This window comes from Ostrinia furnacalis, unplaced genomic scaffold, assembly GCF_004193835.3.
Source record: "Ostrinia furnacalis isolate ACB-3 unplaced genomic scaffold, ASM419383v2 OfSCF7173, whole genome shotgun sequence".
Lineage (NCBI taxonomy): Eukaryota > Metazoa > Arthropoda > Insecta > Lepidoptera > Crambidae > Ostrinia > Ostrinia furnacalis.
The window spans coordinates 586,471-708,366 of NW_021137412.1; the positions used below are offsets into that span (position 1 = coordinate 586,471).

The following is a 121,896-nucleotide window of genomic DNA, read 5'->3' on the forward strand; positions in this document are numbered from 1 at the left end:
TGTATGAAGATCGTATTCAAGTTCGGCATTTTTCGAAGGGTCGCGCCACCTGTCACCCGGTCATAAAAACGGTACGTGCCGAATGTTTAAAATTCCAGCTCCTTAAATAGCCGGGCGCATACTCAGCGAAATGATAACTGAAGCCGTCTCTGTCACACAAGGAAGGATCCTGGGATGTGGAAAAGGGATGAAAGGGTGGGATAAATATTTTGCTGAGAACTCTCGAGGCGATTGGGACAAGTTCAAGATGTCACTGGGGATTGAGGTAGGTCTGAAAATAAAACTAGAAATAGTAAGATGTTAAGCGGTTGGACTGTATTAACCCTATAGCAATGAGCCCCTAGAGACCTTGTAATAGATGCTTTGCAATAAAAGTACATTTTATCTCATGTTTTCTTACTTTTCGCACATTGAAGAAAATTCTAAGAATGATAATCCAGGAATTCTAAGCCTAAATTAGCTATTCTAAACAATATTGTCCTGTAGGTTGTCTGGAAGAGATAGCTTTAATAGCGATAAGACTGCCTAAATTAAAGTGTGTTCTACTATCTCAAGCCTCATTTTTAACCATTACTGGAAACAGCACGCTCGTTATTATGAAAGTATTTATGTTAGGATGTCCCTAAACATTTTTGGTCCGCTAAAGGTAAAATCAATTTAGATCGCTCTACTCTCACATTACAAATACCCCCTGAGCCGGAAGCTCAGCCATATTTTGAAGTGAATGAAATGAAATCGACCACGGGCACTGGGAACAATAAGTTTTTACGTCTTCTTGGAAGGGTTCCAAGATACGTGTGAATAAAGGAGGGTTGAGGTAGTGCGGTCGGATACAGCTAGTGCTATCTGATGTCTATCGATACTGGGAGGGGAAAGTATCGATACATATTCAAATGCCGATATTATATTTCCAAATAGATCATCGTAAGTCGTTTTTCCGCTAGCATGGAAGAATACTTGCATGTTTTATTTCATAAAGGTTTATTTATACCCTAGTTGACTTCTGTAACCTCTGTACTAGTGACAAGCACAATCAGGTGTGATTGCGGTCAAATACCTGTCTTGTTCTGCATAAAAAAAGAAATACTAAAAAGAATTCGAACTTGACTATGAACTTTTCTGAGTAATGACTCATGAAATGTCATTGCAGGACCAATGACAGTTTAACTAATGGTTGAGGCTTGTTGAGCTTTCATCCTAGTTACATGGTTGAGCTTTAATTCTTCGTTCGTTCGTTCGTTTTAGCCACATGACGTCTACAGCTGGACAATGGCCTCCCCCAAGGATTTAAAGGCTTTCGTTCTGGTTAAGTACTCTGAAAATGTAGTAGTTTTTAATACTTAGCACTACCTAAAAATGCAAGAATATATCGATATTTTACAACACTACAAGCACAGACACAGCTGTTGTGTTGTTAGCGGTTTTCGATGCATCGCGATTCAGAAATAAGGACTTGGTAGCGCGTAACTTGTGTAAGTTTGGTAGAATGACGAAGGCTTGGTTAAGAAAGAGTTTCTTTCACACAGTAGTTTTGTACGCCTTATTTTTAATTGAAAACGGCGAAACTACATATTTAATTTATCTCTTACGTTTCATCTTAGTTTAGAAGCCACTGTCGTTGAACTTTTATCTTGACCTTCACTGGTTGGGTTTTTATTGGCGGTTAAGCTGTAGATCCTGGCTACACAGGAGTTGCAGCGGTGCAGTGAGAACGAGAGGTAGGAATTGTCCCGTAAGCTAACTATCGTTCTTTCAATCTCCTTTCTAACTTGCCACCATTGGTTGCCTCGTCGTGCCATCTCACACGTAGATGGAAAGATTGTCTAAATGTCCAATATCTCAACAATCGTTGGTCTTTGATTAAATCTTAACGCCATTTTTTATTTGCCATAATAATATAAAATGTTTGCGACTTGGATTTGGAATGAAAATATCGACAAAGGTTATATTTGGCCACTACCTTATCTCACAGTGAATGGGGAGCATCTTAGAATATTCTTCATTCTAAGGTGGTGCAGATACTTGCCTAGTATAGACGTCACATAAGACTATACATTTTTTTTGCAAAATACTCGTATACTAGCGGCTGCCCGAGACTTCGTACGCTTGGATCCCGTTTTACCCCCTTAGGGGTTGAATTTTGCAAAAACCCGTCTTAGTGTGCACCTACGTTCAAAACAAATCCCCCATGCAAAATTTGAGACTCCTATCACTTGTAGTTTCTGAGATTTCGTGATGAGTGAGGTGAGTCAGTTAGTCAATCAGTCACTGACCTTTCGATTTTATAGATATAGATTATAACTAGGTACCTAAGATCCTGCAGTGATCTTAAAAGGTACACAATACCCACTCACTCATGCCTTGAAAGTTCCAGGGTCCAGATCATCTGGTTACGAGCGAATCGCTGCTGATCGATTTTTAACTCGATACGGCAGGCCAGTGTCATAAGCCGGTTAGCCAGCATGTAAATAAATTGATGCTATCAGAAGCGAATGTGTTTCGGTCTGCCTACACCTCATCAGCTGTCATCACGTTGGGTCTGTAAGGTGGGTTCAAGCGATGAGAGAGAGCGGGGACATGTATTAGAACACTACAATACGGGACTATCCCCACATCTCGTTCCCACCGCTGCAACTCCTGTGCAGCCAGGATCTATACAACTTGACCGCGAATAAAAAACCCAACCAGTGAAGATCAAGTTTGGAGGGAAAGTTAAAATTGCGCTGGACCCGCAACGAATCTATATATATACAGGGTGTTTCTTGTAAGGTGTCAAGCCGAAGGCAGGTGATAGGTGAGGACTAGACCTATCGATTTCACCCCCATGTATGTTCTACGATTTTTCGTAGTTTAGAAGTTATCGTTAATTTTGTGATTTTTTAAAATTTTATGACCTAGTAGGCTTTAATTTTTTTTATCTTTTTTTTGGGTTGACTTTTCTCAGATTTATTTTTTTTGACAGATTTCCTATTAATTGCAGATGTTTGTGTAATGTGGGGACCGGGAGTTGTCAATGAAAGTAGTTTATACTGTACGATGCGAGTATATTGTGTGTCAGTTTACGCAGCAACGTCAAATATATAGTCTTAATTTATGTTAGTGTGAGGGTGGCGCGTACACATACTACACCTCCCCCCTTTTTAAAAGAAAATAATTAGTTTACAATATTTTTTCAAATATTAAATTTAGTTACAACAATTCAAAACAAAACATCAAAATACATTAAAATCCGNTCGCGTTGTGCCACAAAAACTTGTACAATGCAAATTCAATACGAGATAAACACTGTTCCGGATCAAAGCGCGCCGCGCAAGTATCGAATAAGTTATCGAATGTCAAAATATCGAATAACTCGAGTATTATTAATAAATACTTCTCGTATCGTTATGCTGTCGAGGTTCCAGGAAATAAACAAACCAGTTGATGTTTGATTTGCCCTGGACGCACATAAAGCTAAATACCTACAGGCGTGTTACTATACTTTGCAAGCAAAAATGTATGATCGATGTGCTGTCGACTGCACAAATAAATGTTTTAGGCTCTACACAATGCATTATTTTATCGATAGCATATTTTTAATAAAAAAACCTACATAAAATAAGTATGTCTGTTTTAAAACTGAGTGTACATAAAAAGTAATATTGCCAAAGGCAATAATGACATTCCAGTGGCTGTCAACATTAGGCTTTTCACAATATTACATATTACTTTTGCATTGCATGTACATACTACGTACTAACTCCATTTTATAAATTACCTATTGGAACGACATTAAATCATAGAGTTAGATTAAGTTCCAGTAAAAAAATATGTGCTTTAGATACCTTGTGTAAGTTACTATGTAGGTACGTAAGCTTAGATATATGCCTATTTAACATTACATACGGGGTAATACGGGAAAGTGACATAACACTACGATAATTCTATTGTTTTGTTGTGGTATCTACCTTAATTGAGTACTCCTCACTTTAAAAAAAGTAGGAAATAGGAATCAAAGCTTTTGCAATTTTATTTACTACTTTGTTCAAACCAATATCAAATCAGCGGTTGTCACGCCAGTTTCAGCCGCAATAGTGCCCATTTTCAGGACCGTCCCAGGCGGCATTTCGTTTGATATCACAGCGAATTCAATTATCCAAATTCAATTTTCTCAACACGAAATGTCACGTCTTTCATGAGACCCGCGTTTGTTCTTATTCGAGAGTCAATCGACTTTCGCAGTTGCGAATCAATGGAACTGTACTGAAGAAAAATTGTTTGAAAAAAGAAACTTGTGGATCTGACAATCAATTTTGATAAAATATATAAGCACACAGAACACAAGTCACAAAGCGAGGATGATTTTTTGCTACGATGATAGCAAAAATTCTTATAATTTTCTTAGGTCTCATCCTCGCTTTGCGACTTGGGTTTGTAAATTTTTAATATTAGCGAAAATGTAAGTCCATTTGCATGGTTAAGCAAGATCTAAATGTTTCAGATCACGAAACTGGAACAAAGAAGAAAGAAAGTACGGAAAAGCTAGGGACTATTCCCATCTCTTGTTCCCATTGCTGCAACTCTTGTGTAGCCAGGATCTACAGCGTGACCGTTAAAAGTGCGGAAAAGCAATTAAAAATAAACAAAAGAGCTATGAAATTGAAAGTTTCGAGTGATTTGAGAATAGGTAGGCTTTTAGCCTTGTTTTGTTCGCTAGCGGCTCGTCGCATCGGTTACTCGTGGTGTATTGTGGGCGCGAGAAGTCTTTCAGGAGTAGGTATTTTCTTGGGTTCTAAAGGAACTGTGATAGTTGAAATCTATTGTGTATGTTTCTTAACGATACATAATGAAAAATATTTTTAAAGTTATTTATTAGGTACTTCCGCACATCATGTTAAGGAGAAAAAGTTTCCGTAAAGTAATCACGAACACTACAGGCAATCAAGATCGAAAAACATTATGATTTTTGTTCCGAAAAAATACAATGAACAGTAGAAAAACTTATTCGGAGAGATATATTAACCAATAAATATATCAAAGGCCAATAAGCAATTGATTTAACTGTAAAATACATATAATTAATTAACAAGAGCCTTTTTAACGAAATTAAAGAATTTAACGCTGACTCTAATTGTTTAACTTAATGTCTTTAACGATCATTATCAAAGATTTATTAAAACCAGGGTTTTAAGTTTAATAAAACAAAAAATATTGAGGTTACTTATAAGCCACATAAAGTGACCAGGCAACATAGCAATCGTTAATATCTTTCATAGAATTAGTATGTAGTTAATAACATTTTCTGCAGTAACATTTCCTCATATTTTTACCGTATCACGAATTTCCTAGAATTCTTTGGTGTCATACAAATGATGTGTACTCGTATGTGTTTGGGACCGCAGCTAGTCACGATTCGAAACCCTACTCAAAATGAATCTGACAGCAGAACCGCCCTGGACAAATTGTCATTTATATTTCCTCTATGTACTCGTAAACAAACACAAAAACTAAAGATTACGTAACAGTATTAAACAAATAATAATAGCGATAAAAAATATATTGTCAAACAATGACGAAGCTTAATTGACAAAGCTACACTACGATTCTATGGCTCAACAAAAAGGACTCAAAAGTAACGGCCAAATAAGCTGTATTCCGTATTACAATTACCTACCTTAAACATAGAATAAATAAAATTAATAAATAATGACATTTTCTATTTTAATTTAGCTAAATTTCACAAATTTACGGTTGTATGAACTGTCCTTGCACAACTAAATTCGACATCACCATATAGGTTAATAGGTAATATCCGAAAAACTAACTATAAACAGACCGTTATATTAACCTACACATTTGAAATAGTAAACCTTAGAAACTCCACGAAGACCGAGTCCAAACGCGTTAAACTGTAATTACAATTTAACCACTTACAGTCACAATCCATCAAATCTTAACTACGATTTCAATAACTCTACGAGAGAAGTCAACGGCTTAACACGGTACGGTCAGCAGAAAAAAGTTAGTTTTAAAAACTACTTTGGCTGCTAATTCTGACAGTTTTTCCCGGAGCTAACACTGATCTTGCCTCTTGAGCGTTCGCGCGCATTTGCGCGCATTTTAATAGGTACATAGAATAAACCTACTTCAATTCTTCAAAGTGTCATCTATGATAGACTACAAAAATACGTAACATTCCCATATTAATTTCATCTCTCTCGAGTATTTTTTATGAAATACCTAATAACTCATACTAAAAACACCTAAATGTTTTACAAAATTCATTTCCAAACCACTCCACTAATCTGTTCTTAGATTAGTTCGTAGAATACGACAAATTGTAATTACTTACTTAGCACTGCTTATCTTAATTTACTATCTCCGAAAATTCTCTTATGCAATTTTATATTATTATATTACTAAACACTTAATCAATTTCTTTTGTCATAATTTGTCTGACTGTACCCAACTAAAAAGACGAATGTAAAACGAAATCGCCCGCGAGTCGGGTTCGACTAAGCACTCGATTCGATAATCATGATCGTGTTTAGATAAAAAACAATAATAATAACAAAATAAACAAGGTCCGTAATCACCTCGTGTCAGTCGAGAGCGCAGTAGGATGACCACGATGTGGGGGCTTAGTGTGAGTTTATAATATATCAAACGTACTTATTCGATGTCGGATTAGCAAGCTGAAGTGGCAGTGGGCAGGGCACATAGTACGCAGAACTGACGGCCGATGGGGCAGCAAGGTTCTAGAATGGAGGCCACGCGGCCACGTACCGGAAAACGCAGCGTGGGACGTCCACCCACAAGGTGGATCGACGACCTGATAAAGGTAGCAGGAAGGCGCTGGATGCAGGCCGCTACCAACCGTGCGATGTGGAAGTCATTGGGGAAGGCCTATGTTCAGCAGTGGACGTCCTGTGGCTGAAATGATGATGATGATGATGATAATGATTCGAAGTCGATTGCGTAAAAAAATGATATTAAATGTAGGTATGTCAGAAGATTGTACAGCGTGCAGCGACACTAGCGGATACTTCAAGAACTAAAATCTTCATAGATTTTTTAACGCACTCGATATCGAATACGTTTTATGTAAACTCAGACTAGGCCTCGTGTTGTGACTAGTCACTAGTGCGAGCAACAAACTTTTCTGGGGACTTATTTTTTAATAGCGTCCATTTATCGTTCCTTCGTTTCAGCCAAAAGTCTTCCACTGCTGGTCAAAGGCCTCCCCCAAGGACTTCCAAAACGACCGGTTCTTACTTATTGGCATCTTATTTATTATTGACTCATTTTATTATTTTCATTTGACTACGATAAAATATATAATAATTATGTTGAGATAGAATGACTACGAAACCGTAGTCTCGTAGACAAATTGCATTTGTAGCGCGTAGTCGTAATTCCATTAAAAGTGGATTTTATGTTACACATTTTTATATCTGTAAATGATCTGGAATTTTTATGTTACATGTTTGACGAATTAGTTTCTAGTACAAATACGTTGTTATAAATCTGTCAGCGACTTTATCGTCAAACAACGATATCGCTATCAAAGTTTTGTCTTGTATCCTTGTTTTTTAAGTCTTATGGTGACCATAGCAGACGTTCCACTCAAGCTCCAAGTTTCGACATCGGACATGACGGCTGAGCGACGTCCGAATAATTTAAATTATTATTTATTAACTGTTAAAGCGCGGCGAGCGTAAAAACCATTAGGTACTTATTATTATTTCGGATTGCTTAATTGTATAAAATTAACAGTTTCATTTATTGAGGATTTGTTTAGAGAATTTTAAGCGCTTTCTGTTCTTTTTGTTTAAGGTTAAACAATTCTTTAGGCAGTATAATTGGACGTATTATCAAGATTGTTTTATTTATTTAAACTAACAACGACTGCGAGCCTTTTAAAATTAATAAAGTTAAGAGCTTAGAGAGTGGGTTAACTATAATCTCGATGTTCATTTTAGTAGGGAAGGAAAACATCATAAATAATTCTCAGAAACTTAGTAAAAACTAGACCAACGCCAGTTTTATATTTAACTGGGACCTTATAAATAAAAAGGAGAAGTAAGAAAAATATCAATTTCTGTAATAAGCAACACGGCACTTGAATAATTAACTTGCACTTCATTTGTTTAGTGCGTACACCTTGCAACAGAGGGGGCCGCCACCTGCGACCAATGCACTCTAGCATCTTCATAACTAATTAACATTAACACGTGTATATCTCTTACTACACAAGGAATACGGTTGAGATTGGTAAAAACAACGGAAAATGATAAGTTTGTTTTCAGATGCCGTAAGTTTAAAGTGGCGGTTTTCTGCAATATCGAGTGTCAGCTAATGGGATCTTAGGGGTCTATTCGGGAATGATTTCTATATTTCATGAAATTCTGTCTCTTTCATCGATTATAGAACTAATGTGAGTGAAAGAGACAGACAGAGACGAATAATCTGAAAGGTTGAACGGAATATAGTCCTAGTTCATTTGATAAAGTGTGCGCGCCTGATTGTGATATGGGCGCTTCTGTTCAAACTTCATAAGGGTGGGTAGTGTAAGAAGTAGTAGACAACATTCATATTTAGGGGGAGTGTGGCCTTTACCATATGAACATGATCGTAAAACACAAATAAATTACTGCTTTTCAGCTATTGAAATCACTTTGTATTTTTTTTCCACTGATGCATTCTTGTACAGCCAGAATCATGACCACCAATGAAAACTCAAAAACCGACGTTCATAAAGTTATTTAAACCTTACATAATTTTAGCCCCAATTTGGAAAACAAGTAGCAAATCTTCCCTTCCCTTCACAATAACTGTTAAAACCACATAAAAATACACAGTATAAAAAAATAACAGCTGCCCAAGTATTAAGCAACCGCCTGTTCCGCACATTACTTGATAGGAGGTGGCTGTAACCGTAAAGGACATTGNGAGTATATTGTGTGTCAGTTTACGCAGCAACGTCAAATATATAGTCTTAATTTATGTTAGTGTGAGGGTGGCGCGTACACATACTACATTTGAAAAAAATAATCACTTTCCTATCTTTGATGCAAGATACAAAATTTTTGCTAGAAACATGAAAAATATGCTTTTAGCAGAACATTCTTAAAATTTTCAACTTAAAAGTTTGAAAAAAAAAATAACTTCCATGGGTCCAAAATAATTTTAAAAACTGCGCAGTTTTCTGAACTTTCATAATAACACAAAAAAACATGTACTTAAGAGGCCATTATTTTCTGTAATCGCTCCACTAAAGTGGTAAGTCGGAGATTCCGTTACATGTTTTTGACTTTCTTAGGACTAACTAATGTTTGCAATCCCCTAAGTTTACGTTAAGTAGAACACATTTAGAGACAATAACTGAACAGAACATTTTTTTATCCACAACGAGGAAGCTCTTGCCCTTCATCTGACCTGATGGAAACTGACGGATGATCAGCGAGCTTCACCCGGAATCCTGTGAAGGATGGAATAGGTGGTGTTACCACTAGACCACAGTGGTGATTGTTACTTTACGATAAAATTTGTTATACCTACCTATTAGTGTGTGTGTGTGTGTGTGTGTGCGTGTGTGCGCGCGTGTGCGCGCGTGTGCGCGTGTGCGCGTGTGCGTGTGTGTGTGTATGTGTTAGAGAGAGAGAGAGAGAGAGCAAAATAGGGTGTAATGATTAAATTTAAAGTAAATGTTCAAAATGTCCGCCGTTGACCTGAACGCACATTCGACAACGACGCAAAAAAATTCTTCGTAAATTTACAAAAGCTTCTTCTTGCATTCTAATGTGGTTTTGTGCTTCAGTCAGCTTTGTCCGCAGTTCATCAATATTTTCATATTCCCTTTTGTATACCAGATGAAGGGCAAGAGCTTCCTCGTTGTGGATAAAAAAAAATTCTGTTCAGTTATTGTCTCTAAATGTGTTCTACGTAACGTAAACTTAGGGGATTGCAAACATTAATTAGTCCTAAGAAAGTCAAAAACATGTAACGGAATCTCCGACTTACCACTTTAGTGAAGCGATTACAGAAAATAATGGCCTATTAAGTACATGTTTTTTTGTGTTATTATGAAAGTTCAGAAAATTGCGCAGTTTCTAAAATTATTTTGGACCCATGGAAGTTATTTTTTTTTTCAAACTTTCAAGTTGAAAATTTTAGAATGTTCTGCTTGACACCTTACAAGAAACACCCTGTATATATACAGGGTGTNAATCATAAGACCAGCGTTGAGGCTTCCCACTAACTAGGTTCACCGACGATAAAACCGTGAATTATCTTATGCGGGTCAGATGTGAAGGTCGCAGGAAGTAACTGGATGCAGGCAGCATAGGACCGCTCGTTATGGAAATCCTTGGAGGAGGCCTTTGATCAACAGTGGACGTCAATAGGCTGAAACGAACATAGACCAGCGTCGTATTGTCCTTTGCGACACCTCAGCACGATGCTAAGTAGATGCCCCTTCTGTGACACACTTGTAATTGGCTTTGCTATTGTTAATGTTTTAAATGTCACTAAATAAAACTTTTCATTTCTTATCGTTGGTAGAATTAAGAGTAGGTTGAAAAGGACAGCAGCAAAAAAATTAATTTTATATCCGTAACATTCGAAAGTTTTATAAAATAAAACCTTTATAAGCAGTAATTTAGTCATTTAAAATATCCACTGACAGATATCAACGTAGAATCCCGCCCGCCTATAAATTGCGCGCCGCCCTATCCCATATCCGCTGAAAGCATTGCCCAGAAAATAGCCGCCCACATAATGTCGGGTTCAAATGACAAAGCGCCGACTTTGGGCGGGCATGGTCAGAGCTTCGGCATCTGGGCTGTACGTAATTACCTCCACGTTTGCACTAACTCGCGGGTAGGTGAGCTATCTGTCATCGAAGGGTAGGTACATGTTTGGGATATACCTTTGGAGTTGGTGGTCTGGCCCTCAATAGGATACCTAACCGTGGGTTCTTTTGTTTCGATATCAAAGCCAGCTTCTTAGGGATTATGTGTTAAAATACTATGTAATTTGATTTTGATTATGTGTTAAATTACAAATAATCTTTTTTTTACTTTTTTATAAATATACAGGGTGGAATTTTGTAATGCCACTTGAAGGGAAAGTACTCTTGATACCGTAGATAGAAAATGGCAAGCAAATTTTTGGAAATCTATGAATGCATTTCTATTTCTTTTCAAAAATAAGGAATGTTTTCCTTGAGAAAAAAAATCTATCTACAATATTAAGAGTACTTTCCCTCCAGGTGGCATTACAAAATTCCACCCCGTATAGGGTGTCCCAAAAAGTAGTGTCGAGCTAAAGCCTAGAGGTGAAGTATCACTAGGGCTATCCTAAAATACTAGCTAGAGCAATTTTGTAATGAATATGAGGTTTTTTTTTCGAATCAGCTCTTTAAATAACTATTAAAATTCTCGTACTTGTTTGTTCACTATCGTGGCAAACCCATATTGTAAGTTACAAAACACTTGACCTTTTACTTACACAAATTACTTACCCAAATCTTCCGTTTAGCATCGCTTCCTTGTTGACAAACTATGACAGCAATATCCATAGCCAACTTAGTATAACGTCTGCCCAACCACCGAACTCAGGTCTTCCACTAATCAAATTCTCGAACAGGCATTACTGAAACTTTGTGACGACAGAGATCAAGTTATAGTGGTCAAATTCCCTCAGACCCTGTCTTGGTACACCAAAGTTGCTCATCTACCTCCCATATGGTACAATACATAATGTCTGCGAGTTACAAACTTCGTGGAATGGTCCATAAAAAGTTCCTGCATAGCTGTTCTTTATTTGGTGCCAAAAATATGGAGAATACAATATGATGAAAGTGTTGGGAGTTGGAAATTATAACACATTGTTGTATCGTGAAATATGTTCATGTTCAAATAATAATAGTGAGTTTGTGAAAAGAAATAGGGCTTAAAATTAGTGTCCCGTAATTTGGCTCCAGTTTGTAGGTTATGTTTTTGTACGATTTGTACACGGATTTTAATTTCAACTGTTTCCAAAGTATGATATACAAATACAACGTAAACCAACTAAGAAATTGCATTCACAAATTGGCTTCTTTCCAAAAACTTTTTAATTATACAATACATTCCGAAGAAACCAAATTCCTTTAGTACCTATCCATTTTCTATAACATTTTTTAAAACTAGACAACGGTTGTCATAAGTTATTACAAAAACCTCGCCTTTTTCCTGGAAACTGTATTTTAAGAATTTGTCACTTTTCATAGTCACTTGTACAATGTAAAAGACAAATAGATACAGAAATTTTGAAAAGGTTTGATCGTTTATAAAGGCTAGTTTACAACAGAACTCTGATCATCATCATCATCATTTAATTTTCAGCCATAGGACGTCCACTGCTGAACATAGGCCTCTGACAAGACTTCCATGTTGATGGATTGGCAGCGGCCTGCGTCCAGCGCCTTCCTGCTTTATGAGGGCGTCGGACTCTGATATGTATGGGAAAAAAAGTCTGTCGTTCCTACATAAGACATTATTAAACCACAGTTACGTGTAAGTAAATTATGTGAAGACTCGTTTGAAAGGTTCTATTTAATTTTGGGTTTTTGTTCGCATAGCAGCCTAGTAACGGTATTACGAGTACATTAAATTGTCTTTTATAGGGCTTTTAATATTAACATGTAATGGATTCTGTATCGTCGTATATTTTCATATCATTTTCTTTGTAGGTATAACGTTATTCGGTGGAATCGCTCTTTTGGGAGTTTTTTTATGTTGGTTAAATTAAAATTCTTCTCGTGTGCAGTTTTTATTTACGTCTATCGTACAGTCTAGACATTCAATTAGATTATACAGCTTTGTAAAAAAGGCAATGTTATCTTTTAACAGAACTGATGCATTCTTGAGAAATCTTTTTTGGTGGTAAATAATCTAGACACCAAGTAGCGTGACAAGCCAAGTTCTAATTTTACTTAAAATAAAAACAAAACTTCTAAAACTCTATAATTATTCTGCCTGCAACTCAATTTTCTGATTAATAAAATTAGCTCTGCTCAGTCAAATACACCAATTATCCACCTAAAATGTGACCCAACATCATAAGAAATAGAGGAATATGAATTATTTTAGAGCTTCGCTAATCACAAAAATATTTGCCCCTGACAGGTTGCGAAGCCGCAACTGCAGCAAGGTTTGATACGGTACATAGACCACCAAAACATTGCGTATTAATACTGGGGAATAAAATATAATTACATCTACAACTGTCGTATCGCGTCGTATCCATATACAATTTTGAATATTTCTATAGCATTTGACAAAGGACCACTCTGTTCTACTTTATTCTATTGCTATAGAAACGTAAGATGTAAAACCTCACGGGAATCGCGGCCATGTTAAATCAAATGTTTACTATTGATTTCAGATGCGGGAGTTTTCAATTTTATTTCGCTTTGCCGACAATATTGAAGGCACAATAGTAGTGAAGCTATTTGTATAGCAAGTGCTTGTTACTGAAGGAAGTCTTTGTATGAATAAGAAGACTGACTTTTGTCATGGCAGTTCATCAATTATTTACACCGCGATGTGAGTACACAGGGTGGTAAGTTACATAATTATTGCTTATACACTGCACTTAACCAGACATTATTAATTTATTATTAGCTATTTATAATAATTTTCTGCATTATTGCCCACGTTTTTTTATGTGTTACTAGTTGACCTGGCGAACTTTGTACCGCCCTTTTTGAAAATCATCAAGGATAATGCCCCCATTAACCCTAATCCCAATTTTACTGCTGAAAAACAATTTCAAAACGGTGTTGTAGTTTCGGTGCCTACAATAAAGAAAAAAAATCTTTATATTAAAGTAGACAATCTTTATTTTCCATTAAATTTTAATAAAAATAAAAACAAAATTAACCCCGAGTTCATATATTTTTATAAGCTTAGTTATTAGTTAAATTATGACTTCCTTTGCCGCCATGTTATTCAAGAAATACAGTCATTATTCCATATTCACTAAATTACCCTTAAAATTATTATACTTAATCCCATAACGAAGTGCTAATAATCCCAAAGCAGTACTAAACATTAAGACTTGGTCCTTTCAGAGCATGATGATGTTATTCCAAACTTATTTAATTTTCGGAACTTGAGAGCACAGTCATAAACGTTAATGTCCTCATATACCCAATTTATAGATCTACTTACGGGTTACTAACAAATCCTGTTTACCCATCTAAAGCAAAATTATATTTACTGCACGCGTTTTAGTGATAAAAATATATTGTTCCCATTTTATTATGGGATTTGCAAAGCCCCGAATCTGGGGCTAAGTGAAATATACGACTGGTGTATTCAAATTTATTGAGATATTCACTTTTATGTTGATGATTGTGTGATGTGCAGTACACGAGAATTTGTTGGTTCTCGCGTTGTTTACGACGGCATTGACGAAGAGTAATGTTCAAGCCGGTTATGAGGATCGATAAGCTTTTTATAAGATTTGTTTACTTCGGTACGATATGGATCCGTAATGGCCTTTGCTGTAGTTGCTACCTGAGAAATATGAAATATCATCTTTTGTTAGAAAGGAAACAATACTACTACTTTAGCAGTTAATTCTAGAACAAAATTCCTTTGAAAATTTATCAAAAATCGAACAATCCGAATTAGTTTTTTATTTAATTTTGGCGATTGAACCCAGATGAACTTTGGGCGATTTAAAAGTAGACTAAAATATGAAACTGTTAAACATTTCGCGTTCACGAAGTTCACGTCACTGCTATGCTGTAGCCGTGGTCAGGTCACAAGCAGACAAGCCGTGAGTACATAATGTAACTCATTCATAAATGTCGCGTTAAAACCCGTGTCTTTCTATTTAAGGCTAAATGAAACTAATATTATCATAGTTTCCAAGATAAAGCCTTTCAAAATATGACCTAATATCAAAGGTTTAACAAACGAACAAAACCCAAACTCCTATGTTAACTTGATACCAGTTAAGAGGTAATATACCTCATCGTTTCATATATTCATATTACCTTTATTATAACTTTAACCTTTCATAAGGGAACATGTCTTCATAATGAACATGTTATTGCAAACACCATTTCATAACGTTCAATTCTTAGAAGCTTCCTTTGTAGTAATTCTCGAAGGTGGGTGATGACAGTAAATTTGTTCAAAGCAATTCTTAGAAACTGGAAGATATTTTTACGAGATTTCACCAATGAAAAGCTCGTTGAAAAGCAATTAATATGCACGAAGTCACAAATAAACAAGCAAAGGTCTAAATAATTAATTATATTCGGTAAATACATCCAATACGTTTTATGTCTGTTTTTTAGGCACTTTTTTGCCGCTCTCAGACATGTGTTCATGTTTGTTAGGATGTCTAAATATTTTGGAAATATTTAGGCAATTACTTTTCATCCCATGCGTGTTTTGCAATTATTTTAGTACAGTTTTTGCAAATATAGTGCACAAAATGTACAATGTGTTTGTAGTAGTACCACAGAATAATAATAAGTACTTCGTACAGAAGATTTTCTTCGCGAAGGTATTTAAAAAAAAATATGCTCAATGTCGTTAACAATATGGTGTAATTTATCTTGTCTCAAGAGTCGAGCACCATTTTGTTGACAGACGTCAGTGATCGGTACTGCACCGAAGACATAGGGCTGACTTCGGTAAAATGATGTGTGACGTGAGGTGCCAAACTGCAAAAAATGGCGGAGGAAATACATGAATAAGCATGAATTATATTTTGTGTTTCTAATATTATTCAGTCAGTTAAAAAATACTGCACAGTATCAATTGCACCACCGTTTTTACATATAATTTAATCTCTTTACAATGCAAATGGGTGAAGAATACGTGCGTGCGTCAATACTCGCTCGTGATTGTCCTGTCGATTTGATATCTCAGGAGGGGTAGTCGCGCGTGTTTTGTTTTCGATGCAAACTCGCGGAGATGAACAGGCCTGGTAGTACATAGAGTCCACTTAGGCTGAAAGTATGCTCATGCCTGTTTTCACCATCAATCCCTAATTTATAAGTGACCCTTATGGTAACACATAACAGGAATTTTGTTTTCAAAGGGGTCACTTAAATATTAGGGATTGATGATGAAAACGGGCATCAGTCTTAATAGCACCTAAATCTCAAATCTTTTGACAGTTTTATGTGGTGTGCAACAAAAAATGATGACGTGTCTGTCAAAGAATCTTTTTGAGTCGAATTTTTTAAACTTGTTAAAATTTTTTTGGGGTGACCCATTAAGTATATCCTCCTGTACCTAGGTAGACCTCACAGATCGCAATATTCCTTTACTCATACAGCAATATGGTACCAACCAGCTTGTCCACAATAACCTGACCTTTCCAAGATGGCGTAATACCTCTGTAGGCTGGTCCTTAATCCCTCTCCGTCCATTATCTGAGATCTGCGAACTGGGATCCTCTTAAACGAATTAAAGATTCATCAAGCACTTGCCTGTAATGTTACTTGTAATGCGATGTGTTAATCTTGATCGCTAAAGGAGCAGATTCGGGGTACGACTTAGCCTAGGGGCAGACCATCGATTTTTGGTCGGCCTATAGTTTAGTGGGGCAGTTGATCAGTATGAGCATATTTTATTATGGAAGTGCGCAAATTACGCCAATTCGATTTGGCCGATTCTTCATACAAATTAAAATCGGGCCCAACTATCGGCCAACTAAAAATCTAACACAATGAGTGTTTAGGTACATTTAAAAATGCAAATCGCTACCAAACTACTAATAATCTTTTTTTTTTTTTTAAAGTTTTGTAAAAGAGTTTAGTTCTAAACTCTGATTTTTAATTCGACGGAATTTTGACATTTCAGAAGTGTTGTCAACATTGAAACATTCCCATTATGAATGGAGAGCATTTTCACAAATTAAAAAATAATCCTTTCTTGAATTTAAGGTTTCACTTGAAAAACTAAGGTTTAAAAATGTACTGATCATTTCAAAATGGTTATTTGAATTTTTATTATCATATTTTTGAAGTTACAAAAAAAATTGGAAAATTATTTTTCTATTACTGGACTCCCTGGCCAATAATCCATGGGTTACAAACCTTTTTTATGAAAATCCTTTTGTTAATAAAATCTTAGCTTCATAAAATAACCAATGTAACAAGATGCCAATTTTATAATGCAAGTTGATTATGACGACGATAATGATTATTGATGATCAATACATATTTTCGTTTATGATAATATGTTGTTTTACTGTGTTAAAACACGTTTTTTTTCTATTTAATCTCTAAAATGTACATAATAATTAGTGTACATTGAATTGACAAAACAAACAATAGTACATTCTTGTAAGTTGTACTTGATGAAATTTCATTTCATATTATTTATTATTAATTCAAAGCAAAAAAGGCTTATTACATCTGAATTGTCAAAAAATGACAGCTGTCAGAATTCCGTCGAATTAAAAATCGGACTATAGGTAATCTGGAAATCATTAGGGGAAGCCTAAATTCAGCAGTGGACGTTCTATAGCTGAAATAATAATGACATTAAAAAAAACATCTCTAAACCCCATCGGGAAATCACCATTGTGAGATATAATAATAAACTCCCACTAGTCTACGCGTGAATAGCCCCCCTTACCAAGTTTACCTACATCAATCTCCGTCAGATGATATTAATGTTATTTGTTGTTGTTAATACGTTAACTAAATATTACATGGACGGGTCTGTCGATTACCCAGGTCCATTTGTCAGGTTTACAAGTTCGGTAACTGGCAATCAAAATATCCCAGACTAGCTCAATCATCCGTGAAAAATGATTCAGCTTTTCTAGGCTTGTAGGTTAGGTTATAACAAGATAATTTAGTTAAATAGAGTTTATTTAAAGGCAAAGCACACGGTGCGTTTGAAAAATTATGCTTTGATGGCGCGGTGGCGGCGCGCGGCGGGCTTTACTCGGTGCGTATGAACAATGTAGGGGCGCGGCGACGGCGCGGCGCACTATGGATCGAAATTGAGATTTATGGACATAGCGATTTTTTTCACAATTTCTATTTGAACAAAATACATATCGATAGGTTACGTTATTCTGATGAATAAATGCAGCACAAGTTTTTCTCTAAAACCAATAGTTTGACTAGAAAAAAATATTTTCCATTTTTGTTGTATGGAATGAAACATAAAGTGGTCGATTTCAACTAAGCCTTGAGAGATTTTGCTTTAAATCTACTTGAGCCTTGTTTTATGGCTTGTTGACTATAATCCTACACTAACAGCGTGCGCCCAAATTTGCCCGTTCAGAAGTTATGAGGTTCCGAAAAATGAAAATTTAAGTAAGTAAGAAAATAGAAATTGTGAAAAAAATCGCTATGTCCATAAATCTCAATTTCGATCCATAGTGCGACGGCGGCGCGGTGGCGGCATCGTGTGCAGGAGCGCTTAAAATCCAACCTCAAATCAAAGGAAAGTAAAATCGAATTGGAAAAGGGGTTCAGAATGTCCAGTTGAATCCTCTGCCTTATGCCCGTCACACAGTGATTCGAGTAGAACAAGCTAGCTGGACAATATTATTTTTTTACTTTAATGGGTTTAATACACGCATTACTTACTTTTTTGTGCAATTTAAGATTAATTAGGCTTGTTATTATAATTATTATAGGTAGGTTTGAAAAAAAAAATTTTTTTGGTAATAAAATATTTATTTCCTAAAATCAAGAGAAACAGACTAAAAAGGAAAGAAGAAACTAACTTTACAGTATAATAATAATTGGTCTTATGATGTAGTAGGTGTTAAAGTATGAAATTCCCGTTTTTTATGGAGAATTTAATGAAAATCAATTTTTCGATATAAATATTTTTGCGATTTATATGGAACAAAGAATCTCAGTTTTTTTTTTAATTTAGTGGGTTGACTGGGACAACATTAATGACTTGCCAAGTTGCTGTGGCCAGCAGACATTTGCGCTGCAGCTTCAGCAGCCAATATCAGTTCTCAAGTACTTCTTGAGGAAATGAGGTCTAAAAGTCTTCTTCTTTTCGTCTTTTTGCTGGACTCGTCGAACTCCTTGAGTGGTCGTCCAGGTGTAGAATCTTTCGACGTGGAAGACTGAACTTTATGAACAGAAACATGTAACACTATGGCTCCGGGAATCCACTCAGTTTTGTTTTTCATGAAGCGTTCCCTGTTTTGCCGTATTTCGTCCATTGAAATGAAATTGAAATGCGACTGATGCTATTCTTCAACTCTCTCAGCGAATTTTCGTGATCCCAATACATCACATTTTGAGAATATAAATTAAAAATCATGCTATTCTGGTCACTTTTTCAATGTTTTAATCATTAATCAAAAAACTTGATTTTTTATTAATCTGAAAAAATAAAATTGTTGTGCAAAAGTGTGCAAACTGAAACTGGTATATTTGAATACTAGAGGGTTACAGCTACAATATATATAAATTCCAGACTGGGGTCAAGTGGGGGCATACAACTTCTAGTCTTCCAAACATAAAATTTTGAGAAAAATATAAAGGTCAACATTTCGCCATACTTTTTAAAACTATGTGCATTATTATGCACCTTATTGTACAGAAAATAAAAAGTACTTACCCTTATCTTCAAAATCCATCACACAAATATTTGGTCACCATAATAAAAAATAATGTCAGGTGTTGTCGAAAGTCGAGCAAAATTAGGAATTAAAAATTACACTATCCTCATATCCTCACTTACCATGTTAATTACTCACGACTAGGTAATTAACAAAGTAAAAAATTGTGGAATCCTTAATGTCTGGGATGTTGTTTATCGTTTTTTATAAACGATAATCAGAAATTCAACAATGAATTTTGTCCAGCTAGCTTGTTCTACACGAATCACAGTGCGTCAGTTAGAACGTCGATGTAAGTAGCTAAAATATTTCGGCCATCACAGAACTAGAAAAATCTGGGCATTCCCATCTTGCCCCGACCCTGTTGGGGGAAGATGGGAATGCGCCGAATAATTATCGTGAGTCGTGACAACTAAGTAATTGCCTATTTTCACAGCACTTTTCCAGGTAAAAAGTCAATTTAATGAGCTGTTTCTCTTCCTTTTTCTGTGGAAATAGCAAACCCGTTGTCTTTTTGGAAGCAAAAGTCCATAGTCCTGAAATTATAGAGACAAAGAGCATGGAACGGGGCATTCTATTCGGAAGAGGACTTCTGAAAAATACCTTTGTTTTGGGAATTCATTCGCTATTTGTCATGTACTCAGACATTTTTTCTTATTTTGACAAATACTAATACGTGAGGGTAGTACATCCACGTCATAATTATGGCTGCAAAATAATAAAATAACAGTAGGCTGCGTTTCCACCAGAGATGTGAACCGAAGCGAGGTAAATGAAGCGATTCTATTGGTTCTTTACAAATATATCCCTCGCTACGCATCCTCGCACATCTCTGATGGAAATGCAGCCTTATCGTCAATAAGTAAGTATCTAATATTCATCTATAAACTCCAAAACTAATAGAAGACCCACAAGGGTTTGACCCAAAATGAAAGTTTTAAGATACCTCTGAAAACTGAAACTGAAAAAAAACCCAATTTAAACTCAAAGTTCATTACAGAATTTTATTTCTATTTACAACAGTACCAACGTCCTTTAGGGACTTTCCCATCTTCAAAACCCACCTAGTATTGTTCAGGTGAAGTAACAAACTTACGCCCGTATTCACAAACATTTCTATGAGGTCTCACAGCGCGTGTGGACGCAAAGGGTAACACACGAACCGATCACAGAGCTCTATTCAACGCTGTGCGTTCGATTTGCTGCTTCACTTAAGCAAGCATCGTTTGTGAATACGGGCGATATACTCTTCTACTAACTATGCATGACGTCATTAAACCCAGGAACTAACCAGTAATGCCATAGAACTCCCAATCTGATTACACGCGCTTCGGAATAGTTCTCCGTACTATCAGTACTATCTAAATACTTCCGAAGTCCGAACCAACAACAATTTGATACTATCACAGCGACCTTTGCGATATTCATATCGCGGACCCTTGGAAGGTATTGTGTGGTACGAAATTCGATATTTAATATTGCTAATATGCTTGTTCGTTTCAGCCGAATGACGTCCACTGCTGGACAAAGGCCTCCGCCATGGATTTCCACAAAGACCGGTCCTGTGCCGCCCGCATCCAGGAACCTCCCGCGGCCTTCACCAGATCGTTGATCCACTAAGTAGGAGGCCTGCCACTCGAGAACTTTTCTCCCCAGCGGCCATCAGCTCTGCGAGCTATGAACAACTTTTTCAGTCTCTACCCTTATTGATGCGAGCATCCGTATCTACGGGCACGAAAAAGAACGCAAACCATCCTAGACTGCATCTCACTTAACACCAGGTGCGATTGCGGTCAAATATCTGTATTGAGCAAAAAACCGCACTGCTAACAGATTTCATTGTCACGTTGCCCTGGCCTACAATGTTGTTTATACATGAAGTGGGCTGCGTTCACTTTTTTTTATGCATAACAAGGCAGATATTTGACCACAATCGCACCTGGTGTTAAGTGGGATGCAGTCTAGGATGGTACATATCTGCCTTGTAAGTAGGGTTGCCAACTTTTCTTTCAAAATATAAAGTATATCAGAGGTCGGGCAAGGAAAACAGACAGTATTAAAAAAAAACAAACAGTATAGCTCTACAACGCGTACTTAAATGTGGTTTTGGGCATTTACTTTTAAAAATATATATGGATACTAGTGATGCTAGCTGAAAACAGTATTTTGTATACTTTATTTTTGTTCAACAGTAAAAAGTATAATTTAGTGAAAAACAGTATAATACTGTTCAAAACAGTATAGTTGGCAACCCTACCTGTAAGTGCCTATTCACTCTCGCCTTAGAAAGGCCCGGATTATAGTCTTCGGGAAAGACAACAGCCGGTCACTTTGACCTGACCGCAGACCGCAGAATGAATCCAGTGTGGCAAATCGTTAACTGAGCTTTAGGGGTCAGTAGAGGGTCGAGTTTAACTGCGATAGTATTTCACGAGAGTTATTTTGGTCTTCAATATGAAAATTCTTGTGACCGATGAGTATTAACGTGGAAATGCTTGTTGGAATTTCAGTTTAGATGATTTTCGGTGCTTTATTGAACAACTGTATGTTTTTGGACGGTTGTGAATATTATGTTGGTCAGAATTTTATTTATGTCACTACCTACTCCCAAATAGAAATTATTAAATGTTTCTCTTGAAATCTGGTCAAAGCACTTGTTGCTTTGTTTCCTTTTTTCGTTATCGTTTCAGCTAAAATATGTCCACTGGACAGAGGCCTTCCATAAGGTCTTTATTCATTAAGTTTTATTTAAAATAAAATAAAATTAAGCAGACTATAAGCTTATTAGATAGGACCTACGGCATTGAGACTATTAGGGATTACGAGTAGATCAGCCCGACGTTAGGTTAGTTCTTTACCGGATCTTCAGCAAGATGTACCATTTTATGATATCAAGCTTCACTGTACCTATCCTAAGAAATGAAAAACTCTATAGACTTTGTTGAAACAATTTATTTAACACACACAAATAAATTAAAACACAACACACCACACACAAATAAATAGTTAACTAGATTTCACTTTCACGTCAACCATAAAGTTCTTCGCCACAAACTTCAATATCACTACAATAAAACTAATACCAGCAACAAGAATGGTTACTAAAGTAAGTACAACGTCCATTTCCAAGTACTCGTACCAGGACATATTAGCTGAAGTTGCGCGGAGGTGACGTGCGCCTGAGTGGCGGATCACGTGCTCTGTCCACCACACTGCTCGTTGTAGCGGTGGTTGAGGCTGGTCTCTCATAAGGACACCGAGACGTTTGATGTTTTGACGGTAGCTGTGGAAAGAACATAATGGTTACTCACAATTAAAATCCTTTACGACACTCCTCCTATGTTCTTCTGATTAACTTCTATCGTTGCGAGCGGGTCCTATGACAGATTAACTTTCCCCTGGGCCAAGCTTGACCTTCATTGAAAAAAACTAAATCCTGGCTACGCAAAAGCTTTAGTGGCGGAAAAAAGAGGTGGGATTAGTCCCGTTTTTGGTCATATAAGGTACTGTATGGTTTTAACAATAGGTCCACTCCTAACCTTCCCGTGGATGTTATAAAAGGCTACTAAAAGCAAGTGTGCAAACATCAGGCTCCCAATCCGCCTTGTCTATAGACATAAATATGCAATATCAGGCCCGTCTGGCCAGCATATGAAACCAAATATGCTAAATTCAATAACTTGATGATGATGAGATGGACCTTGAGGGGTGATTAGCTGCATGAAATTGCATACTTACTTATCCAGGAGCTGGATTCACCGTCAAATTTAACTGTGGTTAAATGCACTGAACTTACAATTAAAAAGATCATAACATAAAAAGTGTCACTGACCTTTCATCCCCAATGATCTTCTCCACTGCTTCCTTAAACCGTTCTTCTGTCAACGTTTCCATGTCTACCCTCATGCCGATCTTGTGGTAGACGTACTTCTCCACATTGAACCACTGGTCGCCCAACATCGGCATACCAATGAGAGGTACACCAGCGGTGATGGCCTCATCAGTGGACTGCAGACCTCCTTGCGTGATGAACAGCTTTATGTTTGGGTGGCCTGGATATATGATATTCATATTTTGAAGTTCATTTCACCCAAACAACGTCCTCTGGGAAATGGTTTCCCCCAAGAATATCCACAAAGACTGTTCCTTTTCTGCCTTATTCATGAATACTATCTTTTCTGTAAGGTTTACTATTACTTATTATTATTCTGTGCTACTACATAGTAAATAACAGACTTGACCTTCACTGGTTGGGTTTTTATTGGCGGTCAAGCTGTAGATCCTGGCTACAAGGGAGATGCAGTGGTGGGAAAAAGAGGTGGGAATAGTCCCATTACTAGTAAATATATACTGACAGGAATTGGCGCAATCTTAAGAAGGACAGTGGTTGCAAATGCTACAGTTCTACTACTGCTTCAGCGCTCACCAATTGGTACTACAATACTTATTATTATTTTGTGGTACTACTGTCTATGCTACTATTATGGCGATGAATGATAGGACCTTAATCTTGTGCGGTAACTGGTGACCGCAAATACGTTAGCCCTAATTGAATAATTGAGATCTCTTAAAAATTAATAAACTTACGCAAAAGATCCGACTGCGGCAGCCACTTAGAGATCCTTATGTTCCCGCTCTGTCCCGGCAGTACATCTTTGTCCCACTTCCACAGTACATTGTATGGAAGTTCGGAAAACACTTTAGCCAAGATCTGGATCTTCTCCGGGGGTAGCTGGGACGGGTTTACGTTAGTTCCAAAACTAATGTAAATTACGCCTTTAGTTGAAGCATCTAGATACGATTTGAGTTCCTGAAATGGTTTTGAATGGTTCAGACAATGTAATGTATGGGTGTTCACTTTGTTAAGGACGGCACATGGGACTATCAGATTTTATTGCAAAATAAGACCTATTACAACTACATAAGATACTAGTGTTTAATTAGCTTGATGTGATGTTGTCCATGCCTAAGGTTTTTTTCACCTAATAATCTTAGATTTAAGCCCGTATTCACAAACATTACTATGACGTCTCACAGTGCGCGTGGACGCACATGGTGATAGACGAACCAATCACAGAACTCTATTCAACGCTGTGCGTTCGATTTGCTGCTTCACTTAAGCAAGCATCGTTTGTAAATACGGGCGTTAGAGTGGGCCCAGTTACTGGAAGAAAAATTTTAAAATACAATCCAGTGACTTGGCCCGTGGACCAAGCTAAAAGAGGGCCAAGTCACTGGAAAACTCATGTTGTCCATGCCTAAAGTTTTCACCTAATAATCTTAGATTTACAGTAGGTAAGTACTTATTATTAAAATTAAACGATCAATCTACACTAATATTATAAAGAGGAAAACTTTGTTTGTTTGTTTGTTTGTTTGTTTGTTTGTTTAGTTGTAATGGATAGGCTCAAAAACTACTGGACCGATTTTAAAAATTCTTTCACCATTCGAAAGCTACATAACTCACGAGTAACATAGGCTAAATTTTATTTTGGAAAAAAATAGGGTCCCGTAAAATATTTGGGATTTTCATAAGACGTGGAAAAGCGCCATCTATCGTCATTGGTTAAAATCTTCTTGCGCCTGACAAAAATTTTTGAGGTACGTAAATATTCATGAAGGCAAAGCTGTCAAACGCCATCTATCGACATCATTAGTAAATTAGTAACTAAATATTACATGTACTATGAATAGCGCTGTTCGTAAATAATATTGAAAATTTAATAAATAAAGATATTTTATGTAATTGAACCATTCACTGTATGTACCTATTTGAATCATTCACTGTGTTTAAACGAGCAAATCAAAGTGTTAATTAGTGACTTTTTACAAACTTCCTTGCAAATTCTTACTATGTGCCGCCATCTACCGAGATGAATATTAGGGTACGGTTCAGCGGCGGACAAATGGGATGGGCGCGTGGGCGATTGTAGTTAAATAGGATAAGAATTACTTCGTTTTTATTTTCTGTATGTAATTTGTTAATTTTTTGGTAGGGTCTTTATTTTAATTACTTAGGTTGGTAGGTACTTACTTATTTGATTTTAATGATAATTACTATAGGTACGTATAATTTTAGTAGAAAGAAAGGTCATTGAATGACTAAGTGACTCACTCACTCATCACGAAGTCTCAGAAACTACAAGTCTCAAAAGAGTTCTCAGGGGTTAATGGTCTATTCCACCTGGCTTTGATCACCAAGATGATCAAAGTGGACTCCAGTTAAATTATTTTTTTAGTGTTCTTTGATCACCTATAAATAAATCATACCTCTGAATTGTCACATACATGTCCAATTTGTTTATTGCGGTTTTTAGAAAATATCAAAAATGTTACAAAACAAAATATGTAGTACAACAATTGGACATGTGACTATTCAGAGGAGGTGTGATTTGTTTGTAGATGATCAAAGGACACTAAAATAATAATTTAACTAGAGTCCACTTGGCTCACCCAGGACATCGTATCCGTGGGTGATCAAAGGCACAGAATAAATTCAAAGGACACTAAATTGTCGCTGTAAGTCCACTTTGATCACCTGGCTGATCAAAGCCAGGTGATCAAAGTGGAATACACCTCCTTTTAGAACGTAGGTAGTCACTAAGACGAAATTTTGCAAAATTCAACCCTTATGGGAGTTAAAAAGGGGGTTAGAAGTTTGTATTGCAGTCCTCGGTTTTTAAAGTAAGAGACTTGAAAGTTAAAGTGTATGCTCACTATGATCTCTAGATATTGTGGAGGTGTACATATACTGTTCGGTACACTGTGGTACTGTGTACACATCGGTTTGCCGACGATATTGTGGTCATGGCAGAATCGTTGGAAGATCTTGGCACAATGCTCGAAGACCTTAATCGATTTTCCCAACAGGTAGGCCTGAGGATGAACATGGACAAAACGAAGCTTATGTCGAATGTCCATGTTGCGCCCTACCCAGTTTCAGTTGGGAGCTCAATTCTCGAGATTGTCGACAAGTAGGTATGTCTACCTCGGACAAACGATCCAGCTAGGTAGGTCCAATTTCGAGAAGGAGGTCAATCGTCGAATCCAACTCGGCTGGGCAGCGTTCGGGAAACTACGCAACATCTTTTCGTCCAAAATACCTCAATGCCTGAAGACTAGAGTGTATAACCAATGTGTGTTACCAGTGATAACTTATGGCTCGGAAACGTGGCCTCTCACTATAGGCCTTATACAGAAGCTCAGTTGCACAGCGTGCTATGGAGAGGGCTATGCTTGGTGTTTCTTTGCGAGATCGAATCAGAAATGAGGAGATCCGTAAACGAACCAAAGTCGCTGACATAGCCCGACGGATTAGCAAGCTGAAGTGGCAATGGGCAGGGCACATAGTACGCAGAACTGATGGCCGATGGGACAGAATGGTTCTGGAATGGAGGCCGCGTACCGGAAAACGTAGCGTGAGACTTCCACCTACAAGGTGGACCGACGACATCGTAAAGGTAGCAGGGAAGCGCTGGACGCAGGCCGCTTCCAATCGATCAACATGGAAAGCATTGGGGGAGGCCTATGTTCAGCAGTGGACGTCCTATGGCTGAAATGGTGGTGGTGGTGGTGGTACATACACTGAAAATGTAACATTAGAAATCAACCACGGGGGCTAAGGAGATAAAAGGAGGGTTGGAAGTTTATATTATGAAAGTCCTATGTGTTTAAAGTAAGAGAGTTGAAATTTAAAATGTATGCGCTATAGATGCTAAGAGCGGATTTTACGAAACTCCACCCCTAATGGAGTAAAACGAGGTCCACGCGTACGAAGTCGCGGGCGGCCGCTAGTATCATATAAAGTATCATTAAACTTTTATTAAGGACGGTCGAAAGGACTGAAGCCTGTGATTGTCCCAAATATAGAAATAATTCCAAGATAAATATTTATAGGCTTGAATTCAGGTCGCAATTAGAGCGATGTTTCTATCATGGATCAAGACTCATTATAATAGGAGTTTTAGTTGAATATAATTTTCTTCGTATCAATCATTTATTATAGGTACGCCTTTATTAGTAGTCACAATCAAAAACATTGTGGGGCTTTCTGTGGTTTAAATTACTTAATAATATTACTTCGATAATTTTAAGTTGTTACTTTAATCTGTTTCATATTTGATACACAATAAAATTGTAAAGCATCTAATCACACATGACGAACTATAATTCCAAAGACATGTCAAATCATTTCAGAAAATCGTTGTAAAGACAATTCTGTAATAATAGCAACATAATACGTTAAGATAATTTACTATAATTTCAATGGTAATTTCCTGTTTATGTCTAGGAAGGTACATATCTTACTGTAATGAACTGTATTTACGAGTAATGTAGAATTATTTCAATGTAATTCATGTAATGTTTTTTTTATATTCATTTATTGCATCCTGTTGTACAATTAGGTGTTTACAAATAAATATGTCTAGACACAAAGAAGAGACCTGTAAGGGTATTGCAATTTTTGTATTTTGATCATCATAATTTCAACGGAAGTAGAATTACAGTCCAATGAATATACAGCAAAGGCCACCGTAAATGTTAGGCTTACGTTGATTGATACGGCTGATTTTTATGTATAGTATTTGGGAAATCGTTAGAAGTTGTTTCCTCATCAGCCAAACAGTTTTGACAGGTTCAACTCCTTGCCAGACAATCTTTTGAGGGTAGCCAAAGCCACGATGACCCAAACGTCATAATGCACCAACATTCTAACCTATATTGGGAGCATACGCTGACAAACTTTCAGCTTTTATAAAATGACGTAGGTCTGGCGTTCACTAGCTCTTAGTTTATAGGCTTCCCCCAAATTTGTGTATGTGTACTCATTCATAATAATAAAGGTAAAGTTAATGATTACAGTTTAGTACGGTTAGAGGTCGTTTAGAGAAGTAGATAACTAAATACATCAGTAATTACCTTTGGAAGTTCCTTCACAGGTTTCTGGTGAAGTCCTCCCATGAAAAGGACACTTGGAGGAACCGGGCGATTGCCCTCCCAAATCGGATGCATATTCACAAACAACATATCTACATTATTACTTAACTCTGTAAGACTTGGCATATCTTCTCCAAAAATCCTTCTGATCATCTGATTCTCTCGCTCTTCAACCGAGTGAGCCAAATTCTTGAAAGTATAATGGTTATACAGTTCAGAAATTTTCTCCCAAATGGTAAGGTTCATAATTCTTTGGCGGAACATCGATGGGTACAGAAATGGATGGACTGGTGCTCCTACTACGTCCCAATTCCAATACGTTGCACCAAAAGAGCTCACTTGAATCACTGGCACTTTGAAAATGTGCGACAAAGATATTGCCGGTCTTACTAAAGCCTCTACCATCAGCAAATCAAACTTTCCATGCTTGATAATGTCTTGCACTTCTTTAGTTTCCATTTGAGATCCAAATATTTTCGTGAAAAGCTCGAAAGCAACTCTCATTTGTGTCCTCAAATCGTTCTTATTCCCTGTAGACGTCGCCAAGAAGTGTTCTCTCCATAGTTTATAAGACATATCATGCACATCCACTTCTGTCAAGTTGGCTGGTGCTTCGCCCTTAGCAAATGCTGGGTCTGTAGTTACAACTGTCACTTCATGTCCTCGCTTTACTAATTCTTGAACTAGAGGTCTAAATACTACTTGGTGACTTATAGATGGAGTTGGAAATACTGCCAATATCCTAGATCCTTCATTTTCACTGGCACTCAATACTAGAGCTAATACAAAATACGTGACGAATGTCATCGTTCAAAATCACACAACAAATACTAGTGTTTCTTGAGTTCATGTCCTTTATAAAGGTATAATATAATTGGTAACCAATAATACGGGATGACTTGTAATTTTTTGTGGCGTCACGTTGAAACAAGTTATAATTATGCAAGTCAGCAACTTGCAGCAGGTCCACAGTTTAACAGCACTATCTTTGGTTCAAAAACTCATAAAACTTATTTAGGCTTTTAAAAAGCACTTTTACACGTCCCAGTATTAACCCTACCACTGCTTCGGGACATTAAATGGACCAAAGTACGTCATCTTTAGGTATATCGTATCATACAGTAAAATGACGTAGCTGCGTACCTACTCTACCTATTTATCTTCGAAAGTTCAAAGTACAGCCAAACCATGAACAGTTTAATTTGGAACCAGTATTATTAATAGACAAATATATTATGATATTTTTAACACGTGTATTACAAGCATTATTCCCTGGCTCTGCTCGCGTGATTTTAAGTTTTTCAAAGAAAAATTATGTAATGAATCTGAGGCACTGTGTGAATCTGTAGAAAAGATTAATTATTTTAAAACTCTTTGGATGTCTTTAATGCCTGGTGTCAGATATTATAAATGAAAAGTAATGCGCACACAGCAAAAATTGAGGGGAGACCGCGGTGATTTGTAACAGAGGAGAGTTGTGAGTGTAAAATTGTCGAGTTTAAGTTCAAGTATTGACCTACCAAATGTACGGTACTGTGAAAAATCGACAATGAATCACAACTCTCCTCTGTTACAACTTTCCTCGGTCTCCCCTGATAGGTATTGTATGTATTATGTCTGATAAGTTTTCAACATCTCCTGTATAGGTGATCGCACATATTATAGCTCAAAAATTCTGCCACGAGTATAGTGACCTCACTCAGGTGATATCCACGCGACGAAAAGGCCCAAATTAATAGAACAAAGTCCAAATTCCAAAGTTCGAGAATGCTATAATAACAGACCAAGGTCGTGTTTACATCAAATTAGAGTGGAACTGGTACTATGACGTAGCAGTCTAGACAGTGACTCATGCCCGTACTCACAAACATTACTATGAGGTCTCACAGTGCGCGTGGACGCACAGGGTGATACACGAACCAATCAGAGCTCTATTCAATGCTGTGCGTTCGATTTGCTGCTTCACTTAAGCAAACATTGTTTGTGAATACGGGCGACAATAATAGTAGGCAAGGTAGAGTGATTCAAATCATTCTTCCTCTTAAAAATATTTCGGGTGTGAGGAAATACTTGGTAGGTGAATAAATTCTGAGCAATTTGATTTATTTAGTACCTAAGATGTGCTATCATTCGGCAAGCACAGTCCTAGGTTCAAGTACTTGTAGAGACAGTTTCTATCTCAAAAATCATTTTCCATGTGCATCTGCAGTCCCAATTATGTTTTAAACTTAAAAATATACCATACTACTATTATAACTCAAAAGAACTTGAACTTTCTCTCAACTTCTCTTGAGTATAACTTTACCCTAAAGTTGTTGCAATTATAAAACTTCAATTTCGTTCCATCCAGGCGCTACTCTGGAACGCTGTTAGGTAGTTTCAGGTTATCTATCACCTTCGCTCATGCTAGCATCTCGCTTTGTGTGAGAGGGATGGCAACATTCGAAACTTCAGCGTTTTTCGGAGTAACCACCTGTTGTTTAACCCTTGAGAGTTCTGCTAATGATCTATTGTAACCATCTTACTATTGTCTAGTGATGTGCCCTGTTAGAATCATCATGAAAAGTTATGAAGTAAGTAAATAAGTTTTTAGATAAAGAGAACACATAACGTCGCTTGCCTGTCTAACTGACGTATCTGACATTTTTTTCGAAACTTACAGCGGAATACTGAAACGCCATTTAAATATTTGACGGCTTCTCAAATAGTTAAGCAGCTCCTAAACTTACATTTCGCATACTCAAAACAATATCTGAGCAATTTTTCTCAATTTTTAAGCACCTCTCAAATTAAGTTGCACTCAAACGCCACTTAAATGAATTTTCGCATACTGAAACGCCATTCAACGCTAAGCATTACTCAAACAACTGTCAAATCGTCTTAAGCAGCTGTTAAATTTGAGAGTGCTTGCGCGGTATCTTAAATCCTATTGTTATACCTAAAACGACCTAAATAGTGGTAAATAATGTGTGTCATCGTTATCATTTCTTTCGAGCCTCGAGGAAATACCTAAATCTAATCGCAGGAACGCAATAGGGCTGAACGCTATTGAAAAATATTATTATAATGACATGTTCCGAGCGAGGTTCCGCGTCTCTAAAGAAACGGTGTTGTTTCTGGATTCATAATTTGGAAGCTCTTTGAAACCCCTCACCAAATGCCATACAAACAGTGGACCAAATACTTATTTATAACCCTACTGTTCTACGCAACGGGAAGTTATGAACGTGTACTAGGTGATAGGTATCTTCCACATCTAACAGCCAACTGTGCATCGTATAGTGCACGAAGTAACAACCAAAATAGCTGCTATGAAATCGCTTTACATAAACATGCCTATTTCTGAGGATTAAGGGGACATCGCATAGCAGCATTTCCAAGACAATTTCCAAGAGTTGTTGATTTGTCAATTTGATACTCTGTCAACAATGATAAATGTCAATTGTGGTTACGTTTCGGTCCACGATCGCCACTTAATAGATTTCAACAATAAAAAGTATCACCTTTAAAATTATTTTTTTAATTAAACAAAAATGCAAGCATTAATTTTTTTGTATGATAAAACTAGATTTATATATAATAGAAACTAAAAATAAACTGTTCTATGTTAAGTTGATTGAGTATATTTCCATAAAATACAATACATTACCAAACGATGCTGCGTGTAATGGATAAAAAACGTAAAGTTATCATTTGTGTAAATGAAAACATACTTTTTTTGGTAAATGTTGCCAGTAAGTAAACATTTGAGAGCTGCTTGCTGAGTGACAGATTTGAGTAGTGTTTCAGTATTCGGCCGTTAGTTATCTAAACCATCTTAATCAATTTTGCAAGACGAATCGATCTGTCTAATCGCCTGAAAATTTTGCAAAATGTCAGTAACGTCAGTTAGAGAGGCAAGCGACGATAATTTTGCAATTTTTTTTTTCTTGTAACACAGGCTAAAAGTTATTTTCTGATCATCTAAATACTTTGGGTGGGACGAATTTAAAATTACTTTTTCTTGTTTTAAACAACTATTAACCATAAACATACGTTTTAAACAAAAATAACGATTTTAGTGGGTACCTACTACTTTTCTTTTAAGTGTTAAGAGCATAAATTATAAAGCTATACACACATCTGCTGCAGAATTAAATCATAGTTGTTTCTACCAAACCGACTAAAAATCTGATTTAACCTCTCCCCCGCTGTGAATAAACTTAAGAACATTAATTGTATACCAAACGCAGGACAGCGTAATAAATTCGGCCGTTAAAAAACTTGCTAAAGGAAAATAAAAACAAATCTCGTTGACACACTACGGGTTAACTTTTTGGCATTATTAAGGGCGGTTTACACGACACGATGTTTTTTTTTAGATTTTTTAAGTTCTAAGATGACTAATAGAAGATGTAAAGAATTGTTTGTGCTGCCTGACATTGAAACAATATTTTGTTCAACAAAGTCTTGATCTTGTCTGGCCCAATGGCCATTAAATTTTAAGTTTTCTGCCCCAATTACAGGCTATGTGCCCCGCCCAATGCCACTTAAATATGCCAATTCTGCGGCTTATATCGGTTACGTTGGTTTTCCTGTGGATCTACTAATTTATAATTCGATTAAAAGGGATTTGTGCAGAACGCACATCCTTTTTCTGCATTCATCATTCATCCAGTCTGCTTTATTGCTAAAAAGTAAATAAATATCCACAACACTTAAAAGCCCTCCTGGACCTCAGGCAGGTCCTGCGTCTATTATTCGCATTTTTGTAGTAATCCTGAGACACAGGCTTATTAGCTCGCTCTGTCATATCGCAAATCGCACCGTGTAAATCCCCTTTTCCCAAAACAAAGTGCGTCAAACGTGTTAAAAAATTTACACCCAAGTTTTAATAGCGAAAAGTTTTACTTTTAAACGCGTCGGCGCCGCGTCCCAAGTTAATTCATTAGCGGTCTACAGATGGCGCTGTAGGGAGCGACCCTTGTTTTACGTTGCCTACCCTCAATTAGGTTGGGCCTTGTTGTATTTTTTCGTATCGCAACGTATCATTTGGTTTACAAGAAAAGAGAAAACATTGACGTGTAAAAGCTAGCTTAGGCTGGGGTGCACCATCTTATTTTAACTTTAACAAACGTCAGAATCCTGTCAAACTTCATACAAAAAAACACCGGTTATCGTTACAGTTACGGTTAAAGTTAGGTGGTGCAACTCATCCTTAATTTTGGTATCAAGCACTTGATGAAAAGTGCCAAGGTTAAGAAACTTAAAATTGCCGGCACCGACTCCAAAAATAACTATTTTTTTAACTTTTTATTGCACTTTTCCTTCGAGTGTGTTTCTGGGGGCATAGGTGTACCATCCGTGTCTTGCATCCATTATGGTCATTTTAGACCCTCCTGTATTAATGTTGTTATCATAATTATATTCGGGTCAATCAAGCCTGAAATGTGTGAAAAAAAAACTACAGTAAAAGTAGTCAAAATAATTTGACAAAATAATCTAAAAACCTCAACTTCATATCCACCTAACACAAAATTAAAAACTAAAGGATATTCAACTTTATTATCATAACTTTTAGGTTCGTTATTAGTAATATTCCCTCTACGTAGGGTTGTCACAAAAGTTAAATTCAAACTTTTCACTAATGAATGGATGTGTGTGATTTAATGAATTCGTGTTCACTTCAGGATTAATTTATTGGATCCCCCAGGACAAGAATCACGGTTAGATCAATTTAACCAATTAACCGTGAACAGTTTTGGCCCTTTCGCTCTAATTGATAGGGATCGGTTTCGCTTGCAAGTTTTGTAATGAAGTTTGTGTTTGAGTTAGGTTTGTTCCGGGTTATGAAAGTTCAGAATTCATTTCAGTATCTAATCTATAGTAATATAATAAATGCGAAAGTAACTCTGCCTGTCTGTCTGTGTCACTTTCACGCCTAAACCACTGAACCGATTTTGATGAAATTTGCCATAGAGATAGTTTGAGTCCCGGGAAAGGACATAGGATTGTTTTTTCCCGGTTTTTGAAACAATGGTGCACGCGATCAAGTTTTTCTGTCACAGACAAAAATCCACGGGGGCGATGCCGTGGACTGATAGCTAGAAATAGTAACAAATCATTTATTTGCAAGAATATTGGTTACAGATTGGTGTTAATTTCAAGTAATTCCAGCATATTCTGTCGCATGCGACTTGTATAAGTTTTTGCTATTGAAGTTACAAATAACCTGCCACATTTAGTTTTATTCAGCCTATAAAAGAAAGGGCTATGCTCGGCGTTTCTTTACGAGATCTCATCAGAAATGAGGAGATCCGTAAACGAACTAAAGCCGCTGACATAGCCCGACGGATTAGCAAGCTGAAGTGGCAATGAGCAGGGAACATAGTACGCAGAACTGACGGCCGATGGGGCAGCAAGGTTCTGGAGTGAGGCCACGTACTGGAAAACGCAGCGTTGGATGTCCACCCACAAGGTGAACTGACGACCTCATAAAGGTACTGGATGCAAGCCGCTACCAACCGGTCATTACGGAAGTCATTGGGGAGGCCTATGTTCAGCAGTGGACGTCCTATGGCTGAAATGATGACGATAGTACCCCAGTTCAAGTCCCAAAATGCAGTAACTGTAATTTTGTAACTTTTATAATAATAGCTCAATGCAGGTATAAAAGTCTATACGCCTTAAGACAATATCTCTACTTAGCTTTTACCCGTTTATTCAGTCTTACTCAGTTTCTAACTTCCCTCAAAAGGGGCTTCGTCCTGAATAGTATTTCACCCCTTTCAGGGTACAAATTAGGTTTCTCCAGTAATATCACGTTCGACTTTGCTTTTGAATTTTGAACCCTATTCAGTTAAGAAAGCGTTGAACTTAGTTTGTAAAAGGCTTGCTTAACACGTGTTTAAAAACTTTTGTAAATGTCTTCTCTTATTAAGACGACTCGTGTAAGCAAAATAATTTGCTTTATCCATAAGAAACTCAATTCTCAGGTATTAAAAAACTTGTCTAATTCAAATGGTGACTTCTAAATACCTACCTAGTACTAATTGTTGTTTTGTTTTATTTGTATCAAGTCTTCACAAGATATTGCCATTTTTTGAGAGAACAGCCGGTAAACTTGCAACGCCGTGTGGTGACGGCAGAGTAGAATACATTTGTCACCAACCCCTACTCTTCCCGCGGGTGTCGTAAGAGGCGACTTAGGGACTACACATCAAACAGAGAACGGACAGCAACGATCTCTGATAAAACTGCGATCTCCAATCCGTCGGCCAAGCGTGGAGATTATGGCAAAACCCTCCACTAAAGTGGAGGAGGTTCATAGTCCAAAGCTGTAAAGGGCTGTTGATGATGATGATGATGATGATGATGATGAGCCGGAAAACTTAAAAAACATAGACAGCCCAGTATCAATGTATTTGTATTTATTTTTTACAAAAGCCCACTACTTTTGGCGCGGACTATAGTCATATTGAAATGCCTTACTTTATTAAGATTAAAACATACTTACGAGATAAAACGAGATCTCCTCTCCTATGGGAGGAGCCAACACAATCAAGTCAGATCAGACGTTAATTACAAATCGAATCACATATCGATTCATCAATTATCGCCTCGATTCATCACGCATGGATTGCTATCGATTAAAACGATTTATTGAGCATTAATGTAAATTATAGATTACAGGTGAATCAGATGATAAATCGCTTTACCTAAACTAACACTCGAGACAGTATTTACAATAATTAATACGCCTCTGGGGAAGAAAAGTTCTCGAGTAACGACCACGGGCCGAAAGAGTGTGGACAGGCCCGCCACTAGGTGGAACGACGATCTGAAGTAGGGATGTTATGGATATGTAGTTTCGGTTATGGATACGGTTTCGGTTACAGATGTTTTTTTATTTCGGATATCCGAAAGTTTCGGTTACGGCTACGGATATCTGTGCTTTAAAATGCAATTTGCAATAGTTGTCCAACACTGTTCATTCATGGCCGCACACTTTACATCGAATAGAAAGTAAAAAAAAAAACAAAATTGATACTAAAATCAGGCTGTTATGCCTTTACATAATTATAATGCTATACAAAAAACAATTTAAACTGCCTACATCCGAAACTATCCGAAACTTTTGAATCGGTTATGGTTACGGTTTCGGGTATATTTTTATTTCGGATATCCGAAAGTTTCGGTTACGGTTACGGATATCCATAACATCCCTGATCTGAAGGTCCCGGGAAGCAGATACCTGGATACAGGCAGCGCAGGACGGGTCGTTATGGAAATCCTTGGGGGAGGCCTTTGTCCAGCAGTGGACGTGATTAGCTGAAACGATACGGTACTAAACCAAGCGCAACAAAACATTTTCTTGGGCTTTTTGACACCCAATAAAGACTTTATCAGACTTCAGTTAAAAAGCGCTATTCACATGTGTAGCGGAAGTCGAAGGCTACGGCCGAATACTCGCGACACCCCCACTCGGGCGATGACGAAACGCCGCGGAGGTTTTAGTGGGTATACCCCGTCCTTGTCCTTTTCAGGACGAAGCAGCGCCCTTTTCAGGGCGCCGGGAGTCCCGCGCAAAGCATTTCCTCAGCGACAAAAAAAAACAAAGTGCTATGTCACATATATGTACGAGCCAGCACAAACAGATCGTGTGCAATCCTAAAACTGAATTTTCAAAGCTTCTATTCGATATTGGCAGGAATCGAACCTCCGAACAAAAGTTCGGCGGCATGCCCCGCACAAAGAGCGCGAATATTACACCGGGGTAAACAACGCAGCCCGCACAATGGCTGCCGTCAAATCCTGGGCAGGGCCGGACTTGGGCTAAAAGAACAGAAAAAAATAAGATTTTCTGTCTTCGCGTTGCATTTGAAACAGAACAAGGGCTCTCAAACGTGCCATTTCTATGAAAGTGCACGGTTTTTACGGATTACTGCAATTGTGACCATGGTTAGCAATAAAGCTGAAACTTCAAGGGTAGATAAATACTCATGTAAATACTACATTGAAATTGTATCAAGAATTTTTATATTCATAACAAATATCTCATTTAAAGGTATCTTGGTAAGCTGAAGGTCACGGAGATGCCTGGATACGGACGGCGCAGGTCCGATCGCTGTGTAAATCCTTGGGGGAGGCCTTTATCCAGCAGTTGACGTCATTGAACTGAAACCACAACGACGACGATCGCGTTTAAGTACCTACTTGTTCTTAGTTTGATTTAAACTAAAAGTTTCAAAATTATTTTCTACTTGCATCAACCTTAGCATCGGCAGAATACAAGTGATCACAGAAAATCTGAGCGAATAATTATACTATTCTGGTAGGACCTACACATGGTTACATACGAAAATATTACATACGAATTAGGTACATGATTACATACGAAAGGATTATAAAATCTACACAATATAAAAGCCTACAAAAAAAGTTTAATAAGTACCTAATTGTATTAGACTTAGCCAGTTAGCCCTAACTTCGTCCCTGCCCCTCCTACATCTAGCCCCCATTCAGCGCAACTTATTGAAAGCGGCCCCACATCTAATAGGTTTCTGATGGTAATGAGCGGTCATTTAAGATCTGGGATCCTCTCAATGGTCGTCTATGAAAGAAGGCTTTGGAGCTGGTGATTTGAAAGCCATGTATGGTTTGAATCATGACAGTGATTTTTGGGTTAAAGACTTTTGATTTTAGAAATAATAACATGCATTATCTATTTATATAACTCACTCACTCACTCATCACGAAATCTCAGTAACTACAAGTGCTATAGGAGTCTCAAATTTTGCATGGGAGTTCCTTTTAGAACGTAGGTGCTCACTAAGACGGGATTTTGCAAAATTCAATCCCTAAGGGGGTAAAACGGAGTCTGGTAAATTGGTAAATCTATGTACTGTGCCTAAGCAGATGAGGCGAAGAAAATCGGCAAGACCTGGAGCGAGATCAAGCGCGAAGCTCAAGACCGAACGCGATGGCAGACTGTTGTGGACGCCCCCTGCTCCATCTAGGGGACATAGGACCTTAAGTCAACTGTGCCTAAAAATAAATAAATACGAGTAAACTACGACCTTATAAAGTACAATACAATAGCTTTGTTTTTCCACCCTTTTGAGTTATAAGGCTAGTGGGCACATCCAATTACGTTTATCTGAACCGTTAATCTAACGGTTCAGTTATTTGTAACTGTAACTGAAGTGAACCGTGGTTTGGCTTTGTTTCTACGCGATTAGGGTTTCCCATTATAGGGTAAAATATTGTTTTGTTATAGATTTGTATGTGAATGTACGTTAAACGAACATGATAGGTACATTCTGTCTCAAAATTCAACGATAAGCCGTTGATAACATGGTCATGACTAATTTTGTAAAAATAAGAAAAAATAACATTTTTTTTTTATTTTACTTAACTAGTAAGTTTTCTTAAACCTTAGGAAAAGTAAGTAAACCTACGGCGCCGGCTTATCGTTGAATTTTGGGACACGGTGTATAATTTTAATTGTGCTAAAGCAGTGTTTCATAGAGATTGCACCATTATTTATGCCATTCTACTACTTACACTCACACTACAACAACAAACAGTTCGGTCATCAAAATCAGTCTAGCAATTTAGGAGATACAGGAATTATACAAAAGATAAAGTCTAATTTTTCAAATTACTCACATGACTTTTTCTTTTACTCATATTCGCGTCTCGTCTGAAACTTTAATAACTTACCAAATCAATTTGATTTCATCATGTCAGCCATAGGACGTCCACCGCTGAACATAGGCCTCCCCCAATGCTTTCCACATTGATCGATTGGTAGCGGCCTGCATCCAGCGCTTCCCTGCTACCTTCACGATGTCGTCGGTCCACCTTGTACCGGAAGGCGCAATTTGATTTAGTTGTAATAAATGGTACAAAACGAACAGTCTGTTTGTATTATTTAATTTTGTCGGTGACCCTAAATAGATTTAATATGTCGCGTATTAATATCATAGACAATTTCTTATTTCAGAAATTGGTGTCCCTTCAAATAGCAACAGCGTGGAATGAGACGCGCTAAAAGAGGAAAAAATTACGACAAAACGTCAAGAAAACTGACAATTCTGACAACATGAGTACCAGTGAAAATAAATAATAAATTGTAGCGATGCTTCTTAAAAGGAATCTCTTACGAAATGATCAAACGGTTGCTTGTTTTAACTATGGTTTGTGACATAGTAATCTCGGCCTGTAAGTACCACTTTTATGAAGCTAAAAAGCTCTTGCAAAAAGCTAAGACTTTTCCCAAACCATAGCCTGAAACTTCCTGAAAAAAGCTTGACTCTTCTTTACATTCAAATTTATTGAGAAAAAGCACAAAGCAGCGTGATTCAATCAAAAATGAGGAGAACCAAAGTGACCGACATTGCCCGCAGGGTTGCTTAAATCAAGTGGCAGTGGGCAGGGCACATAGCTCGCAGAGCTGATGGCCGCTGGGTCAGAAAAGTTCTCGAGTGGCGACACGTACCTTATTGGCTCTGAATTACTTGTTAATGACGCAAACTTTTTGATTGGGTCCACGATTTCTTAAATAAAAAGGTGTAGTTCAACCCATCAGAAGGACGACAGTAATTCAAAGGGTTCTTTTTGCCCGTCCACATTCTAACCACACCCATATGACTATGACTATGACTAAAGCAGAGTACTCACCTGCTATGTTTCACGTAACCTAGCATGTAACGTAAGCAACCTTCAAGTGAGTACGGCTCGTCCACGGTCATTGCGTATCTGGCTGCGTGCTCCTGGATCCTACTGCGAGCCGCCTTTATGCTCGCAGTAATACTGCCACTCGGCGGGTCGCTACGATCTCCCTGCGAACCACGCGCAAGCAGCTCTGATATATTACATGCTACACGGCTAAATGAGTACCCTGCTCAAGTTACTTGATCTTCACATCCATCTACATAAAAAGTATACTAATATACGTAACCATCTGTATGCCGACGACCTCCAACTGTACCGGCACTGTCGCTTCGATGAAATTGACCAGGCTGTCCAACGCATAAATGATGACCTTGAGCATATCAGGGTATGGTCATATCGTTACGGCGTCGCTGTTAACCCTAACAAATGCCAGGCGATAATTATCGGTAGCCAACGTCAACTGTGCCGTTTAAATCTGGATGGTGTCGCTTCTGTCGCCTATAACGGTGTCAATATACCATACTGTACCAGTGTTAAAAATTTGGGTCTATATCTCGATTCTACTCTAAGCTGGACGACACATGTTTCCGAGGTTAGTCGAAGGGTCACCGCCACGCTGCGCTCTCTTTGGAGATTGAAGTATTTTCTCCCTGTTAAAACCAAGATTTCGCTTGTCCACGCTCTTATTCTTCCGGTCATCGATTATGCTGATGTGTGTTATCCGGACCTTAATCAAGTTCTCCTCAACAAACTGGACCGCCTTCTGAACAATTGCATCCGGTTCATATTTTGTCTTCGCAAATATGACCATGTCTCTTCCCACCGGTCTGAGCTCCATTGGCTACCTGTCCCTGCACGGCGCAATGTTAGAATCCTTACCACCCTTTTTACCATCTTAAATGACCCTAACTCCCCTTCCTATTTGAAAACACAGTTTAAACTTCTGAGTTCGACGCACGCACGTCAACTTCGTTCGTCCAACACGCTCCTTCTCTCCACTCCTTCCCACCGCACTGGTTTCCTCTCTAATTCATTTCTCCTCAATTCCATTCGCCTTTGGAACGCTCTTCCCGAGAACATCAGGCAGGCTCCTAGTAAGTTTGTTTTCAAACACTCTGTGCGCAAACATTTTCTTGAACGCATCATGTCGTCTTGATCTCCCTTATTCTTTCCTTTTCTCCCTTGTCCTCTCCTATCCTCCCTTACCTCTCGTCATCCATTTTTATATAAATTATATGTATGTATTTATGTATTATATATTTTGTATAAATATATATTATAATATTTTATGTATTATATTGTGTACATTTTTGTAGCTTTTTAGCACCGCCTACTAAATATCTCTGTTTTGCTCAAGGTCAGCTGGTAGAGAATGACGTATGGCATTAAGCTCGCCTTTTTGTACAGAACATTGTTGTGTGTGCAATAAAGTCTTTAAATAAAAAAAAAATAAAAATAAATAATATTATAAAGCTGAAAATTTTGTTTGCTTGAACGCGCTAATCTTAGCAACTGCTAATCCGATTTGTAAAATTATTTTTGTATTGAATAGCCCGTTTATTGAGGAAGGAACAGCCATTAGGGGCGGAGCAGTAAAAAAAAATTTGCCAAAACGGGAAATATTATTCAAACTATTTTCACATGTACGAAGTCACGGGCACAGCTAGTTATATTTATAGTAGTTTACAATCTCTACCACCTAGATCTTTACGACGACGAGTCAACGCGCCGGACCTTCCCCACGTCTGAAGAGATGGAGTTTGAACCTGTCACCACCCTCACGAAGGATAAGGAGAAGATGGTACTGATGAAGAATATCAACTGCGAAGACTTCTCCAGGTATTTATAAAAATGCTTAGCGTAAGATAGGTGGACAAACTGACCAACGTGACTGACATAGCTCGCAGAATCGCTAAAATCAAGTGCCAGGGGGCGGGGCACATAGCTCGTAGAGCTGATGGCCGCTGGGGCAGAAAAGTTCTCGGGCGATCATGAACCGGAAGACGTAGTGTGGGCAGGCCTCCCACTAGGTGGACCAACGATCATGTGCAGGTCGCGGGAGGTACCTGGATATGGGCAGCGCAGGACCGGTCTTTGTAGAAAACCTTGGGGAGGCCTTTGTCCAGCAGTGGACGTCTTTCGGCTGAAACGAACGAAGATAGGTACCACGGTATTTAAACGTCCCTGGATTGCGCACCCTTTTGAGGTATATCGAACTAGAGTCGGTATCTCCTCGAAGGGATGCGCGATGCCAAAAGCAAGGGCGTCTGCTGAAGACCAGCTTCTTGACACGCCCTTACGACTTCTTGATAAATGCTGAGCAGGAGCCTATTGATGCAGTGCCTCAGTAATTGTTTTTATTCTTCTTGTATTGTTGTTGTTTATTAATTACTGTGTCAATAAAGTTTTCTATTTCTGTTAGATATGCCCTGAACTGTACCGTGGAAGCTGCTATAGTGTACAACTCCAGTAGGAAGTCGCCTCCGATGCCAGCGAAGGTGGCTGATTGGTGCAAGTAGGTCCAGCTTCCTATTATTAGAATTCCAGCAGTCTACAGAATTTTTGTCAGCCGATAGTTTGGTCGACTTCTAATTTGTCTGAGGAATCGGCCGATACGTACCAAATCAGTGAATAATGTGCGTATTTCCATACATGTTCATAATGATTAACATTCCGTCTAATCTGTCGGCCGACAAAAAGTAAAAGTATGTAGTCTGCGGAGTGTCATAAGAGATCAGTCACTTTAATGACCTTGAACTATCATCATCATCATCATCTCAGCAATAGGACGTCCACTGCTGAACATAGGCCTCCCCCAATGCTTTCCATGTTGCCCGCTTGGTAGCGGCCTGCGTCCAGCGCCTTCCTTCGACCTTGAACTAATAACGCTTTATTGCAAGCGCAGCGTAGGACGTGTACCTACAAGGTGGACAGACGATCTCGTAAAAGTATCAAGAAGGCGCTGGATGCAGGCCGCTGCCAACAGGTCAATTTGGAAATCATCAGGGGAGGCCTATGTTCAGCAGTGGACGTCCTATGGCTGAAATGATGATGATTCATTGTGTAACTACTAGTTGTCTAAGCCCTAGGTCGCTACCGAATCGCTTAGCGCCTCAATGTGTAGAGAAAATTCTTTACAACTAAAGGTGAATGAACCTGTTTACAAAATCTCTAGGAAACAAATGGTACTCACACACGTACATAATAATCTTTTTAGATCTATGGAATGGGGTAAACGAGTAATGGAAAAACATTCTTTAATAATAGATATTTATTGTAGCAAAACCGCGGGTAACAAAAACTGAGCAAGAGCTAGTCAAACTGGCCCACAGAGGGTTCCGTAATTGTCATTTATCTCCTAATTTGTGGTTTAGAACAGTGGTTCCCAAAGTAGTCTGGGTCACAACTCATCTAATACAAGTTCCCAAACTCGGGACTCACCTATAGGAAATTTCGCCCGCTTCCCAGTGGTTGGATCGGTAGGGTGGTGTGTCGTGTCAATGTTGGCTGAGAAACCTTGGCTTAGAAAACATTTTCTTCTATATTAATGGCCAAATATTATGTAGAGTTACAAATTGCTATTTTCTTTTATTTATGCTATGATATCCTACTTCTGTTACTTCATGATTTCTTGAAAAACATGATCATGAGAATTATTTGATTTCTCAAAGTCAACGAGTATCACTTTATGAAGTAAACATAAAAGTTAGATTTTTTGTTTTGTTTCTTTCTGTAACCTAAAAAATTTAAATAATACGTATATTGTTCCTTTTTCATAATCAAGGAGCTTGTAGGTGATCGACCTGTAATATGCTGCCCGTATGAAACGTTCGTTGACTCCAATAAACTGTGCCACATAAACTCACACACATTTTGCGCCATTTTCTCTATCAGAGCAAGTTTCACACCCTTAGGAAATATTCCTAAATAAATAATGTTCTCAGAACGTGGAACGGAAAATAATATTGATGGATTAAATTGTTTTCGTGTTAAAAAGAGCTCTCAAAGATACGAAATGTGTGGAAATATCAATGTTTGATGTCACTTCCAGGTATTTAATTTATTTGTCAACAAACAAAGCATATAAAAAGCATTTAATATACCTACTCGTACCAATGAAAAAAGAGTCCAGGTTTTCAAACAGATTTTTCTCAATAACAGTTGCTTGTTAAGTAAAAAACAGATGTTTGCTTATGTAAAACAGCAAATCGAACGCACAGCGTTGAATAGAGCTATGATTGGTTCGTGTGTCACACTGTGCGTCCACGCGCACTGTGAGACCTCATAGTAACGTCTGTGAACGGGCGTAAACTCATCAACTAATGGTCCCTCCACAGAGCAATCCGGCATCTTACGAACTGTGCCATAGACTGGAACTCAGACTGCCGCGAAGTGACCGAGAACCACTTCAATGAGGAGAGCATCAAGGGGCATATACACGTCGTTGACAACATCTGCGACGATGAGTGGTTCCTGTCGCGTAAGCCATTTTGAACCTCATTGTGTTTGAGTAAAGTCGAGATTAGAATGGAGACGCCTAATTGGCGACGAGGTTTCTCAAATTAAAGTGGTTAGTATTGCGACTGTGAAATCTGTGGGATAAAGATATTTTAGGATTAACTTTATTAATATTAAAATGGTATAAATTAAAGACTTTTCAACTATTTCTTTGACGAAGAGAGCATCAAAGGGCATATGCACGTCGTGGACAACATCTGCGACGATGAGTGGTTCCTGTCGCGTAAGCCATTTTACACTCTATTGCAATTACATAGAGTTGAAATTAGGTTAAAGATGCTTAATTGGCGACGAGGTTTCTCAAATTGAAGTGGTAAGTATTGTGACTGTAGAATCAGTGAGATGAAGATTTAAAAATGAAGGCGACTATAGCCCAACGATTCAGGCAGGATCCAAGGAACGCGGTTTCGAAGGTATGGGAGAGAGACTTCAGATGTGCTCAGGTTTGTATGCTCGCTCACGTCATATTATGTCATTGCCACCCCTTCCCTGCCGCTCCCATGCCTCAGGCACTGCGTCTATTAGAATAGAATAGAATAGAAAACTTTTTATTTGCAAGAAAGGTATACAAGCAGGTAAGACATAGATTAAAACAGAGAGAAATAAACAAGTGGACAATTAACTGCTTGTGCCCCTCTGACAAAAAGGCACCCACTCAGCGTACATTAAGACCGCCAGGGCTTGTCTTGAAACTGATTTTCAGCGGGGGCCCTCTGTTGTCACGGCGTACCCCTGCTGACGGAGATGCAAGAGGAGAAAGGAGTCCACAAGTCCGGCAGCAGGGAGAACGCAGCAGCGCTCGACCTTATATTTTTATAGTGTGTACTTATTTTACAAATTATTTCAGAATAAAGTATCTCAAATTGACTTACAAATGGCGCCACGTGCTCCCAACTTCCGTGATCTTTTAATCCGAAACTCTATTTTAAGCATCGACATGCTAATCTGAAAATAAATTAAAACTCCGGCCTCGAAAGTTTCCCAGTATAGACTATAGCACATCAAGCTTCACTGTGGCTTCTTATGTCGTTGTGATAGAGGTCATTTTGCAACAGAAATGTGCTGTCGTCTGTACACCAAGGACATTAACATTGCGAACTTCGTAAGCGTTTTTCCCAAAGAATATTATAGAGATAGGAGAATCCAAAAGAGCATTCTCTATATTTTCCATTTTTCATTATGAACTGTAAAGCCACTGTTTGTCTGTCTGTCTGCCTCGCTTTCACGCCTAAAGCACTGAACCAATTTTGATGAAATTTTGCATAGAGATAGAGTTCCGGGAAAGGGCATAGGATAGTTTTTATCCCGGTTTTTGAAACGGAGATGCGCGCGATAAAGTTTTTCTGTGACAGACAAATTCCACGCGGGCGAAGCCGCGGGCGGAAAGCTAGTCCTGTATAAGTAATTAATGTGACCAAAGAAGTTTCAAGCAAATGCCTATTGGTGGTATAAAAAAAATCACTTACAAAACCTTAAAGGAATTCGATCCTACGCTTTCGCAGAAAAATGTAATCCTCAAGATAATTTTCTTATAACTTATTACTATATAAAGCCTCTTTTTGCCCATTTTCATTCCGGTTGTAAAGCTTTTTACTTAAAAAGTATAAGGAAGACACCCCTAACAACGGCTGACTTATTTATAAGTAGGTAGCTATTTGTACTTTATTGTTGTGAAGCTTCCTTTGTAGTTGGCTTATAACGCTTATTTTATCACTTGTTATTGAAGATTTGTTCATGATTATTATGGATGTTTCTTTCTCTTTGAGCTGTCATAGTCAACTCTTATGACCTTCGCGATGTAAGGTCATGACCTGACCCACCTGATATAGATCGTTTCATTCACTTAGACGCGCCCCACCATTCTTCCGCTAATGTTTGAATGTTATCGGTACACGCTAAATCATCCATGAGTGCACACACACATTACAATAATGACGCTCGGTCGGATCAAACTTCCCGCACCCCGTGCTTCCCTCGACCGAAAATTGGTGGAGCGTGTCTTCGTGGATGTACGCCGTGATAACATCTTATCGACAATTTTGGACGACAAATGTATGGACTTATCGCGTAAAATCGATAAAAACTTATCGTGGCGCGATTAAAAGCCTATACTGGTCACAGGATTTCGGATTTCACGGCTGACTTCTCAAATTCGCAGTCGTAACATATTCACTCATCTGACTTGCAAATTGACACTTTGATGAAATTGCGTGAGTAAGCAAAAAACGGCTGTAAAAGTTTAGTACGCGAACACGAACAGATATACATTTCCCACTGTCTACTGGTCGGCAGTAACTATATTCGAGTGTAGTCATGATGATATCAAATTAAAGAAAGAAAGAAAGATACATTTATTACAATGGACATCACACAAATACAGGCAATTACATAGACATGTAAAGGTAGCAGGGAAGCGCTGGACGCAGGCCACTACCAATCGATCAACATAGGAAAGCATTGGGGGAGGCCTATGTTCCTATGGCTGAAATGATGATGATGACATAGACATGATAGTGGCACATAATAATGGAAGAAAAAATAAAAACAGGAGTAAACTGAGCAGTGCCACCCATTCACAAACAAGATGCCCACTGCAACGGGACGCCAGGCCACTCAGCATATGCCGTGGCCCACGGTGACGAAGGCCACGGCGCTGGTTTTAAATTCAACTTTTTCTTCTCCATCCATTGCAGTCTTTGTTTTCAACTTACATTTAAGACTCTAGTAAGTATACAGCAAGCGTGACAGTGACGTGATATGAACGTGGCTTTAATTATTATCCAAATCCATACAATACAATATGATAGCCCTAAGAGTGAGTAATTGACTGTAGTAGAAGTAGCTAAAGTCCGGTCGCTGAGCACTTAGAATTTCGTCCAATGACCCTAAGCTGCCCATCCTTATCGCTTATAAAGTTGTTCATTGGACGAAATTCTACGTCCTCGGTGACCGGACTACCTTACCCCAATGTGAAATATTAGGTATTTGTGCCGCGCACACTTGCTACGCTCTGCTCTCACGCCCTGTATGACAGAGGCTTTATACACGTAGGTTATCATTATAAAAATGTTTTTTAAAACTTAGTTTACATTACATGCAACAACTTTCGTATGAAGATAAAGACACAAAAAGCTACAATGGCGTCTTTCATTGTTTAGAAATCAAAGCAGTCGTCTGGCAAGCAAAGAGGCGTGGTTTCGATTCCGCCTTAGGCATTTTTTTTTAAGTTATCAAAAATTGCATCTATATGTTATGGTTTTAATGTTTATTTCTCAGGGTACGACGATCTCCCCATGTGCATAGAAGCCACGTCAGACGAGTGGGAAGCCTGCTACTCGGTCTTCAAGCAGCAGGTAGACGAGCAGAAGAATAAAACGCTGGAATGGACGCATTTTGAGACACACTTCTATTTGTGCTGGTAATATAAAAAAAAACACTTTATTGTACACCACACACACACACAAAATAATAAAAAAATACACAAAAGAGTAGAATTTAAGCGACTCTTCCAGACAACCTAGGGAGATGACAGTTGTTTAAGATAACAACTGCACTCAGGAGGATTTGATGAGTGCTACTGACAACGCCACTCTTGTGGCGGAGTTTTGGGCTGACACTGTGTGTGTAGGTTTGTTGTCGACACGAAAAGAAGAAGAGGATAAGTAAGATTGTAAACATAAGATAATTCCTCCTTTTACCTTTAATACATTAGAGAGGGTCGTCCTCCTGCAATGTAGACTAAATAAATGACTTGGTGATAATGATGATGGTGATGAAGCTTAATGAATAATGACCCTGTAACCCGCCGACATGTTGTTAAAAGTCTTAGGCTTTTTTTTTTTTTTGGGATGGACTGTCCCGCTGAGTCTTAGGCTTGGTTGCACCATCTTACTTTGACAAACGTCAAAAATCTGTCAAACTCCATACAAAAAGCACCGGTTATCGTCATAATTACTGTCAAAGTAAGATGGTGCACGTGCAACCCACCCTTTTAAAATAATACAAGTCGCCGACATGATTCTTTAGAAACCGGGCTGTCTTGGCGATTTTGGTACGAGTATGAAGAGTCCTGTAGATAATAAACTTTTATGTTTATGATGAGCCCAACTCATTGAAAATGCTTTGTATACGTATGTCTTAACAACAAATAACTGTTTTTAAATGTTACTAGCATAAACATCACAGACAGGTGCAAAAATATCTTACCTTAAACAAAATCTTCCTTCCACTTATTAGGTATTCTCCGCAAAATCCACCTAAATATTTCCTCCTAAATTTTAAAATTGAGGAATCCCAGATCAAAAATGCAGCTCGCCTCCAGAACCGGATTAAGGGGCAGCTACTAAACCTTAATCTACAAGAGAAGACAGAAAAACATTTTAAAAGTATTATTCTAAAAGACTAACCCCCTTACTAATAAAACTTACACGCTCGTTGATCTGTGTTTTAAAGTGACGTTTAGTATGGAAATGTCATTTTAAAACAGTGATCAACAACTGTGTAACTTTTTATTAGTAAGGGGGTTAGTTTATAATTTCCAGTTTAGAATCAAAATCAAAAACGTGCTCCTTTTGAGTTCCGGAAGATTATTATAATATTGTAATTCTATGAATAAAAACTAGTTAAATGTCTTAAAAACATATTGTGTTCCTAAACGCATATTTTCAAAGAGAGTTTTTTTTGAGAGAGTTAATGATCACCCAGTTATCTAGTTTTTGTATTATAATTGTCATTGATAAGTTATGTTTTAGTAATTATTTTCATTACAAAACTTCTGTTCTAGTGGGGAAGGTAATAGTTTTTATCACAGCTATTCTTTAGCGTAGTAAAATAACTAAATGCTGTAGTGAAAAACTAGTAAAATAACTAAATCCTGCCCTGCTCACCTGAGATTCCAGCTTTACCAGGTTATGCGATGCAGCCCCGGGTTGCTGGAATATGTTAAACTTTTCTACTAAAATTGGGGGTAGTATGAAAACTTTGTGACAGGTCGCACAGTTCATTTAACTTTATAGAAGCGCCGAAATTTCTAGATTTTTTTTCTAATTTTGAAATGTTTGTGTTTTTTTTAAATTGATGCGTTTAGGTTACGTACCTATTTTTTTTTGTTAAAAAAATTCAGCCACATGAAGTCCACTGCTGAAAATTAGCCTCCTCCAATGATTTCAAGATTGGCCGGCTGGTAGCGGCCTGCATCCAGCCCCTTCCAGCTACCATTACGAAGTTGTCTGTCTACCTTGTGGGTGGACGTCCTGCGTTTAATCTTATTCTACTCTGTCTCTACACTATCTTATTATCTTTTACTATGTCCAAGGTCATAAAGGTAGCAGGAAGGCTGGATGTAGGCCGCTACCAACCGGGCAATATGGAAATAATTGAGAGAGGCCTATGTTCAGCTGGACGTCTTATGGCTAAAATGATGATGTCCAACAAACTAACATCGCTCGCTCCGCTTACAGCGCTCGCGCTCAATTCCGCCGGTGCACGCTCGAATCACTCTTCTCTTCTCACTCGAAGTGCACACACGAGCAGTCGACTACCCTCCAAAAGTTCTCAGTAATCGTCTCCGAAGGTGATGTGTTTCAGGTATCGTTATTTTCAACAATTGGTGTGTGTAATTTGATCGCTGTCTGTTTCGGTAGAGTGTTTACGCCCGTATTCACAAACATTACTGTGAAATCTCATAGTGCGCGTGGACGCAAAGGGTGACACATGAACCAATCACAGAGCTCTATTCAACGCTGTGCGTTCGATTTGCTACTTCACTTAATTAAGCAAGCATCGTTTGTGAATACGGGCGTTAGAATTCTGTTGATGTGTAGAGAGAAGTAATTATAGGAGTTTTTGCTAACAATAAAATTATTTTGCGATTAAGAAAGTTTTAAATTGTATCTTGTTAGTTGATATTCTTCACTCAGGCGAGGTATTAAGCAATTTTAAGTAATAGGTCTAGCGCAAAGAGTAGGCGCACACCGTTGATTTTTCGTCGGCCGATAGTTTAGTCGGGCGGTTGATCAGTATGGGCATGTATAAGAGTGCGCACACTACGCCGATTCGATTTGGCCGATTCTTCATACAATTTAAAATCGGGCACAACTATCGGCCAACTAAAAATCAACGGTGTGCGCCTACTCTTACTTAGTGCTTGAGGTAAAGGAGCGGTACGGGTGTGTTTTTGTAACGTCAAACGTCAGCGAGACTTCAGATCTCCTTCAGATTTATATGCTCTGTCACGTCATAATGTGTCAATGTCATACCTCCCGTGCCGCTCCCATACCTCAGGCACTAACTGCGTTAAGCCACAGAATACATAAGCACTAGACCTATAGTTGCTATTTAGTTTTAAATTGTAAAATCTTGAAATTGTTCACTCAGACGAAGTAACAAGATATTTTATGTAGTAGTTTTGAAGATACCTTTATTATAAAGTTTGTACTTGATCGTAGTTGTTCATAGTAAATTTAGATTTGTGTAACTTTAAGCTTAGACTTAATGTTTAAATGTACTTTTTTTCATATCAATGAACCTTTAACTCCTTTAAAAGTACAAAAGATTTTATTCCAAAAAATGAGGCATACTCAAAAATGTCTCTAGCCTTCATATGTCTCATTATCATTTTTTCTTAGCAGCGATTTCATTCAAATATTTGGCTGGTGTTGAAAATTTCAGCGTGAAATTAAGTTTAACAAACTCAAATATCAAATACTCATGTTCAACCCGTACGTGTCTTATTAACGATTTCACTGAAGTGCTCTAAATGGCGAAGCGTTGGCGATTCTTAAAGGTTCAGCCAAACCAACGGGTGCGCGATGGCGATCAATGCGTTTACGTCTGTAAACCTGTAAACCTGTTGAACCTTAGTCTAGTAAAGGTGAAGGTTCGTGCCGTGACAGAGACAAGAAAGACAAAGCGACAAAATCTCTTAAGAGACCGGGACAAGAGACTGAGACAAAACACCGAGACAAAAGACCGAGACAAAAGTCCGAAACAAAAGACCGAGACAAAAGACCGAGACTAAAGAACGAGACAAAAGACCGAGATAAAAGACCGAGAAAATAATCCGAATCCGAGACAAGAGACCGAGAGAAAAGAAAGAGACAAGAGACCAATTCAAAGGAACGAGACAAAAAATCTAGACAAAAGCGAGACAAAAGACCGAGACAAATACCGAGACAAAAGACCGAGACAAACGATCGATACAAAAGAACGAGACAAAAGACCGAGACATAAGACCGATACAAAATAACGAGACAAGAGACCGAGACAAATTATCGATGCAAAAGAACGAGACAAAAGACCGAGACAAGAGACCGATACAAAAGAACAAGACAAAAGACCGAGACGGATACTGAGACAAAAGACCGAGACAAAAGAACGAGACAAAGGACCGAGACAAAAGACCGAGACAAAAGACCGAGACAAGATACCGATACAAGAGCCGAAAGTCAAGTCACTTGTCTCAGTAGCATCGCGAACCGCCTTTACCACCGAGGAAAACTCTGATTTCAGTTGGTAACACGAAAACAATTTGTTGAAGTTGCACTCCTTAAATTTTCCGGGAAATGTTAGCGAATTCTCGATAACAACTTTTAGCGTTCGCGTTGTTTCGTTAAGATATTTTGCCGGCGCCATTTTGTAGAATGGGGGGTGATAATGAAACGGGCGGTTTCAATTGCTTACCTACTGCTGGATTTTAATTGAGTTTCATCCACTAGTATGAAGACTAACAGTATTTACAAACATTACTATGAGGTCTCACAGTGCGCGTGGACGCACAGGGTGACACATGAACCAATCACAGAGCTCTATTCATGCTGTGCGTTCTATTTGCTGCTTCACTTAAGCAAGCATAGTTTGTGAATACGGGCGTTCAATTTTCATGTGAGAACGGAAATTCGGAAAACGGAAAATACCCTGTATTTTCCGTAACTTTTAACAGATTTTAGTCGGTTTGATTTCCGGATCAAGTAAGTGAATTTTCGGAAATCTCTGAATGCAGTTCTCTTTTTTTTTCAAAAATAAAGGAATGTTTTCTTTGAGTAATATTTTTTATGCACAGTTTTAAGAGTACTTTCCCTTCAGAAAATTCCACCCAGTTATCCCAGATTTTGTTTCGAAGCCGGTACATACGGTTTCCAAAAGTTCGGTCGTTCATTCGTTTCAGCCAAATGACGTCCACTGCTGGACGAAGGCCTCTCCCAAGGATTTCCATAACAACCGGTCCTGCGCTGCTCGCATCCAGGCGACCTTCATCAGATCGTCGGTCCACCTTGTGGAAGGCCTGCCCTCGCTACGTCTTCCGTCCCGTGGTCGCTTCTCGAGAACTTTTCTGCCCCAACGGCCATCGTCACTACGAGCTATGTGCCCCGCCTACTGTATTTTAAATGTAACACATCAAAAAGTAATTATAATTAAAGACTAAGTAAATTTTCTCTTTTCTTCAGGACTGTGATTCAAACATGATGTATGCAAACTGCCCCGAAGGCGACCCTCGGCCCACCAAGCACCATCTCTCAAAGCTGATGAACATTGCACCCGCAAGCAACGCCATACGGCTGTGTCTACGTGATATGCTCTTTGTAGTTGCTTTTGTACTGTGTTTGATGCAGTGGTTTTGATTATATTTTTTGTTGTTATCTTTTGTGAACTTCATTAAGGAAGCACACTTATCAACCTGGAAACGAATCGTAACCGTTTAGCTCGGGGCGGTCAGTATTCTTTATATGAAAATCCGTAGTTCAACGCATACTTACTGTAACGTAACGTCTGGCCTCGCGACGAAAGGCGGTCTTGATCCCTTTCCGGGTTGATAAGTGTGCTTTGACCTTTATTCATTGAGCCTGCTTATAACACATCACTTATGGGAGTACGTCCAAAGGTAGACTGATGATCATAGAAAATTTGCAGAAAGGTGCTGAAAATTATTGAGGGAAGTCCAAGACTGAGTTGCACCACATAACTTTGACCGTAACTTTAAGGATAACCGATGTTTTTGTACGGAGTTTTACAGATTTTTGACGTTTGTTAAAGTAAGATGGTGCAACCCAGCTTAAGTATTACGTGTTTAGAGGAGGACGTTCCTGTAGCTAAAATGATGATGATAAGAAATTATTAATTTTCTTAGTAATCTAGTCCTTTGGATGTGAGCTATCACAGAACGGATATTGTTAGTTGAAGTAGGTAGGTGTTAACTAGTATATTTTATAGCTATTATAAAATTTGGACGGTAGTTGTGAATGTTCAGTAGTCGCGCGACGCTCACCTAATGGGTATTTTATTATTGATTCCGAAGGAATATTTTAATCGGAGAGAACATTATGTGTAGTGTAGTGTATTTGTAGTGTGTATAGTAGTTTCGAACTTGTCCTACGTTCTTCTGATTAAATTCGTTGCGGCTCCAATGACAGTTTAACTTTCCCCCGAGACAAACTTGACCTTCATTGGTTCATTGGTTGGGTTTTTTATGGCGGTCAAGCTGTAGATCCTGGCTACACAGGAGTTGCAGCAGTGGGAACGAGAGGTGGGAATAGTCCCGTTAGTGTAGTGTAGTGTGAGTGTGTAGTGTAGTGTCAGTGTGTGTACAATAAGTGAAAAGTGATGAAGTGAAATATAACAACCGGGACCCGGAACAAAACGCTGTCCACGCACGAGGTAAGTCATAATTTTTATTGTAATATCTATTTGTATCTATTCACAAATACATAAATAAATATCTCTTCATAACATAATAATATTATTCAAGACATAGAAAATAGATTCCTATAATCATGCACAAAAAATGACATGGATCAAATCCGCGACCTCGGGCTTAAATGAGTACGCGGATCATTAAGCCATCGACAAATTGGTTGCTAATGGATATTCTCCGCTTGACTTGAATATTAAGGTTATAGCAGACATACAAACTCGGAAAGGGATCAAAACCGTATCGCCTTTTGCGAGCTGTCATTGCCTTTCGCGCTCTATTTTACGTTACGGCGCGGATAAGTATGCTTTGAAGTATGGAATTTCATACAAAGAATACTGACCGCCTCGAGTTGATACGGTTACGATCCCTTTCCGGGTTGATAAATGTGCTACGGCCTTTACTCGTAGTATCCTCAACCGCCAATATGACGTTATTCTAATCTAAATACTAAATTCGCCATAGTTTCTTTCCAATACCTTCCTTTTTTCAATCCATTACACAGAAAAAGTCTGAAAGTTGAAAACCCAGCCCTAAGCTAATAAAGTAGACGTGAATCGTGAACAAACAAACATACAAATGCAGGAACTTTACCCAGAGAGAGGAACTTCGGAATCCTTGTAATAAGTGGTAAGACGAAGAAGCTTGGGCAAACATGGGTGGGTATTTCTCATCGCCACGGTTCTCATCGTCACCTTCGTGGCGAATTTTATTTCTAACTTATTTGAACTTTTTGTAAACAATAATTGTAGCGCTTGATGTGAAGATTGTATTCTCAGTAAATCAGTCAAATAGTGAGTTTCGTTTGGAAGCTTTAACGTTTTGAATTTTTTGATGCCACGAAAGTGATTCTGTATTTCACAGCAATATTTTTTTCAAACTTTACTACTGTAAATGACTCTTAAGTGTTTATGTAACACATATTTTGTCTTATTTTCATAGATAAATAGCAATAACATAATATAAATAGGTACCTACTTAAATACAAGATACAATTTTACCGATAGAATCTTGTAACTTAGTAGATGAGTTATCTACTAAGTTACAAGATTCTACGCAATTGGTTTTAAGGGTGACACTGGTGGCATTCTGAAATGCTAAAGAAGCAAAAAACGGATTATCAGTACCTCAATAAAAAAGAACTCTTACTGATTATCAGTCCCTCAACAAAAATATTTTTTTTATTTTGGCCAGAGGGCCTCGTATTTTGTTATTATTGCAAGCTTTTATTTACTTTCACATGTCTGGTGTAGGCAAATCTTGCAACTTAAAATTGACCAACTTCCTGGTTTCCCATTGAGCTGAAATTTTTCATGCATGTGTAAGTTGGATGACAATGCAATATTATGATGACATGGAGCTGGAAGGTAGCCATAGGAGCTCTGCAATAAAACGACATAACCCCATAGAGTTTGGGCTCATTTGATTTGTATTGATGAGAACTTCCATCCTATATGGTAACCGGGGTCTGATGATGAAGCCGGAAGGTGGCCATAGGAAATCCTGCTTTCAGAAGCTCAGCCGTGATTCCATCATCACCCGGTGCCTTGTTGTTTTTCAGCTGTTTGAGAGCCATTCTAATCTCGTACAGGCTGACGTCCGGGATATCTTCGGTGTAGTGTCGGGTCAGTCTAGCTCTTGGGTCTTCGGCTAGATTTGTGACAGGTGTACGTACACTCGTGTATAATTGTCCGTAGAACTTCTCAACCTCTTCCAATAACTCAGGCCCCGACGAGATGTCTCTGCCATCCTCGGTCTTCAGCTTGGTCAGTTGACTTTGGCCAACAGACAGATCCCTAGCGAACACTTTAGAGCCTTTGTTACGCTCAATCGCCTCTTTAATACGATCTGTATTAAATTGGCGTAGATCGCGAGTCAAAGACTTGGAGATCTGTCTGTTAAGATGCCGATACTGAGCAGCATCTTCAGAGGACTGCAGAACCAAGTTTCGTCTCTCTTCCATAAGTTTATTGGTGAGGTCAGAGATCTTTTTGGTTCCTTTTGGACGACGGGTTTTAAAGAACTTAGACCCAGTCGTTTGGACAATTTCCACGAACCTGTCATTGTATTCGTCCACATTTTCGCAGTCTCCTAGGCATTCGAAACGATTTTGCAACTCGAGCTGAAAGCTTTCGGGGTTTTGGAGTTGGATGGGCGCTGGGCGGAGCGTAGACTTCATCAGTCGACGCCTCTCGAGCTTGGGTCTGATATTCAATGTGCCTCTTACCATTCGGTGATCGCTTCCTGTTTTGACCGAGTTGATCACAGAGACATCATTGAATATATGCTTCTTCGTCGACAAGATGAAGTCGATCTCATTTTTTATAGCGCCATTGGGATGCAGCCATGTCCACTTTCGCTGTTTTGGCTTCCTGAAGAAGGAGTTCATCATAAAGAGGCCCTCCCTCTCCATAAAGCCAGCCAGCAGTTGGCCACGTGCGTTCCTCTCTCCATACCCAAATTGCCCCACTTTCAGCTCATTATCGCTTCGTCTACCCAGCTTCGCGTTGAAGTCCCCCATCACAACGGTAAAATGGGACCGGGAGCTATGTATGGCTCTGGAAATATCCTCATACATAGTCTCCACTTCGTCGTCGGGGTGTTCCGTGGTCGGTGCGTATACCTGTATGACCTTCAGCGAATACCGTTTGGTGATTCTGAGTATAAGGTACGCTACCCTCGCCGAAACACTCTCGATCTGGACCACGTTGTTGACAAGGGACTTGTGGACGATAAACCCGACACCACCCTGGGACTGCTGGTGCTGCAATGAGACTTACATACATATATTATTTGGGCCGTTTGGAGTTGAAACTCTGGGCCCGTGGGGACCAAACGCCCAAAAACTGTTTCACGATCCAAAGGCTGGCCTATAACTTGACAAACGAATTAGCCTGGCCATCCAGCGTGGCAATGTGGCCAGCGAATTAATTATTAATTTTAATAAAGTATTTTTTCCTAAACTTGAAACAAATTTTAAGTGACAAGAGCTCATTGGTGTCGGGTCGGATTGGATCCCAATGCGGGTTCGATTCCCGCTATGGCCGCTAGGTGTAGTAAACCCACTTGTAACACAAGCTTAGCTTACCAAGAGGGGTTAACGGGACTATTAGTAATTTGGATTTACATTATTACTAATTTTTCTAAAAAACCGCAATGGATTTTACTCTAGAATTTCCTTTACTCATTAATGGAAGTTTCTATTAACATTTTCCTTAAATACTAAGTACTCATATGTCGACTCTTAGACTTGTAGTTATTAAGTATTCTTTGCTAAGACTGTGACACTGTTTTTCTACTAAAGTGACAGGCCATAAATATTTAATTTTTAGTTGGTGCCGCCATAAAAATTGATAAGATGTTATATCGACTTATCTTTTTCGATTAAAATTCGTCAAAACTAGTAATGATTTTGCTTCGCGATCAAATGGTTGTATTTTATTGTAAAAGAGCACCAGTGATAAAGTGACCTAACTTAAAAGTTGAATTATTACAGTTCAAAGTTAAATAAAATGAAGTACATGTCGCCTTCTTTCATATTTTGGATAGCTTTTATGATCGGAGCACTAATTTATGTTATAATTACGTCAGTGTGTAAATGTGAGTACAGTGTTTATTGTGTTTTTTTAAAGTTAGACAATGTTGAATACATTGTGATTCACCTCCTCTGTATGTGATGTCAAGTAATAAACTGTAGCCACTTTCTATTAGATACTTTATCAATTTTATTGCTGTGTCTATGAATGTCAAATTATTATGTCAAAATTATTTCTTCCTTCATTATTTTTTTTTAGCTCAAAATGTAATTCTTAGTTATTATTATTTCCAAATCTTTAGATAAATTTCATCCATGGCCATTAGCGATCAACGACTCCTCGCATAGATTAGGTTCATAGGAGGCACTTATGTTATTAAAGTAATGACGTAGTATGATTGATAAGATATACATTTTAATAAACACTGTTAAATAGAAATGTGACGTTAATAAATAAAAAACAAAATAATTTTGCAAATGAGGAATGCACGTAACACGGTAATACGAATACTTTTTGTAATTTTTTTTAAATATTTATTTTTGTAAATTTTGTCTGGTCCATATTGGTACACTTTGTAATATTTCTTTCATTGTTTAATTGGGTACAAAAGCACCTAAATTAAACAAGATTTAGAAAAACTTTTTGTACATTAAAAAGGCGATTAGATAAATCGTAAAACAGTTAATCTGTAAATTAAATAATTTGGCAAAAGATAATTAGTGATTAAATATATTTTGCGTTTGTCACTCCATCTTTCTTCAGTGATAAGATTGTGTTACAAAAAACTAATTAGTACTGATTTATCGTTGAAGTATATCGTGTTTGTGTCTCAATAAATAAGTAAAAAATACAATGTACTACTCCAGTTTTTCGCCATTTTACTTTTTTTTATTAGTGATATTTATTTTAGTGATATTAAGAATAATCCTCATGGGATTTCGTAAGTATCTTTTTTAAACAGCTTTAAGAGAAATATTAAATAAAGGTTTAATAAATTATCCAGTACCTATAAATATTTAATTCATAATTTTAGCAACTTGCGGCCAAATTTATCCTTGCAACGTCTATCAGGTGTGCAGGAGGTATCTATGTTGATAATGTAATGACGTAGTATAGGTACTCTTAATTGATAAGATACTGTTAAAATAAATACTGTAAATTTTATTAATTACTATAAGGTAGAAATAATATGACAAATAAGTCAACGCAAAATACTGTTGCAATTACGAAATACACTTAATATTACGATGCGATTAGTTGTATCTTCTATTTTAGTGACAAAGTGTAATAATTATATTAATGTACCTATAGTTTAAAAGATTCCAGGTGTAGGAAAAAAAATTACGTACGTTTTTTATTTCCGTTTTTACTATTTTATTGTGTTTATTACTTTGTAATTTGCATCCTTTTTATGTAACGCAAACCAAAAATAAATACAAAAAGATTACGAGAGTTTTTGCACGTAACTGCGATTAGATAACCCATAAAACATCCCATCTATAAATTAAATAATGCAGCAAAAGATAAGTCAGTGATTAAAAATATTTTGGACTAACCACCATCATTATTCAGACTGTGATAGTAAATTTAGTTAAAGATTAGTTAGTCAACTGTAATGTCAAATGTTAATGATTAATTGAAAATAAAAATGGACATAGTTTTCTTTTCTTTTTACATTTTTCTAATCGTGACATGTATTTTAATTATACTGAGCATAATCCTCGTAGTGAGTAAGTACCTGTTTTTGTCGTAATACACCTTTTTACAATAATATTAAAAAATAAAGGGTTCCATTTACATCAAAATTTTAAACTGCTGTAATAGATTCCTTACGATAATAAAATGACCGTAAAATTGTTTTCATTCATTATGCAATCGTAGAATCGTTGAGGTAAAGGTAAATTTCAGGGTATTGCGTTTACCTTTGGCTTACCATTCATAGTGAATTCGCATTCAAGGATAGAACTGCTAATGCAAAGTATTTTTTCTAATAGATAAAATATAAATTATAACAATGTACCGAGTGTATTATTCAGTGAATNCGCGACCCCCTGTGGGGTCACCAAGCCTCTATTTGTACAAGTAAATCTCGCGATTAGCTTTTAGTCATATAAATTGAGTAAAGTAATAAGTTGATGGGTTTGAAACAATTTATATTTTATTTTATTCTTTTTAGCGCATTAAAAGCTTGTTTTTCTTAAATAATTTTTATTCCAATCTTTTATAACTCAAACTTCAGATTAAATTTATCTTACAAACAGATACCTACACAGTCACATATACAGACATACATACAGACAGACAACAAAAATACGAAGCCCTTATTTATTTATTGATCTACTGATCTCTACCAACCACGTATAATTTATTAGGTATTAAAATATTGTAAAAACATAAACACCAGTCACTATATTTTGAAATAAACCAAAGCAAGAAATCACTTTCGTGGCCTAAAATCACCTTCGTGTATAAAACACCACGAAGGTGATGCCACGAAGGTGACGAAAATTTTAGTTTTTTATGAATTATCCTTAAATTTGAATTTAACGGTTCAAATTGAATACTACACAAATAAGTCTAACATGTTGAGTTTTCAATGGCAAAGTTTCAATTAAATTGTTTAAATTTTAGAGGTAGAAAATATTGTTCAAGCAAGCGACGGTATGTCTATGGATAATCACAAAAAGTTACGTATTTTTTTCGCGGAGCGACGATCGACCTATCTCACCTCCCCAATGGTCGAAGCGCGACTGACGTTAACCGAATATAATGCTGTGATTGGTTGCTGGTGTTCGGTTTAACAGCAATTTTGTATTATTACTCAAAATTTTAGGTACCTAAAATCGTGTGACCAACGTATTTCGCTTTCTCAATTCAAAATAATTATAAGAAGATATTTTTTTGACTGTTGTGTGGAAAGTATATTTAATTACGATGATTTTAGTATATGATACACACAAATTGAATGAAAATTGTGAATGCAGTAACCAAATGTTTCATTGCAACCGAAGGTGTGACACGATGAGAACGCGAAAAATTACCCCGTTTTTTATCGTTTCATGTGATTTTTTCTTATTATTTTTGCTTCTATTACGATAAAATTTATTTTGTATGTAGCTAAATAGATATTTTATCATCTGATTTCAAAGTTATTGTTCTAACTTATACCGTTTATGAACTATTACTGTGTGACCATCAAATTTGACTGTAAATGAGAAGTACCCGGGTAACTTTTGTTCTCATTACAGGCAGTAAGTTAGTCCAGAGGTTCTCAAATGTTCTTTCAATTTTCCCCCAAGCATTTTACAATAATATAAATTCTGCATTTGGTTCGTTTCAGCCAAATGTCGTCTACTGCTATAGTCTGGTCCGGGAGCTCGCGAGTAATTATGTTGCTGTCGCGCTCGCACACTAGTCTGCGTGCGGGCGGGCACTAGTCCCACAGTCGCGACAGCAATATAATTACGCGCGAGCGATAGGGATGGGTAGCTTGGGGTCATTGGTCAAAATTCTACGTGCTCCCGGACCAGACTATAGAAAAATGCATCGCCCCAGGGTTCCCACAACGACCGATCAATCCGGTCATGTGCTGCCCACATCCAAGTACTTTCCTCGACATTTACCATTTGTCTTTGGTAAATAAAATAGAGGATCGTTCTGCAGTGGAGACAAAATTACCTCATGTTGATAATAACTATGAATACAACAGTTTTCAAGATAAAGAACATCGAATTCAATACGTATACCTAGTTAGTTATTAACGTTATAATCAACAATCATGATTAGTGATTTTTGATAGAATTAGCCTAGGCGCAGATCACCGACTTTTAGTTGGCCGATTGTTGGAACCTCAGTTGGAACCGATTCTAATTTGAATGAAGAATCGGCCGAATCGGTGTAAAGTGCGCACTTTCATACATCTCCGTAATGATCAACAGCCTGACCCAAGACCATAGTACATCGAGAAAACAGTGTTAAATAAATTACTATATTTCGATACTTTTTACTATTATGTGTAGTTATTTGCGAGCGTAATGAATGAAGATGATTCACATTGTGAAAGAAAGTGTGAAAAATTGCGGTTTCGTGCTCTACTATCTTAATGAGGGTTTTCGCGTATGAAAAATCCGCCGGATAGCAATACGTAGACGCGAGGTCCAAATACTGCATGATTGGTTATTTTTGACATGACATTGACAGATATGTCAAAATCCACCAATCACGCAGCAGTCAGACCCCACATCCACGTACCGCCATCTAGCGGATCTTTCATACGCGAAAACCCTCATTAGCTTATCGCCCCTAGGGGTTGGAGTTCGCAGTTTGAGAAGCAGTGTACACAAAACACATAGCCAGGATATATCCGTATAAGTTCATAATAACCGATGAATTCCGCACAGGGTCTGTGTGCTATTTGCATGGCGTTATACAAGCTTGGTGCCAGCTTAGAGAATTGAAGCGTATGGTTATCTCTATGAGCCTTATACAGGGTAGAAACGGTAAGTGATCTCATTCAATTATTTCTAAAACATACAAGATATTTAAAATCTGGTTGATTATCCTGAAAGTGCTTCACGAGCTCTATCTAACGGTATCAATAAATAGGTTACACAGATTAAACGATCTATCCGACAATTCAATGTTTCCAATTCCATACATTTAGTACAGCCACAGTCTTATAGTATAACGATGTCACTCATCTCAGAGTAGCTAGAGGTACTTTTTGAAAGAAATATTATTGTTTATTTAGCATTAATGCCCGTAGTCACAAACAATGCTTGCTTAAGTGAAGCAGCAAATCGAACACACAGCGTTAAATAGAGCTCTGTGATTGGTTCGTGTGTCACCCTGTGTGTCCACGCGCACTGTGAGACCTCACAGTAATGTTTGTGAATACGGGCGTAAGCCACTAAGACCGCTTCACATTAGGGCATCAGAAGCGCGACAGCAGTGCGGCAGCGGTTTTTATAATGTGAAGGCAGGCATCCCCTGTCAATATGTATGAAATTATCGGCAGCGCGTCTGTGCGCTTGCAGCGCTGCTAAAGTCGCCTAAATGTGAAAGCGCTTTAATTTACGATCGGGAAATTGTATAACAACTTCGTTGGAATAAAAATTACAATAAAATTCAAGTTTTTCAAATTCAAATTCACATAGTTTATTCAGTACATAGGCCCTTACTAGGGAACTTATACACTACAATTACCACAGTGATGCGGTCTATTAAACGTTATTATTAACTTCCTGCCCAAAAGGTCTTATTTGAAAAAGTCTTTCTTTATCAAAACATTTGTAACAAAATTAAACGATCTTTCATAAACATTATCGCATAATTAGATACAACACGCCATTAATTAAGCTATAAATTAACAAATAAACTAATTTCCGTCGTGTAGTAAAATTTGTTCAACAACAAATTATGGCGCTATCACACCAAGGCCATAGTCCAGATAGAACGGTTTACTAAAATATTTTTTTAAATAAAATAAATGCATTGAAAAATGGGTTAGGTAATAGGTACTTAAGGCCCACAGCATAAAATCTTCCTTTTTCATAAAATTCAACAGCTTTGAATGTGTTGTCGTCTGTAGCAACATGCTATTCCACGTAGAGAGAATTAACGGTATTCAAAAAAATATTTTAACAACTAGATCCGTGAAGGGTTTTACTTCAAAGGCTGGCAAATATCTGAGGCTTTGTACTCAGGATTATAATATTTTTTTCACTTGGTGTGAGGAACCTCCTAAATAAACATTTGGCTGTCCATCGACTGTTCTGCTTCATTTTAATTTGCGCCAAAGCAAAAAACGTTTAGGAATGATTTTGCTTTTCTCTTTTGACTGTGCCCTGGATTTGACCGCAACACCGCATTATGCAATTTTCACTGCCAAAGTTTCCGCTGAATTATTCATAATGTTGACTGTGATTCAAATGTTTGGACAAATGTTTGTGAAACATTTTAAATTATACGATGTAACTCCAACGGTGAGTGGGCCAGAGCTTTAAGTTGAAGAGTTCGAATTATTACTCGGAATTTTTAGTCTCAAGTTGTTCTTGAATGCTTTATGTACTTAGTCTATTTTGAGATTTAATAACAGTTTGGAAAGTACCTACCTAGGTTAAGTTATTGGGAGCATTATTAAACTAATAATCGACGTATGGCCAAGGGTGGTTATCAATCTGTCACAGAAAATGTATCCTACTAATTTATGAATGTAAGAGTTGATGAGGATGGTTGCAGTACCTATGTTTGTTACTCTTTCACACAAAAAATACTTAAAAAAAAAACGGATTTTCATAAAACTATACAGAATTTATTGTTTTTACATCTGAATAACATAATAAAAGCTATAATTTACAACGATTTGTGACAAATTGAATTTTACGCGGGTGAAGCCATGTGCAAATGCAAGTTAGTAAAGAAATAGGTACCGAGCTCTAGAAAATCAACACAAAATTGTGTATTCTCAGAATATAAATAAACATTCCAGCGTAAATTTCTTAATTAACCTTTGCACCATCTCAAACTGAGCCATATGCCTCATTGACTCGCATATCTCATACATCTTAGGCATTACTGATCGAGTTGAAAAGGCACTCGAAAGACAATGGGGGACTTCTCATTGTCGGTTCTAGCCTGGAATCTCATTAGCGTCTAGGCAGACGGACTGAGAATGTTCTAGACCTTCCTGGGTTATAATAAAACTTTATACTTTTTAATTATTTTTTTATCCACAACGAAGAAGCTCTTGGCCTGTATCTCACCTGATGGTAAGTGACGATCAGGCCGAAGGTGGAAGCGAGCTTCACCCGGAATCCTCAACCACGCGGAGGAACTGGCTATCTTACCTCTAACTGCCGGAACACAACAATGCTGTAGCATTGTTGTTATGGCGACAGACTTAGGTAAGATGGTGGTAGCTAGCCAGACGGACTTAGAACAAGCCTTACCACCAACCAAACCGAACAGAAAAATCTGCCCCCACTGGGAACAGTACCCGGGACCTCTGCGTCTGAAGCAGGTGGTCTTACCACTACACCACAGACTCGGTTGATTCATCATCATCATCTTCTTCAGGGCATAAAGCATCTAGTCTTCATTGCAGAAGCACGATATGCGTGGAGGTGCAGAACAAATCCTCTTTTGTCTTTTGGAAAATTAGGAAGGGTGGTTACGTACGTGCACTTTTAATGTAGACTAAATTAATATACGATGACGATGATCTGAAAAATTGTTTTGATTTGAGAGAATAACGACGTTCTATCGACTCCTAAAGGTAGCAGGAAGGCGCTGGATGCCGGCCACTACCAACCGAGCGTATCATTGGGGGAGGCCTATGTTCAGCAGTGGACGTCCTATGGATGAAATGATGAAGATTATGATCACTTGCCGAGACTCTATTCTTTCCGTAGAGCTACAAAGACATGGTTTCTGTAGAAAGTAAGAAATCAAGTTTACCTCAATATAGGTCATAATTTAGTAGTAGTACAAAATATAAGTTGGTAATTTTTCTCGAAGCGGGAAGCGCTGGACGCAGGCCGCTACCAATCGATCAACATGGAAAGCATTGGGGAGGCCTATGTTCAGCAGTGGACGTCCTATGATGATTATGATTATTTCTCGATGGTTATTGTTTTGTAGCCTATGGTTACATCTACATTAAAAGGCCACAGGTTACTAAAGCCTGGTCCGTGAGCACGTAGAATTTTGTCCAATGACCCCAAGCTACCCATCCTTATCACTCGCGCGTAATTATTTGTTCACACTCACTGCGGGCGCCCGTCGCACAGTCGCGACAGCAATATAATTACGTGCGAGCGATAAAGATGGGTAGCTTGGGGTCATTGGACAAAATTCTACGTGCTCACGGACCAGGCTTTAATAAAAGCAAATGCCAGCTCTAACACATCCATAGCTCTGTACTAAGCTATAGGTAGTGCAGTGGCAGTAATTAGTGCAATACGATGCGCTTATTACGATAGACATCACGCGGAAAATGGCTAAGGCTTCCTCGAACTATGAATAGCTAATTAGAACATCATATTTCTTAGTTATTAGTGTGAAATTATTTTAGTGTTGACAGTAAAAGTATTCTTATTATTATTCTGTGGTATACAGAAAGATAGATAGGATAGGTATACTTTAAGGTCCCTACACCATCCCAACTAATATTATAAATGTGAAAGTAACTCTGTCTGTCTGTCTGTCTGTCTGTCTGTCTGTCTGTTACGCTTTCCCGCTTAAACCTCGCAACCGATTTTGATGAAATTTGGCATAGAGATAGTTTGAGTCCCGGGAAAGAACATAGGATAGTTTTTATCCCGGTTTTTGAAACAGGGACGCGCGCGATAAAGTTTTTCTGTGACAGACAAAATTCTACGCGGGCGAAGCCGCGGGCGGAAAGCTAGTACAACTCATAAAAATGAACGGCAAAATTTAAGCGGTCTTACCGCTGTGGTAAGCGATTTCTTCCAAACAACTCAGGGAGAGGAATAAAATACTTACTTGTTTGTTTTGTATCTATCATTGATTGAAGCAATTTTTGAAACGTTAACATACCTATTAATATTTTTGAATTTGAAACTGAAATATCAAGATCCAAATTAACCAAAACGGGGATTATGAGTACCTAGTGTAAAAATACATAACATTTTATATTATATAGAAAACACCCAGACCAATTTGTGCCAATACTAACAGATGAAATATGCACACAATTTTTCATGTTTGTATCGAATCCGCGCCCGCGGGTGCACTCAAAAATATCCCTTTTGAATAATAAATATCTGAAATAAATTATTTATTATTATTATTGTTTCTTAGGCTTTTTTTTTACTCGAAGTCCATAAGTTCTTCGGTATAACGTTAACTCACGGGCTCATGCCAAGTGAGTTACGTGTTCAGAGTTGATTGCGGAGTTGGAGTCGTCCTGCATGAACTTTCTGACGATACGACAGGTGTTGAGAATCGCCGCCTTTTGCATAGTCATATATTATTATTATTATTATTTGTTTTTAAAAGTAAATCACAAATATTAAAATTAAAGGCTTTTACCGACAGCTTACCAGACTACATAATTTTATTGCAAATTCGACCGTATTCCAGCTACATAAGAGCCCAAAGTGTGAAACTTGACGAGCTTTTACCTTACAAATTGTACACGTGCAGATCAGAGTTATGTTTAATCGGCAAATGAGGTGTATGTGTTAGTCAGATCCCGAGTAATTAGCGAATAGTAGGTCAAATGGGGCACAGGGAGAGTAGAACAGCCAGCTAACAGACGACAGAGAAGTAAAAATCTAGAAAAAGTGACAAAAGCCGAACGGTGAAGGTGTCGGACTGGCCGACTCGTGATCCGAGGAACGCTGGTTCGCTTAGCATTTACCTTAGCAAGAGGGGTTACGGGACTATTCCCACCTCTCTTTCCAACTGCAACTCCTGTGTAGCCATCTACAGCTTGACCGCCAATAAAATCACAACTAATGAAGGCCAAGTTTGTCCCGGGGCAAAGTTAAACTGTCATTAGACCCGTGACGAAATTAATCAAAAGAACATAGGAGGAGATTATTTACTTAACTATTCTCACCTCTCGTTCCCATCGCTGCAATTCCTGTGTAGCCAGAATCTACAGCTTGACCGCCAATAAAGTCACAACCAATGAAGGTTAAGTTTGTCCCGGGGGAAAGTTAAACTATCATTACACCCACGACTAAATTACATAATCAAAAGAACATAAGAGGAGACTAACAGATAGATGTAAAAGTCTATAGCTGGACGAAGATATCCACTACGACCGGTCCCACATTCAGGTGCTTCCCGTGCTTAACACGATGTTTCAAAGTTGTCAGTACACCGATTAGGAGGCCTGCCGTTCGCAATGCCTTCCGGCCGGTGGTCTCTCTTCTACGCTTTGGTGGAAATCAGGCCTATACAGTGAGGTCTGGACTGGTGGTTCTATTCAGGCTACGCACGTCGAGTGTTGTTACGTTCACCGTAATAATAAAGGTTAATGGAATAGCGGATAAGCGGCATGTTAACACTTTGATGGTCACATCAACCGATTTTAGCTAGCAAAATTATTGCTAAAATGATAGTTGGGCAGGGAAATAATAAAAGTATTTTTTTTTTAAATCGGTAAAATAATTATTTCTAAAAATCTTTAAAAACAGTTTTGCTGGTTCCTGATAAAGTTTCAGATAGTTATCTAAGATAGGGTCATGGTGCCTATTCGCGTCCACCACCTTATCACGACAGATCACTCTTTTATAAACAGTTGAAAAAAACTTTATCGACTTTAGTAGTGACCTAGTTAGTATTTTTATGAGTCATTCATTTATCAGTTTCAGTTTTAAATTACTCTTTCACGCAATAACCACTGAAGGGATATCGAAAATCGAAACAATTTTAAACATTAAACTAGCTTTTATATGCTATCATTTCTAACTTTAACTAAATCCACGCAAGTAAACCCGCGGGCTCAAGCTAGTAGGCTATTTTTCACACGTTTTTCTTCACACTCCCATTAAAAAGTGCCGTTACCACGGTCGCTGTAATAAAACCCGCACTTAAGACAATGTATGAATATTGCTTACCGCCGTCATACTTTTAACTCATTCCTTGGGATTATAAGACTCCAGGCTGTTAAAATAATGGTATATTGACGTATACATACATAGTGTATAATGTATTTTATTCTCTTTTTAATGATGATATTAGGGCTTGATCGAACGGGAACAAAAACATTATGTTTTGCACATTCCCTTGTTTTTTAATGTGTATTTCTTATAATTTGTCATACTTATAGCGGCTATACTTACTAATGTATTTATTTATTCAAGACACAAAACAGATAACAATTGAGATTAATTTCGTGTAACTTAAGGGCTTAATGTTTTTTCATTTAGTATTTTTGAGAAGGTAAAGTTGGTACTGTATATGTACGTACATTTGAAGGTTCTACCTACACGTGTAAAAGATCTAATCCATTTATGATACCTATGAAAAGTAAAACTTTTTATACAAATATGAAGAAACAATAGATATTATTAATATCTATGATCGTAGGCAAAAAAAAGTTATTGAATTATTTTATGTAGATATTTGGCATCGCGTTTAGTGTTGCTAGTATATGAGATACTCAAATCGGGACAGTTTATTTAAAAATAACATGAATTTCTAAAAAATAATTTTCTGCGATCCGTAAATCTGTTTCTAATAAATCTCCAGTTACAAGCTACAGTTCTCTAGGAAGTTATTTCAATAACTTATTAGATTTGATCAAATCTACCAATTCAAAAGTTCCTCCAAAATTGTCATTCTTTCTGAAATCGGAATTGCTGGTGTAATGTTAACGAAGATTAAATATTTTGATCGCAGTCTTGAGTTTTATTCTTGAGTGTAGAGTTGTTTTTAAGCGTGCGACTTTTCAAAATAAGGGTCTTAAACTAGTAAACGTCCGCACTCTAAATACCTGTGACGTAGGTGCACACTAGAGGTGGGCGCCGATATAAAATTGGCCGGCGGCGGCGCGCCGACTTTTTGACCTCGGCGGCGGCGGCGTCGGCGGCGTGACCTTGTTTGACCTTTGTNTCAATAGTGTGGGTTATCTGCCAGACGAAGGCGGGGATTTTTTTCTTGACAGCAAGAGGGACCGGCGTCTCTCGCGATCAATTATTTACTAGACCAAGCAGTAACTCGAATAATGTACTTGATTGTACCGTTGATGTCGACTAATAGTTTGTGATGACTTAAAAAGTCGGCGCCAAGTATAGGTTGTTGCACGTCGGCCAGGATAAAAGTCCATGAGTAGGGTCTGCGTAGATTTAGGTTCAGCACTAAATTTTTAGTTCCGTAGTTTTGATCACACTTCCGTTGGCTGCGTATAGTTTATAAGTATTGTCGCACTCGCGTGTTGAATAGGGTCTTTTGGTTGCAGGTAAAACTGATACGTTNCCGTAACAATGTGCCGATAAAAGTACCTTTAACATGTATTTTTGAGCTCTTTGGAGGCACATAGTTAATGTTGGATTAGCTGACTGTCGGTGGAATATTATATTCAGTTCTGTTTTATTTATATTGATGGTCTTTCCATGTCATCCTACGGTCCAGGATTTTAATGCAGGTTGATTGCAGCAATGTGTCGAGGTCCAGATTGGCCGGAGGATAAGTTTCACATCTTAAATGATAATATGGTGAGACTTCGGGGCTTAATTACATGCGCCACTTGGTCAGCCAAGCAGCTGACTTTGCAACAGTCTAGTCACCCTACTCTTCCCGCGGGTGTCGTAAGAGGCGACTTACTTCACTGAGATTAGAATCCATCAGCAGGTAGTAGAAGTGTGCTAGAAGGTACTTTTTAATTTCATAGAGTAGTCCTTTATGATAAACCCAGCTGAAGCCGCAACGAAAGCAGACGTACAGGATTCTTTCTTTTCCAAACATTGAACTGATTATGGTTAGTATGGTTTCTGCCATTTTATGGTCGGGTGTACTATAATTACATGGGTCATACTTAGGCAAGGGAATAAACGAGCAAGAATGATCCTTTTCCATAATTTTAACAATACAAATGTCAGATTAATTGAGCGATAAGAGAATTCGTTAGGCGACTTGCCAGCTTTATGGATCATTTCCAAAGTTAAGAGACTTGCGAGGTTCTTCTAACTCAGTGTGGTCATTGTCAAGACTATGGACTTCATGGTGATCAGATCAAATGCAAGTGCTTTACGAGGGTCCATTTTGGCTATTTCTTTAGCTTAGCCATCTCTCTTAGCGTTAGTTCTTTCGTTTCAGCCGAAAGACGTCCTGCGCCGCTCGCATCCATGCACTTCTTGCGACCTTCCCCAAATCGTCGGTCCACCTAGTGGGAGGCCTGCCCACGCTACGTCCTCCAGCTCGTTGTCTCCACTCAAAAACTTTACTGCCCCAGCGGCCATCAGCTCTACGAGATATGTGCCCCGCCCACTGCCACTTGATTTTAGCGATTCTGTGGGCTATGTCAGTCANGAATGCGTGGTATCGGATATCTGTCCGGCTTTGTGATGGCGTTTAAACTGCGGTAGTCTCCACAAGGTCGTATTTCGCCGTTTTTCTTTGCGACGACGTGTAGAGGGCTTGCCCAACAGCTTTTGGAAGGCCTGCAGATACCGATTTGCTGCATATACTCGAATTCCTTTTTCACTTTAGCGTACTTATCCGGGTGTAGAGGTCGGGCGCGAGCGAAAACTGGTGGACCCGTAGTCTCGATGTAATGCATAACATTGTGTTTTGGGATTTCCTTGTAACACACTGGCTTGGTGATGTCCGGATAAGCAGATAAGATGTCGTAATATGGCGTATTGATGTCTATTGTTTTGATTGTAGGATAGTCTTGTGTGACTATAGACCCAATAACGTTCAGATTGGTCACTGCGTCGATTAGTTTTCTACCGTTGACGTCGACTAATAGTTTGTGATGACTTAAAAAGTCGGCGCCAAGTATAGGTTGTTGCACGTCGGCCAGGATAAAAGTCCATGAGTAGGGTCTGCGTAGATTTAAGTTCAGCACTAGGTTTTTAGTTCCGTAAGTTTTGATCACACTTCCGTTGGCTGCGTATAGTTTATAAGTATTGTCGCACTCGCGTGTTGAATAGGGTCTTTTGGTTGCAGGTAAAACTGATACGTTGGCTCCGGTGTCCACCAAGAAGCGTAGGCCACTGTGGGAGTCGGTCACGCATAGGCGGTGGGTGGGCGTGATGGTGCAGACATCCGCCGCTGGCTGCACCGAAGTTAGTTTTCCGGATTCATTGAGTTTGTTGTTTTCTTGTTTTTCCAACTGCACGGCTCTGCGCATTTTCTAGCTCTATGTCGAAATTTGTCATGATAGAAACACAGTCCATTTGTAGAGGTTGAGTCACGGTGTGGTGTCTGATTACGGCCGCGAGATGACGAACGCTGTCGCTGATAGTTATTGTGATTGCGATAATTGTATCGAGATCTCTGTAGTTCAACGACCTCTATGCTGAGTTGTGCAATCTGTGCTTGTAATTTAGCATATTCGGATGAAACAGGTTCGGAAGTTACCTCGGAAACTTGGAGCGGTCTAGTATTTTCTAATACTTTGTCTGCTATGGTTGCCAAACTTTCTAGGTCTTTGACGTCTGTAACTGCGAGGACGGCGCGTGCTGAAGATGGCAGATGGCCTTGCCACATGATGTTTAAGGTGTCGTCAGGAATCTTGCCTCGTGCCAGGTCACGCATGTAGCGTAGCAGTTGCGATGGCTTTTGGTCGCCTAACTCGATTTCACTCNGGTCTAGTATTTTCTAATACTTTGTCTGCTATGGTTGCCAAACTTTCTAGGTCTTTGACGTCTGTAACTGCGAGGACGGCGCGTGCTGAAGATGGCAGATGGCCTTGCCACATGATGTTTAAGGTGTCGTCAGGAATCTTGCCTCGTGCTAGGTCACGCATGTAGCGTAGTAGTTGCGATGGCTTTTGGTCGCCTAACTCGATTTCACTCAGCAGTTTTTGAAGTTGTCGGTTTTCTGACTCCTCGTACACTGTCAAGAGCCGTGATTTCAGAGTTCCGAACTTGTCCGTTTCCGGCGGGGACAGCAGAATGTCGCTCACTTGCTTGATTACGTCTTTCCCTAGTTTGGTCACGATGAGGTTGAACTTTGCTTCGTCGCTCAGCTTTTGTGGTTTGAGTATGGCTTCGATTTGGATGAACCACAGGCGCGGTTGGTCTTGCCAGAAGTCGGGTAGCCGGGAAGACACTGTGACGGCAGCTAACTCCGATGAAGTTGCGGGCAGCGGTGGTGGTTGCGGAGCTGATTGTTGAAACATTTTGAATGTTGGTTTTTGTCGGGGTCACCACTTTTCCTGGCCTCGGTGGATGGATGAAGTGTGAGAGGTTTCTCCAGAAATAATTAGAGATGTTCGGTTTCCAAATTATATTGCAGATAACCAATATGTACAGAGGTTGGTGTGCGACTGATTGAACATTGTTAAATATTTCTAAGTGACACATTTAGTACGAGAAAGAATAAAGAAAATCTGATACTATGTTTTGTTTTACATTTCAATTTGGAGGTGGTGCCGAGTGCAAAAGTAAATGATGTAATATTGTGACTAATTACAAGTAGGCACACACGTAACGACGCATTATCCAAAATATCGGAGAACATTTCCTTAGTACGACTGAATCGCGACTAACCTAGCTACGCGGCCGATGTTCGTTTCTGGGCATATCGCGGAGACACGCGCCACGCCCCCGTTTCACATCTATTCCCTTCTATGATCTGAGGCCCGCACCGACCCCACTGCAAGAGAAAGAATCCCCATTCGTATTCAAGTATTTTCCAATAAATGTCATTCGCCAGAGCCGACATGGTATTGATCACTAATTGCCCCACTTACGTCTGCCCCCACTTCTTGTGTGCCATGTAAAAATAGATCGGCCTCTGTTTCGAACGGTTACGGACCTAAATTGTTATATTGCATTCTACCAAGTTTTACTCGATGCATCATCCCTTTGTACATACACTCTTTGTTGGACTTACTTGAGATATTCAAGGAATAAAATTCATGTAAAACTATTTAGAGAGAATATTACNCCCCTCAAAAGATACTGCAATTCCTAATGGATGCAGGACTCGGAGGTGAACTGTAAGGAAAATAGCGGCGATCACAATAGATCGGTACCGGTCGTAGTTACCTATACTAGGACTTTATTGAACTAGAATAGCCGCTCAACTCAATAAAAAAATAGTTCTTCTGCGTTTGAAACACAAATTAGTACAGTATAGGAGAGGAATAAATTTCAAATAGTTTGTACAGTATCAGTATCGGCGCGCCGACAGCTGGTCGTCGGCGGCGGCGGCGTGACAAAATTCGCGGCGGCGGCGGCGCGCCGGCGTGGCGCCCACCTCTAGTGCACACCCAAAAAGGTATCAGTGCCTCCGCATATCCCGATGTCCCATATCAGCCATATCTGATGTCCCATAGGTATCACCGGGACACCTCTCTCCCGCCCTATCTCTAAAGACAATAATCTCACGCGTTCCCGACGCAAGGCATTTCTTTGCCGAGGTTCTATTAAATTCCTTATTTCGAACCACGATCTCTTTTCACCTTAATCTGTTCTTGCTGCACAAAAAATAGGGTTAAAAATCGTCTGCCGGTTTTTATGGGGACGAACGAAGGCGGTGGATTTGTCAGTTTGTTTCTGGGTAATGGGATTTTTTATTGATTTTATTGGTAGGCAAACGGCAGTTTGTGCAAATACGGTACAGATATGGGTGGGCTGATCGCCTACATCGTCGAGTCAAATGTTTTTGTCGCGGGTAGTTCGGGAATTCGAGCAGTTGCTGTTACAACTTACGCTTCCTTTATTTGATGACACGATTGGAGCGGTGGCGCGGTGAATAGCCTTGAACACTTGGTCCTATGTTTTATGCCGGCTCATGTCTCATATACTCGTAAGTCCAGCAGTGGTACATATTAGGCACTAGTTTTCCCTGGATCCCTCTAATCCCGTGCGAGTTATTAAAATCTCTAAGGAACTAGGGAGAAGACAACTGTGTGTGTATGAGACGGTCATCCAAGCCATTGAGTAAACTCATAATTCACCTACCGATAACCATACCCAGGAATTCTTCACCACTACGCCTTTGCCCTTAAAATAAATATCCTTTACATTATTCAATCATTATCGTATCGTATCTTTTACAGTACAGGATAATTCCCAATTTCAATTCCGACGTAACAAAGTACGTGGGAGTAAATTTTTATCTCAGAAGCGAGCACGTGGTGTCGCCGGGTGGATTGCAATTTAACTTGAAGGCCAATGGGGCCAGCAAATTAGCGTTTCATTCGACCCTTTTTCAATATTTTTTTTCTTTAAACGAACATCCAGAGCTGGACATAAGCCTTCCTTGTCCAACGATGGTCTTGCGCTTCCTACATCCAGGACCTACCCACGGCCTTCACCAGATCGGTATTTCGTGGTCGCTACTAAAGATAAGAATACACATACCTTACAGTACTAATCGGCCTATCAATAAAATACATTATTAGATGACTTAGCTTTCAATACAAATAATTTATTAGAGGATTCAGGATTTGGCTTTCCACGCAGCCCACGTATTGGGAAGTCGCCTCTTACGATATCCACAGGAAGAATGGGGATTCCCACTATTATTCTTAACGAATAATCACCTTTTACGACGCCCAAGAGGAATACGGAGGTAGGCCTATATACCCCACCGCTAACTCTATGGCCCCACTAAACGATTTTCAGTAGCTGTTATTAAATCCGTTTTCTGTTCATGAGTTTGGAAACGCGTTGTGTGTCACATTAGCTATAACAAGGTACACTCGCACATGTAAGTGACAATTTAGTGGCAAAAACGTTGTCATGCCGATGCGAATGAAAGAGTTGAAGTTTGAGTGGCTGTTAATCGATTGGAAGTTAGTCGGAGAAGACGTAATATTTTTTTCCTGCTATAGACACCTTTCCTTATTTTCCTCATCTACTACAAAAAGCGGGCAGCGCAGGACCGTTCATTGTGGAAAACCTTGGGGGAGGCCTTTGTCCAGAAGTGGACGTCATTTGGCTGAAACGAACGAACGAACGAACTACAAAAAAACTAACACAGAACTCAAGCCTTAAAATTATTAAGGATAGCAACGCTCAAGACTGTACATTGTACAAATCGTAGTCATAGATCCTTCCCTGTGATCGGTCTGAATGTTGCAATTCAACCAAGTAAGTGGGTGAATATCCCAAACACGTTTTTTACGCGGCGGAGCTGAGAATCGATGGGAGAAATGTAACTAGAGCGATGATTTTTTTTCTGTATATAGTTTATACAGCGTTTTACACGATAGCAAAGTCTTCAGGACAATAGGTAGTTATTTTATGTACTAAAAAAATTTTCAAAGACCCAAAATCTAATAGCGGTGGCGCGTCCTAACTCTATTTCTACTCATAAATTGTGTTATTCCTTCTTTTTCGGGGATTCTAGTAATTTAAAAATAGTATAGCCATAAAATACATTAAATAAGACTTCCAAATGATATGAAAGAAATGTGATATTTCATATTTTAAGTGTTTTAAATAGCCTTTCAAAACTGTCCCACGAAAAAAAGCAATTACAGTGGCTCAATTTCGACACTCTCTTACTTCTCCAAANCCGCTGTATAAATAAATTTTGGTGGATTAGTTCTTAATTCCGGTGGCTCAAATACAATTTCGGTGGCTCTTGATAATTTCAAATTGACATATCTCGAGAACTATTAATAATATTTTGATCTCTACCATATCATTGAATAATACAAGTTATTTACTATTATTTCTGCCACAAAAAAGTTTTGGAAAGTGGAAATTAAAATTCGCCACCGGAATTAGGCAAAAAACGACTTTGTTGATATTCACCCAAGTACCTTAATCTCTATGTTAGAAATTTAATCGAGTTTTGGTTTGGTTAATGATTTAATCATTGAGGAAAGAGCATGCTTCGAAATTTTCTATCTTTTGGAATCCAGAAAAAATCTCAGTACGTTCATAAACTCAGCAGATACTCGTATATTTACGGTTTAATTAACTATAAAATTATCCTTGGACTAAAGCAGGATTTTACGAGGCCATAAAACTTAAGGATTTATATTCCACCTTTCCACAAGTTAAGTGTAGACAATTATAAAGTTTTGTAAGTTAGGGGACGAAAATTTACTTCAAGATTTACCCAGTAAATTATAACTAGATAGCGACGCTATAGACAGGAGGACGCTATAATAGGCCTTTAATAGTTCATTATGATGCAGGAGTAACTTTATTATTATCAAGGCAAAAGTATATTGGAGCTAGAACATAACAATACACACACGTTTCATAAGACACTGTTAACAGAGGAGCATTTATTATTACCATCAGTATCATTATTTCAGCTTATGACAATCCAATGCAAAGCCTCTCTAAGGAGGCGCCACAAACAAAGTAAGATATTATTATCCTCTTTTTTTCTTCAGCTTCTATCAGCGGTCTCTTAAAGTCATCGATTCATCGAGTAGTTAGTGTCTTGCTCTACTTTTGCGCAGACATACATGTATGACAGCACACTCCCAAGAATTTTTAATACTTTTTAAAGGTAGGACGCGAACAGGCAACTTGACCCTATATTTGGCCCCAAAAGGTACTCAAATTCGAATTATTTATTAATGATCCGATTAGACAAGGGTTTTAGGACTAAAATACTCTGTTTTAGTCTCAACTACCAAATTACCTAAAACTGAAAATTATGAGCAATAAGTCTGATTGCCCTATTACAAAATTATCATTTAACGATACATCGTAAAATAAAATTTTAAAGCCATTTCAATAATTATGACTGTGTTAACCGCCCCTCGGTGATTCCGAAGTTAATAATTACGAGAAGTGACATTTTAATTAGGTACCTAGGTAATTAGCAAACTTTTTCAACTTTTTGAATTTGGTAATTGAGAGGTGTGAATTTGGTGAGTTTATTATAGGTGGCATTAATCATGGAACCAAGAAATTAAAAAGTTATAGCTGCTTTTCAAGTTTCAGAATTGATATTCAATTGATTTACATTAAGTTACATAATACATAATTACCTATTGTAGTAAATAAACTTAGTACCTAATATAGAGGTAAAAGACCTGTAGTGAGTAAACTTAGTAATGTAGAGGTAGACCGAGTAGTATATTTTTATTAAAATTTCTACAGACCTGATTTATTGGAATAAGCCCACGTATCTAACATAGGATTCGTGGTTGATGGACCGACGACCTCCAGAAGATAACTTACAATGGTTGGTTGGAAAAGTGGACGAACGTACTCGTATTTTGTGAGGCTTTTGTGTCCAGCATTACACTACTTTAGGCTGATGATCATAATTATCAATCTTCCATGCCTCATTGTCCATGCATCCTTAAAGGTTTTAAACTTTTATTTGTCACCTGTCATCCGCAATGGAGAGAAGTCGATCCTTAATTTCGAACTCCTCCTATGTTCTTCTGATTAATTTTGTTGCGGGTCCAATGACTGTTTAACTTTTCCCCGGGACAAACTTGACCTTTATTGGTTGGGTTTTTGTGGCGGTCAAGCTGTAGATCCTGGCTACACAGGAGTTGCAGTGGTGGGAACGAGAGGTGGGAATAGTCCCGCCTCATTGTAATTTTAATGCGATAAATAATGAATGCAAAGTTATTTTCTGGTTAAGATACTGTCACCCTATTCACTATGACTATCACTCTTAAATTAAAAACAATAAAAACGTTACCAACAAGGACGAAATTACAACAACGGTAGCATTCACCCGACACATCCTGAACGCAATTACGTGGCAGTCAGCAGCGCGCGACAGGTAGAGTCCAAAACGTCCGTGCGAAATTAGACGAAAGGGTCCGATTCTGGAGTTGCACTACTTCTTATCACAGGTACTTTAGGCCAAATTCCAAGCACTCTTATAAGTACATAAATAAAAAGATTGGACGCCTTATCGATAAACATTCAATAATTAGCAATGTAATAATATATCTTAATATTCTTTATTTTAAACACAATAAGCTACTTAAAAAGCCCTTTATTTTGATACCCCACTCGATAGGTTTTGAGTTTTTTTTTTAATACACTGAGGCGCTTTTGATTTTTTCCAATTTTAATATAGCCAGTGTCACTCTCACGATTAAGACGAATCTAACGACGCCTCTCACGGTTAAATCGGTCAAGCCGTTTAGGCTGTAGGCCGTGCCAAAGAAATATACATACATACATACATACACTCGAAAAGCATAACCCTCCTTCTGGCGCAGTCGGTTAATAAAAAAGCTCCCAGACTCTTTCCTCTTTTAAATGGGACCTAAAACCTTTAGATTAAGAGGATCTAACGCTATTACCAAAGAGATTACACGGCTCTACAGCTCTTATCTAAGAAAAACAGAAGAAAATTACTTACAGATTTTCTTTTTCCTCATATTAGATTACCAAAGTGTAAGTTAATTCTTATTTAAATAAAAAAAACTTTTGATAAAGATTTTTTTTTCGTAAATGTTTGTAAAAAAATCTGCCAGGTTTCACCTCGGCCGCACATTTTTGATCTACTTAAAAAAAGAGGTTATCTATTCGACCCATTATGTTAAACTAGCTTTCCGACCGCGGCTTTGCCCGCGTGGAATTTTGTCTGTCACAGAAAAACTTATCGCGCGCGTCCCTGTTTCAAAAACCGGGATAAAAACTATCCTATGTCCTTTCCCGGGACTCAAACTATCTCTATGCCGAACATCAAAATCTGTTCAGTGGTTTAGGCGTGAAAGCAGGACAGACAGACAGACAGAGTTACTTTCGCATTTATAATATTAGTAAAGATTAGTATAGATAGTGAGCGTTTCAGAATCGGACCCTGTGAATGACCGCAGCAAATTGCCAGGCCTGAATATCCTTTGTTTACATAACATACGGCTGGTTTCGGCGCAATTCCACTTTCGTAATGAGATGTCATAAAAAGTTGCCCGTTATACGGCTAAAGAGTTTAATTGTTAGTACCATTATAAATTAACTGAAACTGAAATTGGTCAAGTCACACTATGAAATTGAAGGTACACACTAATCATTGAACGTTTTTATGTAAAATGTTGCAAAGACGATTCAGTAAGAAAAAGTTATAAAATCTCACGTAGATCCAAGCTTGTAAGCTCTTCCCTCTTCGTTTCGCTATCATCACTATGGGAGTAAGGTGAAAAATTTATTCACTGTTCATTACGTTCTTGTAGTAACAAATAATATTATTACATGAGAAAGTAATCTTGTTACCTTTTCACGCTTATACCGCTGAATCCATATAAATGGGTAAATAGGTAAAAATATCGTATGGGACCCAGTGAAATACATAGGTTAGTTTTTATTCCGGTTTTTGAAACGGGAACCAGGCGCGCTATATTATATGTCTTTCTACGGCAGAAATAAATTCTCGCGGGCAAAGCCGTGAGCAAAAGTTAACTAACGTTTCAACTACACAAGAAGCAACATTGTTAATCTTGCCTTTTGTCCATATAAATCAATCAATCTGAATAGTTGGAGGAACCGGTCCATATTTTACGGTTTTCCACATAAGACTTACAGTTCCCTGAAAATTAAGTAGGGTCACGTTGCCAGTTACCGTCCACCTAAATATTCGCGTCTAAACTGCGGATCACTCTTTAAAAACGTAAGTACTAAGAAAATACTAAAAGTCCTCGCAGACTACAGAGTTCTTATCGGCCGATAGTTTAGTCGGCTTCTAAACAGTATGAAGAATCAGCTGCTACTGAATAGATAACAGCTATTCTGACTGACTCGGCGCATACGCAGACTCGTAGCAGGCGGTGTAATAATAAAACAGTGCATATCACGTTTTATTTCGCACTAGTTATGGACCCGCCTGCCACGAATCTTTGCGTCAAGTATTCCGACTCAGGAACTCTTACATAGGTTTTCAGTTTTCGTTAGTAGGTATGTCGTAATGTTTATTTTCGGGTTAGTAGTAGTTTCGCACGATTTTCATTCGCACGAATGTGCGAACCGTCTCCTTTCAATAATATTTTTTTTAGTAGGCGTTTCGCCCGGATTTATCAAAAGTATTAAAAACGGGTGCGAATCGACCCCTTTGAGAACTAGTAATCGCATATTACTAAATACTACATGCACATAAACTACTACTAACCCTTATTTTCCACTGATTTTAAATAGTAATCGTTTGGACGTGGACACAAAAAGGTGATATGACCCTACATGCTTGTTGTTGCATCCAACATAGTATAGCCAGGTCGTTAGCATAGCAAGCTGATAATTTAGTGCCGACACTACAATCACCTAACTGCTTGATTCGAGCCATTTGAACGTCCCGCTAAATCTTGATCGAGTACCCTGAAGATTAGGACGCTGTCACACCGACGCGTAAATAATTAATGAGTCACCCTTGTAGCCCCTTGTCTTATCTTTGTCTCGTCTTGTCTTATCTTTGTCTTAAGTTTTTATCGCAATTCATTTGTTATTTTTTGTTGTTCAAATGAAATTCAAACTGCTTAATCTAGGTTTTGTGCCAAATAAAATTAATTTTCCTTTCATTAAATAAAAATATGACGGTCACATGGGACATCGAGTCCTTGAGCTAACTACCCAGAGAAAACTAATATTTCTCTAGGCTCTAGAATCAAGATTCACCAAGATTGTACCGCGAGACCACAGAATCAGTTAAAATAATTAAGTACATTTTTACTGTCTGTCATCAAAAGTTTTGCTTCTTGCTTCTTCTTTTAAGCCCGCACTAACAGTTTACCAAAATAGAGTAACGGTCTATACTCTGTACTAAAAAACTTCCCTGAAAGAAACCAGCACCCATTCCTGAAGATTCATCTCAATAGAGAGCTTCTAAACATGTCCAGTCCTGCTCTAAATGGTACATAACAGCAAGGACATACCCAATTTCGGCCTCAATCCATTCCCAAGTACAATCCAATCTTGCACCGTTAAATATTCCTTAGCAATCCGTTACGCTGCGGTGTGAGAGTCGGACCGAAGGCTTTGTTTAGCAATTCCAGTTCGGATTGTGTAGTAATTGTGTTATACTTTATGTGACCACGCATCACGATCTTGTTAGGATTGTCCTGAAAGTACGGGACTATTCCCACCTCTCATTCCCACCGCTGTAACTCCTGTGTAGTGAGGACCTACAGCTTGACTGTCAATAAAGACTCAACCAGTGAAGGCCTAGGGATTAGTATCATAGCTCATCATGACTTGAACTAGTACTTTCAACTATCATCTTCAAATCAGTAGCCCAACATCTGACCAGACATTCATATACGCGCATGCATGTAGATTTCGTGCTAAATTAAAAAAAATGCATTCCAAATCTAGCAATTTTAATGCAAAAACCCTAAAAACCAACATGAGATGTTGATTGTCTTTGAACAAACTACCTAACTATTAATTTATGTCTGTGCAAAACAACAACTTTTCTCATTATCAACATCCTGCCCATCCACCACAATTTGGACACAGCACCGATCTGTTACGAAGTAACTCGGATAAGAGCACTGATGACTTTTGGTCGGGATGTTTTCTATCTGCGTCCCAAGTTTACCTATCGACAAGTTTGTTAATGAATAATTGACTTCCTTTCTTTCAATTCAATCTCAAAATAATTATGTATCAGTACCTAAGTCAACTAATAATACTTTTCCAACTAAATACAAATAAATAACAGATTTCCGACTATACTCGTACATAAAAAATACGAATTAATTTGGTACAATAATTTTGTTTTAATCTTATGTTGGTTTGTAATAAAACTCATTTCATTTTTGCAAGTAGGCTTAAAAAGCACTTTTACACGTCTCAGTATTAACCCTTCCACTGCTACGGGACCATAAATGGGCCAGTGCTGAGAAGAAGCAACGCAATAAACTCAGTATTGTTTTTATTCCTGGTACCAAATAAATACTTTTTCTTTCTAAATAAATAAAGGAACTTAAGGTCTCGATATAGCAGACATCACGAGCAGACCAGACCCGACAATTTTGAGCAGAACAGGGCGTGCCGACATATTACGGGTGGCGTAATAAAATGACACTAGAGGCACATAAATTGCACTCTGTTACAGTCGGTGTCCCTTTTGATGACCCACGCAGGGTTGGCACGAGACGGATTTAATAAATGCTATTTTTCTGGACGAATTACTGTCGTTATAATTTCTTGAGCCAGTCACATTTTTTTTCACATAATCAGTGTGATTGACAGGTGTCATACATTTTTACGCACTCCATAGCAAGTCCGTGTGACGTAAACTCATGGTAGAGCTACTGGAATAAACGGATAGTAAGGTAAGGGAACCTGAAACCTATGAGAATTTGCTTCATACATAGATGTCCTAGGATTGTTCTAACGCACCTAATTTAATCTCTATGTATAACCACGGTAGGAAACGGAAACATGAGTTCAAAATTAATATTTCATATCTCTTTGATGCATGCTCTGTGCTCACTCGTACAAAATTACACTCAAAAGTAGATTAACGCCCGTTACCTATATTCAATCCTTGTCCAAATCCGGATTACAACTGTCAAATTGAATTCAGTTTTAGATTATATTTCCAAAATGTTCGATGCATTTACACTTTAATATTGTTTAAATAGTCTTATAAACAATATAAAAATGTAAAAACATCAAAAACCGCAGATATTTTGGCCAAAAACATTTTAAAATTTGACAGTTGACATTCCAAATCCGTCCAATTTGGATTAGGATTGAATATAGAAATCCAGCATTAATCTCACGCATATATTCTGAGATTGTTCTAAATGTAAAACAGGCTTTATTACGGGCAAATACGGAGTAAATACGGGCTTTAGTTCTCTTACACCTTTTATACTATTAAAAAAGTCACTTTTGCGTTATAAAAAAGTGGCAGCCCTAAATCTGAAGGCACTTTTAACCAGAAACGGCAGCGTCTAATACAAAGTTAACCCTCGATACGACTCGCTTTTATCATATACGAAAATCATTTGGCGAGCTCGTGAGCAGTAACGGGTTAAGGAATGGCGTATTTCAGCGAAATTACGGCGAATATTAATAAAAGGAGCGGTTTCACGGTACACGATATTGAGCCAAAATGACTCTCTGTGCTGAAGGTTTAGAGGTCAGTGTTGGTTGAAGACACTTAGCGTTTAATTTAAGTACCTACTTACAGCTTCAAATAGTTTGTCACACCCTAAGTGGTCGAAAAGTTGACAACACAGCCTTATTCCAATGAGGGCTATCGTTTTTATACTTAACAGTTGGCACCCCTGGCGATTGACAGCAGGACCTTACTCTACAGTGGCGCTAACTGGTGAGCGCTAAAACGATAGCCCTCATTGCAACAAAGACGTGTTTGCGAACTTTTTGGCTACTTTGAATGTCACGAACTATTTGACGCTGACTGTACTTTATAATAATTTGACTGTCGCTTAGTTCACTAGCTCTGTGTCCAGTCAGGTTCATTAGATAAGTTTGCAATATCCCACAACTATGAAACTTGACGTGTATTTGAGTTCACTTACTTCTAGTTCATCACCATCTCAGATCATAGAATCCCTTCTATGATCTGAGATCACCATATACGTCAACATTTCAGCAACAGTGCTGCTGAATGTAGGTAGGCCTTCCACATTTTATTGAAAGAAATCTGTTCAGCATTTTTGCGTGAAAGAGTAACAAACATACACCCATCCGTCCTCACTATACATATTTTCACTTATATGTATTAGTACGATTTATTCAGATGTCACATGAACTTTGACGTCCCGAAACCTGGAACTTACGCCCGTATTCACAAACGAAAGCAGCAAATCGAACGCACAGCGAGAGCTCTGTGATTGGTTCGTCTGTCACCCTGTGCGTCCACTGTGAGACCTCATAGCGTTAATCTCTTAGCACCAATCCGGATGCTAATCCTAAAAATGCTTAAAACACTCAACGCAAGTGGTATAATCAGCCACAAAAACTAATTTGCATCAAGATTGGGGCACCCGAAGTTCGCACCTTTAACAAAAAGTAGTACAATCGCATATTTTAAGGGGACGGAGCGTAGACACATTATAATATCTTTTTATAGCGTCGTAAAAGTACGACGAGGCGTTTTCACCTTGCTCATTAGGGTGGGGCGAGTCATAGGAGGAGCGGGCAGCGATTTACTTTGTTTAATTTAAGGATTCCATAATCCAAAAGGTATCAAATCCATAAGGTATCCAAAGGAACCCTATTAATGACTCCGCTGTCTGTCGGTTCTCTGCCTCAAGAACTTAAGTCCTTAAAGACTATTTTCACAGAATGTGAACTCTACTACTGCTATAAAAAAAAATTAAGAGGCTTCTCATTCGAGAAACGTGGCTTTTTGTCGTACCTATTTGTCTTTGTTTAAAATAACCACATCGAACTATTTTTGATGACATTCTCTCCCATTGAACCTTTAAGTCAATTTCACCCAAAAGGCTACCAAATACACACGTAAATTTTTAGGGCTTTAATTATTTTTATCACTAGGCTAGAATTTCTTAAAAAAAAACTATTGATTGTGTTGTGTAATACAGAATTTAAGTAAGTACTCGTACACATTCGCCATCGGAACGAAACCAGTAAATTCCAACCTCCACCGCTTAATCCTTGGACCAAACCCCGAGTTTATTTTGCTCTTTTGCATTAAAATTTCATAAAGCCGACTGTATTTAATTCGTATTTATCTGAACATCATCGTAAAAGTTTACAGCAGAACAGAAGTTCAGTTTACGTTTGGAAACTTGTAATGGGAAACCTGAAGGCGGAATTGGATCCGGGAAAATGGAAAAAATAAACGGAAAATATATTTATTGGTTTCTTTGTACAAGCAATCGCAGACTGTGGACATGGGCAACTTTAGGAGAGTTTTAACTCAATTACAGTTTTTTTAACTGTTTTCCTACAAACTTTCTACTTCTTGAATCCAATTTACGAAGAAATACTTTAAGAGGTACAAAAATCGGACACGCACATTTTATTCTGGAATAGAGGTACAAGAAGTTCATACTCTAGAGGTCATGAATTCAATCTCCGTAAAATGCAAAAAAAAATTGATATTTAGAAAAAAAATACGACCGTTTTTTGGTACCCATTAAATTTAGTAGCGTACCAAAAAACGGTCAGATAAAATATAATATGACCTAACAGTTGGAATCAAGAATTAGTCATGTATCATACATTTTTGCCTAAACTCTAGCCCTTGGCTTATGCTAGGTAGGTGTACAGTCAACGTCAAATAGTTCGTGGCACCCAAAGTTGCCAAAAAGTTCGCAACACGTCTTCGTTGCAATTGGAATAAGGTTGTGCTGTCAACTTTTTGGCCACTTTGGGTGTCACTAACTATTTAATGCTGACTGTGTACCATTAACAAACTTTGTTCATTTTTTAAATTTCATTTTGCCCAAAATATCTAAGTACTCCTACCAACGCCCGATTCAACCAAACTTTTTTCCGAGAATAATTCCTAATATAACTGGCACACAGTTTCAGTATGGGAAATATGTCAAAACTGACGATTTATTGTGAGATTAATTTACTCTTGTTTGATTGAATCCACCGTAAGTGAAGTAGACACAGTTTTTGAATTCTAATTCCTTCGCTACCAGACTTTTGATGCCTATATCTAAAATATTCGCAAGATTTCCTCCATCTAGATTTTCAAGACGATTTATAAGAGGATCCTCTATTTTCCGACCTAATATTTTTATCCTCCCGCGTGTCATGCCAGTTTTTCCTCCTCCACTAAGACGCCCCATTTATCACCAAAAAATACTCTGGTTAATTAATTTACTTTTTCGTTAGATAAGACAAGATAGTGCGCGTTTAGAAGGCTCAGAGGAATATAAAATTAATATTACTGTAATCATTTATTTTTAAACAACAACAAAAACTCAAATCTAATATTATTATCTTTGGACGGTGTAGCAACCTTGAAGTCTAGTCTTTTAATAGTAGATAATACTTAAAATTAAAAATTTAAGTAAATCTTTGTCCTAGATGTTTTCTTGTTATCGGTCTAAGAACTGAAATCCAAAGACTTAATCTTTGCTTGAAATTGAGTTTTAAACTAATCATTTCTTCTCTCGCTGGATGCAGGCCGACACCAACCGGCCATTGTGGAAATCATTGGGGGAGGCCTATGTTTACCAGTGGACACCCGTCACTAATTTGGTGTTAAATGGTTCAAGCTCCAGATTTAAAGTAAGAATTTTCGTCGATAAAATTATCCGTACACACAAAAACGTATAATGATAAGTAGGTACAGTCAGCGTCAAATAGTTCGTGACACCCAAAGTAGCCGAAAAGTTCGGTACCTACATAATTACAAGCTACTTTTGTAGAAAGTGACATTTCTGTATAAAAGTTCATTGCGCAATTTATTTTAGCAAAGTCGGTTTGGTAAATTGCTTTTTAATTAATTAAGATTTGTTTTGTATCTGTAAGCCCGCAAGAACGTGCTGGAAAATTCCTTATTAGAAGGAAGGTGAGAAGCCTTATTTTATTAATTAATAAAACGTTTTGTCTTATACATATTTAGAATCGAACCCGGAGCCCATATTACTGTAATTTTACAGGCATAAAACAACATTATGTCAGGCCTGGTTTCTGAATTGAGGGGTGCGATGGTGAGGGACCTCCTCGTGGTGCACCCTGGGCAACGTCCGCGTGGTCTGTTCACGCGGGTGGCTAACTTCTCACCTGCGCGGCAGGTCTCGTCAACTCGGCGGGCCTGTCGGGCAACCCGTAACTAGAGATGGGTAAGTGCTAATAATCCGATTAATAGCAATTGGCTAATAACGGATTAAAAGCAGTTATTAGCCATTAGCTTAAGCTACGTCCCTTCCAAAGAAGATCGGTCATCTGTGACCCAGGCCCGACAGGAACGAGACATACCTCAGTTTTTTTGTCATGTTTTAATTAGTTAAATTATATATTTTTTATATTCGAAATCTATGTATAACACCAGAATATTACCCTTTGTTTTTGTTCAGGCGTTATACAAAAACTAATACAAAATGCCTATTTATCACTAAAATTGGTAAATATATGTACCTAAATGTCTATTACAGCTGCTATGGAGTGTATCTAGGTGACCTGGAGATACAGCCGGATTATACAGGGTGAAAACGAAAAGTTACAAAATCCAAAAATTCAATGTTACCAGCTTCCATAATCTGTAACCTGTTATTGGTACCATTTGAAAGAGCATGTGAAGCACTTTCAGAATCAGTAACTAGTTTTTCGATATCTTGTATAGTTTAGAAATAATCGAGTGAGATCACTTATCGTTCCATATGTATAACCACCCTGTATAATCCGGCTGTATCTCCAGGTCACCTAGATACATTCCATAGCAGCTGTAATAGACATTTAGGTACATACATTTACCAATTTTGGTGATAAATAGGCATTTTGTATTAGTTTTTGTATAACGCCTGAACAAAAACAAAGGGTAATATTTTGGTGTTATACATAGATTTCGAATATAAAAAATATATAATTTAACTAATTAAGACATGACAAAAAAACTGAGGTATGTCTCGTTTCTGTCGGGTCTGGGTTTTTTTTGTATGGGGCGTGACCGTTCTTCTTTCAAGTGCTAAATTTGTAAACTATGAAGGGATATGTTTAATCATTAGTATAACATTAATAGCAGGGTTACCATCTGAAATCGGCTATTATTGGCTATTAATGGCTAATAACTGCTTTTAATCCGTTATTAGCCAATTGCTATTAGGTACCATAGAGTTGCATTAAGAAAGGAATACCCGAAATTTCTACGGGCACGGGAATTAGCGGGAAAATCCTTTTGTATGAAAAATCTAAACCACTTAAGGGGGTGCAGCGCGGACGAAAAACTACGATTTGATATCCGAGCTAGCGGTGGCGCAACGAACTAACACGATCACACACAAACTGCTTTACAGAGTAGAGACAAAAGAGGCTCAACACAGAGTAAAAACACGTATTTTCACTAATTTTGCTAAGCAAAAAGTGAATTTATAATACGTAAAGGATGGTTAGGTATTATAATCAGGAATAAAGAAGATTTGATTTTTTGTTGGTATTGCTGCAAAAATTCTTACACAATAAAAATCATAACTAATTGATTTCTGATGAACAATTTAATCAAAGGCGTTAAACAGTTTCGTAAAAGAGTATTTTTCCTAAAGCCAATTCGAATACTTAGGTAGTTAACGTAGCGTCTTTTCTTTCTATACATGGTCAGAATGCAAGGGTGTGAAACTAATCGAGTACCTATAGTTTGGAAATAACTTTTTTTTACTAAACTCTTCCAAACTGTATGAGCAGTTACGCAAATACCGCGTACCTACTACTCTAAATAAAAAAATTATCAATTTATTTATTTAATCCTACCTAATCAGTTTATTTTTAAAAACCACTCATCCGCAAGGTTTAAGATCTGTTTAAAATCTAGTTTTATATTAATTCGATAAAATATATTTAAGTAATAACAAATAAAAATACTCTTAAATGTAATTCCATATTTTACTGAATTTTACTAAATAAGTATCAAACTAACTTTTTAACACTCTTGTCAAGCGTAAGTCGTGTAGTATAGTTTGAAACGGAGACGCGAGCATCCACAATACAAATTAGACACGACCGTATTCAGTATGCAAAATTCGTGTATACTTTGTAGTCGCAGATTTACGAAGAGTATTACCATAGAAAAAACAAATGACAAAATATACACGAGCAGTTTCCTACGGCTGCGTTCAATCCATGTATACATGGTGTGGTTTTGTAAAACAACGCCCATCTCTGGAGTGGTGGTACACTTATGAAAGTTATTACAAGAAAAATATAAATAAAATTTTAACTTATTACTTTATTAGTAAAGAACCTCATTCAAAAGTCTCCTTAAACTTTCGAGACGGCGCTTCCTATCGCCCGCACCACCCCCGCGTACCCCGTTACACCATCGAGCACATGCGGCCACCACCCCGAGAGAGCGGGGGGACTGACCGATAGCTCGTCCGCGTAATAATAGCTACCATTTTCCTGGTTTCATGGATTTTTCCGTGAATTTTTTTTTACCACCCCTGAGATGGGCGTTGTTTTACAAAACCACACCCTGAAGACTGGAAAAACGCGTTAAAGTAACTGCTTATTGTTTCGCGTTACTCATTTAGCATACTTTCTTTATATTATAATATTATTTGTGATTGTTACTTGTTGTGTATGGCTAATAATAAATAAATACCAAGTAAAATTAAGGATAAAAACTGTTTCATTCTGTAATAATTTTTAGAATGCTGATATGCAACCAAATGGAGAAATTATGATGCGAAAGTTCTTGGATCGGTCCAGTAGTTCCTGAGATTAGCGCGTTCAACCAAACAAACAAACAAACAAACAAACAAACAAACAAACAAACAAACAAACAAACAAACTCTTCAGCTTTATAATATTAGTATAGATATTATTAGAAAATAACACAGGTACGAGGCATGTTATTAAAGTGGCAAAATATAAATTATACCTTACGGCTTAGATCTTATCTGTTATTTAAGATATAATCTCGTAGTAGGTACTTAATTGGTCTGATTCTGGGCATATTTAGGCAATAAATCAGCTGAGTCAATACGAGAAACTAAATCCAATTGTGAACGAAATTATTTTCGAACGAAGTCCCTGACGCCCGTATTCGCAAACGATGATTGCTTAAGTGAAGCAGCAAATCGAACGCACAGCGTTGAATAGAGCTCTGTGATTGGTTTGTGTGTCATCCTGTGCGTCCACGCGCACTTTGAGACTTCATAGTAATGTTTGTGAATACGGGCGTTAATCGCTAATTCCCTATTAAGTTTTGCAATATGTTTCATAGGTGGCGCGTCACTTCTACCACAAGGAGATGAGGATAGAGCTTCTTCGTGAAGAACTTCTCTTCGACACAGTCCACGTGACCTTCCAGCTGACGTTTGACAATCGAGCCTTTACCCTCGCTTCATTGGCCATGACAAGGGAGGAGAAGCATCTACCCATCAGTGCTTCGGTGCTGTTCGAGATATTTCCCTTTTGCATTGTGTTTGGGTGAGTACCTCTTACTAAGCACTTCTTACTAACTAGAGTGCTTCTTACTACTGGCTACTTTCCAGCTGACCTTTGACAGCCACGACTTTACTCTCGGATAGAATATTCTCGCATAGATTCTGGAAGGACCATACTTTCAGGTGACCAATCCTGCCTATCAAGGTAGTTACATTATGGTACATTCCCCTTGTGTGTGATCGGGTGAGTATCTTTTATTCGATTTGTGCCTTTGCAGTATTCTGAAACGTTCAAAACTCAATTCAAACTGGAGAGTACTCGAAACCTTGATTGATCCGAATATTGAAATTCCTCCAATCACAAGCTTGAATGTATTATTGAGATTAATTCGAATTGTCATTATACGGGCCTTACTCGATCTAAAATGTGGGCGAGCGGGCTCCCCACAAACATTGCAAAGTCAAAGTCAAAGTATTTATTTTCAAAGAATAGGTACCATAGTTTAGTTGTGCACGGAGAACAAACGATCAGAGAAAATAATTTCAAAGTACCTAAGAAAGAAGAACTGCCTCGGGTAGGCACTGAGTTTGAACTTTGAATCCTAAAATTCGACAAGATTTATTTTTTATGACGACTATAAAATTAATAAGATTGAAAGTTGAATTTCAACTTGATAGGTACTTAATGTAAATATGTTCCAATCCAATACCAATAAAATTAAGCTCTAATGAGTTGATCAACACAACAAATTTATTTGACCAGTGAATTAAGTCGAGGGCCGAGCTATCATTATAAAATCAGTCCATCAGGTAGCTTGTTGACTCAAATCAATTTTTTTAACGACTTACGCATACAGAAGTAGTTGTTGAAATACAGGGTGGAATTTTGTAATGCCACCTGGAGGGAAAGTACTGTTAATCTATACTTATAATAAATCTGTAGAGAGGTCAATTCTGTACATGAAATATATTTTCAAAATAACTATCAGGGGGTGATTAGTGATCGATACTGATGCCAAAAATGCAATCAGTAAAATTTTTGTCTGTCTGTCTGTCTGTCTGTCTGTCTGTCTGTCTGTCTGTCTGTCTGTCTGTCTGTATGTTCCTTATAGAAACAAAAACTACTGTACGGATTTTAACGAAACTTGGTACAATTATTTTTCATACTCCTGGGCAGGTTATAGGATACTTAGGAATTCCTACGGGAACGGGAATTAGCGGGAAAATCCTTTTGTATGAAAAATCCAAACCGCTTAAGTTAGACGCTTGAAATTTGGCATGCAGGTACCTTAGTAAACTTAAAGCTTAGTTACAACAGGATTTTGCAAAATTCTCACGGGAACGGGAGTTAGTGGGAAAAAACATTTGTATGAAAAAATCTAAACCGCGTAAGATAGACGCTTGAAATTTGGCATGCAGGTACCTTAGTAAACTTAAAGCTTAGTTACAACAGGATATTTCAAAATTCTCACGGGAACGGGAGTGAGCGGGAAAAAAATTGTATGAAAAAATCTGAACCGCGTAAGATAGATGAAGGGGGGGTAAAACGAGATCCACGCGTACGAAGTCGCGGGCGGCCGCTAGTACTGTATAGAAAGTTTTATTGAAAGAAAACATTCCTTTATTTTTGAAAAGAAAGAGAACTTCATTTAAAGATTTTTGAACAAAATTCAAAATTCCACCCTGTATACGAGTAGGTAAGTAATGAAATGAAAGGTTCATTCAATTTTATGCACGTATGAATCTTAATTAAAAAAATATTTAAAGAGGCTCTTTACAAACATGTCTCCATAAGTTTTTGGCCCTTCCCTACCTACCAGCTTTTGACTGCAGTTTCAGTCTAGCTATATGTAGAATATCATCTGTAACATCGACAAATTTTTATGATAGGTCCTACCGTCCTACCCACTAGGTTTAGTTTAAACTCAGATGGTAGGCTTAAAGATAACAATTTTAAGTAGAATTTTCGTCTATTGAAACAAAAGGTTCTTTATCTTTACCTAGTAGTCCGAAGTATAAATATTGTTAGCTGATTCGTTCAATATCTCATAATTTTTTCAAGGTCTTAAGGTTTAAAATAACTAGCAAGTGCCCACTTTCAGGTCGGACATGGTGGTACGTTCCATCGGCAACTCGCTCATGGTGATACTCCCGGACCTGGTGGGCAAGAAGATCACCAACTGGTTCGACCTCGTCAGACCGCTCATAGCTTTCAAGTTTCAGACTGTGAGTATGTCCAATCTAAATGTTTTACCCTTTTACCTCCTCAAACACAATATTCCTTTCCAAGAGACGATAAAAATCTGAAAAATAAACGGCCATGTGGCCCTGAGTGTTCATTCGTTCGTTCGTTTCAGCCGAAAGACGTCCACTGCTGGACAAAGGCCTCCCCCAAGGATTTCCACAAAGACTGGTCCTGCGCCGCTTGCATCCAGGTACCTCCCGCGACCTTCACCAGATCGTCGGTCCACCTAGTGGCCATGAGTGTAGTAGTAACAAATTAGTTATTAGTAGACTTCAGCTCTTCAGCACTACAACGCCAGCCGCGTTTTCGGGGTCGAATTCCACCCGGGGGAATGTTAGTGGTGTTCAATGATAAACCGTCTGACCCTAGAATTATCTCTTAGGCTGGGTTGCACTATCTTACTTTAACTGTGACAAACGTCAAAAATCTGTCAAACTCCATACAAAAATCACCGGTTATCGTCACTGTCAAAATTAGGTGGTGCAACCCACCCTTAATCATGTTAGGCGGGCCCTTTCCCACTGCAATCCTACATTACTGGATCTCACAAAACTGGACTGAAATTCGAATTTCAAATCCGAACGGGTCAGTTTTTTGCGGGACAGTGTCCGGGATGTTCGTGTGGTCATTGTGTCATCGTTTAGGTATATTAACGGGTAAAGTATAAAACCTAATTAAAATTACTATTAGGTAAGTAATAATGAACTCCAGATCAATCGACTGGCCCCTCTGTCCACTTTACGCTCTAATATTCTATGATTCTATCAGAATAACTAAGCCACGTGCCACGCCACTTTCATCCACACACCAGCGGACTGCAAAGTCCGCCAGCTAATCTGACACAATTGAAAACACGTGACAATCGGCTTATGTAATTTAAAATCGACAAAAGAACGTCGTAGTTCACAGATTATCTGCAGAAAAAGTTTACAGTTTGTAAAATAAATTAAACATCGAAACTTCTCAGCTCAGTTCAGATTAAATTATCCTAACAATCCCATTATTAGGTATTTTACGCCACGAGTTTATTATTCGAGTGCTTTAAAGATATTTCGGTTGTCATTTTCTAAGCTCCCTTTTGGCTATAAAACCTCGGGTATTCCTAAAGTTTTCAAAGCGCGTATAACTTTTAATAGTAACTAGCGGCCCGCCCCGGCTTCACACGGAATTTCCCGGCTTTTCTCTGGAAAAAAATCACGGGAAGCTCCTGAATGCGGGCAGTAATTTAGAATCTATATTAATATTATAAATGCGAAAGTAACTCTGTCTGTCTGTCTGTCTCTCTTTCACGCCTAAACCACTGAACCGATTTTGATGAAATTTGGCGTAGAGATAGTTTGAGTCCCGGGAAAGGACATAGGATAGTTTTCATCCCGATTTTTGAAACAGGGACGCGGGCGATAAAGTTTTTCTGTGACAGACAAAATTCCACGCGGGCGAAGCCGCGGGCGGAAAGCTAGTAATAAATAACCCTCCTCCTGGCCCAGTCGGGTAAAAATACGGCTAATGTTTTACATAAAAAAAGTATAAATTAAAAAATATATTTTGTACAGATATTGAACCGCACTAACAACATCTTCGAGCTGGTGACAGTAGAAGCTGTTATCCACGAGAAAGCGACTGACAAGCGCAATGAGCTGCTGCGTTTATCGGACGAGTCCGACGGCACTACTGAGAAGAACCTGCGGCTGAAAGGTATAAAACTGCTCTTATTTTCAGTGTGCACCTTCTGTACTTACTTGATCTTAGATTGAGACTAAAGACAATAAGATCTTAATTTTTTTATTTTATTTTTTTTTTTTTTTATTAATTAATTATATTAAGTGATTTATATCATGGAAAAAAATCGAATCATAACATTAATGAACCTTTGAACACAATAATTATTTACTTACATACTACAATCTCTGAATTTATAGGCGACGCGCCTACATACCTATACATTAACGATATTTTAACTCGTAAATACTGCACAAATATTTAATGTTTTTAGGAAAGAACACAGAACTAGATCACTGACACTGACACTGTTTGATCTTACAAAGAACTTATCTTCCCATACTTTTGTGATACCTAACCTAATCTGTAAATAAAAGAAAAACTCCTTTATTCTTACATCTCCTTTACTTTGGTTAATTACATTTCCTATCACAACGGGTGTCAGAATAAGCCAGAAACACATTTCCTGAAATGGTTATCTTTGTGGAACTACAAAAATGTAGGCAGTCGGGAACCCATGTCAGTCAAAAGGCATAATTGAATTTATTCCGCCATTCCTTGTGTTATCCACCCACTCACATGGGTCGTATAAAAGGAATTTGCATGGCTTTTTTGCAGTAACAAAAGATGGAATATTTGTTGTTATTTCATTTCGAAATATTTCTAGTTGGGTAGAATAACTTAAGTTTTAATAGGTACACAAATCTGTTCTGAAAATCATTTCGGGTTAACTTTAGTTAATTAATGCCTGTTTTCACCATCAATTCCTAATTTTTAAGTGACCCCTACCCTATGTTAACACATAACAGGAATTTTGTTTTCATATGTGTCACTTAAAAATTAGGGATTGTCTTGTGAAAACGGGCATTAGAGAGAAAGAAAGAAAAAATATTTTTAGACTTCGTTCTGATTTTCTCAGTAAAGAGCACAACACACTAAATATTTTTGTTTTAAAATAACACCATTAACAACTACATACTTAGGATGTTTAATAGAGTTTAACTTTGGCGTACTTCGTTGGGACTTAAGTAATTAGTTCGTTTCAGAAAGACTCTATCTAAATAAGAGATCCCCAAACGTTTTCATCTCACTCGTGGACTGTCTCTATGTTGTAAGATATTACATATTTTCATTCATAAAAAATGTAAATCCAGGTCGCAATAAATGTTGACCCCCATCCCATCCAAAGGTCCCCAAATTTTTCTCTTTATCCCTTAAAGATTGCAATCTAGATTTAAGCTCTATGTCTAGACGATTTATAGTTATCATAAAATCTAAACGGATCAGTCTCAAAATATTTGTGGAAATTTTAATATCTTTACATGGTAACCCTACACTAAGCGGATTGCAGCTCCAAAGGTCAAGGAACTGAGTCGTCTCAGGATTGCCAGTATCTTGCCTAGACAGCAAATACAGGACTTTAAGTCCAGACAGGGTGAATTAGACAACTTCGATAAGAACTTACAGTTTCTTTCTGCTAATATTAGGTACTAAGATAAATATCCTTCTGGCGCAGTCGGGTAAAAATCACACAACTCTCTGACAGTGTCTAAATGAAATATGTAGATTAACCTTAAAGGCAACTTTAATGAAAAATACAAGTATTGCAATTAAACTATTTCTCAAAATAAACCTCAATATGTATAGGTAAGTCAAAATCCAATAATTAATATTCATCAACTCAACTAATTTAAAAAAATTGGTTAAGTAACTTTTTTCTTAGGTTTCCGTTAATAAGGGATCACTTTCCTTGCTCTGCGCGTCAGTGCACGTAGGGGAGACTGAGGTGAGTTGAGAGGAGAGTGAGAGGAGAGTTATGATATTTGTCGATTTTTGGAAACTCATTATCTATCAGCGAGCTGTTACAACTTTCCTTGGTCTCCCCTAAATGTTAGAGGTTTATAAAACTATTTAGTACCACTTCCATTTCCTTTTCTACAAACCAAGCAACTTGCAGCTCTAAAGGTCAAAGGAACCCATCTAAGGATTGGTGCTAGACTGGTCCCTTATCTACTGAGCACAGACAGACGATGCCAATAAAACACTCCACACTTCCATAAGGCTTAAGATATGAACTTGGGGTCTCTTATAAATATTATTCTTTAAAATACAGTCAGTCTGGTTACTTTGCCCATCAGTACAACATTGGCTCAACATATAAAACTACCTATTCCAGCCAATCTTTTAATGATGGACAATCATACCTAGATATAATGATTTTAGTTTTATTTTTTTTGTCACGATATCAATGATGCTCAAGCAATAACGGGCATTTTCATAAGTATGTAAGTATAACAACATTTTGATGGTTTCTTCGAACACCACGTTGGGCGCCAATAATATTTTGGGTACGCCTCTAAAGTTAAAAATTTATAAATAGCCCAGGCAAAGCAAAATAACGTTACTTATTACATACACAACAATCTACTACAAAACAATCACATGAATAACAGGTAAACTCAATTTGACAAAAATCAACAGGAAATAATTTCCATTTTTGTAACTAAGCCGTACTGATTTTCTTTACAACAATATTAAATTCGTCTGAATTTTTGCAGAAGGGCAGGGGAGAAAGGAGCGTTACGCTTATGACGGCCGAAGGTTGCCTGACGTTATTAATTTACACCTCAAAGGTAGCCCAATATTTTAAATTTCAATGCTCTCTCTTTCTAAACGTACGAGACAGAAAGAGATTCACGTGTTGCCCACAAAGGCCAAAAACGTTGGTCAAACCACAGTTGGATTTCAGCAAAGGCATTGCACACGATTTTGAATCTTAGCTTAGTGTAAATAGCACTTGTTTACGCACGTATTTTGGCAAATAAAAGTATTTTGTGTTCACCTTTTTATTTTAATTTTCCAAAGTCAAATATGCTATGAGAAAACGAATACTTCACGTTGAAGCGCGTATTTTGTTTGGCTACACGATTTGGCAAATAAAAGTATTATAATATTCACCTTGTTTAATTTAGTTTTCCAAAGTCAAATGGAATACTTCACATAATGGCGCTTGATCAACTGTACAAGTTTCCGCCAGAGATTAAAACAAAATTGTGTTTTTTTTTATTTAGATGTGGCACTTTTTTTTTTCAGATTATCTACCATATCCCACTTCTGGTAGATCTGCGTCTCAATACAGACCACAATTCGCAACTTTTGTAAATGAAATCACTCAAGTTTAGTTGAATATTTTCAATACGTTCCCATTGATCCCTTTTAATGTATTCATGGCTGAAGTTTCGTGACAACTTGAAAGGTTAGAAACTTTCTCACCTTACAGCTGTTTAAAAGGTCGCCATTTTGCCAATCTTAAAAGATATCAGACTTCCTACACACGTAAAAGTTAGATACCATCGCTCAAGGGTTCTTTATGGAACTTCCCATGACTCAGTGTAATTCCGATTCAGTAACCCGAGCACGAATAACTCTCGAAATCGTATTTCTTTAACGATCTTAGCGGATAGGGTGCACTTTTCTAGTTTTCATAAAAAATAATATGATTTTCATGCCATAACGAGAAAGATATTTATTCGTGCTCGGGGTAAAGTAAATTCTTTGCTGCGTATCTCCGAGTAAGTAGGTAGGTAAGTTGAACTTAACATGTATTTGACGAGAAATTATAAGGCGGTCATGATTTAAGTAGTCACAAGAAAGTAAAAAAAAAAAAAAACAGTTTTTCGTAGTGCGAAAGATTGTTTCTACGAATAGTACGAGAGGGGACCGTAAGATACCCTACGTCACTTGATACAAGTTCACGCACACGTTCTGAAAAGTTGTGATAAGCTTGGAACAATTAGTTAATAAACTCCGATTTGGCCGAAAGTACAAAAAAATGGCTATTTCTAGTGGAAAAGTGGTCCCCTCTTGCACTAGAAAGTTTGTTTAATCTAAGATTTCAGAAAAAATATGGTTTCCATACTTGGTCTCCAACGGACAACTTATTGCCTTCTATTCTATCCAACCCTGGTCATGTAGTCATAAAAAAAGCTGATTCTGAACTATTACTTACACAAGCACAGCTTCGCATCTGTTAAGAAGCACTCACTAAGCTAAAAATAATGGTCATTACTCCAACATAGTGAACCACAGTAATAGTTATTTTCTCGTAAATCTCGAGACTCGCGAATTTCTCACCAAGAATGGATACAAATGGCGTCCCATTTGCCAGTTATTTTCTCAAAATTATTTCTAGAAAAACCTGGGAATCCCATATTTCATTTAAAGAGTATATTTTTGAGAGTAATGTGAACGCTGACTGATATTAGTTTCAAGAATTATTAGGTACTGTTTGTTATCGTCAGTTTTATACAGGTTGTCCCAAAATTAGCACGTCACACGCATACTGGAGGTGGCTGGGCCTAAGGCGCAACAAGCTAGGGATGTTATGGATAATAATGTAGTTTCGGTTATGGATACGGTTACGGATATTGGAATAATATTATACCGGTTTCGGTTACGGTTACGGATTATTTTAATTTCGGATATCCGAAAGTTTCGGTTACGGTATATCTGTGCCAAGTATAGAATGCAAATTACATTCCATTCCAATGCTTGCTTATGTGACGCAGCAAATCGAACGCACAGCGTTGAATAGGGGTTACCTACACCATATCGAATTACAAATGATCTTTTTATCTACGTCCTAATAGTAGGCCCTTTGCACACGTCCTAAATAAAGCATTGTGACAACTTTCAAAGCGGTTCGTTTCACAGGTCAGATGATCTACATGGACAACTGGCGGATGATGATGTACCTTGGCACGCCAGTCATGCCGGACTTGTCCGCGCTCGTGTCCACCGGCCTTTACATCAACGACTTATCTATGCATGACTTTAGCAGGTAAGAACTTTTAAACTTCTTTTATGGTGTATTAGATTAGAAGACAGTATTGGCAGAGTAAATACAAATGAGTAGATTATCTTCATAGAAACGCACCGAGCGCGGTTTGTATGTGAGCGCGCCAATACGTATGCGGCGCGCACGTACACACTGACAAAATTCGACGCAACACCCCGCTAATCCACGCTGGTATTGGGCCTAGGATGCGCGCTTCGATAAATACGTCATTTTATCGACTTTGCACGATAAGCCAATACTTTTGTCGTCTAAAAATCGATACAATTTTGTCATGCCGCGCATCCAATAGGCCTAGCGCTTAACTCAATCAATGCCTGAGGTATGGGTGCGGCACGGGTGGGTGTTTTTATAATGTCAAATTATGTCAGTGAGACTTTCAGATTTCCTTCAGATTCATAATATGCTCTGTCACGTAATATGTCAATGTCACTCCTCCCGTGCTGCTTCCATGCACTGACTGCGTTAAGGGCTGGATCTATACGATAGCATCCGGCATAAAACGTCTGAAATTTCCCTCTCCATGGAATTATATTATTTCTAGATAATCTTGTTGATTTAAATTTGCAATATCCTACACTGAATAAACTGGGCAAAGATGAATGATTGACTCCTAAAATGTAATTGAATATAGATCCTCGATTGAAGACGTTTCTGAATTAATTAATTATGAAGGCCGTATTTTGTCTTCAGTTGTCGCGTCAGTATTATTAACATCGTCGATAATGTTACTCAAATTAATCTTTGTCCAATTTTTTTCAGTGATCTCATTCCGAATCAGTATCTGAGGGCTGAGTATGAGTTTACATCAAACGTAGTCACTAGCAAGCGCGAAGAACTAAAATCTTCAAATATTTTTTTCTTACTTCAACTATTAAAAAGTGCTTAGTTACTAATTAAATATTTCAAGAAAAATCAATAATAAAATAATAATAAATAAAAACCTAAGTTTTGCTCTTATCGAGCCTTTACATGTCCCATAATCTTTTTGCCCTACCAGCGCTTCGAGACCAACACTTGGCAAATGCTGAGAAGAAGTGCCAATTCAATCCAAACAATTTCCCAAACTTTTTTTATGTAAGACAAGGCAGATATTTGACCGCAATCGCACTTGGTATTATTATAGTGTTCAGGAAAGACAGCAACAGGCAGCGAATTCCAGTCCCTAGCTGTTCGCATTATAAAAGAGTTATCGAAACTCAAAATCTTTTTCCAGAGACTTAATGCTGGCCGGCACCCAGCAGTCAGTCGAGCTGAAGTTGGCCCTCGACCAGGAACAGCAGAAGAGCAAGAAGCTAGAGGAGTCCATGAGGAAACTGGACGAGGAGATGAAGAGGACCGACGAACTGCTCTACCAGATGATACCGAAGCAAGTGGCTGATCGACTGAGGAATGGGGAGAACCCTATTGACACGTGTGAGGTGAGAACTTCGCTGATTATTTTTAATTAAAAATTTAAGCCACGATTAGATAGCCGAACGGTGTAGGGGTCGTACTGGCTCATTCGTGATCCGAGGAATCCCACTGCCGCTCGACTATTGTGGTGAGCCCTCTCGTGATACAAGCATTTAACTTAGTACAAGGGGCTAACGAGACTATTTGTGTTTTTAGCACATTTTGTCATTAATACAATTATGTTACGAGTGGGTTCACCACAGTAGTCCAGCGACGGCGATATTCCTTCAAGTCAGCCAATCTGTCACCTTCATCGTTTGCCTATCGTTTCTTCAATTTCTTTATTATATTTATCCAAGTGCCCTAAAGGTGCCTGCTGACAATCAGCGTCGTAGCATACATTGTCACGACTAATGCTGAGTCGGGGACCTTTTTGTCATACGTAGACTTTTGCATACTTGTATCATTCTGAATATTTTGTGAGCATTTGCTCACTAATTCTTAGTCTTTATTTAACTGAATCATGACTTATTAGTCACTGTTGCAGAGGATCTTAACGTGCGACCAAATATACCACTTTATTTGGCGAAAGAAATGCTTTGCTACAAATATCCCAAATACTGCGTCTTTTCTGAGGCAGTCACTTTTAGGCAGTTGTTTTTTTTAAACGTATGTTCTTCGTCTATTTTCCGCCAAAAATATCTACCTACCATACTTATTTCACAAAAAGAGATTTATACAAAATAGGTATGCCCAATTGCTGAATTCCATTGGAATTTCTTACTACTTTTATTAAATGTAAACGTCCATTTATAGAAAAGAACTTCCTTAACCTTTTTCGAAGTAAATACGAACGAAACAGTTCTGAAGAATGTTTACAGATTTGCGGAGTCGAAAAAGGAAAGGATAGATCTAGGATTTACCGACAGAAGATACAGATCTTTATTCAATTTCAGTATTTACCTAGGACCGTGTTGATCAGTCTTTGATCAAAGTCGGATGGAATTTGATCCCTCCTGTTAACTTAGGGTATCGTTACGAGAAAATCGTTGTGCAAATATTTGACGTGTCATTGGATAAGTTATCTGTAATTATTTATTGGTTAACTTAGTGCAAAGGCTTTCGACGGCTTTACAGAAATTTGGTGAGGTATTAACATGTATTTGTTTGTAAGTAAATCGTCTTCTTGTCTTGTCGACAACAAACCTACACAGTGTCATCAGCCCAAAACTCCGCTACAAGAGTGGCGTTGTCAGTAGCCTTCATTAAGTCTTCCTGCGTGCAGTTGTTTGGGCACGCAGGGCATGACGATGTGCTTGGTAGACTGGGGAACAAAACCACACTTGCACTCCAAGTTTGAGTCATCCAAGAATTCCTACTTGAACAAAATTTACTTGTAAGTAAATGAATGCGCGCTGTTGAAATAAAAGCGAGCTGTAATAACTATTAGCTTATGACATAGGTATAACAACTAGAATCGCCAAAATGGGTATGACCGTCCTAATACCAAGTATTCTGTTCCCATTACATAATACTAGGTACAAACAAACTTGGCTTTATCATCATCATCATCATCATTTCAGCCACAGGACGTCCACTGCTGAACATAGGCCTCCCCCAATGAGTTCCACATCGCACGGTTGGTAGCGGCCTGCATCCAGCGCCTTCCTGTTACCTTTATCAGGTCGTCGGTCCACCTTGTGGGTTGACGTCCCACGCTGGGTTTTCCGTTTTCCGTACTTATGGCTCGGAAACGTGGCCTCTCACTATAGGCCTTATAGTATAGAAGCTCAAAGTTGCACAGCGTGCTATGGAGAGGGCTATGCTCGGTGTTTCTTTACGAGATCGAATCAGAAATGAGGAGATCCGTAAACGAACTAAACTTGGCTTATTTATATTAAATTAGCTAGAAGGAAGAACCTATCCTTTTACTAAGCAATGAACATGAAATTGTAACCTAATAAGTATTATTAAATAAACACTGATAAATGAATGTTTCTTTTACATTTCTCGCCGTTTTCATTAAATTAAGCATTCTATTTCAAGAAAGACATCGCTAAATTAATTTTTTGTTTCTGTGATTCATATAAAAATCTCTGACAAAAAAACATCGCCTAAGGACACTTTAGAATAATATCCCATAATCCATTATCCCATTTTGTGGTAGAATCACATTGTGCCATTTCTATAATAAGCTGATAAGATGAAGTTAAATAGAAATATCTAATGAAGAAAAGATAAAGAGAGATGCAGGTTATGGCGGGAGAGAGCTGATCTCCCCTGCCCTTTTGTCCCTATGTCTGAGAGTCCTCCACCTGGACATGAGCTCCCCTGGCTTACCTGGAAGTTTTTAAATAGACTTCGGACGCAGGTTGGCCGTAGTAAGGACAATCTGGTCAGGTGGGGATTCTTGGACGGCTTAAACATGGAGTGCAGGTGCAGTTTTGTTCCCCAATCTATGAAGCATCTGATGTCGTGCTCTGAGTGCCCAAGCAACTGCACTCAGGAGGATTTGATGAGTGCTACTGACAACGCCATTCTTGTGGCGGAGTTTTGGGCTGATACTGTGTAGGTTTGTTGTCGACACGAAAAGAAGAAGAAGGATCTAATACGTAACTAAAATCCAATATTCCGTTATTTATAAGTTAATAATCCGCTAAGTTCCCCGCAAATTTCCAAACAAACAAAAATCCGTGACGCACCCTGTAGAGTGCGGATTAAACTTGAAACATAAACACGGCTGTAGTTCGAGCGTCTGTTTTATTGCGAGGATTAGCACTTACAAAAGCTTTAAGCAATTTTAGAGTAAATACTGAACATTGTAAACAGCATATTAAATCATAATTAGTAAGTAGTTGCACAGAATACATACGATAACAGTAGCGTAGTGGTAATTTCGCTTCGTCGGCACACCTAAAATGTTAGTTTTTGATTTAAAAGTTGTGTTACTGAATTATTAATTTACGCTATTTGATCTACTACCTTACATTATAACTGCATAAAGTAGGTACAATATGCTGCCGTTTGTCAGCGTCAAATTGTTCAAGACACCCAAAGTGGTCAAAAAGTTGCCCAATGGTGTAAAAACAGAAACCACGATAGCCGAACGGTGAAGGGGTCGGACTGGCTGAATAGTGATCCGAGGAACGCGGATTCGAAACCCACTCGTAACACAATCATAATTTAGCTTACCACGAGAGGTTAATGGGATTATTTGTTTATACTAATTACTAATAATGCTTTATATATAAAGACGTGTTGCGAACTTTTTGGGTGTAAAGAACGACGCTGACAATACTTACCTATGGATTCTGTACAAGCTCTCCAAATCGCTGTTTCTCTACAATAGTTAGTTAGGTAGATCAACTTTGCAGGAACCAACACTAACGCTGGGTTGGGTCCATCTTACTTTAACTTTGACAAACGTCAAAAATCCGTCTAACTCCATAAGAAAAACACCGGTTATCATTACTGTTACAGTTAAAATAAGGTGGTGCAACTCAGCCTAAGTAACAAACGCCCGTATTCACAAAGGATGCTTGCTTAAGTGAAGCAGTAAATCGAACGCACAGCGTTGAAAAGAGATCTGTGATTGGTTCGTGTGTCACCCTGTGCGTCCATGCACACTGTGAGACCTCATAGTAATGTTTGTGGATACGGGCGTAAGTAACTAAACGTAACTTGTTCATAGAACTTAATTAACCAAAATAAACCCCGAATAAGTGGTATTTCGTGTACAACCGCAGATGTTCGACAGCGTTTCGATCCTGTTCTCCGACGTGGTCACCTTCACGGAGATCTGTTCCCGCATCACGCCAATGGAAGTGGTCTCCATGCTGAATGCCATGTACTCTATCTTCGACACGCTCACTGAGAGGAACAGGGTGTACAAGGTAATCCGGCTCGAAGGACCATTTTTACCGATGTAGATCTAGCAAGTCTTTCAGGATGTGTTAACTATGAAAAACTTTTATGTCGATAGTTCCTTAAAGTTAAGTTCAATTAAACCACCTTTTACTGAATTATAAAAAAACAATATTCAGACGATTGTAAAAGACTTGCACCGAAGCGACATTGCTCTTGTATGGGAAAGTTCACTCGGTTACAAAAGATATCAAATTAACCTCCATAAAATTTATAAATCATAGTTAACAAAAACTTTACACCAAAACTAATTCCACAGGTGGAAACAATAGGAGACGCATACATGGTGGTATCAGGGGCACCAGAAAAAGAGGACAATCATGCTGAGAAAGTCTGCGACATGGCACTTGACATGGTCGACGCGATCACTGATCTTAAAGATCCCAGTACAGGTATAGCGAAAATTTATTGTAAAATTCCTTTAAATTGGAACCACCGCCACTGATCTTTCTGGTTCTTGATCTGATGTCGTGTGGCTATGTAACAACTGAAGTCACAGTAAATACTTTAAGAACTGAATAGCAGACGGCTGTTATTTCTTAATAAGATCGACAGATTTATGTCCTCTATAGGTTCAGGTCAGGTGCCCTTTAAAGAATCAGGTTAATGCAAGCCTGTAATATCCACTTACCTAAAACCCAATATTTTATTTATGTAATATTTTGCTGATTGGCCCCAGGATTTTAGAGCGAAAAATCAACTCTCTTAAATTCTCAATCACTAGATCTCGGAGACATTAAGTAATTATTTTTTTCAGGTTCTCATCTCTCCATAAGAGTCGGCGTTCACTCAGGTGCAGTAGTGGCTGGTATAGTCGGCCTGAAGATGCCTCGCTACTGCCTCTTCGGAGATTCAGTGAACACAGCTTCGAGGATGGAATCAACGTCAGAAGCTATGAGGATCCACATATCACAGACCACGAGGGAACTGCTCTCACCATCCTACATGGTGCATGAGAGAGGAGAGATACAGGTTAAGGGGAAAGGTAAGGGTGGGTAGTTCAAAAAAGTATTATTCCTTCATTTTGTTGCAAACATTGCTTTAGTTTGTCTCTAACCTAAATCACTGTTATTTGCGTCAGAACTTCATAAAAGTTTTGAAACATTATTTTCATAATAATACTTTTCAGGGGCAATGAAAACATACTGGCTGGAAGGCAGGGAATCAAGGCCGTGCCTCACCAAAATGATATCGCCTCAACTACAGCCTGGAACAGAATTAGAATGGGAAAGAGCAGCTGACGTTAGGGACAGCATAGCAGAACATTCTGCCCAACAAATGAACATAAAAGAACTAAATTCTGGAAATTTCACTCACCTTCCCAATGCAATCAGTTCAGGACCAAACTCCTTGGGAAATAACACTCCGAATGTCATAGCAGTACAACCATCAAATCAGTCATCTCTGAAGAGTCCGCAAGTGCAGAGAGCCAACACTCCTGCGCCAACAGTGACGTCACCAGTGGAAGAGAGACGAATGTATTCCCCTGTCACTTTCCAAGACGTAGCGCGGAGAAGTATAGCGAATTCACCAAATAGGACAGAGAAGGATCGAGGTACCTATGAAAGAAGATAATTTTATGGGTTGAAAGTGTATTATAAATAATTCTAATGTAGTCATCAGTCGGATGATTAATTTCAGATTCCAGATCGACGAGCTATGGAGTAGTGTGGACAGATGCGGAATCTGTGGAACCGGTCAAAGACAGCCTGGATTCCTCTTTCTGGTAATTTGAAATGCAATGTTCAGCACTTTTACTTGTGGAAGTGACATGACTTTTATAATGATAATAATTATTATACCTTCATTAAATTGTGTATTTTTATTTTATTTGTTTAACAATGTTTCAACAGCATTCTGTTTTTACTCTATAGGTAAAGTCAGCGTCAAATAGTTCGTAACACACAAAGTAGACATAAAGTTGTCAAAACAACCTTAAATTGTAACAAAGACGTGTTGCGAATTTAATGGCTACTTTGGGTGTCACGAACTACATATTTAACATTGACGCTGTACTCTGTAATAATCTGTATATTTTGTATGTAATATGTACCTAAATAGAAAACACATTCCATCTCTCGAGATAATGCTGGAATCACTAATTTTAGCTTGAACATTGACTGATAGAGTGATGATATTACTACAAGGAATTTAAAGCCTTTTAGGGTAAAAGTGCCGTTTCTGTCCATAGAGATGTAATAGGTGCGGTAATATTTCAAGTTACAGTGCAACATCCCCTTGCAGAGTGGGCACGGCGCCGGCGACCAAGGAGAGGGAACAGGACAGCTTCGTGGAAAAGGCTGTGAGTTATTTAAAAGAAAGTTGTTATTTTATTTCCAGACTTATAGTATTTGATGAAGGTGTGGTATCCCAAAGAAAGTCGCTGTTGATGATGAAAAATCCGTCAAAAGGCAATCTTTATAAATCCATTCACTGTCCACAAAAAACACACAATATTGGACTGTTATATCTACTGTTGTTTATCTACTCTAAACAGAACTGGTAGTAGAGATGATTGTGGATTATGTTGCATCACTTCAACCCAGCATACTAAGGCTAGGTTGCACCATCTCACTTTGACTTTAACAAACGTCAAAAATCTGTCAAACTCCATACAAAAATACCGGTTATCGTTATAGTTACTGTTAAAGTTAGTTGGTGCAACTCAGCCTAAGCGTGTTGCTAAGGATATTATAGTCGATGAACCTGGATGCTGACAGCAAAAGACCGGTCGTTATGGAAATCCTTGAGGGAGGCCTTTGTCCAGCAGTATTTACTTGGCAAGAATGATGACCTATGTTTTGTTTTCCAGTGTCTAGCTCGTATGTCTCCGTCGCACTCAGCGCCTCCGACAGTGGTCGGCGACTCTTGCTCCACGCTGCGGCTGGATACCACCTCCACGAGCCCTAGCCAGAGCAGGGAGGAACTGCAGGGTACGTACACAATCGTGGGCGTACCGAGGATAGGCTGAGGAGGGCAGCTGTCCCCCTGAAGCTTCAACCACACCAACGCGTGCAGATCGCCATCGCCGGCGCGATCATAAGGTCAAGACAGGTCGCGCGACCCATGACAGTCCGCGTGACCTGTCATTGGCCTATGATCGCGCTAGCGATGGCAATCTGCACGCGTTGGTGTGGTTGAAGCATTAGAAGTTGAAAACCTCTACATAAGTAGGTACTACATGGTACTAGTACTATACATACCTCATGTTTTGCTCATAAGTGTCTTAAGAACGAGAGATACCTAGGTACCTACTTATTAAAAAAAATATTTTAAAATCAAAAATATTTAATACTGTGCTTGGCAACTGTGTGAATAAGGAAAGAGTTTTTTTTAGCCAGTATGCGTGAATTTAAATGATTACTAAGGGTGGATCCGACCAAACAAGGGTAAATATTAGTCTCAGAATAAATCGTCAGTTTTAACTAACTAGCCATACTGAAACTGTCAATGTGCCAGTTATACCAGGAGTTATTCTCGGATAAAGCAGTTAGCTAGAGACCTTTGGCTTAATTGTTTATTTTTTTATTGTGTATAATACTGTATCTCATGTTGATAGCCCAATAAAATAAATAAATACAATTTTGGTCGAATCGGGCCTAAGGAACGGTATTTTAACTTGAGGATAAATTCGTACGCAACATGCACACTCATCACAGGCCATATTTACATTATCATTACTTAACTACTTCTACCTCTTTACAGAAACAGACGCCGAATACCAAGACGCTCACATGGACAACCAGCCCCACATTTGCACCATATCCGACACCATCGAAGCGAACCACTCGAAGCCTGGCCGAGTAGGCCGCTTCAAAGCCAGAATAGCACCCGGCCACCAGAAGTGCCAGAAGACAAAAGAAGTCAAAGACAAGTGTCAACAAAGTCTACCACACGGCCACCACCACACCAAAAATGTCAACCACCACCAGTGCTGTGGTGCGTTCGGAAATCCCCACGTGAGACATAAAAATAACTCTAGCTGTCGGTTAATTTAAGGTTTCAATTTGAATGTTCATAATGTAATCTAGAATAGGTGTTCACTGAGATAGGTACGAAAAACTGGCAAGTAGGACTTTGTAAGAAAAATTTCGATTTCCTTGTGAAACCTGTGGTTTCTTTTCATTGTGATAAGATTAAACCCCAAAAGATAATATAGTTTTTTATTTTTTTAGGGAACACAGCACATCGAGCTAAACCTGTCGCATCTTATTTGATTGAAATAAGTGCGATTTTGCAGCAAAAATGTACTGTAATTGTGTAGACAATTAATGCCAAGTTTTAGAAAAAAATATTGAGAAAAAAAGTTATACGTAAATTTAATAAAGATTTATTCAGAATATACTACATTTGATGAATACTCAATTCTAAAGATATTAAGTACATAAATATTTACGAGAGATATCTAAATAGTTTGAAAAGTTATCGTATATCGTACATTCTTACATAGCAACCTTTAACTGTTGTGTGGGAACAGAATTCATAAAAATTCTTCTAGTCTTCTACTTATAATTGTACTTAATCACTAAATATAGCTGTTCAGATTATCTACTTTTATAGTATTTTACAATGTAATTAGAAGTTTATTTATTGTTAAAAATAATTATTATAACAATAGATCTCAGATGCATAACATCCCAAAGAATATTCCAAATGTTAGAAAAGTTATAAAAAGCAGAGCTTTACGCATTGACAATAGAAAGGAAGGGGATTATAATAAAAATAATTAAAATATGGAAATATTGACGCTGTGTGACAGTGGATTCTATTAAAATAGAATATTGTAAAATATTTTAATGTTTCTTCACTTTAGACGTTATTCACGAATGTGATTATTTTTATTTTGAGTATGTGATTCTAGGAGTGGAGGCCACGTACCCACAGGGTAGACCGACGACCTCATAAAGGTAGCAGGAAGGCTCTGGATGCAGGCCGCTACTAACCGGCCATCGTGGAAATCATTGGGGGAGGTCTATGTTCAACAGTGGACGTCCTGTAGCTGAAATGATGATGATGATGATTCTTGGTGTCGAGGAATATTACGCAAATAAGTCCATCAAAAAACAACTACTTAGCTATTTTATTAAAAGCAATTATACATAAATAGCTACGTAAACAATAATTTTACATTAAATTATTTTTATAGGGTTTGTGCCTTGAAAATATTGGAATGGTGTTAAGTTATACCCAATTATTATCAAACTTATTATTAATTATTACACTTCAATGTATTTGTTGGGTTAAATTAAATTATTTAAATACAAAGTACCCACAATAGTTTTAGTCGTGAATAACGTCATTAGAAATTAAAATGTATCACATTGAAAAATAATATCGTGCACAGAACAAACGATATTTTAATGTATATTTTTTACTACTGCCACCTAGTGACAGTTAGCTGTACATTGTATTTTGTATCTTCAATGTATATTAGCACTAAAAATTAAAATACATACTTGCATGCATAAAATGCAATAATAATGCAGGGATATTAAATTGCACTTTTTAAACTGTTAGCTAAATAAATTATTTTTGTGCTATTATACTTATTTTTTACGCACTCCAGTTATTGTAGGAAATAAGGTATTAAGCCTGTAAGAGTATTATTAATAATTAGTTAATTACTATTCTTACTATTATTGTTTTAATTTAATAGGTCCAAAGAGATTAAAATATAATGTGAATAATGTACATATGTTTTGTATGTCATAGTCAGTATGGACGGACGACGGCGTATCAAGCTAAACTATATTGCATCTTATGAACGTTGCAATAGGTGATATTTTAGAACTAAAGCGTAAAGTTTGATATGCCTGCGACTTTCTACGCCTTCATAAGTTGCTTATACCAGTTTGTTTCAAAGCATTTTTATATTATTTTGCAAGTTGTCAAAGAGAGATTTTTTTCAGGCGAGTTCTAAAGCTATAGCCGAAAAACTCTTACGACAGATTTTTGGTTTCCAAAATAAATGTATGACAATTTTTATGAAACTCATATCATGTTTAATCAATATTTTGATGAGATTAGTAAATAAGCATAGCAAGGTTAACAGCGCCCCTAGCGACTAGACTAATGAACTTAAAATGAGTTATGTTCATAATGTTGATAATTATTATTCGAATTTTCTATTCATAATGTTACTACCTACAGGCCTCCGTCACTCGCCTATGTCGGCCGAGATAATTACCTACAGCGCGCGACAACTTCAAGTTGCAAATCAGTCCGGGCCGCCACGCGCCTGTTTGCACACGCGTATCTATACACGCTCGGTCGATCATAGTCGCAATCAAGGTTTATTGTTCCAACAGCACTGTTATTCTTCTTTAATGAAAAATTTTAATATTTAGGAATACTGATTAACTGTAGTGATTTAAATAATAAAAAAAAACTACACTTTTTAAATAATAAATTATTTTGAAATACTTATGNTTTAGAATCTCAAATCGCTTATTTTAAAAATAAAACCATAATTAGAAAACGAATAGAGGTAACTTTGGGAATTTATTCTATCGAGTCAACTTAATCAAATCGTGTTTCCATCCGTTAATAGCCCTAGAAAATATCCTCAACTATGCCCAATAAAAATCTTAGCCTTTAATTTTACTGTTTACTACCTCAAAAATGAAAAATGAAAACCTCATTTTCGCCATTTTCTCTGCTACCCGGCCTTAAGAGAAGCAGCAAATGGAACGCACAGCGTTGAATAGAGCTCTGTTATTGGTTCGTGTGTCACCCTGTGCGTCCACGCGCACTGTGAGACCTCATAGTAATGTTTGTGAATACGGGCGCAAGTGTTTGTCTTGAGCAAAAAATCTGAGTCCTCTTACTGTGATTGGTGCTTATTAATTTATTCCAATCATCTTACCTGTTTAGGTGTCAACTCCAGTGACCCTGCCGATCGGCAACTGGGCCCTTCGAGTCATTACCAGGATGAAGAACTCCACTGCCCGCGAAATCTACGACTTCGACCAGGACCTGTACATCCTGTTCAACCCGTGGAATGCTGGTAAGAATATAATCTGTTAAAGAAATTGCAGAATAACTTACTGGAATGCAGTATGCCACGGTGAAGAAGTTACAAAATAACTAATTACCTCTACGAAAGTTCTCGAGTGGCGACCACGGGCTGGAAGACGTAGCGTGGGCAGGTAGATCTGGTGTAGATCGCGGGAAGAGCCTGGATGCGGGCAGCGCAGGACCGTTCATTGTGGAAAACCTTGGGGGAGGCCTTTGTCCAGCAGTGGACGTCATTTGGCTGAAACGAACCACTACGTGCCATTGCTCCTTGATTGGCATTAGCGATAACTTTCCTATGTCTACTATATTAAGTAGATGCGATGAGCTCTCGTGTTCAATAAGAAGCATTATACCTCGAAAGTGATAAGAAGGATTTTATCTCGTCGCTTTTAACGTAAAGGTCGGCATGACGCTGCACTGCCTCTCGCAAATCGCAATCTTTGCACCACTTGGGACAAATTATTTTTTCTTGTTAAATTGGGTTCTCTCAAATTAAGAGTAATTTATTTAATGATGGTCTATCATTTCAAAATAGCAATTGGGTATCATGTTTTGGCACGACGGACCTAACTAACATAGATAAAACAGTATAAATTGAGCAGGTTCAAGTTATTATGTTTCCTATTAGCCAGTTTTGCGTTTTTTTATGACAATTTCTATTTACAACTTCGTATACCTAAGGAATCTTCAATTCTAACCTTCTTGTTTGTTAATATCAGTCAGACAACGGAACATTATTAGTCGCATCTTCTCATCACCATAATTCTTCTTTCAGATGACCAAACCTACATGGAGGACTGCACCCTCCTCCAGGAGTATGTGCTAAACGACGTCGGCAAGGTGTGGGTGGGCCCCATCAAGACCACCAGAGGCAAGCCGTGGTTCTTCGGCCAGTTCGACGCGGTGGTGCTACCAGCCTGCATGTTTATGCTGGACCGCGCTAACATGCCTTTTCACCAGTAAGTGGTCTATTGTAAAACGACAGCACATCAAGTTGAACATAGTGGTTTCTTAGCTCGTTGTAATACAGGCTATTTTGTAATGAAAATGTATAGTCTAATGTGCTGGATGGATTTATTCGTTACGACCCGATCGAGTTAACTGCGCACCTGGCTGTCGTGACGTCATATCGAACATAGGCCTCCTCCAAAGTAGTGTCTTATCTCGTTATAATAGGCTATTTTGCTATGAAAACTGGCATTGATAAGAAAACCGACTCCAAAAAACCTACACTAAAAAGCAGAATAATAATTACTAATTACCTACTTATTTATTAGGACGAATTATTAATATTTATGTAGGTATACCATGATTGATACTTCTGGAGTCGGTGCCAAGATTATGAAACATGTAAAGTTTTCCTTTTTATAAAATTTAACTTATTTCTTGCTTTTTAGTTGACTAATTATTACCTTGATGTTACCACTGAAGGTAGGCAGTACATTGAGACCATATTCTTAATGTATATTATANAGTTTCCGAACAAAAGGTGCACTTTTCTTTATTCAATGTAAGTCTATATTTTTCAGCCGCCTGTAGAAAGGCATTAAGGTTTTTATCGTGTTCGGCCTTAGTCACGCCACAGATGGTCACATCATCGAGATAAGCATAGGTTCCAACTAAATTTTCCTTTTCTATGATGAATTCTAGTGTTCGCTGGAAAGCGGCTACGCCGTTAGTAATAGGGCATGAATATCGGAATCTCGGAATCTCGTAATATCGGAATCTCGGACTGCCAGATCCGATATTTCAATTCCGATATTGAGCGATCCAATATCGTAATATCGGAATCAGATAAAAGTTTTAATTGAGATTTTAAACAAAGCGTTTAATCTCGCCACAACCTGCCACAAAGCCCAAAGTACATGATTGGCAAAGACCAATGATTTTCTCATGTCTCTCACCATCACTACTTAGGTATGGCTTAGCGATGCTAGTGTAATAGACTGACTGCAACGTTTCTTCTTTAGTTTTAATGTTTCAGCCAAACCTTTGTCAATAAAGCTTACTGAACTTCCTGTGTCAACGAGTGCGTCTGCAAGGTAGTCGTTAATAGTTATGGGGATAGTCGCTTTTCGCAGACTTCCTGGAGCGGCTGCAATTACCGACGCTGCCTCCGTAGGTGTATCTTGAGTTACAGCATTCATTTTAGGACTCGTTCCACCACTGCTCCGACATACATTTGCAAAATGTCCTTTCTTGGAGCATAATTGGCATTGCGAATGAAACGCAGGACACTTTATACGTTGATGTACATTACCACCGCAAAAAAAACATCGACGTTTTTTATGACCGAAATTAACAGCGGCTAAATTATCATCGACCTCCTTTTCTTGTTCTGGTTGAACCGGTATAGCGTTAAGCAATGAGGTCGGATTAGATGAAATTGAGAAAGAGTGCAAACTTTTTTCGGCGGTTTCAAGTGTCAGTGCCTGGTTCTGTGCGTCATCGAATGACAATGTCAAATTTTCCAACAGTCTTTGACGGATTCTTTGAGAGTTGATACCCGATATGAATGCAATACACATGAAATCGTTTTGATTTTGTTCGGCAGTCACAGCGTGAAAATCACAATCTTGGGCTAACAGTTTCAAGGCACGAACATAATCACGTATAGATTCCTCAGGCTTTTGCTGTCTTGTTGAGAGGATGTGCCGAGCCAGAATACGATTCCGAGGTTTCTCGTATGATTTTTTAAGTAATTCTATTGCTTCGTCATAACTGGCACATCCTTTTATTATAGCAAAGACTCCAGGCGCCAAATAGTTGATAAGTAGCTTTAATTTTAAGTCAGGACTAGCGTTACTTATCTCTTCTGATATGAAGTTTTGGAATGTATGCAGCCAATGACTCCATTGGAGCTCTGCACCGGGCGTACTTGGATCCGTTGAAAATTTTTCCGGATTTAAATAACGAGAACCTCTCGTGATGGAACTCGACGACACAGTTTCGTTATGAGACATTGTCACAATTAAGTTGAATAAATTGTTACAAATGAAAAGATACGGCCTTCAGAAACTAGGCTTTATTCAACTTAATAAATGAGCTACATTTCTGTTAATTAAGATCAAGATATTTTCCACAAAGATGTCACTTGTATCATTCTTAAAGTACCATAGACAATTTGCAACAGAGGAGGTTCATATCAGTGATAAATAATTATGACAATCGTAAGTAATCAACCCATATTTTATAATATTATGTATTTTATTCAATATCAATTGAATTAAGTACGCGAAAGAAAGTTTGTATATTTAACAGAATATGACAGTATAGATTTATTGTAATATCAAAGCATAATGTTCACTAAATTGATATCAATCAAAAATAATACGAGTACCTAATTAATTGTATTAGTGAATTTGTAGAGTAGTTATTAAATGATTGTGATTTTATATTATAAATTATAATCCTGAAATCGATGCCGATAATATTAATTTTTGCTGCTGCTTCATTGCAACAAAACTAAAATTTATTGTCTTGAAGCAGTATTTCTTTTGCAATGTCGTGCATCATTGAATGCAGACATCTTATTACTTCGTCTGTAATAATCACCTAATGTAACTCATCACAAGATAAAATACTCACAAGGTGGTACAAGCCTGAAAAATCTTGTCTTTGTCAATGCAATATAAAAGTATTCCCATACCAAAAATATGGCTCCAGACCGGCCCGATGGGCGCTCGGTCCTTCATGAACAGTTCGCAGAACTCTTCGAAGGTGCTCGTCAGGCCGTGCACCAGGCTGCAGTAGTGGTAGTACGACACCACCATGTCTTTGGGGTTGCGCGACGTGTAGATGACCTGGGCAAAGAGACATTTTTAACGCTATCATACAACGTAACTATAGAGTTGACGCTAAGACTGCTGTTCTTTTTTATCTTAGGGTCTTATTTATCTTAGAGTCTGACGCTAGAAAATTCCTCCTTGAGAGACTTCTGGTTTGTAATAGTTGATGTGAGACTAATCTCTATATTGGCCATGCAGGACGCTAGAAAATTATTCAGACTCCTAGTTTGGATGCTATATCATACGTTTTTCCTTCCTTCACACTTGGTTTTCTGAATCCACCTTATAATAATGCACTCACTTAATATTCAAATTATACTATACAATACACTGCGCACTGCTTGGGGGGGGAAAGTTCCACAAAAACAAGAGATTCATAAAAATATGTGAACCATTGTGTAAGTGTATAATGCAATTAAAAAAAAAAAACAAATAATTTGTGTTAAACAATAATAGTCTTTTTTTTCAAATTTTTCATTATTTTGTCATTTGGTAACAAAGAAACGTAGGATATCCAACCACAAGGTGGACTGACATTCGACAACCTCTTAAACGTAGCAGGAAGGCGCTGGATGCAGGTTGCTACCAATCATTATGGAAATCTTGGGGGAGGCCGATATTCAGCAGCGTTCCTATGACTGAAATGATGATGATGATGACCAATAATAAACTCCTGTTCTTTCTTTCTTTCTTTCTTTACCTTACGGGACTATTCCCACCTCTCGCTCCCACCGCTACAACTCCTGTGTAGCCAGGATCTACAGCTTGAGCGCCAGTAAAAACCCAACCAGTGAGGTCAAGTGTGTCCCAGGGGGAAAGTTAAACTGTCATTGAACCCGCAACGAAATTAATCAGTAGAACATTGCAAAGCGGATGACAGGTGACAAACAAAGGTTTTGCAACCTTTATGAAAATATATGCACCGATGACAATAATCATCAATTAAGGGGACTATCTTATGAGCTATTTCCTTACCTTAGCCTTCAACGAGCCATCCTCCCTCTCAATATCATTGGGCAGCAGCGGGAAGGGCAGATGACTTCGAACATAACGAGGGTGGGGGAGCCGGTGTTTGACCAGGTCCACAGAGGTGCCCTTCACGGACTCGTTGACCCACTCCAGGTGGCCGTCCACCAAGATGCAGGATAGCTCCACCAGCGGACATCGGATCTGGTGGCAGATGGAACAGTTAAGGATTGCTAAATGTTGGCCTCGAAGCGCTGGTAGAGCAAAAAGATTATAAGACCTGTATAGGCTCCTTAAGAGCAAAACGTTTTTATTTTTTATTTCAATATTTGACGTAGTCCATGCAGACAAACTGAATTTTACGCTGGTGAAGTCGCGGGAAAAAGCTAGTTAAAGATATTTTTTTAAATTTCCATGCTGTAAAAAGTTTTCCTCAGTAAGTATGTAACAAAGGCCCTTTCTCCAGGAAGCCGGTGCATCAGGTGGATCTAACTGACGTTACATAACGCAGTTTGGCCACTTGCGCAAACGCACCAGGGTTAAAGATTTATTGTACAGACGACGGCACGACAACGTAACCACTGTGGGTTCTTGTGCAGTTGTAATAGGGGCGAGTTTGTAACAAAAATGTGATGTGCTATCGTGTGTACAATGATTAACGATAACGTTGCAAGTTAACAGACAGACAGTTCGGTCATTTTATGCTAATAAACTGATTTAATTTGACACATTGGAATGTATGTTAATATTTGCTAATATAATATTATTACTTGATACTTTATGACTCATTTGCCTCGATATTAGGGAGGGTCGTGTTCCTGCAGTAGAGCTAAATGACTGATGATGATGGTGAAACTTTGAATAACATTACAATACCCGCAATTTTATAAAGTTATATTCTTTACAATTTTTACTTATTCCATATCAGATACATTTCCTTTATTTTCAGTCACTGAAAACTTAGTTTTATTTATTTATAATTATTATCCTTCATTCTATCTTAATAACCACCGACTTGTCTCTAACTCTAGTCACTGACAACGTAGCGCGACGCTACAAAATACAAAGCTCGTACAGCGGTCGCTTAAAGTGCTTCAAGTTTTAAGATAGTCTAAGTAGGTACCTACAATGAAAATGTAATAATATTACGTAATTATAATCTAGATGATGTAATTCCTACATAAGCCTATGCTTTAAAGTTTAGTTTCCTACAATCTGCTTGTTTAAAATTACTCTAGTATATGAAAACAAGAAGGAAGTGAAACTTACTTGTTGTATTGATTTAGCGCCTTGATAGTCCAAATCGTGACCAACCAGCCAGACCATTTCTTGAGCCCATGTTGAACCTACGTAGAATAAAATTTTCAGTTATATAAAATTTTTGAAATGCATTTTATCCATAACAGATTTTTATCAAATGAAATGCATTTTTATTTATAGATTGATAGGGATTAGGTACAGACATGTTATAATGATAACGATAAACTTTCAATGTCTCATTTTTAAAAGAAAACGTGTTACCATTGCGTTATCGGGTCGAATCAACCTTAAATGCATCTAGTTTTCGGTGCAGCGTAAATAATGCTCACTAATGCTGGATTTCTATATTCAATCTTAATCCAAATTCAGCCGTCAACGGCGTTATGATTAATTAAATATGACTCTATCAAACGAGAATTCATCCTGATAATAGCTACTACTACCACAGAATAATAATAAGTACTCTACTACTACGCCCAGACTAGTTGACTTAAAGCTAAAGTATTATTACCTACATCATTCAGTTTTTAGGTAATGGTGTAGTAACTAAAAAGTGGAAAAAAATGTATGTTCACGTTCCAGTTTTTTTGTAACATTGAATAATGTACGAAAAAGCATCATTTTTATTTTTATTTTACGTTTCAAGTGTTTCTTAAAGATTTTAATGGGAGTATTTTATAATTTTTTTGATGTCTACTTATACACTTTTTTGCTTATAGGCCCTGTACATCGGTAGATATTGCTAAATAAATTAATCCACCCGGACTCAGAAACCCAAAAAAAATAATTAGCTGCAATTTTTTCAAAGTAGGGATAAAATGTTTCATTCCAGTGGATTTATCCATAAAATTGATCACAATTGCGCCCTAACGGGTCGGACACCGGTGACCAGACACACTGTGCATCGACTTTTATACAGACGTTCTAGTTACATCACTAAAATTTTCTTACTTACTAGTGCTAATTTAATTACATAACTTACTTATTTACATTGCTTTAGACAGATTCATAATCCTACCGCAACTGAAAGTTGTTCAGTTATTCAAGAACACGTTACTATAAAAAAGAATACACTAATTATTTACATAAAAGGGTGATTAAGTCGAACAGGTCTCTTCGACCCCATAACGCACCCCGGGAAAGCTAGACAAAGGGTCGAATAGATCCGATATAGCACCTACGAAAAGTCTTATAAAAAAGATAGCCGCAGAGAGCGTGAAACTAAAGAAGAACAATAAAAAAACTTAAATGAGGGGTTGCTATTCTAAAGGGCTATCGTTGCTTTTAATTATTTTTGACGTTCATAAGTGCCAAAGAACTGGCCATTTAATAAATATTTTTGATTTGATTTGTAAAATTATGAATTTTAAATTTACAGTTGCATAAGTCTAGGCGCAGACCACCGATTTTTAGCTAGCCGATAGTTGGGCCCGATTCTAATTTGTATGAAGAATCGGCCGATACCAAATCGGTGTGATGTTCGCACTTTCATACATCTCCGTACTGATTAACAGCCCGACCCAATATCGGCCAACTAAAAGTCGCTGGTCTGCGCCTAGGCTTAATTATAACTTACCAGTTCTAGGATACGAGCACATCCACACGTCATCCTCCCGGACCTCCACTCCCAATATGTCCTCACCAATTTCCCTAAACTCAGCTGGCAGGATCGCACCACTAGGCTCCACCAGGATCATACAATCTTTTTTCTTGAACATGCGATCTAGGGCTTCCCCCGCCTCGTCTTCCAAATTTGAAAACGTGAGCGATTTCGTTTTCATTTTTTTTTTCTTCTTTTCACATTGGTTTCAAAAACGGCCAGTGACGACGCGACCGGCGCGCGCGCAGCTAGGAAACGTATTGGTCGCGTGCGCAGTCTTGGAAACATGCTTTTTCCGTAACTCTCACTGCGTCATAGTTCACTTTCGTTTATGCAGGAACTGCATTGTAAATAGCCGTACACACTTGCAGTAACTGGTTTGGGGAGCTTTTGCATTAGGTTGTGCCGAGTGAAATGTTTGCTCATCGTTTTATTAGCTTTCGTGAAAGGTTTCGTTTATGGAATTTAATGTCTACTGAATATGTAGTTAACAAGTTATTGCCCGCGGCTTCGCCCGCGTAAATTTTGTCTGTCTCAGAAAATCTTTATCTCTCGCGTACCTACTTGTTTCAAAACCGGGAGCTCAGGAAAGGTTGATCCTTTCCTGGGCTCAAACTATGTCTACCAAATTTCATCTAAATCATTTCAGTGGTTGAGGCGTCATCATAAGTAGGTAAATAATTGAAAGCGTAAAAGATAGAGTTAATTTCGCATTTAATTAATTTTGTATAGGTAATGAGGTAATGGAATTTTAGTCTTAGATTTCTAGAGCAGAGAATCTAAATTAAAACGTATGATCGATCATATTGAATTGAATTGGTTTAATTATTATTATTATTTGGTAATAGCGTGAATTTATTTTCAGCTTAACCCTGAATCGATTTTTAAGTGTCATTTCCAAAATGTAAATCTCAACTCAATCCATCCTGTGTAATGGAAATTCAAAATGTTCCGGGTACTCACGCGTAAAGTGCAAGCATGCAGTCAGTGCATTCGTCTTCGGAACGTTTCCGTTACGACTGATTTGAATTTAGGCCTCGTTTACACATGAGCTAGAAATGATACGATGCGCTCGAAGAATGATGACGATCAACAAACGTGATGTTTGAAAAAGAAAAGAATTGTAAAACAAACATTGGAACGGACTACCCAAATGGAGAATTTATGAGACAAACATTAATATAAAATACTCAAAATGGGGAACCAATGTGATGAAAATTGCTGAAAACTTACATTGACTTCTGCATTCAATTTTCTTTTTACTTACCTTACTATCATTTACCTAGTTATTTAATATTTAGCATTAAGAGTTGCATCTCAAACTAATTTGAAAATTATACAGGGTTACCCAGAAATAAATTCACTTTTGAAAATTCAAGGAAAAAATTGAGGAGATCAGGAGATGTCACACTTGCCTGAAATTATTTTTTTGTGGGAACATGTCTCTTACCATCTAAATGTTCTCATTTAAAGTGTGACACGTAGCCCCATCTTGATGAAACCAAGTGCTCCTGTCATAGCCTTGCGAATCTTGCCACTTTTAAATCAAAAAGCTTTTCAGCATGCCAGTTTAATGCTCTTAAAAATTAATCATCCTTTCAATGCAACAAACCAATTAAGCAGGAGTGAAATCTCATTGCCACCAATAAGCCTTAATCTCATTCCAGCAGACTTCTTTTTTTGGGGTTACCTTTTATGAGCAGAGTATACTCTAATAATACAAAAACTCTGCAGCATTCATCCATCCTGAATCCATTTCGAGGTAACTCTAACGAAAGTTTTCCAAGATTTTTGTGTATGTTGACCGAATGTTGTAAACGTCAAGGGAATCACATGTACGATCAAATCTAAAAAAAAAGTAAATTTAAAAATAAATTGCATAAAGTTTCTTTTAAATTGCAATAGTTAAAGTTCTACAAAAATGTACAGTTCTCGTTTCCTTAAATTTTCAAAAGTGAATTTTCTTCTGGGCCACCCTGTATTATAAATACTCGTAACTTGAAAACATCGAACTGCCTAAGGCGGGATTGAACCTACGATTTTCCCTCTTTCATTTCCAGTAAGAAAAAAATTACATATCTTTTTTTTTTTCATTTATTTACCAAATAAAAAGAATTACAGACAAAATTTGTTTTGACAGCATTCAGGAAACCAATAAGGTTTGTGTTGATGCTGTTGCAGTTCTACATCGATACTTATGGTTACAATAATAATTACAATTAATTTACAATATTTTATGACTTTCATCATCCCTTCTTCTTCTTCTTTTTTGATGATGTTGGCAATACACGTCGAGGTCGTCTTGATTTGTGCCATTTTCAAGTATTTATGTGATACGAGTTACAAAATGAGATCAAGTAATGATATAATGAAGGATGATAGATGATACCCCTTCCCACCCTTTGAGTCTCAGTAAAGTTGTGGTGCTTTACTGAGACCTCCTATGGACAACTTGAGAGAACCCGAAGAATCACGATGCACTGTTTTGCTTCACTCGCCCACACTCATGCACGTTCACGAACACTCAATAGTTAATAATCCACCATTATTACACATTAATAGTCGCCCAAACACGAATTTGAGGAAATAAAACAAAACCGC

The 121,896-nt window shown here is 38.0% G+C and overlaps 6 protein-coding genes across 6 annotated transcripts; 3 read left to right on the forward strand and 3 right to left on the reverse strand.

Moving 5' to 3' along the window:
- Positions 1–22,534: 22,534 nt before the first annotated feature.
- Positions 22,535–29,362, reverse strand: LOC114363589 (UDP-glucuronosyltransferase 2B20-like). Its single transcript, XM_028319355.1, has 4 exons — positions 28,522–29,362; positions 24,190–24,412; positions 23,435–23,654; positions 22,535–22,885 (listed from the first exon to the last, which is right to left on the reverse strand). Exons 1-4 carry the CDS (start codon positions 29,344–29,346, stop codon positions 22,609–22,611), a joined length of 1,545 nt encoding a protein of 514 aa, XP_028175156.1. The 5' UTR covers positions 29,347–29,362; the 3' UTR covers positions 22,535–22,608.
- A 10,246-nt stretch (positions 29,363–39,608) lies between these two features.
- Positions 39,609–53,333, forward strand: LOC114363566 (uncharacterized). The gene is made up of 7 exons (XM_028319323.1): positions 39,609–39,744; positions 41,901–42,036; positions 42,620–42,712; positions 44,535–44,677; positions 47,992–48,133; positions 50,175–50,301; positions 53,160–53,333. Exons 1-7 carry the CDS (start codon positions 39,690–39,692, stop codon positions 53,331–53,333), a joined length of 870 nt encoding a protein of 289 aa, XP_028175124.1. The 5' UTR covers positions 39,609–39,689.
- Positions 53,334–72,217: 18,884 nt separating this feature from the next.
- On the reverse strand, positions 72,218–72,760 carry LOC114363568 (uncharacterized). Its single transcript, XM_028319325.1, has one exon. It carries the CDS (start codon positions 72,758–72,760, stop codon positions 72,218–72,220), a length of 543 nt encoding a protein of 180 aa, XP_028175126.1.
- A 10,826-nt stretch (positions 72,761–83,586) lies between these two features.
- Positions 83,587–109,622, forward strand: Gyc88E (Guanylyl cyclase at 88E). Its single transcript, XM_028319326.1, has 14 exons — positions 83,587–83,613; positions 90,364–90,569; positions 92,629–92,752; positions 94,325–94,466; positions 99,204–99,330; positions 100,562–100,766; positions 104,487–104,633; positions 104,924–105,056; positions 105,422–105,649; positions 105,794–106,219; positions 106,306–106,390; positions 106,885–106,966; positions 107,477–107,597; positions 108,370–109,622. Exons 1-14 carry the CDS (start codon positions 83,587–83,589, stop codon positions 108,660–108,662), a joined length of 2,346 nt encoding a protein of 781 aa, XP_028175127.1. The 3' UTR covers positions 108,663–109,622.
- Positions 109,623–111,528: 1,906 nt separating this feature from the next.
- Positions 111,529–112,666, forward strand: LOC114363598 (hemocyte protein-glutamine gamma-glutamyltransferase-like). Its single transcript, XM_028319368.1, has 2 exons — positions 111,529–111,670; positions 112,457–112,666. The coding sequence occupies exons 1-2, from the start codon at positions 111,595–111,597 to the stop codon at positions 112,642–112,644; spliced, it is 264 nt and encodes an 87-aa protein (XP_028175169.1). The 5' UTR covers positions 111,529–111,594; the 3' UTR covers positions 112,645–112,666.
- Positions 112,667–115,250: 2,584 nt separating this feature from the next.
- On the reverse strand, positions 115,251–119,565 carry St2 (Sulfotransferase 2). The gene is made up of 4 exons (XM_028319373.1): positions 119,272–119,565; positions 117,705–117,781; positions 116,445–116,639; positions 115,251–115,484 (listed from the first exon to the last, which is right to left on the reverse strand). The coding sequence occupies exons 1-4, from the start codon at positions 119,474–119,476 to the stop codon at positions 115,266–115,268; spliced, it is 696 nt and encodes a 231-aa protein (XP_028175174.1). The 5' UTR covers positions 119,477–119,565; the 3' UTR covers positions 115,251–115,265.
- Between the last annotated feature and the right edge of the window lie 2,331 nt (positions 119,566–121,896).

What these genes read in the sequence shown, in the direction of transcription:
- LOC114363598 (XM_028319368.1), top strand. Translation starts at nt 111,595, where the DNA reads ATGAAGAACTCCACTGCCCGCGAAATCTACGACTTCGACCAGGACCTG. An exon ending in GTTCAACCCGTGGAATGCTG is followed by an intron (nt 111,671 to 112,456) that starts GTAAGAATATAA and finishes TTCTTCTTTCAG; the next exon opens with ATGACCAAACCTACATGGAG.
- LOC114363566 (XM_028319323.1), top strand. Translation starts at nt 39,690, where the DNA reads ATGATCAAACGGTTGCTTGTTTTAACTATGGTTTGTGACATAGTAATC. An exon ending in AACTGCGAAGACTTCTCCAG is followed by an intron (nt 42,037 to 42,619) that starts GTATTTATAAAA and finishes TATTTCTGTTAG; the next exon opens with ATATGCCCTGAACTGTACCG. An exon ending in ACACACTTCTATTTGTGCTG is followed by an intron (nt 48,134 to 50,174) that starts GTAATATAAAAA and finishes CTCCGCTTACAG; the next exon opens with CGCTCGCGCTCAATTCCGCC.
- St2 (XM_028319373.1), bottom strand. Translation starts at nt 119,476, where the DNA reads ATGAAAACGAAATCGCTCACGTTTTCAAATTTGGAAGACGAGGCGGGG. An exon ending in GTGCTCGTATCCTAGAACTG is followed by an intron (nt 117,782 to 119,271) that starts GTAAGTTATAAT and finishes TATTCTACGTAG; the next exon opens with GTTCAACATGGGCTCAAGAA. An exon ending in GCGCTAAATCAATACAACAA is followed by an intron (nt 116,640 to 117,704) that starts GTAAGTTTCACT and finishes ATCTGCCACCAG; the next exon opens with ATCCGATGTCCGCTGGTGGA.
- Gyc88E (XM_028319326.1), top strand. Translation starts at nt 83,587, where the DNA reads ATGACTCTCTGTGCTGAAGGTTTAGAG. An exon ending in TAGCTTTCAAGTTTCAGACT is followed by an intron (nt 92,753 to 94,324) that starts GTGAGTATGTCC and finishes TATTTTGTACAG; the next exon opens with ATATTGAACCGCACTAACAA. An exon ending in AGCCTGGATTCCTCTTTCTG is followed by an intron (nt 106,391 to 106,884) that starts GTAATTTGAAAT and finishes TAATATTTCAAG; the next exon opens with TTACAGTGCAACATCCCCTT.
- LOC114363589 (XM_028319355.1), bottom strand. Translation starts at nt 29,346, where the DNA reads ATGACATTCGTCACGTATTTTGTATTAGCTCTAGTATTGAGTGCCAGT. An exon ending in CTGTGAAGGAACTTCCAAAG is followed by an intron (nt 24,413 to 28,521) that starts GTAATTACTGAT and finishes AAACCATTTCAG; the next exon opens with GAACTCAAATCGTATCTAGA. An exon ending in GCCGCAGTCGGATCTTTTGC is followed by an intron (nt 23,655 to 24,189) that starts GTAAGTTTATTA and finishes TCATATATCCAG; the next exon opens with GCCACCCAAACATAAAGCTG.